The sequence below is a fragment of the Cyprinus carpio genome, chromosome B3 (assembly GCF_018340385.1).
Source record: "Cyprinus carpio isolate SPL01 chromosome B3, ASM1834038v1, whole genome shotgun sequence".
Lineage (NCBI taxonomy): Eukaryota > Metazoa > Chordata > Actinopteri > Cypriniformes > Cyprinidae > Cyprinus > Cyprinus carpio.
The window spans coordinates 1,800,574-1,926,002 of NC_056599.1; the positions used below are offsets into that span (position 1 = coordinate 1,800,574).

Consider the following 125,429-nt stretch of genomic DNA (forward strand, 5'->3'; position numbering starts at 1 on the left):
GATGTCAGTATTGGATCAATTTAACATTGACATTAGACATTGAATATATATTGAATTTTGGTCACCTGATATCGCAACTGAAATACGTTGTGTGCCTGCTGGGAGATAACTTACCTTTGAAGTGCTTCTTCTCAATTATCGTTTCTCGCTGGTGTGTGACCTCACAGGTATAGTGAGTATTTGCATTCCATGTCACTACTGACTTTATAAAGACTGTTGTGAAAAGACCTTCAGCATTCAGTTCGTATTACAGGATTGTCTCGGGCTGCTGATATCATTTACTTTCCATTTTACAGTAAGGTTTTTGGGGTAGAAATCCTCAGTAACACACAGGACAGGAACCAAGCTCTGGGTTGGTGTTTGTGGATCCACTGAAATTAATATGATTTGCGTTTATATACAATTAATCTATGGTGCTGTGCTACACAAGTTATATTACGTTTAAATGACTTGTTTCCAGTTCCAAAGAAAGCATATGAAATGTAAGTTGTAAATGTAAATGACAGTAGGCCCCAGTGTTTCAAAAAGTACAAAAGGGTCAATAACATGATTAATCCTGAATTCTTAAACTTCTGTGCTTTTTCTGGGGAATCAGACAGAATTGCAGCTCAGAGTCTCATGAATGTGCAATTGTGCACAGAGACCAGCAGCCATGTCAGAACTTTTGTTAAATACATAAAATGTAGGTTTGTTTTCAACTGAACCCTATAGTTTTGTTGTTGTGTTGTTGTTGTTGTTGTTGTTGTTGGTTTTTTTTTTCTTTTGTTGTCTTTGCTCTTTTTCCTTTTCAAGTTTATAATTTACAAAAGACAAAAACATATCTTTCTTACACTTTAGACTAAAAAAATCTTATCTGGCTCAGCAATTCATATTTGCCATTTATAAGCAGCAAAAGGCCCTTAAAGAAGTGAAACTTCTTGTGTTGCATTTACACAACATATAAAGAAACAAAACTTGGTGGGCCTGTTTAGGTTCCAGAGGTCTGAGCAGTATCTGATTTTTATTGAAAAAAAAAAATCTAAATTTTGCAATCACATTATATTCAATGTTTCACATTCAATGTTTCACACTTAAATGTGTTAGTATATGTTAGCTCTAATTCTGAACAACAGGTTAAAAATGTAGTTAAATAATGTTGCTTCTGTGGTAAATTCAAATGACTTAGTCTTTGTTCATCGCTGATCGTTGTCTTACAGGCTTTATAACTTGTAACCTGTATAACTTCATTTATAAAATCACATTTGTGTCGAACTCTTACAAAGCAAAAACAAATGGTCTCCTTTGATCCATGAACATTTTTCTTAGTTAATGTACGTAATCTCACAGTCTGTTGTGAATGAGTAACCCTTGTATTATGTTCGATTTCTGGATACGATTTTTATGGAGCGGGTCAAATTGACCCTAATTGCCTTCAATGCAATTCCCTAAATATCACATTATTAAAAACAAGAAGGAATCAGGTATGAACAGATACATTTTTATATCAGTATTTGTCACACAGTGCAAACAATTAATATCAAAAAGTATTTTATTCAAGATTTTTTAAAATGTGTTTAACCACATATTTAACCCCTTAACTGTTACCGTCCCGCTGGTAGAAGTTTACTTCTGTATTACTATACTCTATACTACTATAATACAGTTAAATCCTAATCTAATCATGACAAACTATATATCGTTGGAAAGGTCTAAGACTCCTAAATATATATTTTATCACTGTTTTTGTTACAAATTATGAAGGAACAGTAATAGATTAATTTATGACAAGAGTGCACCACAAAACATATACTAGATCATAATAGGGGTTCTGACCTTTGTCACAAAAAATCTTTTTCATTTCATTTTTCCTGTCACGTTTTAGTAATCATCAAAAATTATTTATCACTTGAAAGTTTAAAGCCTCAAAATTCATAGGGGATATCATGTTGGGGTATAAAAGAAGAATCTCAGTCTTTGCAAGCAAAGCTTGTTTGTGGCTGTTCACTATAAGCAGGTATTATTGTTGGGTTTGTAGGGAGAATAATGTATGATGTTTTTAAATGGTTAATTATGGGCTTTCAACAACAACCATACAGAGTATTGTGAAAAGATACAGAGAAATCTCAGTCTGTGTAGGGCAAGGCAGGAAACCTCAGTGCCCTCAGATGGCATTGAATAAGAAACTGTCATGCTGCAGTGTTAAAAATAGCCACATGGGCTCAGGAGTACATAGAAGTAAACACAGCCTGCAGCTGCATCAATAAATGCAACTTGAATCTCTGTTATACAAGGAGAAAGCTGTACGTCAATTCTGTAAAGAACAAAGAGACCATTCAGAATTTCACCAGTGACAGATGCAAAAGCAAACGTCTGTCATGGCATGGGGGTGCAGCAGAGCAAATGGCATAAGTGACTGGCATATGTGTGAAGGTAACATTAATGTGGAGGCATATACTGGGATCCAGATCTGTTTTCTATTAAAGATATACAGTCCATCATTAAAAGGATAATCAGACATTGACAACCACAGGATATTGAGTACATTTAGTCTTGTATCAAGTAAGACTGGACAAAAAATAAAAAATGCTTGAAAAACTTTAACAATTAGTATCCTCAATTCCCAAATTATTAAACATTGTAATTAAAAGGAAAGTTGATGTGACACAGTGTTAAACATGCCTATGTTCCCACGTTTTTTGGAGTGTGTTGTAGTCATCAAAATCAAAATTTGATGATTTACAGAATAGAATTGATTTGATCAGTGAAATATATGGTCTGTATATATTTGTACTTTGTACTTTTTGTCAGTTAAATAAATGATAAACATAATTAACAAATCAGAGATTAATCTTACAAAATGTTCCAACTTTTTGCTGATTTGAGGTATTGTGCATGTGTGTGTGTGTGTATATATATATATATATATATATATATATATATATATATATATATATATATATATATATATATATATATATATATATATATATATATATATATATATATATATATATATATATATATATATATATATATATATATATATATATATATATATATATATATGTATATATATATTATAGTAAGGGAAACATGTTCCAAAACTTGGTGTGTTGCAATAACGGATGCATATGGACAAGACAGCTGTCTGAATATAAAAATATGCACAACAATCCATGACTTTAGTAACAAGCTGAAGTCATCAAAAACCAAATGTGCTTGGTCAGTAATATGGGGCGGGTGGGGGGGGGGGGTGCTGTTATATAACCAGTTATATCAGAGAAAAATTATTAATGCCATGCTACCTTTGCCATGCATCTATGCTATATAAACTGTTGTATTCGTCTTTGTTGGGTGGATTCTCTGTGGTTGGTTTGAGATCCTCCTGGCATTGATTCAAGCATACTGAAAGACAGTGTCTGGAGTCTGTCTGTTACTCTTGGGCAGTAGTTTAAGTCCAAGTTGTTTAGTCAAGTAGGCTTTTATTGTAAATTCATCCATATACAGTACAGTCTGGATGTATTCTGCAGTTAACTAATCTTCCTGTAAAGTTTACAAAGCACCACCTTAGCAACAGTGTTAGGCAGGATGTACACTACAATTATGATAACTGTGGTGAATTCCCTTGGTACAGAAAATGGTTCTGTGTTGATGTAAACCTTGCCGCACAGAACTTGCATATCTAGCTGAATGGCTGCATCCAGAGCTCTGTTGCTGAGCCATGTCTTCATAAAAATAAGGGCACAACATAAAAGAGAAACTTATACAGATTTGTAACGGCATGAGGGTGAGTAAATGGTTACAGATGTTTGCATTTTTGAGGTGAACTATTCTTTAAGTGAATAATTTTATACTCTCTTTTAGTGGTTGGAATAATTTAAGTCATTCTCTATTACATTTACTTATCTGATGTTAATATCAGGATCCTTTAATGCTTCCTTACCCAATTTATCAGCTTCCTTGTTCCCCTTTATTCCAGTATGTGTTGGAACTAAAAACTAACCCTTACTTCTACCCCTACCCCTAGCCTTGCTGATGATACACCACTCGCTAAATTGTTTAGAGTTGAGAGCTCTATTCTCAGACAGTCCTAAACTGTTTACAGTGGATTTACATCTTTCATCTTTACTTTTCAGAAAATATCATAAAATAAATAATTAATAGATTTTAGGATAAATCTTTTTTTTTTTTTTTTTTTTTTTTTGGATGGACCAGAAAAATGAACCACACAAAGGTTTCTGATGTCAAAACATGAAATTCTGATGTCGACTCACATGAAAGCTGGAATTAAGCATGCAAACAAAAATATTTATTGCTTAATATTGTAAAACAACAAAACAAAAAAAGAAATGTTTTGGATTTAAAAATCATAATTTTTAGTAAACAATTTGAAAATGTTAGATTATATTACATGGCATGAATGGGTTAACAGCAATGCAGAAAGCACAGGACATTGTCTTGAAAACTATTGATTTTTCACACTATATTTATGCTGACTATGTTTTGTATGACCATATTTATTTGCATGCAATCACAAATTAAACACAATTTGTATTGTAATTTGACATTGATGTTCGATTTATGCAGTTCAGAGATACAGATATAGACAGAAGAAAATGCACAATAACACTAAAAATATATAATCAGATAGGACCAACAAAATAGACCCTTACAAAAAATGTTTATTCAAGTTTTCTTTTAGTATACTTCTTTTAAACTAAAATTAGGAAAGTATGCTTTTAGTTTACATTTTATGTACTTCTCAGAAATTGGCTTGATGTACTCCTCAGAAATATACTTAAAATGACATTTAAGTATACTTATACTTAGAAAAAGTCTAATATATTTTGAGCTATACTTGTGCTCCTAGAATCTGTGTTTTCAATATTATACGGTAGAGGGCGCTACTACACAGAATTTCCAAAAAAAAAAAACACAAGCGAAGAAGAAACAAAAGATACTAACACATGTAACACGATCATCTGACATGAAATGGTAACAAAACTAACGTTAAGCGATGAAGAGTTTTGAGGTGTTGATCGACTCCATCTACATTTTGATTATTATTCTGAATCCAATTCATAGTCTTTTTTCAGCTTTTTTTAATGAAACTTATCCACATTAAAGTGTTTAAATAAGAATGCATGAAGCTAGGATAAAATGTTTTTGTTTACAAGCAGATACCCTGCTCTTTCTTTGGATGTTTTGTATGTTCAGATATTCATATAACAAAATATATACAAATTAAAACCTAAATAGGGACATAGTAGTAAAGTACATAAAGTATGATGTAAAGTTTACTTAAAGAAAACTCATGAGTATACTTGCAGTATAAAACTTCTGAACTAGTAGTTTACTGAGACTATACTTCAAAGTGTACAAAGTATTTAATTAGTAAACTCTCAGTATACCTATAAGTTCACTTTTAGTATAATTGCAGTACAAACTACAAACATAGAAGTAAATTAGTTGTGTACTCAAAGTTTGCTACTGTTATACTTAAAAGTATACTTTTATATACTAGGAAAGTGGGCCAATTTAGTCCCAAGGAATATTGAAATACACTTACAAGTATACTACTAGAACACTGATATTTGTATACTTGTTACATAAAATATACTTAAAAATATACTTGAACTTTACTTAAGTATACTTAATAAAATGAACTTTAAGTATACTACTTTTTGGTGAGGGGAAGCACTGGAGAACATAGAAGTGAACAACAGATAAACACTGTGATTGTTTGGTACAGCACTTGAACATTAATCACATGACACTTCTTTCTCTTTACTTTGGGATGTTGAAACTTGTATAGGAGCGCTCATATTATCCATGTTGGCATGTATGACTGTGCATATGATGGGGTTGTGCCTTTCATATTCCTGTTTTGTCATTGTTAGTATGCTGAGAACAGACGTGGAGTCCTTTAGATGGATAGGAGCGCTGGTTGAGCCCTTTATGTAAGGCCTATGGCCCACTTTCCACATGAAATAGACATTGCCGAGTTTAGGGCTGGAGACCTCACACACTAGAGAGATGCTGTCAGCGTGCATATTATCAGGTCTGTAAATGACAACACTGGGTTTCCGTCCATCTGAATTAAAGAAAGTGATAAAGATTCATTAAACAATCAAACAGAACAATCAAACTATAGTGAATAACAATAGTTTAACAAGACAGGTTTTGACAGTGTATCTAAGCATTTCAAATGCGCTTGTATTTTCTGTCAGACACTACAATTATGTTCAAACGTTCATAATTTTTATGAATTCAAATATGTGACTATTTGTATTGATTATTTACCTCCTTTATCAAAAAAGATCTCCTGCTTGATGTCTCTGTTGTTGTTTTTGTCATGAACTGTGCAGGTGACCATTTCACCATCAAACCATTTCTTAGCATCAACAATGATGTTGTTGACTTTTATAAACTGTGAAATGTCCGTATAAAAGTCTGTAGTTCCTGGTACAGTTATTAAAGGTTCATTCTTCACTTTGCATGACACTGAAGCTTCTTTCACTGCCTGTGTATCTCCAGAAACAACAGCCTCCAAGACAACTTTACCATTGACAAATAATTCTTTCTCAATTGGTGGCTTCAGCTTCAGTGAGAATTTAGCTAGGAGTAAGAAAAAAATATTAAATGTGTACATTTTGATTTATAGAAGAGAGAGTGTGAGCTTATGAGCAAACCAAAATTAGATGACTTACCATTAAAGTTCTTAATTACAGTAAATATTTCTTGCTGGTGTGTGACCTCACAGGTATAGAAAGTATTTGTGTTCCATGTCTCTCTGCTGACTTTATAAAGACTGTACGCTGTGTAAAGACCTTCAGCGTTCTGTTCATACTCCAGTTTTGACAGTATAGAGATGTTGGAATCATTTACTTTCCATTGTACAGTGAGATGCTTGGGGTAGAAATCCTCAATAACACAAATAACAAACATACTTTTCTGAGTCGTTACAGGAACTAAACTCTGGGTTGGTGTTTGTGGATCCCCTGAAATTAAAACAATTTTGTTTTATAGACAATGAAACTACAGTTACTGTACCACCATTTATTTTGTTTTGATTTAATTTCTTTTAAATATTGATAAGACTGGCTTTACATGACTTTTCTCCAGTTTTTACTGTAGGCTATTAGATGAAATCAGTCAGTTATTTCCACCCTGATCCATACATTTGAAATCAACAGAATCACGTGAAAACCCAGAGGCTGGCCAGTATTGTGACATGATCAAGTAGCATTTTAAAGATATAAATGTAAGTGACAGTAGGCCTCAGTGTTACAAAAGTTACACAAGGGGAAATTAAGCCATTAATCCTGATTTCTTAAACGTTTGTGCTGTGCCGTACCAGTCTTGCAGACTCCTGCATCCTCTTCATGTGTGCAGTCATAAACACCCCAACCCCTGAAGCTGCACTCAGATAGTGAGCTCTCCGAGCCTTTACACTTCACGTTATCCATCCAGATTTGACCACAGCCTCAAAAAATCAACAGAATTAGATTTTTAAAAATAAATAAGTAAATAAATAAATAAAACAATTAGACCCGTATTTAACAATCAAACTGTGCTGAGGAGTTGATACCTTCCTGAAATTGTCGTCCAGGTGTGGCTTTTTTGGCTCCAGAATAACCCATCTGACGACACACCACATGTGCTCCGGCCAGGTTCCATCCGTCATGACAAACTGAACCCCACTGTCCATCATGATAGATCTCCACACGCCCAGAAGAAGCCAGACCTCCCACAAGTCTCACGCTGCCCTCCTGTGTTGGCTGCTTCGGTCTGTCATCTTCAAACAGTGACAGAAGGTTCAAAGATTATATCAACAAAATCATGTGAAAACCCAGAGGCCTGCCAATAGTCTGACATTATCATATAATATTTTAAAGATGTAATTGCCAGTAGGCCCTATTGTTACAATAGTTACACAAGTGGAAATGAAGCAATTAATCCTGACTTCTTAAATGTCTGTGCTGTGCCGTACCAGCCTCGCAGACGACTCCTGCATCCTCTTCATGTGTGCAGTCATAAACACCCCAACCCCTGAAGCTGCATTTAGATAGTGAGCTCTCCAAGCCATTACACTTCACATCATCCATCCAGATTGGACCACAGCCTCAAAAAAATCAACAGAATTTGGGTAAAAAAAAAAAACAAACAAAACAAAACAAGACCGTTGTGTAACAATCAAACGTCACTGAGGAGTTTATACCTGCTGGAAAGCGTCCTCCAGACGTAGCTGTTATGGCACCAGAAAAACCCATCTGACGACACACAACTTGTGCTTCAGCCTGGTTCCATCCGTCATCACAAACTGTACCCCACCGCCCATCATGATAGATCTCCACACGACCAGATGAAGCCAGATCTCCCACAAGTCTCACGCTGCCCTCCTGTGTTGGCTGCTTCGGTGTGTCATCTTCAGACAGTGACAGAAGATTCAGAGATTGAGAGATTTTAATGAAAACTACTCAGGAAATGTTTAAAGCAGTAAATAAAGTGTTTAACCTCATGTGCAAGTGTTGCTGCAACAGACATGTTCGGTTGTAAAATTACAATACACCACTGAATAGATGATTTTTTATTTTTATTTTTTTATTTACAAATATATTTGTGACATATTATTTTGATAAAACTCATGAAAATCCATCAAGTACAAGTATTGCAAGCATTGTATTTCAAATTTAAAAAGCAAAGGTTTACTAACCAAACAGTGTTTCACATTGGGCTGAAACAAGAAACAGCAGAGGCCACAGAAGATACATGATTCTTTTCTTGCTGGAAATACTGGAGACAGCAGAGACGGGAACACAATTCACAGCTGAATTAGCTGCAAAACATTTTGTCATTAAACTACTTTAAATAAAGATTTATTTACAAAAAAAAAAGCTACATTTAAAAAAGTTTCATTACTGCAACAGGCATTTAAACAAGAACTGTCTGTCATCATATCTGGGCTAAGAAAAATCCATTCTTCAGCTAAGATGTACTACAAACTTTGCTCTGTTTTATTCGTTTGTTCTGCTTCAGATCCTCTTTGTGTGGCGGACACACACAAAGAAGGAAACACACACACAGTCTCCTTCTTCACAGTTCATTGTTCAGATACACCGTTTATATATATCTTCTTGTTATGCATATTCATTGATTTCAGAACCAAGACTCTCAGAATTGATTGGATAAACAAATGAAGAGATTATCATAAGGCCTCCTACTTCAGATTACCATTCATGCAGATGGTTTTACTTTTTTCAAGGCCAAGTTTGTCAACTGTTAGGTGTAAATCATATTGGAGAATGAACACAGTAAACTTTATGTGCTATCGTGCACATACACAGGAAATATTACTTTAAAATCAAACGTTATGACAGTTAAACCCAACAATATACTAAGAGCCTGAATCTTACAGTTATGCAAATAAGACCAGTCTAACTAAATTCACAAAACACAAAGTGATGAATTCATTTCATTTGTTAACCTGTTAGCCATCTGTGTGAATTTGCTAGCTAGCTACTTAGCTATAAAAAACTCTCTACTGACCACCTATTTTATTTGGTGAAATGTGTTTGTCACGTGATTTGTTTTACAAATACAGTGTCTATATGGTCAGTACAGTGATCCTGTTCAAAATGTCAGGTTAACACATTTTCTTTGTATACGAGTTAAATATCAGTAATACACATAAAGCTTATGCAATATGCAGTAAAGATACTCTAAAGATACACCACACTGCAGAAAAAAAGGAAAACAACAACAACAACAACAACAATATAAACCATCACAGAATTTGTTTTACAGGTTATAATGGTAACCGTATTGGTTTTACTGGAGACTGTAATGGTCCCTGTGGGTCTCCACTGGTAATTTGTCGCCTTCTATTGGTGGCTTGTTAAAACCAATAAATCCTATTGGAATATGGCCCAAAACATACTACTGAAAACACTTCTTTTTTTCTTTGATAGTATGTAATGTTTGTACTGGTATTTGTAGTGGGAACCATTTAAAATGTATGTGATGGTTTCTATTATTTGTTGTTGTTGTTGTTTGTTTGTTTGTTTGTGTTTTTCAGCAGGGCAATGCAATCATATGCTTCTGTTTGTCATGTTTTTGATAGAAAAAAAACTAATACACTTACAATAATAGAGTAAATTATAAATAACTTGCATAATGCAAATCTGAATTGATCTGCAAAAGGTATTCAGCTTGAACGTTTTGCATGCAACTCGCTATGCTCACTTGTTGAGTAACAGTTATGTCACATTTTAATAACTTTTATGACAAAGGCAGCTCTCAAGAGATTAATATAAATTAAATACATACTCCATACTCCTCTCTTGTGTGCCAGCCGTATTCTGCTCTATTCACGTTTACTGAAGCTCAACTATCATGTTTACTGATTAAGCACATCTGAGGGATATTGCACAAAAGTAGAATTAAGAAAGCCAGGATAAGAGAAAAGGCGCGGCTTGACCTAGTTCAATCAGCACATCCTGGCTTAGTCTGTTGCACCTTTGCTAAGCCAGGATGAGAGCGTGCAGCTTTGTCAAGCCAAGTGTAGATAGTTGGGATAAGTGCACATTCACGGCATTCTTAAACAGACCACGGGATCGATCACAGAATCAATGATGCAAAAATGGATAAAAACCCGAGCGGCATACTTCTCGCCAACTGAGCAACAGCTTCTAATGGAAACATATGAAGAGGTGAAACATATAATATGTAAAAAGGGAAATACAGTTTCTTTAATAAAACAAAGACAAAGTTTTATTTCAGATGATAGATCAGATAAAATCAATTAGATAGAAAAAAAAAACCTAAATAAAAATAGACAAAAGAGATAGATGCGATAGATTAAATAGACAGATAAAATGAGCAAAATAGATCAAATAGATGCGTATAGTGTATAAGTGTTTGCAGTTAATCATACATGTGCTTGCATGAGTAACATGCATGTCCACTGGTCACATTTAAGGCAAAGTGTCCAACTGTTTATTTAGGGAAATGACAAATAACTCCTTGAATTGTAATTATGATGGCTTCAGTGGAGCACTGGTTATTTGGACTACTTATGCATTCAGTTGGTCCACTATTGTCTGCCAGGCTTACCCACTTATCCACTATGTGCATCTACAGTATTTGATCTATTTTGTTCATTTTATCTGTCTATTTGATCTATCTCATGCCTCTTTTATCTATTTTTATTTAGGTTTTTAGTTTTCTATTTAATTGATTTAATCTAATCTGATAATTTGATCTGTTTTTATCTATCTAATAAACTTTATTTATCTCTCTTATGTATCTATCCTTCTTAAAGAACAAGCGCGTCTGGCCAAAAAAGGACCTGGCAGCAAGCACCAGAACATTTTGCAGGCTGGTAAGTGACTTGATGTGTGAAAAAAAAAAAAAAAAAAAAAAAAGCCAAATTTGGTGATTAGTGTCTGCTGCCATATTTTATTGTCTGTGTTGATTTTAGCATTGAAAAAAAAAAAGGCTCATATATCTGGCATGGGGGTGGCCCTCCAACCCAAGACTTGACCACAGCAGAGGAGCTGGCCCTGGAGTTTAATAAAGGGGAAGCCAGTGATGGAAGGGATACAGTGAGGGACAGCCACTGACTCTGGCCCAGCAAGAGAGACTGGCCTCTTGATACAAGGTACATTACTGCCGTACTACTGCACATGGAAAACAATCAAGTATTTAGATTTTGTTATGGGGACTGTCTGACTTTGCCTTACCTTGCAGTGTCTGGTAACACACTTACACTTCTGGAGCCACCAGACTATGATCCGCTGGTGACTTCTCTTTATTAAAATCATAGGCTTGGCACGTCCTGTCAAAACTATCAATACAAGTTCTGTTGAATATGGCAGAGGGAAGGCACATCTGCCGATGATGAGACCGTGTCACTGGACTCCGGAAGACTTGAGGTGTCATGTCAATTTTGTGTAAAGAAGATATTTTGAAGATTGCTGGTAATCAAACAGTTGGTGACTCCTACTGACTTCACAAAACATCTAATTCTTGCAATGTTTTTAAGGTGATAGTATGCTGATTTAGGTACTGCTTTGACATGACTACTGAAACTAAGGTCTGTCTCCAGAATCACACCAAGATTCCTGACTTGATTTTTAGTTGTTAGACCCCTAGAGTCAAGGTATGCATTCACCCTGAGAACTTCATCTTTGTTTCCAAATGCAAATGTCAATAAAACAAAAGAATAAAGACATTCTGTTAAATTATTTATTTTAGCAGTTATTTAGACCAGCACATTTAACACTTTAAATATGTTTATTTGCCACTTTGTCACACATAACATACACATATCACTGATAACTGATAACACTGACATTGAACCGTCTGTAGTACAACTGTAGTGAATTTGACCGAATTGATGAAAATAAAACTAACAAAATAAAATCACACAGGTACAGTGCCATCTCAAATTGTCATCTCAGTGCTTACATGCCTCACAAATGACAACTACAGGTTTGTTCTCCTTGTAAACAGGCCTGACACTGAACACCAGCGCTGACTTATCTGTATTTGGCAGCTGGGCAGATCCTGTACCTCTTCCTCTTCTATTGACCCTCCTGTCTGATGTATACCTGTGGCTGAGTGGTGGTTGTTTTGTTTTTTTATCCCACACCTTCCCATTGCCTCTGTAATATGGTTTTGAAGGTGGGGCCTGCCCTCCAAGCACCTCTTCATACAGTATGTGGCATGACAAGCTCTTTGACCAGATCCTTCGTGCATTGGTCACACCACCCGTGTAACCACGGTGTTGTTCAGTGAAGCTGTTGTAGGCCAGGAATGGTCAGTGTCAGTCCTGGAGAGTCACAGTCCTGCAGAGTTTTACTTCAACCTTGATAAAAACTCACCTGCATGTAGCTTTCAAGTAACCCTTAGACCTTGGTTAGCTTGTTCAGGTGTGTTTGCTTAGGGTTGGAGCTGAACTCTGCAAGACTGTGCTCTCCAAGACCAACACCGGTTGCCCCTGGTGTAGGCACCCTTACCAAAAAGTAGTATACTTCAAGTTTATTTTATTAAGTATACTTAAGTAAAGTTAAAGTATATTTTTTGTAAGACTTTTTGTAAGTATAAGTCAAGTATACTTAAATGTCATTTTAAGTATATTTCTGAGGAGTACATAAAGTCCATTTCTGAGAAGTACATAAAAAGTAAACTACAAGCATACTTTATTATTTTTAGTTTAAAAGAAGTATACTAATAGCACACTTGAATAAACTTCTTTTTCGTAAGGGCACTGAGGGTAGCAACATCCAGCAAATTGCATCACAGGTTTACCAGTATAGTTCTTAATATATTGTGTGCTCAACAGAAGAGGGAAACTCATACAGGTTTAGAACAACAACAGAATTTTTCATTTTTGGGTGAACTGTTCCTCTAAAGGAGCCTAATGTAGCTGCTGTTGCCATTTGTGTCATTAGTGTAAATCAAACATCAGAAAGAAAATCACTCACTGTCCTTGACCGAATCACTTCTGTTAAATAAGTAAGAATTAATGTATTAATGTTTTTTTTTTTTTTTTTTTTAATTTTCAAGTAGGTTGATTTCGTATGTATCTTTGTTCTATTATAATCTGTGACTGTTTACTTGTGTTCGGTAAGCTTGGTTTTACTTCGGCTGGTATTTTTTATTATTATTATTATTATTTTGATATTGAAATTGGTAACAAGGATTATGAAATTTCAGTTCACCAGAAAATTCTGATAGCATAAAAAAGTCCTATTTATCAGTATCTATGTATCTATACACACACACACACGCACGCACGCGCACACACACGCATACAGTACGCACGCACACACACATGTTTGTTTTTTATATTATATTTGGTGAGAGTTTTGATACAGCTCTGGTATGCGTCCCGCTAATAAATCCACTGAAGAAGAAGAAGAAAGAAGACGTCATCAGTAGCGCGCGCTCCCTCAGCGTCGAGTCTTCTAAAATGAGGTGAGCAGTTCGTGGTATTGCTCGTATTTTAAACAGTAAAACACACTTTACAAAGTATGTTCATGCAACAGTATGCGAGGTCGTTTCTGCCTTGTTTTAAAGGAGTACAGCGCTTTTGTGTCTTTTGGCTTAAACACTCACTAGAACAGCAGGCAACAAGCATGTGTGGAAAACATGTTTAATTCATTCAGACCCGAGCGATTTTGTGTTTCTGTATGTGCGCGCGAATGATTGTTTTTATGTTTATAATGATAATGTCACTGCTGTATTGTGATCTGTAAGGGGAATGCATGAGAACCGGTATCAGGTTTTGCTGATGTGATTTTATAACATTATTTCTCTGACGTTTATCTCAGGCAGATCAAATCAGATCTGTTGTAGTAAGTTACGTTAACGTTACTTTAGATGGTTAAAATTAAGAACAGATTCTGCTGAATACTTCATATTGAGCCTAGATAGTGGGACATTTTAAATGGCTCTTTCTGTTTAAATATTTTATCACTGTCGATTTCTGCTTGTATAAAACTACAACATGCTCATAATGTAAATACTTTAGTGCTTTGAATGCTGTTATTAGGAAACCAAACTATATTTAGATATTGTGCGTTCTAATGTATTTATTGTCCTGGAGTTGTTAACGAAAATGGGAAAAGGTTGCAAAAGAAAGAACATGTATAGAATGTGTGAATATGAGTGCAGTTACTGAATGAGCATTTCAAATTTAAGTTTTTTTTTTTTTTTTTTTTTTTGTCAATGCTGTTACTTTTAATATAGTAATACAGACATCTGATTCACTTACATTAATTCTTGAATGTGTAAATAAGTAAAAAAAAAATAGTATTATTATTTTGTTGCTTTTGGCAAATCTGCTGCTTCCACACAGAAATTAATGTTCAGTGAAGCTCCTCCCACAACAATCACACCATCAGTGATTTCACCAATAAATGCTGGAATATTTCCATCAGCCTACAAGTGAAGATGAGCATCAAACTACCAGAAAGCGCTCAAATCTGCAAAGATTGAATTAAAGAGGGAAAATTAGAGATCCAGAACCCTGCACAATGAAGCACACTGGAGAACAAAGAGGTTGGTGTTTATTCTTGATTCTTCATTAATGCAGCTGAAGGTTATAAAGCATCAAGCAGATTTAGATGTGTTGTAATAGGAAAAAATATTTAGAGCTGTGCAGTAATATAGCAAAAACTTGGGACTTTTTTATTTATTTATTTTTCAGTGAAATTTGATAGATAATTGTTAGTGGTTGAACAGATCGTAGCTGATCCGTGATCCGTACGGACACACATGTGATCCGCGGATTAATTGCAAAATTTAACCACAATAGAGTATAAGTTTATCATTTGTTCGTATTTACACAAGCAAGCAAATTTTAAACAATTCCAAAAAAAAGATCTATATTTAATTGATACAGTGAACACTATGCAGTGTTATTTTCCCTAATCATTACATTTCTATATTTGAATACTACCAACCTTATTTTATTTGTAACATTCTGTTGTATTCATCTATGCTTGTAATTAGTGTATTCTTATTTTTACTGGCTGTTCTCTTGATTCTTTAATCATAAACTTTCTTAGTTAATCTAGTAGTATTTGCTGTGGCATCAAAAGAGTACTTCGCTTTAAGTAATAAATGAAAAGCAATTAAAATTGAAATATTTTTATTTTCTTGCTGATCCTAAAAATGGTCCGATCCGTGGGTCAAAAACCGTAATGTGATCCGAACCGTGAGATTTGTGATCCATTGAACCACTAATAATTGTGTAGTTGAACAAATGTATGTAATAGTTAGAAACATGGGATTTGTTCCTGCAATGTTTTCAAAATAATAATTTGAAGATCAATTTACCTCATTCTTGGAAGGTTTCAGGGACATATAATTTATAAAACGGCACCAAAATGATCAGAATTTTGTATAGCAATCATATACTTTTCGCCATTATATCAGGGTTAATTTTTATGTCCTTTTATAGCTCTCTTTTTTTAAACTAGTTACTGAAATTGAGTCTGATTTTTACTTTGATTTCAGAGTTGATTGAAGAGAATGAAGAACCAAGTGAAGTTGAGAAGAAAAGTCTTGTCAAAACTGAAGAAAAACCTTTGAGTTGCTCTCAAACCAAACAGAAATATTTAAAGAAAACACGAGCCAAGAAGTCTTGCGCTCAGTGTGGAAAGAGTTTCCCATGCAAATATAGTCTTGGTGTTCACATGAGAGTTCATACTGGAGAGAAACCGTACACATGTGATCAGTGCGGGAAGAGTTTTACACAAAAAGGACACCTTACAGAGCATATGAACATCCACCCTGTAGAAAAACCTTACAAGTGTTCACACTGTGACAAGAGATTCAATCAGTCAGGACTGCTGAAAAAACATGAGAGGATTCACACTGGAGAGAAACCGTACAAGTGTTCACACTGCGACAAGAGATTCAATAAGTCAGTAAATCTAAAAACACACAAGAGGATCCACACTGGAGAGAAACCGTACGCATGTGATCAGTGCGGGAAGAGTTTCACACTAAAAAACCACCTTACAGCACATATGAGAATTCATACTGGAGAGAAACCGTACATGTGTGATCAGTGTGGAAAGAGTTTCACAAAACCAGAAACCCTTAAAGGACACATGAACATCCACACCGGAGAGAAGCGGTACACATGTGATCAATGCAGCAAGACATTTTTCTGGCCTTCAGTTCTGAAGAAACACCTGAGAGTTCATACAAAGGAGATGCCGTATTCATGTTCTCTATGTGCAAAGAGCTTTTCACGTCTAGAACATTTGAAAGAACATCAGAAAAGACATACTGGTGTGAGAGAGTACATGTGCTTTGAGTGTGAAAAGACTTTCATTTCAGCGAACTGTTTAAAACAGCATGAGAGGATGCACACTGGAGAAAAACCGTACAAGTGTTCACACTGCGACAAGAGATTCAGTTATTCGTCAAATCTGAAAACACACGAGAGGATCCACACTGGAGAGAAGCCTTACATATGTTCACACTGCGACAAGAGATTCAATCAGTCAGCAAATCTGAAAACACATGAGAGGATTCACACTGGAGAGAAACCTTATAAGCGTTCACACTGCGACCAAAGATTCAGTCAGTCAGTAGTCCTGAAAAAACATAAGAAGAGCCACACTAGTGTAGGGTATCAGAGCGAATCAGACAATTTAAGATTCGATCACATTGGTGTTGAACAACCCAAAGAGACAAATTCCACAAAGAGGCCCAGGATAACAAGACAACGTCATAAATCTGTCCATGATACACTTGCGCCACAAGTCTGAAGCAAGTCCACCAGCTAACAGTTTTGAGCACACTATTTTGGATGGGTCCAACAGCCAAGTTTAAAAACTAAACACGGACACCATCAAATTATGCTTTTTCTTGCCTTTTTGCTACTGTGTTTTGACGCTGCTGAGCATGCTCTGGCTTACACGCCAGCTGCTCCTCGAAAACCATGAGGAGAAGAAAAAACATTGGTCTCATCGCTCTTCTTGCTGGCTTCTACTTTAATTTCTTTTCCGTTGAGAGTTTTGTGTTCGGAGTTAAGTTTTGCCGCAACGCCGTGTCTCCGAGTCCGACCTCGAATGCCCTCCTAAAACTTCAACCAGCCCACAACTCCACAACTTCAGCCAACGCCCAAGACTTCAGCGACCACTGAACTTCCAGCCAATCAGCAACCTTGGGAAACCACTTTCTGCACTGATGAAAACAAAGGGAATCCCTTAACACAAAGGCAACGCAAGTACAACCTCCAGATTCTAGCTGAACTGGTGCATGTAATTAGGGCTGGGAGATATATCGAGCCGTAGATCACTGACAAGCTACGCAATATCGCGTTCATTATCGAAGGCGATACATCTGCGATAATGAACCCGATATTGCATAGCTTGTAAGTGATCTACGGCTCTGTCTATTAAATGCCGCTCCATTTGAAAGCAGGTGATGGCGATTTAGCGCTAATCAAGGAACCAGATTTATTGACTATATGCGCATTATCATGTCGTTCAATATATCTCAGAGCCCTACATGTAATATAAATTTTAGCCTCAATGAGGAACTCAGTGCGAGGGTTAGTTAAGTGATTGATGGTTGTTCAGGTCTATGCAATTGCACATATTGCTATAAACTTGGGATTTTACATTTTTATTCTCTTAAACATTCTTTCCTCACTTTCTCTCTTCCTGCAACTTGTATGAGTGTGTGAGTGAGTGTGTTTATGTGTTAGATTAGTTTTTATAGTCTTAGATTTATCCAATAAAGTCTTATTCATATTGAAAAGAGAAGTATCTTGTGTTTTGTGCTTACAAGTTCATGTCTTAAACTGCTGATCTGGTTATTGTGCTAATTAAGTGTTTTCACTATATTTTGGATTTCAATAAACACTGCATAGTTGATGTTATACGACTCATTCAATGAATCACTGGCCGACTCTGTGATCAGCCTTAAAATTCCTTATAATATCTTAAATGATTGCCTTTGAGCTAAATTGGCCTGTTTCCCTTACACTAGAGAGAAACCATAGTGCATGTGGGAAGCATTTTAATCATTTGAGTGATTCTATAATTGCAGGTACATTTGGTGTCCAAAGTCATTTTTTTCCCCTGCTTTTTTCAAATGGTTATTTTTTTTACTATTGTTTTACAGTCCATAACAATATAACTTTTTTGCAAAAAGTGGCTTAAATAGCTGAAAATCATGATTTCTAGTTGTCCGAATTAGTCCATTTCCATCATGTATCATTGTGTAATCAAAATATTTTATTGTAATTTTTGGTAATATTTCATTCATTTTATTTATAAAAGCCCTAAAGAGTAATTTTTCTAATTTTACAACATTAAAAAGAAAGAAAACCTTTTCTTTTAAAAACGTGTGTTCGTAAATCTTGCGTCAACTGTTACCGTATCATTCTTTGTCTTTAAATTAGTGGAATTATCTCCCACAACTATGTAAGATACAGGAAATGATGTCCCTTTCCCTCACTGTCACTTTCCCAAATGTGCTCTCAATAAGTAAATATTTTAATCTATAAAGTTCTTACACCAGAAGTTATTTTATAAAGTGTCAATCTGTTACCACAATATCAAAAGGAAAACAGATTTTTTTATTGAGCACACGTTAAGTCTTTTAATCATGATTTCAGTAGTGTCGTGCTCTTAGATTTATGCTAGCAAGTGGAGTTTTTGACAAAATATAAAGAAAATGGTCAATTCTGTTACCGTCAAACTCTGTTACCAAGGTAGAGTAACAATGCGGTGACAGAATTGACAGTCCATCGGACAATTGTTACTTAAAGGGTGAACTCGTTTTTGAACTATTTTCACAAAAAACTATTAAATTGTTGTTTAAAATCTAATAAACGTTATTGATTTATGCACCTTTATAATATTTCAAAAAAAAATTTTGAAACAGGATATTGTATATAATACATCCTGTTTTTTTAAACAGGATATTTTTTATATTATATCTGAATTATTTTTTTACTTCTAAATGATGGAATGTAAGGACTGTTTATCTAATGAAACTGTTTGTCTAAAAAAAATGTAATGGACTGTTTGTCTAATTTGCTCTGCGCAGTCATACAAAAAAACAAATCGCAGTGAGTAGATCATCTTCATATCCAGCACTCTCAAATCTGAGTCCGTGTCCTCACCGAATGGGACACAATAATGCATCAAGCAATAAAATATCATCTGTTTAAATCTGTCCTTACGAGCTATTACAACTGATATGACTGAAACAATATCTAAAGTTTTCACTGTTTTAGACATCATTCAGATTAGTAAAAGTTAGAACAGGGAGGGATTAAGGAGAGTATATATATATACACACACACACATACAGGTGCTTCTCAAATTAGAATGTCGTGGAAAAGTTCATTTCAGTAATTTAACTCAAATTGTGAAACTCGTGTATTAAATAAATTCAATGCACACAGATTGAAGTAGTTTAAGTCTTTGTTTCTTTTAATTGTGATGATTTTGGCTCACATTTAAACAAAAACCCACCAATTCACTATCTCAACAAAATTAGAATATGGTGACATGCCAATCAGCTAATCAACTCAAAAAACACCTGCAAAGGTTTCCTGAGCCTTCAAAATGGTCTCTCAGTTTAGTTCACTAGGCTACACAACCATGGGGAAGACTGCTGATCTGACAGTTGTCCAGAAGACAATCATTGACACCCTTCACAAGGAGGGTAAGTCACAAACATTCATTGCCAAAGAAGCTGGCTGTTCACAGAGTGCTGTATCCAAGCATGTTAACAGAAAGTTGAGTGGAAGGAAAAAGTGTGGAAGAAAAAGATGCACAACCAAACGAGAGAACCGCAGCCTTATGAGGATTGTCAAGCAAAATCTATTCAAGAATTTGAGTGAACTTCACAAGGAATGGACTGAGGCTGGGGTCAAGGCATCAAGAGTCACCACACACAGACGTGTCAAGGAATTTGGCTACAGTTGTCGTATTACTCTTGTTAAGCCACTCCTGACACGTCTTACCTGGGCTAAGGAGAACTGAACTGTTCCCCAGTGGTCCAAAGTCCTCTTTTCAGATGAGCGCAAGTTTTGCATTTAATTTGGAAACCAAGGACCTAGATTCTTGAGGAAGGGTGGAGAAGCTCACAGCCCAAGTTGCTTGAAGTCCAGTGTTAATTTTCCACAGTCTGTGATGATTTGGGGTGCAATGTCATCTGCTGGTGTTGGTCCATTGTGTTTTTTGAAAACCAAAGTCACTGCACCCGTTTACCAAGAAATTTTGGAGCACTTCATGCTTCCTTCTGCTGACCAGCTTTTTGAAGATGGTGATTTGGCACCTGCCCACACTGCCAAAAGCACCAAAAGTTGGTTAAATGACCATGCTGTTGGTGTGCTTGACTGGCCAGCAAACTCACCAGACGTGAACCCCAGAGAGAATCTATGAGGTATTGTCAAGAGGGAAATGAGAAACAAGAGACCAAAAAATGCAGATGAGCTGAAGGCCACTGTCAAAGAAACATGGGCTTCCATACCACCTCAGCAGTGCCACAAACTGATCACCTCCATGCCACGCCGAATTGAGGCAGTAATTAAAACAAAAGGAGCCACTACCAAGTATTGAATACATGTAAAGTAAAGGAACATACTTTCCAGAAGGCCAGACTTTTTTTTTTTTTAATTGGTCTTATGAAATGTTCTAATTTGTTGAGATAGTGAATTGGTGGGTTTTTGTTAAATGTGATCCAAAATCATCACAATTAAAAGAACCAAAGACTTCAGTCAAAGACTTCTACTTCAGTCTGTGTGCACTGAATTTATTTAATACACAAGTTTCACAATTTGACTTGAATTACTGAAATAAATGAACTTTTCAGAGACGTTTTAATTTATTGAGAAGCACCTGTATATATAATCTGACCTCGGTAATCCTCAGAAATATTCAGTAGATTCTAACCAGTTCTTTGTTTCAGTAACCGGTCTGCTGATTCCTAGTACTGCCTGGGAAAACTCTTGACAGTTACTTGAACCAGCTCATTCAGGTCTTGTGTGCTGCTTTGGCTGTGCACCTTGCATCATGACCCTGGGACTAAGGTTTGATTTTGTAAACCAGCTCGTTTCTCACAGCATTTTGGCTCAAAAGAACAATTTTTTCAAAAATCTTACATCTCTAGCATCTGGTGTTAGATATCCCCCAATAGAGTCTCTTTAAAGGAACACTCCACTATTTTTGAAAATCGGCTAATTTTCCAACTCCCCTAGAGTTAAACAGTTGAGTTTTACCATTTTCAAATCCATTTAGCCAATCTCCGGATCTGGCGGAAGCACTTTTAGCTTAGCATAGCATAGATCATTGAATCTGATTAGACCGTTAGCATCTCGCTCAAAAATGACCAAAGAGTCTCGGTATTTTTCCTATTTAAAACTTGACTCTTCTGTAGTTACATCGTGTACTAAGACCGACTGAAAATTAAAAGTTGCTTTTTTCTAGGCCGATATGGCTAAGAACTATACTCTCATTCTGGCGTAATAATCAAGGAACTTTGCTGCGGTACCATGGGTGCAGCAGGCGCACTGATATTACGCAGCGCCTGAAAAGAGTCCCCAGCTAGGTAACTTCCAATAAGCCTTTTTTCAGGCGCTGCGTAATATCATGAGCGATGCTCAGTTTTTCATTTATTCATACTTTAAGTAAAATGAGAATTGTAGAACAAATTATTATATGAAACTGTTAAAAAAATGGCTGGGACGTCTGGGTTGCAAATGCACCTTTTCCCACCTCTGGCTTTGACCACAAGAGGACATTAGTGTGCAGCGTCTTGAAAAGCTTTGAGTAATGATGAACCATTTTAGATTAAGTGGAGTTGTATTTCTAAATTCAAGAACGTATCTGAGGATGATGTCCATTTGCAATGCAAGTATGGACTGGGAAATTACAATATATTAAAAAGTAAATACAACTTTACCTCACAAATTATTATAAATTATAACTTTTCAAAAGTTGTAATAAAAAAAATATTAATATTAAGATATTAAGTGACTGTAACACTCTGCAACACTGATTTTTATGCGCAAGATAAATAAATTTGAAACTAGAAAAAAACACAACGTGATTTCTAATAAAGATCCATTTCCTCTGAATCATATCAATTGAACGTGGAACATGAACAAGGGTTAAGAAAAGAAAATTGTCAAAGAAATACATGCTATAGCTCTAGAGCTAAAAAATCTGTTGGTTAAAAATACAAATAAAACCATTATTTATTCAAAAACAGATACTTAAACATTTTACATAAGTAATGTTTACTGCATTATACTGTGATCAATGTGTAATTTTCATTTTCTTTTATAAACTGAATTACAGTAAAAGTACAAAAATAACATCTGCCCTCTTTGTCTTACTGAAGTCCTGGACAAATACTGCATGCAGGTCAAATCCAGGAACTTAAATGCACATCAGCAGCTGAAAGACTAAATATTCTGATCACTGTCTAACAGATGAAATCCTTATTAAGTGTATGAACAGCATTTATTCTCTATTTAAGCAACATGAAGTAAAAGAACCGTTCATCAAACACAGACGTCAGAATTGTGTTCTGGGTGATGTATTTCAGTCTAAAGGTTTAACATCTTTCAGCTTGATTAGAACATGTAAACACTCATCAGGACCTGCAGTAACTCTCACCTGATTAAACTCTCATAGACAAAGTGCAAATGTTGGCTTGTTTGTTTAGTCCTGAAGTAGGAAGTTCAAGATGCCAAATTCATTGTCAGTTGGAGAGATCAGCATTTCGGCTCTGGCTTTGTGTAACCTGCTGCGCAGGAAGTCCCTCCGTTTGCACCACTCCTGAAGCTCCTCCTCACTGTGAGCGAAGTCACAACTCGCACCATCAGAACAGCCATCTTCCAACCTGTCAATCAAACACCACAGCCAATCAGGACAAAGACCACTGTTAATAACAAACCCTTCATCATTGATGATGTTCACTGATTTGATGATGGTGAACCTGGGACAGATGGAGAAACAAGGTCCAGGGAAGCGAAAGGACCAGGCCAGACTCTCGTCCTCTCCCTCTCCGCTGAACACTCTCTGCTTGTGTTTCTCTGTGGAGATGTGCTGCTGCCACTGCCGATCACTGTTGCTGTGTTTCCCACACAGATAACAGTAGAAACTGTTATGCTGTAGTAACAAACACACAAGCGGCTCCATTAGCACCACAGCTGCCAAGTCTGCAAGTTTTTTCTGAGAAGTCGCGTAAAAAAAAATTAACAAGTTGCACGTTGCCATTGTTTGGGCTTATTTTAAAAAATATGGTTGCTTGTTAGGAAAACCTGAAGAGCAACTTTGTTTCTTTAAATTTATGGTCAATGTTTTTTCCCTATATATTGTTGACACTGTCTGCTCGCAGGTAAAAGCCAATCAGTGCGATAATTAATGCACTGTAGGGTTATTCATTATCACACATCATGCCCCCTCCTCCCCATTATTGGAGTAAAATTGTGTTTAACTTGCAGACACGTGACGTTAGTAGACGTAAATAGACACACAAGGCCACCAACAGAGATGTACAGACATAGAGGAAACATGGGAGAAGGTGAATGGTGCAGGGGAGTAAAGGGACCTAATTTAATAAGTAAAAAATGTTTATAATGCATTAATCATTAGCAGTAATACTAATAGCAGATAGATGGTTCAAGTTCATTTTATTATAAATATGTGGCTACATTAAAGCTCCCACTTAGTGCTCTGGTCTTGTTTTATTCTCCATAACTATTCTGCTTGCAGGTGATCAGAGGATAGTGTGTGCCCTCCCGCTTTGTTGCAATTAAATGATTTTTGTAAAATAACTTACGTTTTTGCTCTTGAAACCCAGAGTGGTTTCAGTTTACCTAGGTTGCAGGCTTGTTTATTGATAATAAACGATTGATAAATAATATTGATGATAATAAATATTGGGCTTGTTTTTGGAGCTGCGGTTGCTTATTTCGAGAGTTGGCAACACTGATTAACACGTGTGAGGACAGCAAACATGAGAATGGGGAAAATGAACCTGCAGGAACGTACCATCGCTTCAGCAAAATCCGTCGGCATGGTGATCTGCTTCTCTTCCATTGGCTGAGAAGGTGAGGTGCTGTCAGAGGCTCTGTTCTGACTGGAGGTGGAGAGCCAGACATCAAACACCTGCTGGATGTCCCGGACTGCAGTGGAGAACATGTGACCTAAATTAGTAATTCAGACCATATCTAGGCTATGATGTCACAACTTAATCCCAATTCACACACATGTACAAAGTATGAGAAAGTACACCATGTCATATACTTAAGTGCCTTATATCATTGGAATCCTTGGCTCGAGACAAACAAACCATATACATCTCCAACTTCATTTCTATCATGGGAAAAAAAATGTCCCACCATATTGATTATAATTTTATTTATTTATTTTTTTGGCAAAACCAGTTCTAGGTTTTTTTTTGCCCAATAGGAAACAAACCAACAAAAAAGTTTCTCTAGAGATTTTCAGTATCTTGACACACTGGCACAAAGGCCTGCCAAAATGTTCAAATTAGGCGTGGTCACTTTTACTTAAATGGTTATGACTCTTGAACAAAATTATGTATCTTCACCAAATTTGGTGGATTTATGTATAGGCTCATTCTGAGGACACATGCAAAGACCTGCAGAACTTGGCCACTCTGTGGTGCTAAAACAGGAAAAAACTTGGCTCTAAGTATGTCCCCATTGGTATGGGGTTAGGCAATGTGTTTGTGCCACCATTGCCTATTGTTCACATATTTTGAAAAACATGGCTGTCATTGGCCAACCAAATTTCAGCAGCTATTAGACAAGCTTAACAGAGGCCAATCAGAAGGAAAATTGGTGGCCTGTTTGACTTGTAAAAAATGGATGTTTTTGTCTTGTTGGTGGAGGTATGTTAATATTGTATGTGTGTGAATATGTGTACTGGGTGGCGCTATATTAATATTATGAGTAAAAAAAAAAATCACACACTCTATTTTGTTGGACTGCCTTTGGCTATGATTATGGCATGCATTCACCGTGGCATCATTTCGATAAGCTTCTGCAATGTCACAACATTTATTCCCATCCAGAGTTGCATAAATTTTTCGCCAGGATCTTGTATTGATGATGGGAGAGTTATACCGCTGCACAAAGTCTTCTCCAGCACATCCCAAAGATTCTCATTGGGGTAAAGGTCTGCCTCTGAACTCTGTGGTGGCCAACCCATGTGTGAAAATGATGTTGCATGCTCACTGAACCACTCTTTAACAATTTGAGCCCGATGAATCCTGGCATTGTCATCTTGGAATATGCCCATGCCATCAGGGAAGAAAAAATTAAGTTGAGGAATAACCTGGTCATTCAGTATATTCAGCTGACCTCATTCTTTGGGCACATAACATAATCATCCATGCAGTAATTATCCAATGGGAGGATCTTAACTATTTGCTTAGTTAAATCCAGGTGGTGACTTTTTTTTTGGACGGGCAGTGTATAATGCAATGTTTCACACACATACACACATATGCATATGCATATCACATATAAGATTTCCTCAACCACCTCAACTTTGCCTCAAGAAATGCTGGCAATCAAACTGTTTGTTAAAAAGGCTGTTTGATTTTTTAAAGACTAAACCTACTTTCTAACTAAATTCTACTTTTTTCGTCTTCTCATCAAAACTAGTAAAGTAGAACTCTCATTACTGCCTAGATCAATAATTATCAAAAAAACTGGATGGCTATAACAGGGTAATTTACAAATGTTGCCATAAACAACTGTACCCAAAATCCTAGAATTCCTATAGAACCTCATAACTTCACAAATCTTGGTTGGTTTATGCAGCATATGACTGTGACTGAACATCAGTGTTGATTGTGTTTGATTTAATGCTCACAGCCGTTGTTCTTCATGTACGTCCACAGATCCTTCTCCTCCTGACTGTGAGCGAAACTACAGTTCCCGATGTAATGACATTTACGCTGCTTCAGCACATGGATGCAGATCTGTGAGGAAACATTCAGCGTTAAACTTCAAGAACTCAGTTTCAGTGTAACAAATGAGTTTTTAACAGAAAAAATATATTGTATTTCATATCCCTACTGTTAAAAAGAGACATTGTTTTTGCCAGTGGAATAATTTAACAAAGTAATAATAATTTGTTACAGTAGTTAAGAAGCCTGTTTTTTTTTTTTGGGAGTACTTAACTTGAGTTTTTATATTTCAGCCAACTTTCACTTTTACTCCACTACATTTCCTAATTAAAAATGTATACTTTTACTCCGATACATTTCCCTGAAGCATATTCGTTACTTACTACAAAATAAAAGTCAGAAGAACACAGACTGCAGGAAAGCAGGTTCGATGAATCAGTGGTCTAGTGCTTGCAAGTTAGACTCCTGACATTATCAAGGATATCACCAAATATCACACAGAGTGCATGCATGTGATTTATTAGTCTATTAAAATTCAAAATTCAAGGCATTTTAAATTGTAGACGGCAAAAATGCTTCTGTATGCTTTTTATATTTATATAAGTTAATAGTTACCTTAATCTGTATCACACAAAGAGTGTCGTTTATCTTCAGATATCAGCATAATAACAAATAAATGTTTGACAAAGTTTAACAAAGTTAGCATTAAGTGACTTACATTTTAGACACAATTTTACCTGTTTTTGCTCAATTTTGCCAACGAAATTAGTTTCAAACAAAGATCACAACACTGTTGTGCGTCTCTGAGCAATGAACGGCGTTTACTTATTGAATGAATCAGCTTTTTGAACGGATTGGTTGAATAAATGATTCAGTGATTCACTAATTAACACAGTCAAATGCTTTGTTCCTGAATGAATAAGCTGAATTAATCAGTTGAATCTCACTCATTAACACACACACACACACACACACACACACACACACACACACACACACATATATACATATATATATATATATATATATATATATTTGGGTCCTTTTCATTTTGCATTTACTTGTACTTTTACTTTCAATACTTAAATGTGTTTAATATTTAAATATTTTACAAATATTTTAATAAGCATAATACATATCACATACTTTAAGACTTTTACTCAAGTAATATTCTAAACATTGACTTCAACTTCTACCAAAGTCATTTTCTGTTAAGATATCTGTACTTTTACTTGAGTATGGCTTTCAGGTACTTTATCCACCACTGGTTTTTACTCACGTCGTATTGTTGAGGAAAGGTCTTGGCAAAGGGCAAAGGTCGCACTGCGACCCACTTCTTCCTCTCTTGAGATTTGACTAGTAAAACCCTCCTGTCTTTGGTCCAGCTGAAGAGAGACAGACAGAGGAAGAGAGTGAGACGGTTGTTTTCAGGTGTGTGTGTGTGTGTGTGTGTGTGTGTGTGTGTGTGTGTGTGTGTGTGTGAGTGTCTGTCTATCCTTCTGCACCTGTGTCTGGCTTTAGCAGTGCAGTATTTCAGCGCTCGGTCCGGTTCACTGACCAGCCCGTCTCTCCAGCACTGACTGCACACAAACTTCATCATCAGCTCCAGCCTGTGACCTTTGACCTCAGCACTTCCTGTCCCCTGCACAGGACCCATGTTCCCATTTGTCTCCTCTGTTCTGACAGGACTCTTTGATTTGGCGGCAGTGATTTTGTTCGGTGAGCGTGAAGCTACGACCGCAGGCTGATGGAAACAATACATAGAGTTGAGAAATGATTGCCACATGCTTTATAAAAATCAATGTACTAATTACTGCTGTTTACTAGATCAATCTTCACTAGTACCAGTGCTCATAGTTATAAAACCTCTAACACGAAGCATTAAAAGATCCTTCCTCCAAAATAAAATCCTCATGCCGTACACTCACTCACACACATATAATAGCAACCCAAAAAATTGCATTTAGGTTTGGTTCATGCTAAAGCAACTTTGACATTTTCACATCCTTTTCTAAAGTTTGAAGAAGGTCACCATTCACTGCCATTATATGAAGTGTGAGAAGAACATTTACTAAAATTTATATTTGTGAAAGAAGGAAATCCTACTTTAGAACAAGAACACCATTGTAAGTAAGTAAGTAAGGATAAAGCACTACTTAAGAATTACTTATATTTCTATTCATTAATAATTGAGAAGAAACTCACAGGCTGTTGGTTCCAGTGTTTTTTAGACTCCTGTACAATCTCTTCATGAGTGATTCCAAACACACACAGATGAAGTTTGTTTGGATCATGTGTCTCCACCTGCTGGATCTCTGATGTAATGCAGTACCTCAAACATAGATCTCACAGAACAGCAGCTGGTCTTTTTAGTATCGATGTGTTGTTTTAACATCAAACTAATTCAGTGTTTTAAAATGACAATTGTTTTTAAAAACATTAGGTACAGTTGCGGTCAAATGTTTACATACACTTTATTCACAATACTGTGTGTCATTGGGTCTCATTCATGAAACACGAGCAGAACGATTTTTTGTGTAAATCGTGTGTAAAGTGGTGCTGGCGTAAATTTTCGGATTCATTAAAATGTTCGTTTTTTCCAAATGTTAGTTGGTACAAAAGAAATCTACACCTGCTCCCAGCCACGTGTAAATAGTGCGTTTAACATCCGAACGTTTTGCTCATTAATAAGGCTGCATTTTAATTCACCTTAATCGGGTACATATTTACACAGCATTTTGAAAAAATATTATATATAGTAATTACATACTGTTTTTCTTTTTACTTTTATTATGAGAGCCAATAGCCTCTGCAAACGGAACACTTTAATCAAATAATTAATTGCTTTCAATAGGGCTGGGCAAACTAATAGCCCCTTAATTGTTACCGAAATTGTTTTCTATAAATGATGCGTTCATCGCATGTAGATATGCTCGATGATGATGGTGGTCCTCCTCCAGTTTGAATACGATTTTTTCGAAGTGAACTAATTCGTTTTTTTTTGCAGTCAAGCTTCATGTCGAACCATTTTCTTTTCACTTCTGGGACTGTTCGATTAACAGATGAAACTCCATTAACAGCATCTATAATACGCTGCCAAGCTTCCTTTTTTTTAGGACCTGATACGCCACTATGTACGCTTGAAAATAAAATGTGCCGTTTTGAATGAACTTCTGATAATAAAACTTCAATTTCTGCATCTGAGAATTTTTTTTTTTTCATTCGCTTTTGAGAAGACATGTTGAAATCCTTCGTTTCGTGTCATAATATGATGCCCATATATAGTTGTCAGTCAGATTTAAAGGGGCGGGATTTATGGTAATTGAGAATGAGCGTGCACCCAGTTACGACTGATTGGAATTAATTAACACACACATTTCACTATCACATCTGACGTTTACGAAGTATTTGTGAATCAGGAGAAGAGTTTTCGGGAAGGTCTCTTTATGCACAAATCACTCACATATTTACTCATATATTTACAAATGTTTCATGAATGAGACCCATTGACTGCTTTTTTTGTTTTTGTTTTGTAATATTTGTTGAGTTCCTTGTTTGTCCTGAACAGTTAAACTGCCCACTGTTCTTCATAAAAATCCTTCAAATACCATAAATTCCTATGGTTTTCCAGCATCTTTTGCATATTTGAACCCATTCCCGCAGAGTACTGATTTTGAGGTTATGATTTTGAGAACCCTCTTTTTACACTGAAGAAAACCGAAGGAGTTGAACAGAACTATTACAACAGTTTAAACATTCACTTGTGCTCAAGAAGGGTGAAAACTTTTGAGCTGGATCAAGTTTTCATTTTTTGTTTAAATATCACATCTTTTGAATTAGTCCTACCCTTCGGAAGCTACAGAAGACATTTACATGTTTCCCATAGAACAAAATAAGTACAATATACCCTGCCTTTCAAATTCAAAAAATTTTCTGTAAATCTGTTGTTCATACAGTTACTTGACTAAAATAATGTTGTTGTTGTTTTTTATACTCCAAATATCATGTTTGTCCAATTTTATACTCCCTTTTTGCCTTCTGAGTGAGTGATGTATGCAATGATTCCGGTCACGTGACAGTAGCAGGTGTAAACAGTGTGTTGTTTGATTACCAGTGTCTCTCTGCAGGATCCAGATCTGCAGCTCGATGAGCGAGTGAGCGAAGCAGCAGCCGTCCTTCCTCTTACATCCCAATGAAAACTCGTGACGGCACACATCAAACTGACAGCGAGAGCTCAACGCTCGGATCTTACTGTAACTCACAGAGCTGCTCTTCACCACGTGAACCAAACACCTGACAGAGAGACAGAAAGATACATGCTTATATCAAATGATCCAGGATTGCTCAGCTGTGACGTCTTTATGAGATTGCAGTGTTTCTCATGTACTTCTTCTTGTCAAACTGATGTTGTGTCGGTACGTTTGCACACAGAGCGGGATTCTCCTTCCAGCGTTTGCTGATCATTCTGGGTCTGCAGTCAAAACAGGCCTGTGGAAGGACAGACCACACGTGTTTACGTATCAGAGCAGACAGATATGTGTTCCCACTGAACACATGATTCAACATTCACAGCACTGATCAAGGTGAATCGGCTCATTTCAGCTTTGACAGATCTGTATAAAATTTACATACATTAGAGGAAGACTTAAGTCAAATTAATACTCATGAAAGCTACTGTTTATATTTTTATGCTACTTTTATAAGATCACATGATAATCATATGCACTTTACTGGAAACATTCTGCTGAAAAATATGACGAGCAAGGAGAAGAAAATCTAGAAAAAGTAGGATTGTTTGAAATCATAATTATAGTCTAATGTTTTTTAATTTTACTTACGTTTCACAAACTTTACTTGGTTTTGCTTATACAGATTTAAATTAATATACAAAGAGATTGATTATTTGGCTTAATTTTGCACTGTTGTTGACTAAATATCTATGCAGTTTTAGCTTTTGTTTCCTTTAGAGTAAAATTTACTAAAATTAATGAATATGACATTAAATTATTGACTAAATTTGAATATTTTTGTCAAAAAAAAAAAAAAAAAAAAAAAGACTAAAGGCCTTTCACAACACTGATAATTACAATAAATATAATTTTAAACATAGTTCAAACTATATAACAATAGCATAATCCAGACCACAACTATAAAGATAAAGACACAGAAACAATATCCCTGGAATCAGTTTTTTTTTTTTTTTTTTTTTTTGCTGATGAATGATAACAACACCTCCAGCCAATAAGAAAAAATCCTTCAAAGAGCTCACGCAATCCAAGCAGCAAACTCCAAAACTGCAGCGCCATTATAATAAACAGAACATTATCATGTGATGGTGTGGAGTGGACTTTATCCTTCTTGGTGTGAACAGGTTTTAAGATAATAAAAAGTAAAGCAAAACACTAAAAACAAACACTTATAGCTGCTGGCATCTACACTGAGATCACATGACCAGCAGTAACACCCAATTATAAGACGATTTCAAATGTGGAATAAATCCATCAGTATAAAGCTCGAGATTTGTAAAATTATGTGTGCCGTTACCTCACACAGGAACATAAACATGCCCGTGTGTATGTTCAGTAGTTCGATGACGCTGGGTGCTTGTCTCTCATTGGTCGAGAGCGGATTGAAGAGCAGCTCTCTGACCAGTAAGCCCCGCCTCTCCTGCGTCCACACATCGATCTCTTCTTGACAATATGCAAAAGTGCAGCCCTCTCCGTACTTACACACCTGACTCTCCAACACCTCTACACACACACACACAGGGAGGATTACATCACATTGATTAAAATACTAGTTCATCAGTCACTGAACGGTTAACTGGCGATGCACCTCTACAGAGCACAAAAGCAGCCTGGAAGTTGTTGTGAGTTGGGCGGGGCCGGATCCGCCTCCAGGGTGAGTTAGTCCCGCCCCTCCACCTGCACAGAAGAAGATTCTTCTTACAGCTGTGAGAAACATCAGGCCTGAACTCAAAATCCAGCACACCTGGACCTGAGAGAGATGACAGATAAAACAATAGAATAATTATAATACTAAAACAAAAGATAGAAGGATTGAAATAGTAGACAGAATGATAAATAGAGTGACAGATGGAACGATAAATAGAGTGACAGAAAAAATGATAAATAGAACGATAAATGTAACTATAGATAAAAACAGACTGATTGTTTATAAATAATAGAATGATAGAATTAATGATAAAATAGTAAATCAAATGGTAGAGCAATAGAATAAATAAAACGCTATAAATTGAACAATATATACAACAATATATAGAATGATAAAACAATTAGAACAACAGACAGAATAAAAGACAGAACAATGAGAGAACGATGAAACAATAAATAGAGCAGATATAATAAATAGAATAACAAAACAGCATTCTATCATATATCGGCCTAATAGTTAGAGAGTAGGACATGTATCCCAAAGGTTGTGGGTTCGAGTCTCAGGGCCAGCACTTCACTTCACTTCACTTATATTATTGTTCTTGCTACCACAGTTGTGGCCTCATGTAGAGAATGGTACCACAGATAGAATGACAAACAGAACGATAGCCATACCAATAAAACAATAAAAAGATGACAGAAGAACAGATTGTGAGCGTCTGAGTCACCTGTGCTGCTGAAGCAGCTGCTGCACGCTTGAGTGAAATCATGTGTTTGTTCCAGCGGGTTCTTGCACAGACTGGACAGAGTTGAGGTCACATGACCATTCCTCTGTAACAAACACACACACTCTAATTAAACAAACAGAGATGCACTAATGCTTTCACATCTTCAGACTGTCAAAAGCCTCAAACTTACCGTACGAGGAGAATGTGTCAGTTTGACAGACGGCAGAAAACTCCGACAGACTTTCCCACCTGACAGAGAAACAAAACCATGCACATCATCATCATCTCAAGTTCAAGTATCACACGACAGTCTGCGTAGGTTTGACAGTCAGACCTGGCAGAGTGAATTCAGACAGTGAATCTAGCACATCTCCTCCCACCACCAGAGGGTGCTGCAGGGAGACTGAGCCGCCAGAGGTACAGATGGAGTCCAACGCGTCCAGATCGCCGCTGGAGCAGTCCAAGCTCAGCTCCGGTTTAGTGAAGGAGTCCAGAGAGTTCAACTGACTCCCGACGGACGAGAAGAAGGCAGGAGGAAGACGAGGAGACGAGAAACACAGCAGAGCGCTGGGAACGACTCCGCTCTGAGTGCCAAACAGGACAGAGTTAACTCATCGCCGTAAGATATGACATCTATGTCTAATTAGTCTTGCTCACCTGCGATGAGTCTTCCTCTTTAGACATGCAGTCCAGCAGACTGTCCAGCTCGTCTCCCATCAGCTCGTTGTCCTCCAGCGGCTGAGACACGGGCACTGAGAGCGGCACGGCTCCGGACAGACCCAGGGCCTCGTGGGAGTCGCTCACGGGGACCGGAGCAGGTAAGACAGGAGACGGCCAATCAGAGTCAGCTGTCAGACAGAGAAAACACTGAACATGAACACAATCAGCTGCAGAGTTAGACTAGACTGCCGACACGTCTGTAATGAAACACCAGCATACTCTACACATTATACTGTCTTCTTTTGATAAAAACAGCATGTGAGAGGGCATGCAGTATGTTGTAATGAAAAAATGTTATCAGTTGATGCATTCTCTGGCCATCGAGTGCATGAGCTTGGTGTTGCTTGTGTCACACTTTACTCTGAGCTGCAGAAAAACATGCTGCATTCCTACTATTAGTATGATATTCAGTGTCTTTGAAATACCTGCCGAGTCAGTCACTTCCTCCAGCCCAACAGAAGAAATCTGCAAACAAACACCACAGACGTCTCAATCTACTCATCATCAGCTAGCTGAACTGAAATCCAAAGATGAAATTCATGAGGAATTAGTTTAAAACCGTAGTTTTGGTTTTTTAAATGAAGTCCTGCCTCATCTAAAGGTGATGGCACGACAGAGTCGTCCTCAGATCCTGCTGCTTTCCCCCTCTGAAACAGAAGAACAGACTTCTGTTTCATAATATGATTATCTTTCTCAAACATTTCCTTATTGCACTCAAACATAGTGTAAAAAATATTTCAACAGCATGCACAGGATTGTGGGTACTCACGTGAGAACTGATGTACGCTTTTCTGTTTTTCAGGCCCAGACGGGCTGCGATTTCCTTGGACAAATTACTGACTGTCTGATCCTGAAAAACATTGAAATTATTACAGACACAACAGACAGAAATCACAAGACCCACAGTCACATGACCCTGACAACTAATCAAGAACATGTTTAATAAAACATATTTAAACAACAAAAAAAAGAGTTACAGTTAACTAGTAAATGAGTAAATTATCCTTCCTGACTTTACCAAACAAACAGTTTAGAATGAAATTAAGTCAATTAAGTTGCGATTTTATTCCTAATTATGCTAAATAACCATTTATTTCAGTTTAATTTCTTAAGTATTTGTGATTGTCAGACACAAATTGTCAGACTCTAAATGTTTTTGAATGCTGGGTATTAATTTATTTTCTGTGCATCAATTCTGCATAAATTTGTTTACTCCAGTTTAAATGTTTAGAATGGTTGACACACTGCTTTAAATGAATAATTAACATATTCAGTTGCTGTTCACCTGCGGTGAGGCCAGCAGACATGCAGTGCTGCAGTCGTACGCCTCTCTTAGTTTCCCAGACTCCTTCAGACACACGGCCTTACGATACAACGCCTTAGCGCTGTCCTTACACACCCCCAGAGCACGATCGCAGTCCTCCACACTGCTGTCAAACTCACCCTGACACGGACAGAGAAAGAAAAAAACATGACTACATCTGCAACATAAAACATGTGACCCTGGACCACAAAACCAGTCATAAGGGTCAATTTTAACCTGAATGCTGAATAAATAAGCTTTCCATTGATGTACGGTATTTGGCTGATACACAGCTATTTGAAAATCTGGAATCTGAGGTGCAAAAACATCTAAATTTTGAGAAAATCATCTTTAAAGTTGTCCAAATGAAGTTCTTAGCAATGCATATTGCTAAGCAAAAATTAAGGAAACTTACAAAATATCTTCATGGAACATAATCTTTACTTAATATCCTAATGATTTTTGGCATAAAAGAAAAATTTACTATTGGCTATTGCTACAAAAATATCTGTGTGACTTATGACTGGTTTTGTGCTGAAGGGTCACATATAAAGCATATAAAGCAGTTTTTTAAATGCTACCATGGTGTAGTTTGTTTATAGCCTACTGTATGTTTGGCTTTTATCTTCTGGCCATTTTATTTAGGCTTCGAAATTAATAAAAGCTGTGTTCTGATTGTCCTAAAGAGCACAACGTCTAAGAATCATAAACTTTTGTTGTTCTCAGAGCTTATTTTCTACAGTAATCCAAAGGCCAACAGAAAAATCACATTGGGTTTTTGTCAAAAGAATCTGAGTGATGCTAACTTCCGGTTTGGCCTACAAAAATATGCAGATCTTGGTGTTAAATTCACCATGTTCTGATGGACGGCCGCGCGGTTGATGTACAGACTCTCCAGCAGGGCAGCGGGAACATTCAGCCCCTCGGCTTGAGCGTAAAGTGCCACGTTGACACCCTCGCTGAAATGATCACGCGCCTCCGTCGAGTCTCCCTCTCGAAACGCAGCATTGCCCTCCTCTAAGAGATCACACACCAGCTGAACCACAAAGCCCTGACGAACAACAACAGCAAAGAAGAAACAAACAGACCGCTTATTATAACTGGTCCAATCATGCTAAATGACTTGACTTAGCTCTACTTTAGAGAGAAAATGTAAATTTGTCTTCATTTAGATATATTTCCTCAAGCCCAACCTCATAGCCTTCAGGGTCCGGATAAGGCAGAGAACATCTGTAGACACGAAAAACAAAGCAAAAATCAACACTGTGACTGAGACACAACAGTCAGCAGGACTGAATGCTACTTAAAGTTATTTTTTTTTGTAGTACTTGATGAAGCTCAGCGCTCTCTGAATCTGCTCCCGGCGCTTCTGACGCTCACCGCTCATGTTTGACCATCACAACCCTGAAAAACAAACAAACACGCGTGCAAAAGTTCACGTTTACCAGCCATTCACCGTTACAGTCTCAAAAGACACTGATGCCTTCTTAAAAGTGTGTATTATACACCGAATATTTGGTGTATATGCTGCTGTATTAAATATTAAAGCGTCAAAGTTTTACATTATTACATCACAGTGTACAGTATATTTATGCATCTTTAACAGTGTATTTACACGTTTTCATTTGTGTCTGATGAGTCAAAAACTAGTTGACAACCCAGACAGCATTATTATCAGGCTATAGCAGGAATTCATCACAAGTACGTTCTGAAAATACTTTTAAAAATACTGTAGAATTATGAGAAAGTTATTTTTCTAAACGATCAAATCTTTGATTATTAACTTACATTTTCAAAACTTTTTTTTTTTTTATGTTTCAAATATGGTCATGTAAATAAAACATTAAAGGAATGTTAAATTTCAGCATTTTACAAACATTATGGAGAATTTACTTTTAAATCACAAAAAAAGCGCACCCTTACGACAATTAACCATAGATTTATTGTAGTGTAGTAACCGTTTTTTTTTCTTTTTTTTTTCTAGCGTATTGATTACCATTTGTATAACCACAGTTAGTAAACCATGGTTAATTTGTGGTAATTTGTGGGTTATTATTATTAATATTATTTTTATTTATTTATTTTATTTTATTTTTTTGTAATAAAACCATGATTAATTTAGTAAGGGCAACTAAAAGGATTCAGAAAAGCGTTCCATGAACAATGTAACGTTATTATAACTAATGTGTTAACGTTATTAAAGGTCACATAACTTTGAACGAACGTTAACGTTACTGGAAGAATGTTTGTAACTTGTGAGAGAACCTTGTCAGAACGTCAGAGATCTGAGAACGTTCCCTTGGCTGTGACGACACTCAGAACCGTTACTGTAGTAGAAGGGAGATAACCGGAGATTTGAAACACGCCCAAACTCGACTTCCGACCACAAACAAACCGTTTCTGCAAAAACGAAACCGAAGCAGCTGGACATTCAGAACGACAGTCTAACAAACCATAAAGTCGGCCACAAAAGAGCACATTTACCCTCAGAATGAGGTCGCACTAGGATCACAGCTGTGAACTCACAAACTTTCCAGAGGACTCCAGTCAGACTCACCTGCGTCTGGAGAAAATCACGACAAAAAGCGCTTTCTTCTAAGTTTCGCGCGTGTTTCGTTGGCGGTTTGTGTGTACAACATTAGAGAAACGACTGACGGATGATTAGCTGGACAATTTCAACACATCTGCCAAAAGTGTGTGAACCAGCACCGCTCCCTCGCCGTGAACCCGACGGATGTTTCCAGTTAATAATAACCGTTTTTCCGCGAGACGAGCGCGGCTGCCCCGACAGGAGGCGCTCGAGCTTCAATCAAATGCGTTTTTCAATCTTAACGCATTATTGTAAACGTGTGTAGTTTTAGAAGGCATATTATTTGGAGCGTGTTCATTTATAGAACTGATACCTGGGATACAAAGTAAAACACACCGTTATTTAAACGATGTAAAATAAATGTTCAAGTAATCTATGCCCAGTAATCAACGAACAACTGTGATTGGTCCACCATGACCAGCGATGAGTAAAGTAACACTTATCACGTGACGCGCGCCAGCAAAAACATCTAACTTGAACATGAACGTTTTAAAGAAAAAATAACTGACCTGAACATGCTCTATCAAAAACATACACTGACGTGTTCTTAAGTAAAATATGCTTAAACCTATATTAGTTTGTTTGCATTAAATGTGTCCTTGTGTTTTGGGAAAAGTTTGAGTCAGATTACATTGGCACTGAAGATCCTACAAACGTTTCAGTCTCTATACAAGAATTAAGTCACTGTGAAAAACCTGTTCATACCACTCCCGCTTCTCTCTTTCAAATTACTAATAATTAAATTTGCCTACAAGATCAATCTATAGGATGAATTAGTTCAATGTATGATCCTATACAATAAAAAGAAAAATCCATAAATTGTGTCTTTATGATTTGTATGTGGTCATTTTAATTAACACTAACAGTTACAGGCAAAAAAAAAAAAAAGTCCACGCGTAATAAAATCACATACGAACTACAAATCCCATGAACCCTTGCGCGTCTATACCACTACGTCATCAGAACGAGCGGGAGGAAGAAAGTGAGTACAGTACATCTGCACCCACAAAATAATATTAAACAACACCTGTAAGTACAAACTGAATATTTATATGCTAGGTTTGTTCCGGGAACGCGTGTCGATATACTGGCTGTAAATAGGCTGCGTCGCTTGAGTCGTGTTTTGCGTGCTGATCATGCGTCAGTGTGAATCTGAGAACACATGTTCGTATATAGAGAGACACATTATGTAAACATACACATCACTTTAGGGGTGAACAGCGGTTACACTATTAAGAATATTTAACATTTTTACATGCAAAATATGTTTACGTGGGATGAATTTATCAGGGCAGTTTAATTAATTTGAATAAATTATATATTTAATTGCTCATTTACATAGTAGTAAACAATTAAAATACATGAAAAATAATAATATTAGTATAATATATTAATTAATTGTAATAATGAAGTGGGTTTGATTCTAATGTGTCAAGTGTTATCTTTATGATTCACAAGAACTTTCTTTGTCTCTTTAGCATAAGAGATGCAATCAAGTTCTAAACTCTTGTGTTTACGTATTTTCTTCAGTTGGTGTCAAGATGGCATCAGATGATGTGGCAAATCTCGCCGACTCATTGGCCAAAACCCAAGTCGACGAGAGCGAGCTCAGTTATAAAGGACAAGGCCTTAAACTGGACAACGCTCAGTCTGGTGAGCTGCCGGTGATCTTTTAATTTTGCATGTTAATGCATGTTTCTGAAAGTGTAACAGAAGTAATGCCGTGTTGTGTGCAGTGGAGAAGATGGTGAAGGCGATCGAGGAGTTTGACGGTCTGCGTGCGCTCAGACTGGAGGGAAACACCATCGGCGTGGAGGCAGCGCAGACCATCGCTAAAGCCCTGCAGAAGAAGAGCGACCTGCAGGTGCGTGTGCCTTATTCCCAAACCCTAAACACAGCAGAAAACAGGAGTTCTCAACTGAAGGAGCATGACCTGAAAAGATTAAAGGCAGCAGAAAAAAACAATGCTAAATCAAGTCATTTAATGCACTCAGTCATGCATCGTAATGACAGAAAAATGAACCAGCATATCAACTTTTAAAAGGCATGAGAAGACAAATCACATGCATTCTGTTGTTGATGTCACAGACATTGTGTCAACACAAACGCTACAGTATTTTTCCACAAATGTATTTGTCATTTGCTGTAATTATTAGATATTTTATGTGTTCCCATTACCATATCTGCTTAGCAAATCAGTATAGAGTGTTTTGTGCATTGAATTATTGGCTGCCAAGAGCAAGAAACCACATTTAGATGATAATATCATGCTAATAATAACGTTTGTGAAACACGTTATCATCTAGTGATGTAAAATTTAGAAACAAATGAAACTATCTCCTTTACCTCTATTGTTTTTCTCTCGTGTTAGTGCTGCCACTGGAGCGACATGTTTACTGGCCGCCTGCGAGCTGAGATTCCTCCAGCGCTGGTGAGATGGACACCTCATGATTCAATTCTACATCTTTTAGAGCAAAGACTTTTATAAACTCTTCATCAAACCCAGTGTGCTCGTAGTTAGTAGTCGTGACTATAACAGACCGTTTAATGCTTGTAAACGTCGCCTCCGCAGAATTCTCTGGGCGACGCGTTAATCACGGCTGGAGCTCGGCTGAAGGTTCTGGATCTGAGTGATAACGCTTTCGGACCCGATGGCGTCAAAGGCATAGAGAAGCTGCTCAAGAGCACCGCCTGCCACACGCTGCAGGAACTGCGTCTGAACAACTGTGGAATGGGCATCGGAGGAGGAAAGGTGGGCGGGGTTTATGATACTGATGTCATCGTGTGCTGAAAAAGTGGGCGTCACTGTTGCGCTCCATCATATCGCCAATTTATTTCTCTGGAAATTTAGTGTTGCCTGCTTTTCTAGATCCTGGCGGCGGCTCTGACGGTGTGTCATAAGGAGTCGAGTGCGCTCGGCGCCCCCTTGCAGCTGAAGGTGTTCATCGCTGGCAGGAACAGACTGGAGAACGATGGAGCCACAGCGCTGGCGCAGGCCTTTCAGGTGCTGAACCATACGAGAAATGACCCTGAACTACAATCTTCCAGAATAATAATGATTATATTATTGATTTTCATTCATTTAGTACTTTAAAATATACCTTTGTCATTAGGTCCATTGAAGATGTTGTTTGGTTTCCTTCATCTGATTAATCCTTTGGTGTTAGTTCATTGTCTTATCCTCAGATCTTAGAGTTTAACAGCAGGTGGTGCTCTAATCAAGATTTTATCCGCACACTCAAATGCTCATGAAGAGCAACACAGCCCACTGTCAAGACCCTTGTAATTCGCTTTAACCTTTTTGAATTTTATGATTGATTATTATAGGTTCAAGTGTGTGTTAGGATTTGGAAACAAGCAGAGTACGGCTGTTTCTAAAGCATGCAGCGCCATCTGCGGTTCAAAACTAAGCTCAGAATCGGCTTGAGAAAGAATCGCGATGCATTCTGAAAATCGATGCTGAATCATTTCTCGATTCGCGATGCATTGATTTATTGATTTATTTGTCCATTATGTTGTCTTCTCCATTACTCATTACTTTAAAGTCCACTGGTCCATTGCTTAATTTTCTCCATTGGTGCACAGATATTGGTCCAGTGGCTCATTGCTTTATGTCCTCCAGGGGTCCATTGGCCTATTGCTTTATTTTCTCCAGTGTAGGAGATAAAGCAATGGACCAATGGAGAAAATAAAGCAATGGGCCAATTTTCATTGGTTTAACTTCTCCATTGGTCCATTGGTTTTTATTCTCCATTGATCTATTGATGTTGCTTTATCTTCTCAGTTGATTGGCAGTCTGGAAGAAGTGCACATGCCCCAGAATGGCATCAATCACCCAGGAGTCACAGCTCTGGCCACAGCAATGCAGCACAACCCACAACTGCGAGTCCTGAACCTCAACGACAACACTTTCACCAAGAGAGGAGCGATCGCCATGGCAGAGGTACACTGGAAAACAGATTTAGCTGGAAAATCTGAGGAATTATTGAAGAGCGAAATACAAAAACTGAGTTGTTATAAATTATTAAACCTGTTAACTGTGTAATTTGGATGTTTTCTTTTCACTAGTATGAAAGAAGAAATGTTAAGGATGCAAAATAGCCCAAAATTGATCAGTGAATGAAAGCTGATGTTTCTTGCCTTCATTTCAAAGGTGTTTCTCTGTTTGTTAGGCACTGAAACACCTGCGCAATGTGCAGGTGATAAATTTTGGCGACTGTCTTGTTCGGTCTGAAGGAGCCAGTGCCATAGCAGAGACCCTGAGAGAGGGACTGCCGATACTCAAGGTACTGATAAGTGCTCAATATCTATACTATGTAGTTTTGGAGAAAGAGCTTTAACTGGTGACATGAAAAAAGCTCAATCAGTGAACATGCTCGTCTCTCTCTCACCAGGAGCTGAATCTGTCTTTTGGGGAAATCACAGAGGAAGCTGCGCTGGAAGTGGCTCGATCCGTACAGCATAAAGATCAGTTTGAAAAACTCGACCTGAATGGTACAAACACATAAAAACAGAAGAAAAAAACATCACAGCATTGTCAATAATTATCTGCAAACATCTGAAGAGTCAGCGATAGTTAATGACGCCCTGGTTGAGTCAAGTTTGGCTCTAAAAAATATAGTGATGAACAGGTTATAAACCTGTGAAAGTCTTTAAAAGACATTTAAGGTTTAATTAAGATTAAACATAATGTCAAGCCTGTGTATTTGTCTATTTGTTTGGAAAGTTAACGCATAGCTACTGTATAATCATCTAATACATAACACTGTTTAAATATGTTAAAAATATACTAATAGTGATAAAGAAATCACTGTGGGTTATTATAGTTAACTAAACTAAAAACATCTTTTTTTATTATAATATAATTGTTGTTTGTTGTATTATAAAAAAAAATTTTTTTTTTTTTTATATATGTGTTATAATATATGTGAATGTGAAATAAAAATAAAAATAACAAAAACTTTAAACATGTATGTATTAAACAAAAAAAACAAAAAAAAACTAAATTACTAAAATTTTAATTCCAAGTATAGACAAAACTATGTTAGTATATCAATGGTAAGACTGGTTAATCATAAACTACTACTAATAAAACTAATTTTGGTAATTGAAATAAAGAAGAAATAAAATATAAATATTAGATGAATAATTTTAAATGAAAATTGAAAGTTGAAACACTAAAAGTAGTAATTGGAAATAAATCAATAAATAAATACTAAAACTGAAATAAAGAGTAAACTAAGTCCAAAGAGTGATATAAAAAGCTAGTAAAAAGACACGCACAACAAAATTACTCAAAATTTAACTAAAATCACTACAACTCAAAACATAAAAGTAAAAGTTTCAAAAATATTCATTTAATATTATTGATATTATATTATATTAAAACTAAAAAAGTTTAATACAAATTACAATAATATACAAATAATATTAAAACAACATCACTGACATAAACCTGTGTAATTTAAAAAAAAAAAAAAAACACACACTGCAGCAACATTTACAAACACGTCCACATCCTACATTTGGTTGTGTTTGTCTTTAGGTAACAGTTTAGGTGAAGAAGGCTGTGAAAATCTGCGAGAGGTGATGGAGAAGATGAACATGGCGGACAAACTGGGCTCTCTGAGGTATCAAACACACCCCGAACTGAAAACGTTCATGACAGTTCAGCACATTTAAAATTCTCTTAATGCAGAGGAGATATTTGTAATTCTTTGCACGAGCTTTCGTTTCTCACATGATTTCGTGTGAATTCCTTCTCATGTCACAGTGATGACGAGGGAGAACCTGAGGAAGATGACGATGAGGAGGAGGAGGACGACGATGATGATGATGAAGATGTGGAGGAAGAAGAGGAGGAGGAAGAAGAAGATGAAGAGGAGGAGGGAGAAGGAGAGGAAGAAAAGAGTGAATTAAACCAGGTTTGATCGAACCGTCAATTCTTCCCGCCGTTTGATGCACAATTCAAATCAACATTACAAAACTGAAAACACAAGTGAGAACAAATTAAATGTGTCTGTTTACTTAGTTCTCAACGCCGCCTTCAGCGCCTCGTACTCCAGACGTCTCGACTTTCCTGAGCTTTCCGTCTCCAGACAAACTCCTGCGACTCGGTGCAAAGAGAAGCTTCCTCATCCAGCAGCAGGTCCGTCTTTTCAGCTTTTATATTCATTTCAGGGTTTCCGTGGCTCTTTAAAAGTTTGAACTCACCCTTCTACAGTTTAAGGCCTGAAAAGGTATTAAATTGGAGCATAAAGCCTTGTATTTGTAAATTTGTGGCATTCATTGTTGCAAAAATATGAATATCTTCCTCAATATTTGTCTTGTTTTCCAATACAAACATCTAAACATCCTTAAATCAGGATACATTTACTTGAGATGCAAAATGAACACATGAAGTCTTGTTTTCTGAGAAACTGATCAAAACGAAATGAGTTTATAATTCAAAGAAAAAAATCTTGTTCTTGTTTGAAGCATACACTCAATTTTGTTCTTTGGAACACTTTGGAAATGTAATAAGTTACAGATTACAAGTTACACTATTCAAAATGTAATAAGCAGTGCGTAACTATTAGTTTATTAAAGTAATGTAACTGATTACATTTGAGTACTTTTTGATTATTTTTCTTAATTTCTAAGAAATGTTTTGAAACCATTAAAGCAGGCAGAGTTAACCTTTACAGTAGCACTCAACACTTCAAAAATCTTTCATCGCTTAAAAATTATGTAATAGTTCATTTTAAAGCACAGCCACTACAAAATCAGGTTTTTGCACACCTTTTTACGTTGAGATCATTCTAAATAAAGGTAAATACAGAATTAAAATCATAACATGAAACTGTTAAATAGCTAGGATACTGTTTTTAAAATCAAATCTTTGCACATCTGTGTCAGGAAATACTTGCATCTAACAATACCTTGGAGAAAAAAAAAAAAAAACTTAATCTTACATAATAAAGCATATACATAAAAGCAGACAGGAAATAAAACAGTTAACAGTTATCTAATAAGCATGTGTTCAAAACTCCTGAAACATTGGTGAAATCAGTCAAATCTGTTCGTATGTGTGAAAATATTCAAATATTACCCCCTTTTGTAATCGTTAAATGTTCATAAGTGACTAATTTAATTACACATTTTCTCAGTATCTTTAACTGATTACAGTTGCATTTATTTTGTAATTAAATTACGTAATTCCATTACATGTAATGAGTTACTCCGAACACTGTGTGTAATGATTGCGACAGTCCCAGTGCTGAGCGTCGGCGTGTTTTCTGCAGGTGGACGTGTCGGACGTGAGTAAGACCGTGGAAGCGTTTCTGAAGATCTCGTCGGTGTATAAGGAAGACGACGCAGAGGTGAAATCGGCCGTGCTGGAGAGCATCGGTGAGATGAACATCTGTCAGACGGCTGCTGGACGATCTGAGACGTCTGACTGATTCTCGTGTGTCTGTGTGTTTCAGACGCAGTGCTGTGTAAAGCCTTCCTCACACCCTCCTTCCAGGGCTTGAGCTTTATGTCGTCGTTGCTGGTGATGCTCGGGCTGTTGAAGGTACAAACGTTTAGCACATTCAGACCGGGGCTGAAAACTGAGCTAGTCTGTTTGCTAATGGATTTTAAATATAGATTTTCTGTTTATTTCACTTGGAAATATCATGTAACTAAAACAGGTTATGAATGCAATTTCATGTTGGCTTTCTGTCATTTCAACACTGTTGCTAAATCATGCCACATTCTCTAGTCTAAAGCATTTAATCAGCACGGTTCTCCTGTTCTCAAGATGTTTAACTAACTTTTCTATGAAATCTGTGCATGAACAGAACTCAAAAATTTTGATGTCAAGGATCCTCAAATATTGCATAAAAACCCTCTTTCTCAAATATAAAGGTGTCATTTTTAATGTAGACCCAATCAGATTATTTGAATTATGAGGAAAAAAACTTTAAGCATGCTATTATAGCACATTGTCTGAGGAATGTATAAAAATGGAGTAAATTTAAAAAAAGATGTATATCTACCATTGACATCAGAGCTCAATTTCAGTTTTGCGATGCTACGAGAATACTTTTTTTGCGCAAAGAAAACAAAAATAGCATAATTTGCTCAAGCATTCTTCTCCCCCGCGTTATGTCTTCCACCATTTTAGAGAGTATTACAATGCATTTGCATGCTTTCCCCTAACCGTAAACAATGCTTATTACGCAAATACATTCATGCGCGTGCTTTCCACCGAACGTAAACAACGCTTATTACGCCCAATATGTTCTCGGGTACTCTCCAAAATGGCGGAAAAATTATTTTTGTTTTCATTGCGCAAAAAAAAAAAAAAAAAAGTAGTATTCTCATAGCATCACAGAGCTGAAATTGAGCTCTGATGTCACATGGACTGTTTTACCGATGTGTTTACTATGTTTCTGGACCTGGGAACATTTCAGTTGCATTGCTGTCTATGGAGGGTCTGAGAGCTCTCTGATTTCATCAAAAATATCTTAATGTGTGTTCCGTAGATGAACGAAGGTCTTATGGGTTTGGAATTTGGTATGGGTTAATGGTTAATGATTAAATTTTTATTTTGGGGTAAACTAACCCTTTAATGCCATGACTTTTTAAATTTAAGTTTTCTGCTCCAATTTAAGACCTTGTAATGGCTTAATTTGTGGAAGGGTAAATTACTACTTTTTAAGACTTGAACAAACCTTTATTTTTATTTGATAAATTTCTGCAGAAAACTGTACATACATATATATATATATATATATATATATATATATATATATATATATATATATATATATATATATATATATATATATATATATATATACAGTTTTGTGCAGAAATTTATCAAATATATATATATATATTTAATAATATTTAATTTTTATTTTTTTTATCTTATTACATCTCACCCTGAATCAAGTTTGAAAACCCCTGTTCTAATAGAAATGTAACTGGTTCATTACTCACCATGAGTAGAACTGTTGGACCTGATGGTGGAACGTGTGTTTTGATGTTCATCTCTCTCTCTGTAGAGTGAAGACAAGCTGAAGCCGGTGAAGGTCGTCCCAGGACATCTACAGTGTTTGGAGCATGCAGTGAAACAGAGTTATTTCCCTCGAGAACACATCACCGTGCTAAACGCTTTCATGGCCAGGTAACCCAACAAACAGAAGTGTTTACATTCATTAACTTTTTTTTGTTATTAATAACAGCATGTGATGTGTTATTATTTTATATACAGGCCGAATAAGTCTCTGGAGCCGTGCAGCAGTGCTCGAGATCGCCTGAAATCCACCCTGCAGAAACTCACACCTGAGAGCTGAACAATTCTGAAACACACGTGTGCTTAAAAGACTCACATCTGATTTTTAATATTAAACTGTCATAACATGTCTTGAAACCTCACCTGACTTCCTGCGTAGTTTATCTTCCATATAAAAACAATCTTTAACATGGAAAAGTGCTTAGCGCATGGGCATTGAAACTATTTCAGAATTGAGGGGGACAGAAAGTTCAAGTGTAATATTGGTTTATTCGAATGATAATGATATATAATATGTATCAGAATATAGTTACTTTTGGTTTGAATAAAGTTCCTATGACATCAAAATTTTTGAGACCACTGAAATTTCATAAAGCTCATCACCAATTTCAACAAACAAGATGTTTAATGCTGCTCAGAGGTGCCATAAATCCACTTACACAGCTGTTATAATTTATGTCTTGATACTAGAGCCATTACATCTTTACACAAGGTTTTGAGCAGGTTCAGAGCAGACTTGGCTATGTAAGAACACAACTGCGTAGACGACACAGTTTTGCGGTTGAGTAGCGACCCAATCCAAACCCAGGATAGATAGTCTGGACTCATGATGAGACTCAGTGTGTCTGAGACGCTGTAGAAGGACAAAATCCCTGCGCTGTGATCCACATACACTTCTAGTCTACTGCTGGATACTGCAGGGAGATTAGTGTTTATGTTGTTGTGACTAAATGAGCACCATGAGGGAGAAGAGAACAATATCCAGAACGTTCTGGGAACCAGAAATTGTTAGCTGTGTACCTGTTCCAGAAATGTTTTCTATAGTTTTATAGTGTAGTTTGTCTCTGAGACGGATTTCCATACATTTGTCAAAAGACAGATGGCCATTGACAGTGAGGCTGTCTGTAGATCCAGAGAAAGAGACAGACAACAAACTCTACAAAGACAAAAACTCCATGTAATTAAAGTCCTCAGTGTTTGAGAAGATCTCTATTACCTGAAGGAAATTAATATGATCATCTGTGTGTGAAATCTGCTTCAGCTCAGCTTCTGTCTTCTTCAGCTCATTGATCTCCTGCTCCAGTCGCTCCAGTTTTATTTCGGCTGGACTCACTGCAGCTCTTTCCCGATCTCTGATCAGCTGCATCACCTCAGAGCGACGTTTCTCAATGGAGCGGACGAGATCAGTGAAGATTCTTTTTTTTTTTTTCATTATACAGTGAAAGTGGACAGTGATTTTTACATGCATAAAAAGTAATATAAAGGTACCATTAAAAAGACTCGTGCAATAAATTCAAGACCTTCTAAAACCATACAATCAATTTGTGTCAAGAACTGCCTGGAAATATCTCACATTCTTTTTGGCCATCAAAAGAAAAAATGACTGTCCACTTTTGATGAATTGAAAAGAGCAGCTCAGACTTTCTTCTTGACATTTCATAATGTTCTTTAAAGAAATAATTGATTTCAAACAATACTAAGGCAGGATTCCCTATCCTTTTCCATCTGTCAACAGTTTTTCTTTCTCACCTTATGAGACTCCACAGCTTCTCTCAGCTCCTGAAGATCTTTCTCTCTTCTGGATTCTCAGATGAATTTTCTTCTTAGTCTCCTCCAAATGTGCCTGTGTGAAACACAAATACTGAAAAACTGGAGAAAAGGTTTTCTGGTTTTCCATGTTAATGGAAGTTGATGTCCGAACAAGCCAAATAACTCTACTGTGTCTGTTTTAGATTTCTTCTTCCTTATTGTATGCACAAATGCAGTTTGGCCATCAGAGACCTTAAAGTTCAGAAACCTAGAGAGATGCTGTCAAATTTGGATTTACTGTATAATGGGCTTAATTACTTGTATGCTTGTAAAACATATATATTTGAAAATATATATCACTTAAAATACACAAAACCATATTTCCAAAAGTCATGTATGATGTGTGTCAGGATTATGTGAAGATATTACAGCTGGTGTGTCATCATCAGGTCACATGACCAAGACGTTATATCAATTTGAATTTAGAACAGAAGAAGGGGGATCAGCAGAAGAAGCAGATTGGAGCCCCGTCTTCTTGAGCTTCTCCACCATTTCAGCAATCACCATGTTTTTACCTAAACCAGGTCTCGGTGTGAAGGACTGTTTGCATAAAGGACATCTGTAGATTCCATTCTGATCATCCTGATCCCAGACATCCGTGATGCATTTCTTACAGTAATTGTGTCCACAGGGAATCGTCACTGGTTCCTTTAGCAGATTCAGACACACTGGACAATTGAACTGGTCCTGATCCACTGAAATATTAGTTTCTGTCATTTCACTGTATATGAACACAGACAGAGAGACGATACAGACTGCAACTCAACAGTTCATTTCCTCCTTATATCATCACTAGAACATCACTTCTATAAGAACTAAACCCTTCCAACACCAAAGAGCACTATTTGGAAATATAATGTCTCTCCTAGAGCTAACATGACCTCATATCTTTTTAGATACCCGTAAAGGACATGGTAATAACTTTTCTGCAGTGTTATAAAAACAAAATTTGTTTAAAAATTAAGTCATAGGATAAAATGTTACCATTATGTATTTAGTTGTGCTTCAAAAATGAATGCTGTCATTACAAACACCACACCATCCAAACATCCAAACAAAAGAGGAGAGTATTTTATCTTGGGCAGATTTATTATTATTATTATTATTTTTCACTTGTTTTAAGCACTGGCATAAATTACAAGTTCTGCTTATTCAGATTTGATATCAAGTAAACTGATCATGTTTTCTTCAGGTTTTAAAATAACATACACATGTACTTTTGAAAGAGATTTTAAAAATGTAATTGAAATATGAGACAACAAGACTTTTAACAAAGAGTGATTCTGTAATATTCTGTAAAGGAGTTATTCTGTAATAACATTTATAAAGCTAGTATGTATTGTTTGATATGGGATGCATAGCTGAAAGCATCCTGGTGTTGAGACACAAGATCTGAGCAGGACTGAAGACAACACATCTGTCTTGGTTTTCTTTTGCTTTACTCATTAATTAATCCTTTGAAGCACATGGATTAGGATATGACATATTCAGATATAAAAACAAAACAAATTATGTATAAAAATCCAGTAAACAGCACACAAAATATAAACAACAACAACAGCCGTCTATAAACTTCTTTCTTTAACAACATGAGAATCAGATTTGAAAGTTACTTCAGACAACAAATTTCAACAAAAGACAAATCACAGTTTTGATTATCAGTTTCTCCTCACACATAAACATATTTTGATTAATTTGCTAAAACGATTAGATATCAGCTGTTAAATAATTAAAAAATAAGCAACATCTCATTTTTGATTCTTAGATGTGATATGGCAATATTATTTACATATTTAGACGACACAGTTTCACTGTTGTTTTATTTTGTAATCCAATCCCTGGATAGAGCGGCTGAGTGAATGTGGTCTGGACTCTGTGGATGAGACTCACTGTGTCAGAGACACTTAAAAATGACAGAGTTCCTGCGCTGTGATCCACATACACTCCTATTTTACGGCTGGACACCACAGGGAGTAAAGTCCGTATGGTATTGTGTCTAAATGAGCAACTGGAGTTACAACAGTACAGTCTCCAGGACTGATCGTTATACCCAAATCGACTACCACCACTATTTCCCTTCCTCTTGATGCTCTTATATGCCACTGCTATATGAACACCCTCATTACCGCTGTACTCAACCTCCCAGTAACAGCGTCCACTGACACTCTCCGTACACAAGGCCTCTATCCAGTAGTCAAATCTGTCGGGATGTTTGGGATATTTGTAATTACAGCTGGTGGAAGTGATCACTGTGTTGTCCTCAGACAGACGGAGACTTGAACATATTGTGTTCGAATCCAACATGAATGGATGGAAATCTGATGAAAACAAACACATGATCTGCATGTAAATAATAAAGTATGACTTTAATCATTAACATAGTTGAGTATTTTAGTAAGGTTAAAACAAGATTTAGGAAAAAGTTTCCATGCGTCTCTCATTTAGCAGGTATTCCAGAAAGCATTAACAATGAACCTTTCATAAAACCAGTACACTTACTGTAAATTCTTTCATCAGTCCTCAACAAATGATTTGGAAATTCCTCAAGTCCCCCTAAACTGGTAACCCAAAGTTTGTGTTCTCCCAAGGCATTCCCAACTAATGCTAACAAGACAGGCATGCCATACTTCAGTTTTAGGTTTTATTGACTTTGAACATGGATCCAAAGCTACTCGCTATTGTGTGCACATACACTGACATACACACTCTGTGCTATTGTTGAATGAAATGGCCATACTGTTGCTTCATCAAATAATTTTTTTTTCCACCAAATCATTTTGTTTTCTTTCTTTAATTATCTGAAGTTACAGTGTTAGTGGTCTTTCACGTCACGTCTTTTCTGCACTCAAGTTTCAAATCAAACCAATTCCTATCTTAATAAATGGGGGAATCCTGAAATCTCAAATACTGTCTGCTAAAATCACAATTAAATTACATATTTCAAATCGGCAACAAAAATTGAAATGATAATCAGTTAATAAAATCTTGACCAGGGGCACATCCGGTATTCGCAGACAAAAACTATTGGTTTTACTATTTTGTATTTTGCAATAGGATCCACTTTTAATTTTTTTTAAATGTAAATGAATTGGCCCATAAATGCAGTTCTATATGTTCAAATAGCATTTTTTAAAAAAAAAGCATATTTTTCAGGCTAGACTAGTCAATGTGCTGTGCAGTACTAAGCGGAAGTATTGGGTTTCTATGGAAACTGGAGCTTCTAACAGCAGCTTCAGTGATGCAATGACTTTACCAATCAGTGATTGGCTGTTTAATTCAGAAGGCGGGGCAATTCTGCCATATTGCATGTTGCAGCTTCTCCCATTCATAAGTATTAGGAGTGAACCGTCTTTGTATATCTATAGTCTTTGATATAACGCCTTTAGCGTCAGTTGCTTGTGCATCTCTTGAGATCAGGGGAGTGAGGTTTACCTGTACAGGTCTTTCTGGCCTCTGTTACACTAGCAGCAATAATAAAATACTTCAATCTCCTCCTCTAATGTTATGTTTAATGTGAAGGCTTGTTCGATTGCAGCTGGTTCACTAATTCAGTCATGCTGTGTACTGCTTCAACACCATTAAACTGACTTGTGTCCAATTGCTATGGTTCTGGAGCAACCCCTAGTAAGATCAACATGTTCAATTACGTATATCTCTCAATGATTGTTGTGTGTTTTTAGAAGAACTCACATTGTAGAAACTCCTCTCTGGTCTCATATTCAGGAGCAATAATGACCTGGATGGTTTTCACTACAGACACCAAAATACATTTGCAGATTAATTCTCATGTCAAGAGGAAAATCATATTTAATGAATAAGAATAAACAAATCCCTAAAATCTACCTGTTTCAATTATCTTTTCTGTCTCCTCTCTGCAGAACTGCTGCAGTTTGTCTCTGAGTTGAAAAACTGATTTCATTACATCATCAAAAGAGAGATGAGGACTGACACTGTAGCCGTCTGTAGATCCAGAGAGAGAGACTGAAGCAGACGACAAACTCTACAGAAACAAAAACACAAACACAAACTCCATGTAATCAAATAAGCTTGTTGAAGTCCTCAGTCCTGTGTTTGAGAAGATCTCTGTTACCTGGAGGAAATGAACATGATCCTGTGTCTCTGAAAGCTGCTTCAGCTCAGTGTCTCTCTTCCTCAGCTCATTGATCTCCTGCTCCAGTCGCTCCAGTTTTATTTCGGCTCGACTCACTGCAGCTCTTTCCTGATCTCTGATCAGCTGTGTCACGTCAGAGCAACGTTTCTCAATGGAGCGGACGAGTTGAGTGAAGATCCTCTCACTGTCCTCCACTGCTGTCTGTGCAGAGCGCTGTTATAGGACACACATCAAAATCAGCTCATGATTGTTTCTTTCTGTTCTGTGATTGAAATGCTGATATAACTGTAACTTCATTAAAAACTGTGCCAGTCCTCCCTGTACGCATGTTGCACTTATTCTCAAATATGATTTCCAAGCTCATTCATTTATAGGGGAGACTGAACTCCATGGATACATTAAAAAAGCTCAACTCAATATTGTTAATTTTGTTTTAAGTTTTCATTTTTACTGTTCAGTTCAAAGTGGGGAAAGAAGGTAGAATATTAGGATTACTCACGATTAGAATTTTAAGGCAAGTAAGTAACAATGGAATTAAATTTCATCAAGGGTCAACTTTGTTTCTGGTAGATGATGACTGTCAATCCTTGTTTATTCTGGGGGTTATGTTGTAATGTGTTCATGCAATACATGTGAGTACATACAGTATATACTTTATGGTCATATCTGATTAGTTTTAAGAATATCATGCATGTAATTGGTCATTTCCAATGTTTATTTTGGTCAGGTTTTACTGTTTATGTTGGCTGAACTAATATGCTGATTTATCACTAGCCATGCTAGTGTTATGTCCAAATACAGCGAGAGTGTTTGTTTAAATAATTGCTTGCAGCACTGTGTTATTTGATGCACTACTGTATTTTCATTCACTTCAGTGTTATTACAGTTACCACATATAATTCCCAGTCTGAGTTTCGAGTCCACTGTAATCATGATAAATTATGAATTATGGTACTTCAGCTATGTGTCATATTTTCATTGGTTCAGTCTTGTCATGTGGTTTTCAGTTCTGTTTGCACATTGGTTGTTTTGGTCATGTGTTCCCTATGAATTTAAACTCCTTTGCTTGCCATATTCCTTTGTTGGATATTGGATGTATGTAACCCTGCTGTCGGTGAGTGGTTTAGTCAAGCCTGTTTATGTTCATGTCAAGTCTTTGTTTTGTATAATAATGGTGAAATGAAGGTTTGTGAAGCACAAGGTTTCCCCTCAACTATCAGTGCGTTCCAAACAGGGTATATCGCCCTCCAAATGGCACTTCTGAGTGAAAACAGTCATGGCCGCCATATTGAAGGGTCATACAAAACCGAAGTGCTCAAAACTGGCCACTTCAAATGGCCCTTCAGAATGAAGGATTTCGATGGACACTTTGGGCTCCCATTATCCTTTGAAGGGCACTTCAAGAAACAGTTGTTTGGTCACCTACACCCTTCGAAGGTCTCACTCTGGAGGGTAAAACCTTTGAAGGGATTGGGGCATAGGGATGAGCCCTTCCGAATGGAATGCAGGGTGTATCATAAAATGGTTCATTACTCTAAGTTTTTTGTGTATTTGGTGTAATGAAATGTGTTTATGTGGTTTAAAAAAACACATTATTTTCCACATACTGTACATTATTGTTTCTCCTCTACGCCCCACCTTCTGAAACACGTTGATTTTCACAAAGCTCATCTCTCTGAAAAGCGAGGTGTGCTGTGATTGGCCAGCTATCCAGCATGTAGTGATTGGCTGAATGCCTCGAGCATGAGACGGAAATGTTACGCCTCTTAACATATTGTGAAGCCAGGTCTAGAGTGAGCCGTGGCCGGCTTGAGTGAGCAGAGGCGGACGGCTTGAGAATGGTGCGGCAGGCAGATTCTACGAAGGAGCATACATTGGTCTTGCAGCAACCACATGTGACGACCCTAGACTGGACTCCGCTTCGTCCACGGTGAAAGCCGATCCGGCGATCCACAGCGTGAAGTTGATGTATCGAACAACTGTGCAGCGTTATGCAAATCTTCCCACATACTGAAAGGGGCGCAGATAGGATTTTTTAACTGGGGGGGAACAAGCTGTCCAGCAGTCAAATTTTTTCAGTCCAGAAAAATCACCAGCTCAGTCATAGATGATAGTACAGGTGCATCTCAAAAAATTTGAATATCATAGAAAAGGTCTTTTTTTGTAATTTAGAGTATAAATTGAATATAAATACTGGATACCTCCTGTGCTAGTTTAGAATATGCAACCACAATTATGGGAAAGACTACTGACTTGACAGTTGTCCAGAAGACGATCATCGACACCCTCCACAAGGAGGGTAAGTCACAGAAGGTCATTGCTGAAAAGAACTGGCTGTTCACAGAGTGCTGTATCAAATTATATTCATAGAAAGTTGACTGGAAGGAAAAAGTGTGGTAGGAAAAGGTGCACAAGCGACAGGGATGACCACAGTCTTGGGAAGCCGATTCAAGGAAAGAGCTTGGGAGAGCTTCACAAGGAGTGGACTGAACCCGAAGTCAGCACATCAAGAGTCACCACACTCAGACATCTTCAGGAAAAGGGCTACAGCTGTTACATTCCTAGAACCAAGCCACTCCTGAACCAGAAAAAATGTCAGAAGCATCTCACCTGGGGTAAGGAGAAAAAACTGGACTGTTGCTCAGTGGTCCACAGTCCTCTTTTCAGATGAAAGTAAATTTAGCATTTCATTTGGAAATCAAGGTCTGGCGCACTGGAGGAAGACTGGAGAGGCACATAATCCAAAGTCCAGTGTGAAGTTTCTGAAGTCAGTGATGATTCGGGGTGTCGTGACGTCTGCTGGTGTTGGGTCATTGTATTTTATCAAGGGTAGGGTCAATGCAGCCATCTACCAGGAGATTTTGGAGCACTTTATGCTTCCACCTGCTGACAAGCTTTATGGAGATGCTGATTTCATTTTGCAGCAGGGCTTTAGCACCTACCCACAGTGCCAAAACCACTTCCAAGTGGTTTGATGACCATGATCTTACTGTGCTTGATTGACCAGTAAACATGCCAGACCTGAACCTCACAGAGAATCTATGGGGTTTTGTGAAGAGGAAGATAAGTAACATCTGAAAAACAATACAGAGGAGCTGAAGGCCACTATCAAAGCAACCTGGGCTTCAATAACGCCTCAGCAGTGCCACAGACTGATCACCTTCATGCCACGCCACACTGAAGCAGTAATTCATGCAAAAGGAGCCCCAACCTAGTATTGAGTGCATAATTAAACCTGCTTTGGAGATCTTGAACATTTCTGTTTTGTAAATCTTTTTTTGATTGATCTTTGATAAAATATTCTAATGTTTTGAGGTTCTGAATTTTTAATTTTTCTAAGCTGCAAGTTTTAACCATTAGAATTAAAACAAAAAACTCAATATATTAACTCTGAATATTTCAGTTTGTGTGCAATGAATCTAGAATATAAGAAAGTTTGCTTTTTTGAATTAAATTACAAAAAATAAAGAACTTTTCCATGATATTCAATTTTTTGAGATGCACCTGTATATGATCACAGGCACAATTGAGGCAGCTACCAGATCCTCATAGGACCCCGGGATCAGGAGTCATAGCACATACACACACAGAGAACGTAAAAGTCAAAACTTCAAACCAAAAATGGGTACTGTAATCATGCACAAATTAACCATGGATTTACTACTCTAACCATAGTTTAACCATGGTATTTGTACAACTGTGGTTATACAAATGGTAATCAAAAAAATAATTTTCATTTTGTTGTGAGCATTTGCAGCTTGTTTTTGTATTTCGTTGTTTTGCGAGTATTTACAGCACGTGTGCTGTCAAACTGATGAAGATGTTCATTTCATTGCGACAGTGAGGGGGACGGATCGGGTCACTATGAATCTGGGGGGGTCATGTCCCCCCCATCCCTAGTGCCATCAGCATACTGCCATACTGTAGAAATGAGCCATTTCAGGGGAGGGCGTGGACGAGTGTTAACTTTGATAAAGAATATCTCTTTGGATTAGAGACTTTATTCTTTGCAACTTCACATATCTTCTTTATGCACCAAGAGCTTGTAACACTCCAAAGAGAAAGGAACATTTGAAATGGAATCATATGACCCCTTTAAGATGTTGCATACTACTGACATCTTGTGGTCAAAGGTGGGAAAATGTGCCTTTGCATCCCATATGTCCCAGCCATTATTTTACCATTTCATATGATAATTCAATTTGTGCTACATAAAGCAATACAAAGTATTTACGCAAAGTATGAATAATTTAGTCTGTGAATAAATGTATGAAAAGATAAGCATGGCTTAAACTTCGGTTGTTTGATAAAAGTCCTGGTCTGAAGACATCTAAATTCCATTATTCGGTTATATTAATAGTATGTGGTGCAACAATTACATTTTCATGCTTGTTTGATGTTTCAAACATCGGAATGAATAAATTATGACAGGGTTTGTGAATAAGTTTTCTTTCTTTTGCATTTATTCCATTTGCTCTTTTCAAATCTCACCTTATGAGACGCCACAGCCTCCCTCAGCTCCTGAATGTCTTTCTCTTTCTTCTGGATTTTCTGGTTAAGATTTATCTGCGTCTCGCCAAAATGTTTCTGCATAAAACAGAAAAACTTGAGATTCAGCTTTTCCTCAGAATGCATTAAATCACCAGACTCTGTCCTAAACAGCACTGTGTTCGTTATGACTTTCATCTTTTTCACTGTAAAGATAATAAATCTCAAAACCCCCAAACTTTTTAAGATGATCCCGAATATCTCCCACAACCCATACAAGTACACAGACATCCAGCCTGCTGATAACTCAGGAACTGCATTTAGTTAGTGTGTTTTTAATCAAGTGCCCATGAATATGATCAAATGGATTTCCATTGTTTGGGAGACTTACCTGTTTCTCTGTCCTCGCTGCTGCAGTTGAGACAGTGTCATGATTTTTGTGTTCGTCCACCAAACACAGCATACAGATACATCGCTGGTCAGTACGGCAGTAAATGTCCAGCATTTTATCATGTAGAGGGCAGATCATGTCCTGCAGTTGTCCAGTGGCATCCATCAGATTGTGTCCTTTAACACCGAAGAGACTCTCATGCTGTTCAAGATGATTTTGACAGTAAGAGCTTCGACACTCCCGACAGGATTTCACTGCTTTCTGTTTAATTCCAGTGCAGGAGTCGCACCGAACATCTCCAGATCCAGTGTGAACAGAAGAAGGGGGATCAGCAGAAGCAGCAGCTTTATGTTTAGTTTTATTGGGCTTCTCCACCATTTCAGCAATCTCCATGTTTTTACCTAAACCAGGTCTCGGTGTGAAGGACTGTTTGCATAAAGGACATCTGTAGATTCCCTTCTGATCGTCCTGATCCCAGACATCCGTGATGCATTTCTTACAGTAATTGTGTCCACAGGGAATCGTCACTGGTTCCTTCAGCAGATCCAGACACACTGAACAGTTGAACTGGTCCTGATCCACTGAAATATTAGTTTCTGCCATTTCACTGTATATGAACACAGACAGAGAGACGATACAGACTGCAGCTCAACAGTTCATTTCCTCCTTACGGGAGGGTTTATAACCTCCTGATAAGATTCTTGCAAAACAGTTTTTTTCTGTAGGGTGTGACTTACTGTAAGATTACGGAAGTGGGTTTTTTTTTGTGTTGCAGTATGCACTGTGAAAAAAAAGATACAAAAGCTCTGACTGTGGTACCATTTAAAATGCGGCAACACAATTAATTGAAATCAAACCATGTTTAAGTTGCAAGTAAATCATTTAGTGCAATTATGAAATCACGAAAGCTGTTATGTGTGGTTATTTTTAATTTAACGGTTATTAATTTAGAATTATAATTTTTTTTCTAATGATGATATGTGTTGTTATACATATTGGTTTCCCGATAAACATCAAAAAAAAAAACAAAAATTTTCATTCTTTTTGTGGTCTGTAACTTTAGATTCAGAAGTTTTGATTATATCTTATTAAATATATATAGGCACCAAAATTAGAATAAACCCTTAAACAAAGAGCCAAATACAGTCAGCTGTGAACGGATTGATTTTAGAGTCATCACATCATCACAAACACCGCATTTTGCAATTTCGGTGATTTTTGATTGACTCTTCAGTTTAATGAAGGACAAATGATCCATCGCTCAATCTTCAGGTATTTGGTATTTTTGGGGTTTTGATAGATTTGTTATAATGGTTGTTGGTTATGAGGGTTTTTAACTTTTATTTTTTGTTAATTTTATTTAGGGGAGCACAAAGTTCATGTTCATATAAGTAGAACTAAAAGCACGTGCTTTCCTTATAACTTATAGATGCTATATATTTTATATTATTACACCTGACGTTGTGTGTGTTTGTTTTACTCCATTTTGCACATTATGATTTTATCTTCTGTTATATTTTCTGGGCAATACAATTTTGAGCAGAATTGTCTCTGTACTAAATCTGTCTGTAAGAATTTGAGCAATCATAACATGAAGAGCAAGACCACAAGATGAACACAACCAAATTTACAGAAAATAGCTATATGAACATAAGGAGCCTGATATGTTAATGTATGCATGCAAATAATACCACATTATATAGATGTAATAAGCATCATTTATACATACAGTACATATGATTCTGCATGTAATAAAAGTGTGTACAGTTAGCAGAACTAAAAGTGTTAGATTACAAATTAAACATTTAATGGCTGCTGTCGAAGAATCTAAAATAATCTCTGTTATCATCTAACATGTGTCAGAGTCTATACAATATTACAATAAATCTAAATAATACAATCACACCAGAAGAACATTTTATCATCTTTTTTTTTTTATTGAACCATCAATTTAATCAGGTGAATTTTACAGGTGAATGTCAGAACAGCAGATCACTTTTCAAACATTTTCAGCATTCATTATCAGTGCTAACACTACTGACATTATTATACTCATCTGATGAGAAGTTTTACACTTAATAGATCAGTGGTTATTAAAAGTTGTAATAAAAAAAAGCTATAGGCCTAATCTTTTTTTAATTATTATTAAGTGCCCTTACAACTCACTGGTACTGATTTATCATCATATAAGACAAAATAAACTGTGATTTAATTGGTCAGACGGCATAGTTTCACTGTTGTATCATTTTCTAGACCAAACAGTGCATACAGTGGCTGAGTGAATGTGGTCTGGACTCTGTGGATGAGACTCAGTGTGTCTGAGACGCTGTAGAAGGACAAAATCCCTGCACTGTGATCCACATACACTCCTATTCTACTGCTGGACACTGCAGAAAGTTTAGTCTCTATGTTATTGTGCCAGAATGAGCAACAGTCTGGAGAGCAGAATAGACTCCAGGATTGATCGTTACGTCCAACTGCGCTCGGAGGACCCTCTTCCTTCCTGCTGATGCTCTTATATGTCACTGCTATATCTACTCCTAATGATCCATCTCCGCTCCACTCCACCTCCCAGTAACAGCGACTAGTCACACTCTCTCTACACAGCGCCTCGGTCCAACAATCAAATCTGTCTGGATGATCAGAATTCGACTGGTATTTGTCAGCAAAAGCCAACACTGTGTTTCCCTCAGACACACGGAGCCAATTATTCACTGAATTTGGATCCAGAGTCAACAGGTGGAAATCTAAAGAATATACATGAATAATTATTTTGAATCTTTGCCAAGTGTGCAAAAACACGGATTTAACTGGTAACATAGTATTTTTACTGCTAACAGTAATGTGTTACTGAACTGTTACAGTTACCATGACAAGCATTTGCGCTTATGAACTCTATTAAGCATGTGTTGAATGTTTTAAAAGTTTAACATTGACTTGTTTGCTGTTGTATAAAATGGTTGTACTCAAAACAATTGAAATTCTCAGCAACCAAATTGGAATTGGAATAATTGGAAGCCTGCCAATTTACAAAAACGAGTAAAAACAATCCTATAGCATTAATTTAGTTAAAAACTAAAAACACTGAAACTCTTCCACTAAAGTGGATCTTAGACTGCTTTCACAGTAACTCACATTGTAGAAACTCTTCTGTGGTCTGATATTCAGGAGTCAGGTCGACCTGTACGGTTTTCACTATGGATATCAAAACACATCTGCAGTTTAATTCCCATGTCAAGAGGATATTAAATCAACAACTGTTTTTATATTTATTAAATGCCACTGAACATATTTCTGACAATAATTTAAACCTAGAAACCTCTAGAGGACATCTTCTCTGTCTCCTCTTTGCAGAACTGCTGCAGTTTGTCTTTGAGTTGAGAAACGATTTCATCAAATGAGAGACGAGAGCTGAGAGTGAAGACATCTGTAGATCCAGAGTGAGAGACAGAGGAAACTCTACAAACCCAAAGACAGGATCAACATGTTATGCCCTGGGGGTAAGCAGATAAACATCAAATTTTAATTCATATAAATGCCAAGATTAAGTTCTAATTATTGTTTTTTTATACATTATTAAACATAAAAATGGCGTGTTAAGAAAGGATGAAGAGATGGAATGTTCATGTTGTTCTTACGTCCTGAAAATTAAACGACCTACGCTAATTATATTTGCACAAATGACGCATGCATGTGAGGTTTAGAAATGCAGCTCCCAAGGTTTTAGTGACTTAAAATAACTTGCATGTTTATTTCCGTCAGTTTTAGGGTCATTATATGGAAACGTCCATTTTTCTGTCCCTAGCCTTTACAGAAATATTACACTTGAAAAAAACTTTAGGGTTACAATTTCTTTATATTTTAAAATGAAACAACGTGTTATTTGAACAATTAAACTTTCTTGAGCCATTAATGTGAGAATATTTGTTTTTAAATAATTATATAGAATTCAAGGCACCACAAAACTGCTCGTCCCCACAGCCATGTACAGAGGGAAAGTGCTTTTTTTTTAGGTCAAAATTTTTTTTTTTCTATCTTTTAAAATACAATAATGTATTCATAACTATCAAATATATGATGTAAATGACATAAAAAACTAAATGTAGAATAAATATTAGAAAATATCTATTGAAAGTAGTGGTCCACTGGAGTTGTGTCACTGGTGTTACTGTGTAACAAAAATCATTTATTTTGAAATAAAAATCACACTGATGACATCACTTGACTTCCTTCTTCCTACTTTCTGAAAATATATAAAAAAAAAAAAAAAGGCCTGATAAGTTCACTGTCTCTTTTCAGTTATCAGAAATGTTCTCATTTATCTCATGATTTCATATGAATTTTTTAGTGGAAGTCACTGATATGACCTACTTTATTGTTAGGGAATTGTAAAAAACTAGAATACAAAAGGATTAAACTACTTAATTTAGTGAATATACCATGATTGACAACATACCTCGCAGCAAACGTTTTGTAAAATGCATTCTTCATGAAAACTGTCACTGGTGTTACCTTCCTTGTGTAACAACAGTGAAGATCAGGTCTTATGTATAATCTCCTTATTTCTAATAAATTTTCATTATTTTTCTTTAAAAAAAGAGTACTGACTACGTGTTCTGGAAAAAAAAAAATCGAGAAGTAATATTTCATAAAAACCTTTAATATTGCCAAAGAAGGTAAACCAGTGAGAAAAATGGTACATGTGGTCTTTAATCACATGGATTTGATCAACTGGTCTCTCAACGCAATTGACACAATCTTCTCAACGAGAAGCTTGGGTTCGGGGGAACCTGACTGCCCTGCCGGAACGTTCACAGCTGGCTACACGATGGACGCGTGGGAGAGATGGCGGGTCGTGTGTCTGGCGGCTCTTTCCGTGGAGGACATTGAAGATATCTACCTATTCTGAACCATGATAACAGGTCTTCTGCTGACTGGATTAGGCTTTGCCCTGGTTTATCGAGGAATTCAGAAAACGGTAACAGCTGTCCAAAGCCTCACAGGGCTGCCCGTTATGATTGAAGCAGTCCATCACGGAGAAGCTCATGGCTTTGCAAAGGCAAATGGATCGATTCGGAGACCAGAATGGACTAAGAGAGTAGTCGTGTTAATTGGAATGCGGCTACTCGCCCCAAGACCAAACAATCCCAATCTTATCTGCTTTCGGCTCCCCTCTACCAGCACTGGCCTCAGCCAAGGCCGCTTTTGGAACAACAACAACTCCCCCGGAAGAGTGACAATAAAGGGTTACTACTTACTACTACTACTTTAAATAACTGCACAAAAAAGATTTTAAAAAAATTAATCTGTCATTTATGTATATTCATAAAGCCAAAGGGTAATCTAATAATGTGGTCTAAGTTTAAATTTTAGAAAAATAAATATATTTTAAGACATCTTGCCTATAGCAAAGTGCACATTTCTGCAGAATGACCCTTTACTTCTGCTAAACTCGCTAAAAAAAAAGTAGCTAATTATATTACGTAGTTACCTTTTATGGAAAGTAATGTGTTATGATACTTTTGAATTAGCTTTTAAATCTGGGCAGGGCTTGCTTGTTTTTTATTAATATAAAAAGTTATTTTAAAAATGTAAAAGCCCTTTCACACCAAAAGTGAAATGAGTACACCTCCGGCTGAAGGATGTGTGGATTATTGTGTGTATAGTAGATTGATAATGTATGATAGATTGCATTAAGAATATGAAGCAGGAGAAGAAAGATCAACACTATTCAGCAATAACAAAAATTATGTGTCATTTTTGCTTGGTATGGTTGAACTGGATCATCGATGTTCAGTAGCAAAGACATTGGTTAATAAAATGGGATTAAAACATAAATGCAGAAATTATTTTTGTTATTTTTTTATTGTTTGATTTTTGTAGTTTTGTGAGTTTGTATTTGACTGTTTTTATTCATTTTGAGGAATTCTGAATCTGTTTTAGTGCAGGTGAGATGAGTAAATACATGTTCATATTTAGTCTAGAACTACAGTAAGCATCATGTTCACGCAGTGCACACAACATCTCTGCACTTACTGATTTCTCTCAACATGATGAGACACGAGAGCTGTCAGTCAAAACATGGGAAACAAAGTAACTAGCGTTACTTATCTGAAAGAGTAACTCAGATATTTCCTTCTAAATTAAAAAGTAATGCGTTAGCCCTACATGTGTTACCCGTAACACTGTAAAAATATATATATATTTGTTACGCATTCTGTATTGTACATGAAATGATGACATGAAAACCTTTAAAAGACATTGTAAATGTAAACATTTTACACTGAAAAATGAAATTACTTTCAAACATATGCATCAGTTGCATTAAACATTAGTAGGGCTGCACTTCACAGTTATTTAGAAAATTGATTAATCTGTCATTTACTTAAAAGCCACATTTTATTTTCTGTATTCTAGTTCAAAAAAAAAATGAAAATAATACTAAAGAAAGACAAAATCACAGATTAAATGTTAACTGAGCATTACATATTCATTCATTTGAACACACAGTAGTAGTTAATATAACACAACATTACAACAGTCCCTTCACTGTTACTGCTCTTCTAAAAACAATTACATCACTTCTTAAATCTTAAACCTATATTTACAGTTTGTTTTTTTAATTGCTAACCCTTTGTCCAAACTATATTCACATTTTTAAAACTCTAATGTTGTTTTTACACAGTATTCTGTCAATTAACATGTTTCTAAAATGCTTACATTTTCATTTTACACAAGCTCACCCCATACCTAAATCATGGATCTTACTTATCTTTTTTTTTTTTTTTTTTTTTACAAATGCTTAAACACAGCATGAAAGAAATAAAGACCTAATGTTCCAAACTTTAAATCTAGTGTAAAACCTCTACTTATGCAACAACAGCAGCAGCTTAAAAGAGCTGATAAGAATTACTTTAATTACTAATAACTGAGAAATAGCTGATTCCAATCTTAATAAATAGTTCCAAGTCTTTCCATTACATGGACATACTCAATAAAAAGGCACTCTCTGGATTGGTTTTATTCAAAACAATACAGAACAACACAGAGAAGCAGAAAAGGAAAGAAAATGTATGGACCAGGGAGAGTTGGACAGGGGAGAGCAGTACTGTCTGGTTTGGTTCGGTTCAACTACCAAATCAGACATCAAGAGACTACAGCAGACAGTCAGGACTACTGAGAGGAGTACTGATGCCCCCCGCCCAATCCCAAGATCTTTACATCTCCAGAGTGAGGAAAAGAGCTGGTAAAATCACTCTGGACCCCACACAGCCAGCCCACTCTCTATTCGAACACACAGACATAAGAACAGTTTTGTTTTGTTTTTTCCAGCAGGCTATATTCAGCCTGAACAATTAAAACATTCATACCTATACATTTTCCATCACAACTGATGCATTTATTCATAATTTATTTATTATGACAGAATCTGAAAATGTATACTAGACATTTGTAAATAACATATCTGCACACTTGTAAATAACATATCGGTACATTGATTTAAACAATTACATGTTTTTTCCCTCTATATTTCTACCACTCCAGTTCCCCTACAAACTACATGGCAACACCCTATCAACCACCAAGAATAACCTAGCAACTGCATAGCAACCACCCTAAATACCCTAGAAACCACATAGCCACAACCTAACAACCACACTGAACACCCTAGCAACCGCATAGCAGCACCCTAGCAACCAGCCCGGGCACGTAAAATTACTTCAAACTGAAAACCTTCAAGCTTCAAGCTTTTAAAACTTTTACAAACTTTCTGGCTAGGCTTTTTCAAGCCAACTTAAAGTTTGTCTACAAACTTTACTATCTAGTTTAATTCTTTTTTTCTTATATTACAGTAGTGCTATAATTCCTGTGTATGTTTGCATCTTGTATGTTGCACTATGTCCATACTTTCTTCTGCACTGGACGCTCCTGTCTCCAAGTCAAATTCTTTGTGTGTGTGTGTGTAAACATACTTGGTAAAAAGAAAACAAAAGATCTTTCTTACAAAGGAGAAGGAGAGGTAGGGGGCAAAATGGAAAGGGGGTATGTGTGCTTTTTCACTGACAGCAATTCAGTTTTGCCAATAAAGCCTTTACTGCAGCAATTGTCACTTTTTTATATTTCATAAAGTACTGATGGGTCCTTCACTATGCAGTACACATACTATCTAAAATGGATCCATACATTCACACACACACACACACACACAAATGTTCAGCTGACTGAATTATTATTATTATTATTATTATTATTTAAATGGATCACATATTATGTGCTCTATATGGGTTGAACTGAAGCATGGCAAGTAATGCCATTTTTGTAATGCCAATAAGCAGTCCATGTACTATAATTGATTATATGCACCTGTTGGATAGAAACTAGTGCTAATGTTTTGACCGAATGACTCGATTTTGAATTGAGTTTGCTGTGTTTTTACAACAGTATATGCAGAAATAGATATTCAGCATTTTGTAATGTAGAGTTTGTATTTATTTAACAAAATGTAGTTTTGGCCAGAAAATTAACTATAATTAACTATGGCTAATTGTGTGATGAAGGTGTGTTGCTGTGCTAAGAGTTTAGAAAAAGTACTTTAAGTATTGGTAAACGCTATTAACAATTGAAAAAAATCTTTACCGTCCAACAAAAAATATTTTACCACAATGTATATTTTGGTCAAAATTATTACGGTCCTGTTCTATTGCGTTTCATTTATTTTACACACGTATGTGCATCGGCGCAGATTTGGTGCAGTCTGTGTTTAGAAGCCACTCACTTTCTGTCAGGATGGGCCATTATGAAAATTGAAAATGCTTTCTAACATTTAGGTCTCAAATGCTGCACACACATGCTTATCAGAATCAGAATCAGAAAGAGCTTTATTGCCAAGTAGGCTTGAGCATACAAGGAATTTGTTTTAGTGACATAAACTTCCAGTACACAGAGACAACAACAAACAGACAAAAAATAAAAAATAAAAAATTCAATTGTTAGAAGCGCTTACTAGAAAGCATTCTTATGTCAACTTAGGTCATGCAGCTCACTCTCTGTCCTCCTCTGTTTGCATTATCCATTAGGTGACATGACTGGCAGATGTTCTGTGATTAATCGATAATCAGATCTGCTGTTTAGTCCACAAACACAACATTTGTTCATTATTCGATATTTCAAACCATGTAAAAAAAAAAAAAAATCTTGTGACTCTTATCACTGAACAGTAACAATCTTTCATGTTCATAGACATTAGTTTAAACTTAATAAATATAAACAACATATTATTCATGCATTTGACTTCTAGGTTTGTATAATAAGCTGCTCGGCAAAACATTTAAACACAACAATAACCCTACTTTTCTTGTTGGAATATCGCAAATATTTAAAATTAAAGCACCACTGACAGAAACAGTCGACTCTCGCGCCTTTTGCATTTAAATCTTTATATCAAGCAATCGCACGGTTCTTAATGAACTTTGTTTTTCTGCTTCCATAAAAGTGCATAGGCCTATATCATGTTGCCTCGTTTATCTAAAGGTGCTCTTTTTCTTAGTTTAACCCTAGCCAAAAACCCATGTGTTGCGTGTATAACACAGAAGCCTTTAATTAGTATACATTTATTGTGAAATTACTGCATTTCCGTGTCAATCCATGTTAATTTTTACTGCGAACAATGCGCTGTCATTTTAATTCAGCGCATGCAGCACAGCAAAAATAGACTCGGTACACTGCTGCAGACGCACCGCTCCTGGAACGCACTGACGGACCGCGACCGCATGAACGCTGGAATCCGTTAACATGGGTGCGTAAAAAAAAAGCTACGCATACGCACTGCAGACGGAGTATGTGTGAAACAGGCGTAAGGTTGTTTGCACCTTGTGCAATGCGGAATTAGTTTACTGTAGGAGTTCTTCCAGTCTCAAGTACCACCTAAACGCAAAGCATCCTTTAGCTAATGCGGAAGATGCCGGGCCAAGCACTGATGCAGCGCAGGGGACGAGTCGTCGTCAAACTACTATGTTTGAGTGCAGCACAGCTCTATCAGTACTAACAAGTACATCTTATTGAACATAATTGGAATGCCTTCGGCAGAATTCAAATGAGCCATTTTAATCTAGATTAATCTAGATTAATTCCAAGATTACAGTGAGATTAATCTAGATTTAAAAAAATTAATATATGCCCACCACTACTAATTATTAATAATCAGTACATGATGTAGTTAAGATAGTTCTTAAAGAAATGGTGAGCCAGTTTTCGTTCTTCTTCAAGTTTTCCTTGATTCCTGTAAAAGTCATATTTGTGCTGTGCCCGATGTGTCTGGTGACCAACAGAAAGGCCTTTACAAGAAGCAACCATCAGCTTGCCAACTCCATCAATGAAGAACTCTGAAGTCAGTGGTGATCATTCAAAGATGAGACATGGAAACAAAGAATGCATGGACATGGGAGGACATTAGAAGAATGAAATGTGCTTGGAATGAATCAATGAAGATGTTTTACTGAAGTAAAATTTGGTACACTTACCGGTGTGACCGACTCTTTTGAGGAACGGATCAAAGCCGACCCTTCGTACAGCATCAGTCCTAGCCAAGAAATAATTAATAACGCCATCCACTAGAAAGCAGCCATCATAACCTGGAAGTGGTTGATGAAACCCTCTAATACGTCTTAGGCAGCCGCCGTCACTCTCATCTCCCTCGTCATACTCCAGAACAAAGTAGAACTGGTCCCCCGAAACCTCACCACCAAGCTAATCAGAGAAAAAGAGCTTTTACAACAAGTATATATTGCTAAAAGACTTTTCACTAGTTCATAAAAGAATATCCACTCATACTTACAACATCTAGTTCCGGAAGCGCTTCCATAATCTCCACAAAACTCTCGATCCGTGTCTCATTCAAGAACACAAAGTCGTCATCAACCCACAGGAAGTATTTAGTTGTAAGTTGAGATACAGCCAGATTTCTGCCTGCAAACCAGCCCTGAGAAGTAACCATAATCATCAGCAGTGATTAATTACCAGGTCAATAACACTTGATGTCAACAGGCCAATTTACACTGAACTGGTGGGTTTTGTCGGATCAGTGTGTTCCCTCTGTTGGTGCCTGAGGTATGTCTAAGAAGTTGGTGAGGGAATGTCCAAGAAGTGCCATACAGTTCTTGTCAGCTGTAGGCACTGGTTTGCATATGTTGGCATGGTGTGAATGGACCTTTACAGCATGAGATCAATTAAAGTGATGACGTGTTTACCTGTGCAGGAGGCATGATGTAGTGCTCAATGTTGTTTCCAGATACACGTTCAGGCTTCAGGCTGTCATCCGCAACAATGATCTTGATCTTTGGGTAAAATTTCCTGATACTCTGGATGAGGACATTCAGCTCCTTATACCTCAGAAAGGTCTTGGTTATTATGGTCACTCGTGAGTTGATATCTGAGGGACAAAAAGGTTCCTTGGTTTAGCTGTGCACTCATCTGTGCTTTACTCAGTTTACATCTGTTTCACTCAGTTACATTTTTGTATAACTTACATATCACATTACATTTATGTAAGCATATTTGATGTCACAATAATCTTTGTGTGTGTGTGTGGTGCTGGTCTTACCTTTTCCTGGGTCATACAAAACAGGAACTGATGGTCTCCTGATCATGATTGGAAATATGGCCTTGTGATCCTCAAAAGTGAAATAAACTAAGGAAAGAAGATATTTTATGCCATTTAAGAGACTGTTTCTAACAATAAGCAAACTTTTTTATTTTATTTTATTTTTTACAGTGAATAGGCTAAATATTGGATACAGATAGCTAGTTTTAGATATGTATGATGGAACTTTTTAAAATCTAGCATATAATCATAAAGACTCTTTCACATCAAGAAGGATCTAGGCTATTAAAAGGATACCTACTTTGCCGTCTACATTTAATTATCAGCGTACGTCTGCCGCTTTAAATGCTCAAGCTTTTTAAAGTCGATCCAGTTGGCTGTGATTGGATGTCAGTGTTTTAGTGATTTGATCTTTCATCAGTTGGAAAAATAGTTTATTAAGAATTAATCCTACTATGATATCGTTCCTCCATGTTGTATTTGTTGCATTTGTGGTGAGGAATTCTCCATTCTCACAAAATTAAGAGTGATTATTAAACTAATATGTATAGTTATCTAAAAGGGCATTAATTAAAAAGTAATTCTAAGAACGTTAGATATTATGCTATGTTATCACTCCTCTCATCTGCGATTATTAGCCTAAACTCCCTCACCGATTCGTTCTAAAACACAGATTCAGTCAGGAATGAATCACCACCACTAATTAACTTGATCGGAGAGGATTTATGGTTTAATCTGCTGTGGCTTCGTCAGAGGATAAAAAAAATAGACAAAATAATGCATTGGACAGCAATATTGTATATAAAAGGTAAGTAACAATATTATGTTTTTGTTTATTGAACGGTTATAAAAGCAAAATCACACCAACAATCCTGTTTTGGTCTCTTGCTAGTGTGATATTGCTAGTTGTACAAGATATATAACTGAACTTTTAACCTAAATTTTTCTAAAACATTGAGGCACTTTACTGGCTAGCATGTATCTTGTAACTTGAGTGTTAATCCTGCCTTTTCACTGTATTTGAGCAACACATTTTGGTATATATTGTAAGCCTAAGTGTCTTTCCTGTACAGATAGGCTTTACCCAGGTCTGATGTTCTGATGTGGTAGATGGTGCTGGTGTAGGTCACTCTGGACAGCAGATCGTTGAGCTGTGTAAGGTTGCTGGATGAGATGGTCAGTTCACTCTGACCCTGTCCCTCCACCTGATCTCCATCCAGAACATCCTCCACTGAGAGCACTCCACTCTTCACACTCAAAGACACCTGCAGACAGGACTGTGTTAATGCAAATGAAGTACTTAAGTTCACATCAAGAATAGAATCTGAATTTTGATTTTATGGTGAAAACAGAATTTTAAAGTACATGTATTGTGAATGAATACCTCATACACTGAAAAAAGGAATTGGCTTAGAAACAGTTTTCACGCAGAAATTGCTAATTTCATAAAATATTACATAATTTTTGTAATACAGAATTAAACATTAAATTTTGAAACAATATTTTCTTGTAAAACAAATTTATTTTATTTACAACTTCAAAAAAAAAAAAACTTTTTCCCCTACAGTGTACTAGGGCTTTTACCTACAATTCCTTAAAAAAAAAAAAAAAAAAAAAAAAAAAAAAAATTGACAAATGGCATTGTTTGCTTAACCTTGTACACCTCCCTCTTGTTTGTTGTTATACCTCTCCCTTGTGTTTGAAGAGCAAGACCTGAAATTATGATACAAAAACACAATTCATTTAATAGATCAAAGGAAAATATACTTTTGTAACATTTTTCATACTCTAAGCAGCATATAAGATGAGGTTTCGCTCAGTTAAACAACATTCCTTAACATGACTCAGTATACAAGGAATATAAGTTAACCTGGTATCAAACTTTTCTTCAGAGGAGAGACCCTGAAACCTGTCATTGGATATTGGAGAGGAGAGTTGGCTGGGGCAATGATAATATCTGTGTTTGTCTTCCTCCTGAAAAAAAGGGCATGAAAAATACCAAAATGTTGGAAAAACTGTATAAATGGCTCCCAGAATGTCTGAAAAGAATGATCAATGGAATGTTCGAATGCACACTTGCTAATAGAAAATATAATGGAGCAAGTCAATCCTCAATGAGAGGTGTAACAACAACGATAAGCAGATAAAGGACTGTCAAAAATCAGCGAATGCGCATTTAAAGATAACATGACATGGTGTTGTGTTAACAGGACTGTGGACAAGATGAAGAAAAATCCAGTTCAACCTGAGTTGATGTTGCTTGTATTCATTCGCTCTGCGTTCTAGTATGTTGTCCATTTGATATGGCACAACTTTTCTTGTGAGTTCAGCTCCTTGACAAGAAACATTTGGCCTGAGGAGTTCCGTCAAACTTGACAAACATGTAAAGACCACAGGTTAGGCAGAGCATCTAAACTGGAACTACTTAAGATCAGTTAGGAAAATGTAAATAATACTTACCTTGAGATTGTATATTGTTCAGGACTTAAGCTGTTTAACAGAATAAATTAAGCAGATGTAATCACATTACTTAATAAATAAATAGAGAGAGAAAGGTAGGTTAAGGTACAGAACAGTTTAATGTAACACAAATAGAAGAAACTGAAAATGAACTGTAAAAAAAGAAATAATTAAAAAACAATTTATGAAAAAAAGCATTAGAAATATTTAAGATTCTGCACTATTTTAACCAGAAAAACAAAAAATGGTATCCAATTTAATGGCAAAAAAGGATGCCGATCCCTGATTTAGATCAACCATTTGTGTTCAATGCATGTGTGTTCCTAGGACTGCTGTTTTGAAGTTTATTCTTTTCCTGTTGTATCTGAGTTCTAGTTTGTTTATTTCCTTGGTGTCTCACTTGTTTCTATAATTGCTTATTTACTTCACCTGTGTGTATTTCCTTGTTCTTACCTGTGTATTTATAGCCCTCTGTTCTCAGTTTAGCTTGTCAGCTGTTGTCTTTGTGGTTATTTGTAACTTGTCCTTAAAGATGTTGTTCTTAAAGATAACTTTGGTTATCTTTAATATCAATAAAAGTACAGTACAGTACTTTTAAATTGATGTCAAGGTTCACTTTGCTGAATTAAATGCTTATATGAGAAAACAGCTTATTATTTAATGAATTAACAGCCTATCTGCTCATCTTCAACATGTTTGCCGTTAAACTTTCGTTTTGGTTTGTTTTATTACTTGCTCAACAGGAACATCTGCAGTGAATGGGTGTCGTCAGAATGAGAGTCAAACAGCTGATAAAAACATCACAATAATCCACACCACTCCAGTCCAACAATTAACATCTTGTGAAGTGAAAAGATGCTTTCAACTTCAAAACTTTGCTTCCGGCTAAAATATGGGTCCTCTATCACCTTCGAGTGGTACACAATGTACCTTGGTTTGCGGGATTTGCATCGCGAGCTCCGCCCCGCTGTGTGGGTATATAACGAGCAGCGCAAGCAACTCGCTTGCTTCTTTCACCGGAGTGTTTACACGCGAGTCAGCTGGTGTTGGTGTGACGGCGCGATTCAGCGGTTCGTCTGGGTTTCCTGCAGTCAGCTCACGCGTTACCCTGAGCACTTCAGCACCACTGAAAGAGCTTTTTCCTCTCTCTTAAAGAGTAAACGGGTTGAATTTGCGTCTTTTTAAAGATGTCATTTCACCCGTGTGATTCTGGGTGCGGTCGATATATCGCTCCTCGTGACGGGCACGATCGCTGTGTCACGTGTCTGGGCTTTCAGAACGCTGAGACTGCGTTTGTGGATGACTCATGTTCTCATTGCGGGGACATGACCATCTCGGCGTTAAGATCGAGACTTGATTATCTGAAAACGTATAGAGTCCCCTCTGCTACACCCCATTCTAGCTCCTCTTCTCGTAAGAGGGCTACTTCGGTTGGTGGCCAGGGTGATCTGCTGGTTCCTTTCTTTCCGGAAGTGCACCTGGAAGTGACCAGTTCATGGAAGGCACCTTTAACTGCCCAAAACCGTTCTGGTGTTTCCTCCGCCTTCACTGCCCTCGATGGCGGAGCGGCCAAGGGGTATGCTGGGATTCCCCCAGTGCAGCGCTCTTTTGCGATGCAACTGTGTCCTCAGAGCACCTCCGCATGGCGTGGTGGTCCCAAGCTTCCTTCCAAGGCCTGTAAGTTCTCATCCACGCTTGTGGCCAAGGTTTACAGAGCTGCGGGTCAGGCCGCTTCTGCCCTGCACGCCATGGCCACCCTTCAGATCTACCAGGCCAAGGTGCTCGAAGAGCTGCACGGGGGCAGTGCTGACCCAGGGGTTTTGCAGGAGGCGCGCACTGCTACCGACCACGCTCTCCGGGCGACGAAGGTTACTGCACGCTCCTTGGGTCAGGTGATGTCCACTTTGGTGGTCCAGGAGCGCCACCTATGGCTAAACCTGGCAGACATGAGGGAGTCTGATCGGACTCAGCTCCTCAACTCCCCGGTCTCCCAGGCTGGCCTCTTCGGCGACGCAGTGGAGAATTTTGCCCAGCAGTTCTCTGCCGCCCAGAAGCAGTCTGAGGCCATTAAACACATCCTGCGGCCCACTGCTGCCTCCACACTGCCGCTGGTGCAGCCACCTCAGCCTGCTCATCGTCGAGGGTGCCCCCCTGTGGTCACCCCCACTCCCGCTCGGCCACAGCAGCAGCCTTCACCCCGGCCGCAGCGAGGAGATGGCCGCAGAAGGGCAGCGCAGCCCGTCTCTGCCCTTAAACCTGCCAAGCAGCGTTCCTGAGACGGGCGACCCGGAGTTGGGGATGTCAGCTCATCAGAACCTACATGTGTGGGTTTTGGACGGGTCACGGAAGGTTTAGGTACCTTGCCACCTCAGGTGGTAGCTACCATCACCTCGGCTAGAGCCTAGTCTACCAGACACGCCTATGCTCTGAAGTGGAACCTCTTCGTCACCTGGTTTTCTTCACGTCGTGAAGACCCCTGGAGATGCCCGATCGGGTCAGTGCTTTCCTTTCTTCAGGAAGGGTTGGAACGAAGGCTGTCTCCTTCCACCCTGAAGGTCTACGTAGCCACCATTTCAGCTCACCATGACCCTGTTGATGGTAAGTCTCTTGGGAAGCATGATCTGATCATCAGGTTCCTGAGAGGGGCCAGGAGGCTCAATCCGCCTCGCCATCTTCAAGTTCCCTCTTGGGACCTTGCAGTTGTTCTATCGGCACTGCAGAGGACTCCCTTCGAACCCTTGCTCTCAGTAGAGCTAAAGTTTTTATCATTTAAACCTCTGGAGTCTAAGGGTATTTTGGGGGCCTGGAGAAGTTTTGTCATGCCCTGACATTTGTGCTTTTTTCATAATAATATGTGAGCAGCATGTATGTACATAATTGTGTTTTTGAGAAAAAAAATGTTATGCGTGGTTAGTGAAAAACTAAAAATGTTAAATCACTTGAATAAGGCAATAAAACACATACAGAACATTGGTTCCCAGGACTTTTGAGAACTGGAGCTTGTAGTCTAGAATTTTTCTTTCTAAATTATGTGAAAATCATCTTGTTTACTCACTTACAGAAAACAATATATTGATTTAAATTTTCTAAGACACTTTTTGTTGGTAAAAGTCATATGCGAGTAGGCGTCAACTATCATGAATTCACACCTGAGAAGACAAAGGCCTGCATAATGAGCTGTATTAATGAGCCATTCAGGCAGGTGAGTGACTGAGAGGGGAAGAGTTACAAGAAAGAATGTGAGGACAAAATAAATGTATATAATTTTATGTTTGTAGTTTATTTAGAATATATTTAATTATCCCACAACATCATTTAATATTCACTTGTGAGTGCAGTTAAACAGTTTATTAGGAACAATAAAAGCTGACTTTCAAACTGAATTTTTTGCATCATTACTCCAGTCACACAATCCTTCAGAAATCCTTTTAACAATCTTATTTTCTACAAAAAAACATTTATTGTTATTATTATCATTATTATTATTATTATTAATGTTGAAAAGAGCTGAGAATATTTTTTTCAGGTTTTTTAGGGGGATAAATTGAAAGAACATTATTGTTTGTTACATTTGTTACAGTTACATTTATTGGTACATTTATATTATTTACATCAAGCTTTTGAATGGTATAGTAGTGTATATTGTTATTGAAACTTCATAATATTTCACTTGATTATACATTAAGTCAGGAATTATAGTTTGGAAAAAGTCTTTGGAAAAAGTCTACGTTAAAATGTTTACACATTATGTGAAGTATATAAATAAAATAAAAGAGACTTACTCATGTTTATGATCTCTGCTGAATAAAGTGCTTCATTCTTTTTTTCTGAGGAAATCCAAATCTCAAATCCTCAACCACATCACATCTTTTTGGGGTGAATTATGTCTTATTCCTCTCATCGCGAAGCAAACAGTAAAATAAAAAAAACTTGAAGAACAATCTCGCTGCGTTGTCTTCTGTTGTGTGGGCGTATTCAAGCCGCGCGCTTCAGTGAAACATTGTCATCTCAAAAGCGCGTTCAGCGTGGGGGCGTGGTCGCATTAGAAGATAATGAAGGGAGACGTGAAAAACGGACATCGCGTTGTTTTCATATGGATTACTTTATCACAGAATATTTGTTTTCGGCAGCACTTGTTTAGTTTAAAAGTAGACATGTCAGGCTTTCTATAGATATCTCTCTCATGTCTCTGTATTGAGTATTCACTGAGTTACAGTTCATTTTAATGACGCGTTTGTAAATGAAGATCAGCGCAGACAAAGGCTGCAGACAGCACACCTTGTTTGTTTTCTTTATTTTATAAGTGCACAAAGTTTTGTTGTTATTATGTCTGTATAAAAAAAAAAGTAGACCCTTTACAGATTCGATTGATTTATTGCTCTTATCTGTACGATCAAAACTGAAAGTGTAATTTAAGTTCTTTTCGGGGTTATCAGGAGAAAATACCCCAAAACGCGTATATGCGTTAATCGACTTCAGAGGGTTAAGACTGCGCTCCTGACGGCTTTGGCTTCAGTTAAGAGGGTCGGGGACCTGCAGGCATTTTCAGTTGACGAAGCGTGCCTGGAATTCGGGCCGGCAAACTTTCACCTTATCTTGAGACCCTGGCCTGGATACGTGCCCAAAGTTCCCACCACTTCTTTTAGAGATCAAGTGGTGAACTTGCAAGTGCTGCCCCCGGAGGAGGCAGACCCAGCCCTGGCACTGCTCTGTCCAGTACGTGCACTCCGCACTTACGTAGACAGAACTCAGTGCTTCAGGACCTCAGACCAGCACTTTGTTTGTTACGGAGGCCAGCAGAAGGGAAAGGCTGTCTCCAAGCAGAGGTTATCCCACTGGATAGTGGATGCTTATCAGGCTCAAGACCTGCCATGCCCCCTAGGGGTGAGAGCTCACTCAACTAGGAGTGTGGCCTCCTCCTGGGCGCTGGCGCATGGCGCATCGCTAACAGACATCTGTAGAGCTGCGGGCTGGGCGACACATAACACGTTTGCGAGATTTTATAATCTCCGTGTAGAGCCCGTGTCCTCCCGGGTACTCGCCCCTTCAGGCCAGTAATGACCTGCTCGGTGTCAATCCGCTTGCTGTGCCATTCCACTCCATGGATTGGATACGTGCGCTATTTCCCTCAGGTGAGTTCCTCAGTTCAGAACCCTGGGTTCCTCCAGCAATGTTGATGTCCAGCACTTGCGTGCATGCCCTATCAGTCAGCCCTGTGTGGGACTAGGTGCCTCCATGTGTTGTGATTCCCCTTTTAGATTAGATTAGATTAGATTCAACTTTATTGTCACTGCACATGTAAGGTACAAGGCAACGAAATGCAGTTAGCATCTAACCAGAAGTGCAATAAGCAGTAAGTACAGAATATACAAGGTCTACAATATGTACAATAACTATACAGATAAGTATTAGGGACATAATTTACAGATTTTAAATTTAAATACTATCAGCATGATATACAGATAGGTGTACTATGAACATACTATACAGATGGAATATGTGAAAGTGTATGTACACTATAGGCAGAACTATGAACATATGAACATAATTTACACTATTGCACTGGAAAGTAAAGTGCATAGAAATATTTCAGTGTGCAAATGGGTTATTCGGTGTTTCTGGATGAACAGACAGTAGTGCAAGTAATAGCAAGTTTACTGTTTTGTTTTTTTGTAAATAAATAATAATAAATAAATCGGTCAGATGTAGTGATGAAGTGGGGGAGGAGTCTGTGTGTATGGTGTGGGGGGTGTCAGAGGGCAGAGTTCAGCAAGGAAAAAGCTGTTCCTGGATCTGCTGGTCCTTGTCCGGAGGCTGCGAGCTCGACGTAGACAGTGTTTCCTCTGGATGTCCTCAATAGCAGGAAGTGGTGTTCCTGTGATGCGTTGGGCAGTTTTCACCACCCTCTGCAGTGCTTTGCGGTCAGCCACAGAGCAGTTACCATACCAGACTGTAATACAACTGGTCAGGATGCTCTCGATCGCACAGCGGTAAAAGTTCACCACTATGGCTGAAGACAGTTGGTTCTTCTTCAGTGTTCTGAGGAAGAAGAGGCGTTGGTGAGCCTTCTTGACCAGGCTGGAGGTGTTTGTGGTCCAGGACAGGTCCTCAGAGATGGTGGTTCCCAGGAACTTGAAGCTGGATATACGTTCAACAACCATCCCGTTAATGTGGATGGGGTCATGCGTGCTTCCTTTCTTCTTCCTGAAGTCCACAATGAGCTCCTTTGTCTTACTGGTGTTAAGGAGCAGGTTATTGTCAGCGCACCATGTGGCCAGGTGCTGTACCTCTTCCCTGTAGGCAGTCTCATCGTTGTCACTGATGAGGTCAATCACCGTGGTGTCGTCTGCAAACTTAATGATGGAGTTGGATCCATGCACAGGCTTGCAGTCATGGGTGTACAGGGAGTAGAGGAATGGACTCAGCACACAGCCCTGTGGTACGCCGGTGTTAAGTGTGATGGTGGTGGAGTGGGTGTGGCCTGACCTGACATGCTGAGGTCTGTTGGTCAGAAAGTCCATGATCCAGTTGCAGAGGGAGGTATTAATGTCCAGGTCTCCAAGTTTTGTGGTCAGCTTGGAGGGAATGACGGTGTTAAATGCTGAACTGAAGTCAACAAACAACATCCGAACATATGTGTTGTTATTGTCCAAGTGTGTGAATGCAGAGTGCAGCACTGTGCATACTGCATCCTCTGTGCTCCTATTTCTGCGGTAGGCAAATTGGTGTGGGTCCAGTGTGGGTGGGAGGCAGTCTTTGAGGTGTGCTAGGACCAATCGCTCAAAGCACTTCATAATGATGGGTGTGAGTGCTACGGGGCGATAGTCGTTCAGGCACAACGGGGAGGAGTGTTTCGGTACTGGCACAATGGATGTGGACTTAAAACATGTTGGCACAGTTGTTTGGGTGAGGGACAGGTTGAAAATGTCTGTGAAGACCCCTGCAAGCTGCTCTGCACATGCTCTAAGCACACGTCCAGGAATACCGTCCAGGCCGGCAGCCTTGTGTGCGTTGATCCGGCTCAATGCAGTGTGGACATCTGAGGAGGTGAGTTTGAGAGGTTGGTGGTCTGCTGAGTGTGTGGTTTTGGTGGCCGTCTCCTTGCTGTCGCTGTTGAAGCGAGCATAAAAGTCATTTAGCTCGTTAAGGAAGGAGACGTCCATGACCATTGGAGTGGAGTTACTTGACTTGTAGTCACTGATGACCTGGATGCCCTGCCACATGCGTCGGGGGTCAGAGTTGGAAAAGTGTTCCTCTACCTTCAGCTTGTAGCAGTATTTGGCCTTTTTGATGCCCCTTTTCAGGTTAGTCCTGGATTTGCTGTAGGCCTGAGCGTCATCTGACCTGAAGGCAGTGTTGCGGGCTTTCAGCAGATGTCGCACCTCCTTGTTCATCCATGGCTTCTGATTAGGGTATGTTGTGATCTGTTTTTCAGTTGTAACACTGTCAATGGTGGTGTTGATGTAAGTCAGTACAGAGGAGGTATAGATGTTGATGTCCGTGTGAGAGCCACAGGCAGCCTGAGAAGCAAACATACTCCAGTCAGTGTGTTGAAACCTGTCCTGAAGTAAAGAGTCTGCTCCAGTTGGCTACACTTTGATGGTCCTCACTGGTGCTATTGCACGGTTGATGAGGGGTGAATACTTAGGGGTGAGAAACAAAGAAATGTGATCAGACTGTCCGAGGTGGGAGGGGGGTTGCGATGTAGGCTCCATCAATGTTTGTGTAAACATGATCCAAAGTTTTGTCTCCTCTAGTGTGGCAGGAAACATGTTGGTGAAATTTGGGGAGCACTGTCTTTAATTTGCTGGTGAAATTTTGGGAGGGGTGTATTTAATTTGGATTCGGGTTAGCAGTCTGTTGTTTACTAATGGCTGCATGAAGTTCGTTCAAAGCAAGCTTGGCATTAGCATCCGGTGGAATATAGACTGCCGTTATTATGGTGGAAGTGAACTCCCGCGGCAGATAAAAAGGTCTACATTTAACCATGAGAAACTCTAGGTTAGCTGAGCAGTGTCTCCCAACAATGGCAGTGTTCGTACACCAAGCTTTGTTTACATAAATGCACAATCCACCACCTCTTGTTTTGCCGGAGTCATCTGCCGTTCTATCTGCCCGGAGCGTGTAGCGTCCGGCTAGCTCAATAGCATTATCGGGTACGTCGCTGTGTAACCATGTTTCTGTGAAAACCATGACATTGCAGTCCAAAAGTCTCTTACTGTGGGTGATGCAAAGTCGTAACTCATCCATTTTGTTCACCAGTGACCGCACATTAGCGAGGAAAATGCTCGGTAAAGAGAGCCGGAGCGGTGTTAGCTTTAGCTTAGCTCTTAGACCTCCGCGCTTCCCCCGCCTTTGTTTACGGCCTCGGCGCCGCCTGCGAGCACTTCCGCCCGGCCGGGTAGAGTGCGTAGCCTCGGGTGTTCTGGCGATCTCAGGGATGAGTCGAAGATTGGTGATAAAACTGTTGGAAAAGTCCTCACCGATATCCAAAAGCTCCCGTCGGGTGTATGATGTTAAAGCAAAGCTGTTCAGTACGAACAGACCCGAGATGAGCAGGAAAAATACTGCAAAATTGCAAAAACTGGAGAGACACTGAGCCTCGCAATGTGTACGCGCCGCCATCTTGGTCTTGGTCAATCCCACGTGTGTATCTCCACAGTAAGTCTCTTCGTAGCATGTTATTTCCCTTGGCAAGCACCTTGCCAGCTCTGTCGTTGAAACTGCCACCATGCGGGCTGGGTACCTCAGAATTCATGTGTATCACCAACTCTCGGTTGATACCTCCCTTGTAAGTCCTCCTATGAGCAGGCAGCCTGCTAGCATTCGTCCAGCTGGAATATCCTACCCAGTGTATTCTGTGTCAGGCATAGGCCCTCACTCGTGCTGGCCTCACGACAGGGTGCTATCACTCACATGGGTCACTGGAAGACAGCCATGTGGCGTTTTGTAAGGGACCCCATTCGTCAGTCTCTTTCTGATGTAACGTAGAACGTGACCGACTGAAAGGGAACGTCTAGTTTACGTATGTAACCCTCGTTCCCTGAAGGAGGGAACGGAGACATTACGTCCCTTTGCCACATTGCTGTTCCGCTGAACGGCCGGGTCACTGGGCTCGGCTCCTCAGCGAAGACTTGAATGCGAGTTGCTTGCGCTGCTCCTTATATACCCACACAGCGGGGCGGAGCTCGCGATGCAAATCCCGCAGACCAAGGTACATTGTGTATCATTGGCTCATTTTGTTACCACTCGAAGGTGATTGGGCTCTCGGGCGACACCCCATTCGTCAGTCTCTTTCTGCCGTAACGTCTCTGTTCCCTCCTTCAGGGAATGAGGGTTATATACGTAACCTAGACGTTTCTAGCATGCCTAGTAAGACCTTGATTAGCTGCCTCAGGTGTGTTTAATTGGGGTTGGAACTAAACTCTATTCTACTAATGAACTGATAAGTTGAAGAAGACATACAAAAATGTGCAGTGTTATACTTCAGGAACATGACTGAGACCTGTTGCAAAAGTTCAGAGGGCTATATGTGCTCATAGTTGAAGAAACACCCTGTTACTAAAATCACCACAGTGCACAGGTTGCGTTAAGATTAGTGTAAATCATTTTGAGAATTTTCTGAATATCAAGAAACCAATACAGAGTAAGAGAAATAAATATAAAGAAAGGACTGTGCATACCGGTGCGCAAGTGTGCTTTTCTTGACTTTCAACATGCCGCTTTGTATGAAGTAGATGCTCAGTGCAGCACCAAGAAAAATCAGGAAAAAAATAAGGCGGATGTACCTCATGCTCCTCATTATGGGGGATGATCTGAAAGAACAGTTACACACAGCGATAACAGTAACACTAAAACACATGTATACAGGAACTTTTTATTGAATGCTAAACATGCAAAATGAATGTAATGCTTGTAACGACAAAGATGGGTAAATGATTTAAATTTTTTTGGTGACAGAGAAACACAAAACAATGGGTGAAGTGAGAAGGAACAGGGAAGAGTAAAGCCTTCTACACACTGCACGATTTTAGCAATCCTATAAGATCATTGCTGGTTACACTGTGCGACATGGATCTAATAAACTTGGGTACGATATGCATGTAGACTGTACGATGATGACACCTATTGACTCATAGGCTACGACGCACGTTTCTATAGAAGAATAAAACATCATTAGCATGTGCTAGTGGTAAACAAAAAGAGCATAATGACGGTCATAACTGCAAACACACTGTTCCATGAACATGCTGAATTTCTCACACTGCCAGAAAATTATCGTAAACTATCTTTGGTCGCAAGACTGTGACAGTGGCCATCTTTGAACCTCTCTAACTGTATTACATAGGACTCAGATTAGAAGCCACAATCACAGAAATAGCCACGATTGTTTCACAATGCCAATCTTTTGTCTGGAACAGCCGAAAATCATGCAGTGTTTCTCGGGCTTAAGCCACACAAGCTGAGATGCTAATATCTGTCTCAAATGAACACGGCTTCCAAACACATTTTGACATCATTTACTCGCATCACCCATCACATAACTCTGCTGTATTCGTTACTGCGGTGTTTTTGAGCATGACATCCCAAATGACACCAGTCCTTTTTTAACATGCCTGGCAGCCGTTGTTTTTTGTTTATTGACCATGGATCTAGCTTGGTCTGTACTAAAGACCAATAGGAGACAAAATCTAAGCATGAAAGCCAACAGTCAAAGCATTCCACGTAAGTGCTAACATCTCTTAGTCATCAGTAAACAGTAGCCACAAAAGCCATCATCGCCGCTTCTCTTTCGTCATTTACCATATAGATCCAGTCTCTCTTGTACAAACTTATGAATTAGCAAGATAAGAACCACATATGGAAACCCACAAAAGTGAGATGTACTTACCAGTATAAAATAACCGTTTCAGAAGAGCAATAAGTCCGAGTCAACCTCGAGTCAAATTCTGTTTCAACCTCCCAGTCTTAGCTGCTGACATGTTTGAGACATTCTGCTTTTCCAGTGGCCAGAATACAACTGATCGCTTTACACCGCACCACCAAGCGGTAGAGAGTTAATGTGTGTGTATCACATTGCTTGCGCATTAACGTAATGCATTTACAAATTGAAGAAGTGGAAGATCTGCAGAGAGTAATGGGCAAAGGGCAAAAAGTTATGAGTAGAACCACCTGAACCCCAGACTCTTTTATACTAAAAATGTCTTTATTTCTAATCAGCTTCCTATGAAACTTGACAAAATTGTTAAAATATTAAAAAGGTAACCATATTAATAAAAACCACACTGCTTCATTAGCATATTTAACTTCTTCCTATGATTGTCTGTTAAAAAATCAGAAAGGGCAATAGTGAACACACATACTGTAGACATTTTTTCCACTATATGTTACAGTGCACAGCAGACTAGAGACTTCTGGGAATCCATACTCTGGTCTCAAGAGACCAAGTCAATCATTTCGGATCCAAAATCATCCAAAATGTTCTGGTGTTGCTAGAGGAGGGGTACAGTGAGAAGTGCTTGGTATCCACAGTGACGTTCAGTGGTAGTACAGCTTTTACATAGGGATGAATGAGTGCTGAAGCTGTGAGGGATTTGTTCTTTATCAATGCTGGCATGAATTCACACACTACTGTGTGATGTAATACAAAAACATGTAATAGAAGATGCTACCCCCCCCACCCCATTCCCTGCATTAATGGGCATTTTTTCAGCATTACAATGAAGATATTCAAATCCTTCTGTGGACATGTATTTGACTCAATCTGAACACTCTTGAGCAGCTGTGGGGATTAGCTGAGCAAAACTCCTCATTAAAGACCAGAGCATTTAAGGAGGTCGTCCAGGAGATAAACAGGACAGATGTGAAAATTTGTCATGAACTTGTAGACTCAGTGCCAAGAAGGGTCAGAGCAGTATACTTTAAGTTCTGGAGGACATACTAAGTACTAGAATATTATATATTTTCTGAATTAAATCTTGGGTGTACTCATTTCTGCAATCCTTCATTTAAACAAAATTGGCATATATTTTGTTGTTTTTATTAAGTAGCCTATATGTTTAAATTTTGCCATCTTTTCATGAATTATATAAATGATCATTAAGAAAATACATCTTTTATATTTATTCAGAGGAGGTGTACTCATTTATGCTGTGCACTGTACATCCCTTGGTCTAGGTCAGAGAGAAGTAGCAAAAGGAACAAATGCTCTGAAAGAAACACCTGGCAGAGGTTATTTTCTTTTTATTTGTCTTGTGTTTTTAATTCTTTAGAGAAAGACTTAAATGAAGCAAAAATCTCCAGGGTTGGGCTAAGCCAAAATTATATACAAAACAGCAACTAACTAATTCCAGTTTTGTGGCTACCTGTACTGTGTAAGAAACAGAAAAGAAAATCCTGACTATACCAAAAACAAACAAAAAACTTACACCCAACACCTACCGTGCTTCAGTGTTACTGAAAAGTGTTATGTACTTTATTTACATGGGAAAAGATAGCATTGTGTGGGACACTACATACAACAATCATCTAATAAATTTTTTTCTAAGAGTGGAGAATGAAAAAGAAAAAGAGCTATACACAATTTACAATTCACAGATCACAAGTAAGCTGCACCACTGTTCTCTCTCAGTTTCACGCACTGACACAACCTTCCTCTCTCCAGGTCATCTTCAGACATATTAAATAATAAAACTAGATGCATTTCACACATAATAAAAAAAAAAAAAAATACAGTTTGTTCCAAAGTTACAGTTAAAAGATGTCCAATGTTTTTAGTTTTTAATTTTGACGACTGCAACACACTCCACAAAAGTTGGGACAGAGGCATAATAAAAGTGAAAAGATTATAGAATATCTAAGTTAAACTGTTTTGAAAGTCCACAATATGCAGATGAACTGGTGATCATGGGTCTCATGATGGCTCACCACTTTGTGCCAGATTTAAAAAAATCACATTTCTTAATGAAAAAAATTGCAAAGAATTTAGGTCTTTCACCAACTACCATAAATAATATACTGTGGAAAGATTCAGGGAATCTCACGTGCAAGTCCCACGGGCCACACGCATATCATTAACATATTACATCACCAATACAAAATATTGTATTAGCCTAATATTATGAAATCTAATCGACTACATTCATTGAAATAAATAAGCATATAAATAAATAATTCTACTCATCATTAATAAAACACCTGATTCTGTCGGGAGCTGACCAATTTTGTGAAATTCGGCTCGAAAGGAGTAACAGCACAATGAAGTTGTGATTGTAAGATGCAGTCTGTAAGACGCGCACAGAAGCGCGACATTGCAGAAAATGCGTGCACACGTAGCCTATTTTATCCAAATATGGAAAGCACTTTCGAATTTAATAGTATGAGGCTCTCTCCAGAGATGTTTTGCTACATTTCTGCGTTTAAGGATGATTGCTGCGTAGTGTGAGTGTTTCCCTTTGCCTGAACATCTTCAAGTGAGTGGCGGGGCAAACCGACAGTCCTGCACTCTCCTTCACTGCTGATGCTGCGACTCTTGTTTGTATGCGTTCCTTCACTGGCATTTTCCACATTTCGTTTTTCTCTCTTAATAACAAATTTGTTCATTCTGATGCACAGTTTTACCGAACTAAAGTGCGCGCTTGTATGTGTTCGTTAAATGCGTAACTGCGTGAGTAGCCTACAGGTCTGCACATGTCTGAAAATAATATGTGAAAAACAAAATTATTTTACATAACAAAAACATTAAAGCTTATATTTGTTTAGTACATTTTAATTAATGTAAAAGTTTTTAATTAATGTAAAAACTAAAATGAATTGTGAAACTGAAAGTTATTATTTGTTTTAATTGTGTTCAGCACGGTGGGTCGCATTTGAACTGGTGTCTGGTGTATATATATAGCCTATACATATATATATATATATATATATATATATATATAATTAGAAGAAATGTGCTGCCACATTTGGACAGGCTCATTTATTATCTTTTTTTTAATTGCACTTGTAACTGTCTTGCAAGCAAAACTGAATCTGAAACAAGGACTCATTAGTAAGAAATAATAACACAATTGATTAATTGTGGAACATGAACACTGTAATTTTTCTGTTCATTAAATCGAAGCTGCTTTGGAACAATCTGTATTGTATAAAGCGCTATATAAACAAAGGTTACTTGAACTTTAGGAGGAGGATACAGAGTTTAAAAAAAAATAGAGCAATAGCAATGGACAAAATTTAGTAAATACTTACCAGAATGACCCACTCTTTTCAGGTACGGGTCAAAGCCAACCCTTCTCACTGCATCAGTCCGACCTAAAAAATAACATACAACTCCATCTACTAGAATACAGTCATCAAAGTTTGGAAGTGGCTGATGAAACCCTTTTTTAACACGTGTTAGGCAGCTGCCTTCCTCTTAATCTCCCTCTTCATATTCAAATTTTAAATAATACTGATCGCCTGATACCACACCACCAAGCTAGACAGAGTCAAAAAGAGAAAGGATTCTCAGTGTCCCAAGCAGTAAGTTTCATAAATGTACATTACTGCATTTAAAAAAAAAAAAAAAAAAAAATTTACAACTTACAATGTCTAGTTCTGGAACCGCTTCCATAATCTCTACAAAGCTCTCAATCTGGGTTCGTTTCAAAAATACAAAGTCATTGTCCACCCACAGGAAATATTTTGTGGTGACTCGTGATCCTCCCTGCAAACCAGCCCTGAAGAAAGCCAATCATCAGCAGCAGGGCACTGAATATGTAATCAATATATAGTCACATATCAGCTAACAGCAGAGCAAAAAATACCAAGAAACCACTGTTAATATAGAAGAGCCTTTTGGTACATGCAAATCCAGAACATAAAAAGTGTTTACCTGTGTAGGGGGCATAATGTAGCGCTCAATGTTTTTTTCCAGTAATAGGTTCGGGCTGTCATTCAAAATAATTATCTTTATCTCTGTGTTAAACATCAGGATACTCTTGATGACATTCAGCTCCTTATATCTCAGAAATGTCTTGGTTACTATGGTCACCTGTGAGTTGACATCTGAATTGCAGTGGAGAGGATGTCTCTCCTGTACATACACATTCTGATGTTCTGATGTGGTAGATGGTGCTGGTGTAGGTCACTCTGGACAGCAGATCATTGAGTTGTGTAAGGTTGCTGGATGAGATGGTCAGTTCACTCTGACCCTGTCCCTCAACCTGATCTTGGTCCCTCAACCAAGACTGAGTGTGATCCCTCAGATCCATGGCAGCAGACACGACACTACATTTGGCGCCCGAACAGGGACTGGAAAGGAGCAGCAGAGTGGACGACCGCTTTTGAGCTGGCTGATGAGCAACACACACAGTGGTGGCCACCATAGAATAAGGTAAGCATTTTTGCTTATATAATTAGTGTGTGTTGTTGAACGGTCAGTTCTGAGTGGTAAGGTCACTTAAAATCTGCTCTTCCAAATTTAGAATTAAGTAAATAAATTAAAATGGGGGGTTTTGTTTCCAGGAGAAAAACTGCATACACATATTTGGTATAATGTTAGGAAGGCCTTGATATGTGACCTAAATTAAGACTAAATGGTGTAGGCAGAAATTTATTGCATGTAAGGGTCTGTGTTTATTGAAGACTGGTCTAAAGAAGAACAGCAATAAACGGGAAACAGTTGGAGAATCGCGCGTAAAAGTCCTTTGGATACCGCTCTGTAGAGGTCGTTAGGGAGATACAGAGGGCAGCACGGAAAGGCATAAATTCCTGCAGGGTACTGCTTTTTTACTGTGTTGAGGAAGTGCATCAGTGAAAGAGCGAGTAGAACTGACAGGTCACTCTAGGGAAGAGTGTTATGTTTTGTGTGTGTGTGTGAAACTGTGTCCGGACGAATGTCTGTGTTAGTGATGAGAATGTTTGAACAAATAAATTCCGTATTGAGTGGGTAAAAGCTGTGCACTGTTCCTGGACCGTCACTTAGGTGTGGCCGTGCAGGATTGGACGCAACTACCGCACTCGAGAGGGATGATTGAATGATGAGCCCTATTAAATTAAGGGACAAAAGTATGAGAGAATGAGCCCTATAGGATGAAGGGACAAAGGATGAAAGGGTTTAGAAGGAGTGAATGTGTTTAGGAAAGTAGTATCAATAAAGTTTGAATCAAGGTCTTTAATAGGCTTTTGCATTTTGGATGTCTGTGTGAAAGAGAAGGAGAAATTTTGTGAGACCAGAGCAGTAGAAGTTAGAGCAAGGCATTAAGTTAAATAAGTATATTACAAAATAATATAAGTGCAGACAAAACAATAAAGAGAAGTAAAGATAAATAAAGAATTATTTTTAGAAATTTAATACATACTGAGTGATAGTAAAATAGAGTTGAGATTATCAATTTATACAAAATGTGTAAATGCATCAGACAGAATTAATAACTAAATACAAAGAGGCATGAATAAAGACTAAAGAATAAAGAAAATAAATGGAAAAACTGGTTAAAAATAGATAATATAAGTTGATAGATGAATAAATATATAGATAAATATAGATAATTAAATAAAAAAAATATATATACAGAATTTAAAAGTATATATTGGATTGTAATATTATAAGAAAAGATATGAAAGCTACTCAGATATGGCAGGAAATAATAGAACTAAAATATCCACTGTGTAAAGAGCTAATAAATAAGATCTCAAACAAATGGCAGAAGAGAACAAAAATATGACAAAATGGCAAAAGGAAGGGACATTCGATGTAGCATTGTGTGAGGAGATGGAAACTCTGGTAAAATAAAAAACTACAAAACTGAAAGCATCAGTAAGAAAAGAGAAAAAAGAGAAGCAAAGAGGGAAAAAGAGAAAAATAAATAATAGCCATATTTAAGAAGGAATGAGAGAATACGTTGAAAAGTTTAAAAAAAGGCCAGGAAAATACTAAACAGGCAGACAAAGAGACAGAGAAGAAGGGAAAAGTATTTTTTGAGCCTCCCTATTTGCCCTCAGAGGGAGAGTTCCCAATCCTCAAGGGAACAGTGGAAGTAACAGGAGAACTGGAGATGGAGGGGCATATAGAGATGGCTGATAGAGAGAAACCAGCTGTGAAAACACAGAGGCAAGACAGAAAGAAAAGTAAAGGCTATTTACAGACTGTTACAGACAGGCACGTACAGCGTTAGAAAAAATGAAAGCAAACCAGGTAGATAAACCCAGGTTTGAGGAAGGATAAGAAAAAATAAGGAGAAAAGATAATAAATAGAAATAGAAGCAAAAGTACAAGCTATGGAGGAAGAAATGGAAGAGAAAATTAAAGAATCAGGAAAAAAGATACAGGAGGTAAATAGGTCAGAGAGAGGAAAAAGTAAGTTGTTCTATAGTAATGAGGATATACATAAAGCAGATGAGTTATTTGATAACAGAAAATGGGAACAGGGCAGAGAAAAGGGGACATTCAGACCACTGGCTGCACAACTCCCAATTTTAATCAAGGGTGGGCAGGGACAGTATGTCCCCTGGGCTTCGCAGGACCTTGAGGGGCTGGTCAATCGCCTCCCAGATATGCATGAGGGGGCTTGAAAGTGGATCAGGGTGTTTGAGAAAGGAACTATGGACAAACTTTTGGCTGTGAGAGACAATAAAGCTTTGCTGGCTAAAATTGTAGGAGGGACAAAGATGGATGAAATTCTTCAAACAACTACTCTTAACAGAGCAGTGAACTCTCTTAATATGGATGGGATTGTTTTTGATGCATTCGGACCAGCAGTGTGGCAGGCACTGTGTGTGGAGTATCCGATCAGACTGAATCCTAAATCCTTGAGAGACAAGAGCAGGGAGACACAGAAAATCAAACCACATATGTTCAGAAACAGCTGACAAGGTGGAAGCAAGAAACTGAGGGGGATCCAGAAAGAGTCTCAGTAATGGCAACATTGTTTAGCCCACTTACATAAAATCCCTCCAAACGCACGCCCGATCCCTGTGCCCATAATTAATGTTTATCCTCAACAGCCAGGACAATGGGAGAGAGAAAGAAACCCATACAGTGAGGCCAGATAGGAAGAGGCTTATACTGGTCCTCCAGGTGTGTGCTGGGCAGATGGAACAGCCCGGACATAATAAAAATGACTATCCCACCTATCCACCTTAAAAGTACCCTCAGTGTGGAAGGGAGAGAGCTCGTGACAGCCTAACCAAGGTCCAGTACAGGGCCCAGTAAACCCTTGGGGAGGTCCCAATTCAGGTTATTAGGGGTGCCCAGAGAATCCTACAGGGGAGAGTCAGCTTTCAATTTTAATAACTAAAGCTGATCAAGAGCTTATTATGCAAATTAAAATATAGAAGGAAAAACAAACCCATGATTTTAAACGCAGGTGTTTTTATACCTGTTTAAATTTAAAAAGATGTCTCACATCTCCCCTTGTCTGGAAAAAATTTGCAAAGACAATAGGATTCTTGGGAAAAATGCAATTAATTCCAATAACAGCTCCAGTGTGCCTACAAACAAAAGATCAAAGTATAACAATGCCCATTCTGGTATCAAATCAGACTCCTATCAATTTGTTAGGAAGAGATGCATTATATAAAATATAGCCGCAAGCAGCAATTACGGGGCCAAGCACTCCAGAGGCAAATTGAGGAGCTAAGCATGGCATGGAGCATCAGACCAAATGCAGAAAGGAGTAACTGAAGCCATTTTAGGATGATTGTAATTGAAATGGCAGAAAAATAAATACAAGCACTAGTATTATGATTAAATGGCTTATCACTTTTGACCAACAGGTGGCACTGTAATCAAATCATTTTGGTGTGTTCTGTGTGAGGTGACAATGGCACACACAATGTTTGGTGTCAGTATGCCAAAGCATTACAGAAATTAGGGCTACAAATTAGGTGTTCTACAGAAGGAATATATATTGCTGCATAGGAGCAAAAATACAAATGGTAATTGCAGAGCCAAATGCAAATGTCTATTGGATAGGACAGATAGAACAAGATGTGAGTCAATAAATGGGGAAAGTTTATTGAAGCACAGATTCCTGAAGCACAGCTACTAAAATCAGAATTTCAATGCACAATGATAAATGATTAACAGAGAGATGAGAAAATAGAACAAAAATGGCAGAAAGAAACAAAAGGACAGCAAATTGTGTCTCCAAGTACATCATAACAGGTAAACGGAGCAGCTATAAATACCAGATGGTGAATTTGTTAAAATTAATATTTTAATAACTAATTCTGTCCGACATACTGCAGAATATCTAGGAAAAAAAACGGGAAACAAAAAATGTAGGACGAATGATGAAAAAGACTTATAAATAATAAATGAAATAATAGAACATTTGCCAGCTGAAGTTCCAAACCCGCACACATCACTGATGAATGTCCCTACTGATGCCAAATATTTTACCGTAACTGATCTTTATTCAGTTTACTACAGTGTGCCGCTTGAAGAAGAGAGTAGGTATTTGTTTACATATACAGGTAAACAGTGTCATTAAGGGAAACATTACAGTGGATTTTGAAGATAAAAAAGCTTTAGGGTGTCAGGTAGCCATATTAGCACCTGTAGTACATATTGAACCTTAAACTCAATTGGATTATATAATTCGAATTAAACAACAAGCAGGCCCCTATGAACAATAAATGTGTAACAGAAGGGAAACTTAAAAAGACTAACAAGAGATCTGGTGTACACATGAAGGAAACATTGTTGCACCTACTTAACTTATGAATATTCTTGTTGCAGATGCGCATGGTTTTGACCAGTGCGCGAGGGGGGAATTGATAAGGAAAATTATGAGGGAAATTAAACAAATGAAACAGAACAAAGTGATAAGAAAAATTAAACAGAACTATCAAGGCCAAAGTAAACAAAATATGTGAAAGCACTAAATTTAATTGGATTAATGCTTTACCTCTTGCACTAATAAGCTATCGCATGCAAACTAACAGGAGGCATGCACTTAACACCGCATGAAATGCTTACGGGTCGACCCATGCATGTGCCATATTGTAAAGGTCCCTGCAAAGGACTGCCTCTAGAGCAATTATAAATGAAACTTCGATATAATATGAAGAAATTAACTGCCATACATAAAGCTATCTATTTACAGGAGAAAAGGAAAGAGCCCAGAGAGGAATCAGAGTCCAGTTGTTCCAGGTGACCAAGTATATCTGAGGGTATTCCGGAGAAAGTGGAATCAGCCCAGGAGAGAAAGACCGTACAAGGTGGTGAGAGCTACTCCAACAGCAGTCCAAGTGGAGGGAAGCATGACATCTAAACCACTGTACTAGAGTTCCCACGGGAAAGGCAGAAAGAAAAGAAAACAGACAACCAGACGATGCAGGAGAAAGAAACGTGGAAAGATCAGAGACACATGATGAAGTGCAAACTGATGAGAGCACAAAGAAATATCCACAAGGAGCTCCTTTCCTCCTGTCAGACGAACTGGAGAGGACAGAGAATGAGTCTGACAACATATCTGAAGACCATCCTATGCCTAATGCATCTAGTAATGCAAACCCAAACTCAACCAATGGAAAACAACCTGACTTCCCTTCAATTGACTTTTCAACCTTTGAACAAAAGTGACAATGATATCAACCCAACAGAACCAATGATAATCAAAAATCGTAGAAACACTGATTATGATGTTCAAGGTGATGAAGACATTAGTCATACTGATGCATTATGGGATACAGCCCAAAATAATGAATGGTATAAATAGGCAGCCTTTACTGCTAGAGAAACAGGAAAAGAAAATTGCTTGCTGTGCTCGAAATCTCCGTTAAACAAAGTAATAGCCATACCAAATCCATATGACTACCGAAAATCTGCCAAATTTGGAAGAAACTTTTGTCATTTAACAGATTTTACCAGACCATATTGTTTTGCTGAATGTCTAGGATTTTTGGGAAATCCTAAATTAACAGATTGTTATTTTGTTGTGTATTACCTATATTAAGAACATTAATCGTCAACGCTATGGCTAAGCAAATGGAAGTGATAAAAGTCCCAAATAATCAACAAATTATCACAGAAAGGAGCCTAAAGGAATATTATGAAGGATGGCTAAACAAACTAAACTTAAATGAACAAACTTTTGATGATAGTTTAAGTGACTCTAACGAGGACAATGAAGAGGTCTAAAGATGAACCATACCCTGGGTGTAAGTGCTAGCCTAACTTCTGCCCAGGATGGCCCTCTACGATACATAGAGTATCTGGGCTGAAGATCAATTATTATAATCTTGTGATATTCAATGGGTTATGTTTTGTATGTATTTTTATGTCTTTTATACACAACTGTGACAACCACAGGCAAGTGCTGAACCAATTACACGCTCATGCTTATTACATTGTTTTCTATTAAAGAAAGGGTTTAGGGAGGCTGGATCTTTTACTCCCTCCTAGTCAACTGTGGAAGGAGATGTTTGGTCCTGTTGCTCCCCAGAGTGAAATTACATAATCTAGTCATTGGTGATAATACAGTGTGACTTATTTAGTCACTAGGTAGTGTTAACTAATAAGACTGGATTATGGAGTAGCACTCTGAATAAAAAATAATCAAATATGAGACTTACTAAGTCTCAGAGGGGGGAAATGTAGAAGATTTTTATTAATAAGATTTTCTATTAATCAAGTATAATCAAGGTGAATTTAGCCACATATGTCTATAGTTATTATTCCATTATAATCCTATGGTTGTAGTATAGGAAGAAAGATGCCTACGTGACTAGAATGTCCAGACCCAGGTGAGAAACATCTGGGAAAAGGGTCTTTCTCCTTACCAGACAAAATAGGGGGCCCCTTCTCTCTGGGGATCGAATTGTAAGCCTAAGGAAAATTATGCAATATTGGGAACGCCCTGTATATGGTATATAAGGAGATACCACATAACATTCGGGAGATCTTCTCACAGAGAACATCTTGGGTTCATTTCTCTCTGAAATAAAGTCTATCTTCTGGAAACAAAACCCCAAGACTGAGTGTGATCCCTCAGATCCATGGCAGCAGACACGACACTACAATCTCCATCCAGAACATCCTCCACTGAGAGCACTCCACTCTTCACACTCAAAGACACCTGCAGACATGACTGTGATTAATGCAGATAAAGTGTTCCTGCATGCTAAAGCAATTTCCAACATGGATTTACTCTTCAATCAATGTCCTTGCAAACACACCAAGCCTGTAAAAGTAGAAACCAGACCAAATTCTTAAAACGGTTTGAAAGCAAAGAAAATCCAAGTATTTGAAAGGAGAGGATGTCATTTTAAATAACATTACTTACCTGGTATTAGAGATTTTTGCATTGGAGATACTGTGAAACCTGTGATTGGATTTTGGAGAGGAGAGTTGTCGGATGCAATAATAAATCTGTCCAAGTTTGCCCCATCCTGAGAAAAATAAATTAAAACATCTACATTAACTTACAAAATGCATGTGAATATCACAAAAATGAAGGTAGGTCTAAAGAGATAATAATCATTTCATGGTATGAAAACAACTTAGTTGTAATAATAATAAAAATAATAAATCATGTTTGACCATATATATATATATATACAGCCAAGCTGATGTTGCTGTACTCCTCTGCTCAGCATTTCATAATGTCCTTCAGTAGTTCTTCTGATATACTACAGCAGGTCTTGCAAATGTACCATTACTGAAACACAATTGAATGATTTGTATTGAGAATTGGTCCAAGTCTGTGTAAAACACAGACACACACAAACAGAGAGAGAGAGAGAGAGAGAGAGAGAGAGAGAGAGAGAGAAGAGAGAGGGAGAGAGGGAGAGAGGCAATAACCAAGTAAAACACATTGAAGCCTTTTATTTAAAAAAAATAAACAAAGCCCTAATGTGACCCCATAAGGCCACTTGTACTGCTGCTGCTGTGCTTACTTTGGTTTGACAAAAATGACAGGTGCTGAGCAAAAAAAGAAATAAAATAAATAAATAAAAGTCACCCATTAAAACAAGGCAAGATGTAGTCTAGCGCTTACAGTTGTAATACCATGAGTGTACTACAAATCACATTGAATTAAAGTGTCTTCTGAATGACAGAAAACAAGAATAGATACCCAGAGTAGCCAGATTCTATTACAGTTTTCATGAAATCCATGGCCCCCAGCTAGAAACAAATGGCCAGTGCAGCACCAGGCAAAATCAAGAAAACTTTAAGCAGGAGGTGGTGGTTGCAGGTCATTAAGAGATTAGATCTGTAAAAACAAATACAGTACACATCAATAGCAGTAGCAGAAACAAGCATAAAATATTTTGAGAACATTATGATTGCAGGTAATGTTGCAGTTCAACATTTTTTCAAAATATTTTACTTTGTAACTGTGAAATTTACTAATTTCTAAGTAAAAACTCTTTCTATACCTTTTTTTTTTCAAAAATAAAAAAAATTGTAAGTAGCCTCAAAACATCAGTACATATGTTTTTATATGAAAACAAAACCAACAGATACAAATTATAAACGTTTTAACTTTTAAACCAGAATAAAATGTACATCTGAAATAAGAAAGGTAGGAAAAATATCAAATACACCTAAAATAAAATTTGTATAGGCCAGCATGCCGAGTATGATTTTCTGAGGTCAAACAGATTTAACCTCGAACCTTCAACCAGATCTCATGAGAAAACGCAAGCATTTTAGGAGTTGGAGATTTCGAATGAATTCATAGCCTACCTGTGAGGGGTTTGCTTGTTGTTGTAGCTGTTGTGAGGAAAGCACACCACAAATTCATATTAAGGCGTGGGTACAGTTGAGCGTATACGTGAAGTTAATAATATATAATAATTGCGCAGTGTGAGATTCATTGGTAACAGAACTTTGTGAGATCGCAATGAACAAAGAGTGACAGCTTTTTAGTGGTTATTATGAGCGCTCTTTGCAAGCTTTCTAGGCAATCCATTTAAAATATAGAACTTTGTTTTTTTCAGCCACACACAGTTTGTAAAGTTTCGGGAATGACATCTGCATATTAGTGTCATCAGTCCACAGTTCAGTTCATATAAAATGAATGCATATAGATGTATGCTGAGGTAAATATTTATGTTTACTTTATACAGTTGGATTCTGATTTTTTATAAATTTATTTCAGACTAAACCACATTTTGCCACCTCTGTTAATTTAATGACTGTGCAATGCTGGGTGATGTAAAGTGACACATCCTAAAGAGATAAACCGTTCATCTGTCTCCTGTCTCACTTCTTACGCGAGTTCCGTAGTGGACTACATGCACCTAACTATAGAAAACAGATTCCTTTACAAGTACAATTGTGTGTGTGTGTGTGTGTGTGTGTGTGTGTGTGTGTGTGTGTGTGTGTGTGTGTGTGTGTGTGTGTTATTAGTTTAGCCAGATGTTTTTGTCTACAGTTCTCAATAATCCAGATATTTTTCTCTTTCCACACTCAGTGACTCAACACAAAAAAAATAGCAAGGGACAGGCAAACATCAGATGCCTCAGGACACACAGACAACAAACGAAGCGCTTTGAATGTTTTTTGATTGTTTTTAGGGAGCACACAGCAAGACATGTTGGTTTTAAAAACAGAATCTGATGTCAATAGTTCAGGTCATTTTATACACGTGGTCACTATGGGATATCAACTGTTGTCTGAACCCAATGAGATGTATGTACTGTAGCAGCAGTCATGGTTCAGACACTGTCATGATCACTGATGGTGTTCCCATAGCATCAAATGCATCAGCACAGTGCTGATGTTCTCTCAAAAGGCAACTGAGCAGAATGTTGTCTCTGAGCCGAATCTGCGCATATATATATATATATATATATATATATATATATATATATATATAAAATAAAATCTATATGAAGATGAGGAGCCTGAAATATGATCATGATGTTTTCATTTAAATAATACCACATTAGATGCAATATTGATCACACATGCATATTTTATTTTTGATAGTGTGAATTATGTGAAATGCAAAAGACAATGCTTTTGATATAAAGGCAAGAATAAGTTTGTGAACTCCTTTTCTACACCATACACTGTGAATGATTATTAATAAAAATGTGAAAAGTACATTTATTTGTGTTAAGCATTTGCGTCAGATTGTTTGTCTACAACTGTAAACTGAATTAAGATCAGACCAAATTTATATGAGTGATAAATGCAGAAATCCATACATTTACATTTAGTCATTTAGCAGATGCTTTTATCCAAAGTGACTTACAAATGAGTAGCAAAACAAAAAAGTAGCAAGGTTTTTAAAATCATATAATAAATAAAATGAAAATGAAAAAATTAAATAAAATGAAAAGATAGAATAGGAAAACAATACAGCAAGCTAGTGTTCGAGGCCTTTTTTTTTTTTTTTTTTTTGCTTTTGGTAATTGTATAATAAATAGAAAAGAAAACAAATAAAATTAGAGAAGCTAGTGTTAGTTTTTTTTTTTTTTAATATTTTTTAAAAGCTGTTAGTAAATAAGTAGAGTGCAAGTCTTAAAGGGTTAAGGGTTTTTTTTTAAGAATAGAATTAGAATAGAGAGTGCTAGAGTTAGAGGGTCAAATAAATAAACAAATTCTTGAAGATGGCTAAGGACTCAGCTGCTTGGATTGAGTTGGGCAGGTCCTTCCACCAGGAGGGAACATTTAATTTAAAAGTCTGTGAAAGTGATCTTGTGCCTCTTTGGGATGAACAATAATGGGCTGTTCACTTGCAGAACGTAAGCTTCTAGAGGGCACATAAGTCTGAAGTAATGAATTTAGGTAAAGGGGTGCAGAGCCAGTGGTGGTTTTGTATGCAAACATCAATGCCTTGAATTTTATACGAGCATCTATTGGTAGCCAGTGCAAATTGATGAACAGAGGTGTGACATGCATTCTTTTCAGCTCATTAAAAATTAATCTTGTTGTCGCATTCTGGATTAATTTTAAAGGTTTGATAGAACTGGCTGGAAATTTTACATTCCTATTATATTATTTTATCATGAATGTCTTTATCTATAGTATTTGCAATTTGCAATTTCATTATCCTTTATTATCAGCTCTTAAAGCCATTATTATACTGATTTGATGTAAAATTTTAATAAATCTGTTATCATTGCACAGTCACTATTGGCATTTTTAACTAGAAAATAAGCCTCATCTTACTGGTACTTATTTATCATGAGAAAATATTCTGAACAACTGTCATAATGATTTACTTGGTTAGACGACAGTTTCACCTTTGAGAATCTATCAAATGCAAACAGTGCATAGAGCGGCTGAGTGAATGTGGTCTGGACTCTGTGGATGAGACTCACTGTGTCAGAGACACTGTAGAAGGACAAAATCCCTGCGCTGTGATCCACATACACTCCTATTCTACTGGACACATGGGTTACAGGAAGAACAGTCTCAAAGTTATTGTGTGTGAATGAGCAGAAAGTGGGAGTGCAATACAATCTCCAGGATTGATTGTTACATCCAGCTAAAAGCTCATTACTCTCTCCCTTTCTCTTGGTGGTCTTATATGCCACTGATATACCCACTCCTGAAGTCCCATCACCGCTCCACTCCACCTCCCAGTAACAGCGTCCCGTCACATTCTCTCTACACAACGCCTGGCACTAACGATCAAATCTGGCTGGATGATCAGGATAACACGGATCTGTGTTTGCAAAAGTCAGCACTGTGTTTCCCTCAGACAGACGGAGACAGTTATTGACTGAGTTCAGATCCAGAGTCAACAGACGGGAATCTAATGAAGATAAACACATAATCACACATGACTTTCCATAATTAACATGTTAACCATAAAATCATCAATGAAACTTTAATTCATGTCAACCAATCAAGAAAAATTTAATTTAAGACTGAAACTCAAAACTATTGTATATGAAAAACAAATGGAAAAGTATGGATCTGAATGCTGAACATGTGCAAAAAAGGTATAAGGTATAAAGAATTTGCTGTGTAATGCAGTATGTTATTACCTATAAACAATAACAAATTAATGTTTTTGTTGTTGTTGTTTGTTTGTTTTTTCTGTTGGCTAAAAGCTTTAAATTCATGATAAAATAATATTACTTGTGTTACAAATGTAAGATGTAAATCCTAATTATAACATCTATTAACAAATAATCTATCAAAATTAATAGTTTTGTTCAATATTATTTCCTCTCACTGTCCTCTGCTGCTGTCTGTGCAGAGCGCTGTTACAGGACACACATACAATCACACAGTGGTTTCAGTGGGACAACAGTATAAGAACTCCAGCACTGGAGGAAGTCTAAACTAAGTCTCAATCTTTTCTTCTATACTCACCTTATGAGACTCTACAGCCTCTCTCAGCTCCTGAAGATCTTTCTCTTTCTGCTGGATTATTTTCTGGAAGTTTCTCTTTTTTTACACCACATGTCTCTGCACAAAACAAAACTGTTTAAATCAACACTAATGTTGAATGAGAACACTAATGTACTAATGTTTTGGGTCCATAAGACTTTTAAATGTTTTGAAAGAAGTATCTTATGTTTACCAAGGCTGTTTTTGATAAAATAAAATAAAAATATAATAGCTATATTGTGAATTTTTATTACCTTTTAAAACAATTTCAAAACACAATTAATTACATCAGTGTCCCTGATTGAGAGAAAAATCATAATAAATGAGAGAAATTTCATTACACTGTTATAGCAGTACCTGTTTCTCTGTCCTCGCTGCTGCAGTTGATACAGTGTAATGATTTTTGTGTTCATCCACTGAACACAATGTACAAATACGCTGCTGGTCAGTATGACAGTAAATTTCTAGCATTTTATCATGTCGAGGGTAGATCATCTCCTGCAGTCGTCCAGTGACATCCATCAGATTGTGTTTTCTACCTCTGAAGAGACTCTCATGCTGTTCAAGATGATTTTGACAGTAAGAGCTTCGACAATCCAGACACAATTTCACTGCTTTCTGTTTAATTCCAGTGCAGGAGTCGCACTGAACATCTCCAGATCCAGTGCAATGATTTGCCGGAGCAGCAGATTGGAGTCTCGTCTTCTGCAGTTTCTCCACCATTTTAGCAAGCACCACATTCTTACCTAAAACAGGTCTTGGTTTGAAGGTCTGTTTGCACTCAGGACATCTGTAGATTCCCTTATGATCTTCCTGATTCCAGCATTTTGTGATGCAGTTCATACAGCAACTGTGTCCACAGGGAATTGTTGCTGGATCCTTCAGCAGATCCAGAAACACTGGGCAGCAGAACTGATCTTCAGCCCATGAGATACTGGCTTCTGCCATTTTACTGTATGAACACACAGAGAGAGAAAACACAACAAATGTTTAATTTATTAGTGTGCTATTAAATGTTCCAAACATTTATAGCAAGACATTTAAATGCCATAAAAATAGCACTAAAACTTAAAGAAACCCTTAATGCAGAGCAAAATACAGTCACAGAATGACAGCTGTGAACTTCAGACAGGCACAATGACTGCGTCGCTTGCCTAGGCTATGCCCACACTGAGGTTGTGCTCACTGAAACAGACTGCTCTCACTGCAAGAGCAAGAGTCTCGCACTGCTTCGCTCATGAATCCCCTTCTTTCATGATGCTTAACTCTTGCAAACCCCCCTTTTGATCACCGGTGCTCTTCTCATGTGAGGATCAGTGCTCTTCGTCTGCAGCAAGCGGTTTGATCTCTTTCAGTGTATCTGAGAAGGAGGCCGATGCTAACAACTCCATGTCACTGACAGCTTCAAATATGGAGAATTAGGCTTGCTCCAGAGAGGATCTTGCTGGGCCTGTTCTTCCTACTTAGCACATGCCTAAACAGTTGACCACTGTAATAGTTAACCCACCTACTCAAAAGAGCACTTCTCATATTCACAACACAAATATCAGTTCCCTGCCCCCGTGCAGCATCTCAAACCACTTGCCACCTGGATACAGGCTTCCATGCACATCAAAATCAGGCAAAGCAACAAATTAACATTATTCAACATATCCTAGCTTTTTACGGAAAATATTCAAACACCACCATGGAGATGGTTCTGCCAATGAAAAGCGAGTCAAGCTTTTACAGCTGCTACTTCCTTGTTCCCGAAAAAGAACTTTGAAGCAGATCCTAATGCAAAAATGCTCAGAGGACTGGTTTTTATTAGTAGATCTGAAAGACGCTTACTTTTACATCCAGATACTTTTGCAAAGTGTGTGGATGTGGCTCTTCCCCTTCTAATACAGATAGAAATCCTCATTATGAATCAACTCAATGATTTACTTTTGTTAGCCAGATCGGAGAAGGAACTCCTTGCAGAGTTTCTGGGGTGCCTTGAGCTCAAAATCAATTTAGCCAAGAGCTCTCTGTCTCCCAGCCAGTGGGTTATCTTCCTGGGGACAGTCTTCAATTCGGCCTAGATGTGTGCCTAGCTCTTGCCGGAATGCTCACTGACAATTCAGAGTTTAATGGCGTCATTCACAATTGGGGCTTCTCGCCCCCTCAAAGTTTTCCAGAGGATGCTCGGCCTCATGTCAGCCGTCCTATATCAGAAAGGTGTTCCATTGGGACTGACCTCCAGAAGAAAGGTGGTCACGACAGATGCCTCCAACACAAGTTGGGCAGCACTGTACATTGACAGACCGGCGTTTAGCTCCTTGTCCAGTCTGGAGCAATACTTGCACATCAACTGTCTTGAAATGATGGCCATTTTTCTGGCCCTTAAAACCTTCCTGCCAGGCTTTTTATCAGGGCACCACATACTCATTCATTCAGAAAACATGAAAGTGGTAGCCTTTATAAATCACATAGGCAGTCTCAGGTCATGCTCCCTTTACTGGATGTCGAGACACCTCCTTCTATTGGCACAGTGCAACCTGAACTCACTGAGGGCAGTTCACGGTCCGGAAAGGCTGAAACAAAGAGCAAACATGTCCCAGGGCAATGTATCTCCAGAAGAATGCAGACTACACCATCAAGTGATTCAGATGGTATGGGGAGGGCAGATGACCGTAAAGTCATCCTCAAACCAAGACACGGCTACATATTCATGTACTCTGTTCAGAGCACAGGTTATCACCCTTCTAGCTCTGCCTAATCCAGAGAACAAGCAGGGTCCTAATTTACTCTGCCCAGTCCGGGCTCTTAGAGTGTATGTGTCACGTGTATGTTCTGCTTATTTGGTTTTTCCTGTCCTCGTCATGTGAATTCTTCTCTGGTTGTGTTTGATTAATTAGTTTGCATTGTTCCCAGGTGTGTCTCATTAGTTTCTGTCCATTTAAACCCTGTTTCCTAGAGTTTTCTTTGTCTGCTGTTAAATGTCATCTTACTGTAGTTCCTGTGTTTGCCCACTGATGATTAAATTCCATATTTGAAGAATTCTCCGAAGAGCCACAACCCTGTCAGCTACATGAGGGCATTCGTGCCGCTTGCCCTCGCCAGCTCCCTCGAGGGGAAAACCCTTGTGATGCGGTTCCGGATCAGGATTACTTACCATCGCCCCGTGGAGCTCCCAGACACCACCAACCTCTATTGGAAGGAGGCAGTCACCCGGTGTCTGGAGAGCCTTCAATCCCAATCCGGCACCCATCTGCCAGCCGTTCCCGAGTCAAGTCAGCTGGCTGTTTCTGAGTCGAACCTGCCGGCCATGCCCGAGTCAAGCCCGCCAGCCGATCATGTGGCAAGCGGTTCCTCAGTCAAGCCTGCCAGCTAACTCCATTGCCAGCTCCTCGAAAGCACCTTGCTGTGCCTGCTCCCCCAGAGCGCCCTCCAGTGCTAGCATCTCATAAGTGCTTCCCTGATCCACAATTAAGCCCAGGGAGGGCTTCTGATTCCCCATATAGCCTACACAGGGCTCCAGTTCCCGAGTATAGCCCACGGAGGGCTCCAGTTCCCGAATTTAGCCCAAGAAGGGCTCCTGAATTCTTGTTTAGCCCAGGAAGGGCTCCTGATCCCCAGTTCCGCCCCGGAAGGGCTCCAGATCCTCAAGTAAGCCCAGGGAGGGCTCCTGTCCCCGAGTTTAGCTCAGTGTCGACTTATGTATGTAAAGGCTGTAAAGGTTATGTATACTTTGCACCTGTTCTGAACATAGACTGATATTTTATGTCCAATATTAACTCACCCAGTGTTCATTAAAGGCAATATAGACCATATACATAAAGTAATTTTTATTCTATTTTTCCATACATTATGATTTAAAAAGTCTACTTAAAATACCCTTTTCACCTTTTCATCTCTGTAATAATCCTTCCCTGCTGTTTTGAAAGTAGACACATTTTATCATAAATTATGTATTTTAAAAAGTTGGGGGTCAAAATTAAAACTCTTGGAGGATGTAGATATTAATTATTTCTGACAAAGAGCAAAAGAGAATGTGAACTACAGTATCTACTGTAAAGTGTTTTTCTAAATTGTTTAATTAAATTCTGCAGTGTTTATTATAAGGAGGCTTGGATCTAAAACCTGGTTCTCAGTACTCACTACTCATGAGTACTTTTAAATAAGCTACCTTTTACTTTTACTCAAACAGTTTTTTGGAAAAGTACTTTTACTTTACGCACATAATTTTTTTGAAAAGTAATAATACTTTTACTTGAGTATATTTTCAGTACTCTTTCCACGCCTGCTGACAGTCAGACCTTGAACTCACCTGTAGCCAGTCGAACTCAGTCAATGACCTCGAATAGTGCAAGTGTTGGAAAAGACGTGTCGTTCTTTATGACACATATCATAAAGAATGACATAGCAGTCAATATCAACCTTTGTTCACCATTTTTGAGCTTCGTTCATCAATACTCATTTTTGTTCAATTTACACTTCTGTGATGTTTCATTAACACAGATCCGATTTAGGTGAATACATGGCATTTTATATTGCGGTATACTTCATCAGAAGATTTGAGGAGGATTTGGTTTATTTGCTCTGTTAATTTTTATCTAAAATTGAAGTAACATACTAATTGAAAATGGGCTTCATGACAGATACTTGAGCATCTGTCAACTTTGTCTTATGTGTGGATGATTCAGTTTTACTAAAGCCTGTGCTTTCTAATTTTTCACAAACAGCTACTCTGAGCAGAAATGCAGCTCTAAATGTTTTAATTAGTGGTGAAAAATAACAATGCAAAACTGTCAAAGGAAACATTTAGTGTATACATTCTATATTCTAATAGCCAATTTTTCTATTTACTTTTGGTTGTAAGAGTCAGAAAATCAGAAACAAATTAAAACATTCAGAATGAGACTCTTAAACCTCATAGAACCTTAATAAAGAGCAAAACACTGCATGTCAAAACACTGCATATTAATATCACTGCATGTCAGACTCTGAACTCACCTGTATCAAGAGAAAATCACTACATTCAGTGCCTTCTGTGACAGTTTGACTCTTTAGCTGAATAAAGGACAAAGGATTTGTTGATCAATGTGGAAGTATCCACAGCTTTTCTAATCGTTACTGATCTCTAAATACAGGCGTGGAGTCTTGCAATTTCTGATTCCTGTAAAGTCACATCATCTACAGTAAATCAAAGCTACAAAGTTCATTCAAACAAAGTTCATTCTTTCAAGCATGCTTTACTTCAAATTTCTGCCACCTCATATTTGATACTATTACACCTCATGTTTTCATGCAGGACAAGATAACACATTTTGAATACACAGTGCCAAGCAAGTATAAGTTTGTAAACTAACAACCTTTTGTTACTAAATTCAAGGGATTCACCAAATTTCTCCTGCACTGTGAATGATTTTAATGTATTAAAAAAAAAAAAAAAACGTGAAAACTACAATTATTTGTGTTATTACTTTAATCAGATAGTCTTTGTCTACAATTATTACAATTCTGATCAAATCAAATTTTATGAGAAATCAATGTAGAAATACGGATATTTTCAAATAGTTCACAAACTTATTCAGTGATTTGAAAGACATTTCTGGCAGTGTTACACCAAATTTTAACAAAATCTCAAACACTTTCAACATTCATTTTCATAAAATCATTATTCTACTCTGATGATTATAAGTTTTGCTCTAAATAGATCTGTGATTATTATAAGTTCACTAGTGGTATTTCTGATTACTGATACTGACTCATCATGTAATGTGACAAAATAATCTATTCAACCTCCACATGATTTATTTGGTTAGATGACACAGTTTAATGGCTGAGTGTCTATCAAATCCAAACACAACATAAAGTGGCTGAGTGAATGTGGTCTGGACTCTGTGGATGAGACTCATTGTGTCAGAGACGCTGTAGAAGGACAAAATCCCTGCACTGTGATCCACATACACTCCTATTCTACTGGACACATGGGTTACAGGAAGGACAGTCTCAATGTTATTGTGCCAGAATGAGCAACAGTCTGGAGAGCAGCACAAACTCCAGGATTGATTGTTACGACCAACTGCACTCTCAGGACCATTTCCCTTCCTGCTGATGCTCTTATATGTCACTGCTATATCTACTCCTAACCTCCCATGTCCGCTCCACTCCACCTCCCAGTAACAGCGTCCAGTCACACTCTCTCTACACAATGCCTCTGCCCAAGAATCAAATCTGTCTGGATGATCAGGATAATGCTGGTTTATGCTAGTGTCAGTGATCACCGTGTTTCCCTCAGACAGACGGAGTAATTTATTCACTGAGTTCAGATCCAGAGTAAACAGATGGGAATCTGTTGAGGAAAAGCACACAATCATTTGAAATCTTCCTTTATTAATATAACAGAGTTGTGTTTTGAGAAAATTTGATGTTTTGAAAAATGGCGAAAACATCAATGAAACCTCCAGTAAAAATTCCAGTTAATTTAATATAACATATGTCAGCATTTAAAAGGTATAATTGCTGCTTTTTGTGGCAATTTTTTTTTGCAAATTTTGAAACGTTTTCATCAGTTATTTTACCTACGGATCAATGCATTTCTTACAGATGTCTGCTCATACGAAATCAGATACAGATGAAGTAGCACTGTAAGATTACATTTGTTTGAATGCATTATTGAGAGAGTGATTGCGTGTGAATAAGTGTGGTAGTACTTGTTTAAGTCATGCTTTCTGTTGAAAATATTCAGTATCTAGAAGGAACAAACAAATTCCTTGAGAACTATAACTTCCCGCTCATGTCCATTGCCGTCATAGCCTTCACATTCTTTCTGATTTGAGTGATCCTTCTCTATCAAGCTAGCATGTGAATTCTTGCTAAATATGCAGTTATACTATGGGCTGTTGGCATGACTTGTACTCGTGATGGAGCGGTGCTGGAGGGCTCTTGGAGTGAGTGAAAACCACAACACTCCGACTTTTAAAAAATCCGCTCCTTGCTCCAGTCAAAATCACACCGCTCCATTCCGCGCTCCACTCACATACTCTGGCAGACCAAAAATCATCACAAGTCATGCACCACTTCCTGCCAAAGTGGTCCAGTTTAGTTGCATCAGTTCGCAAAAGGGCATTTTCAACCCAGCATCCTGCCAAACCAGTGCCGACATGAGTTGGTCCTGAGCTGGTTAAAAGGTGGTTATGAGCTGGTCCGGAGCAGAAGCTAGTTGCTTGGGACCAGCATATGACCAGCTTAAGCCAGCTCATGCTTCAAAACATACCTAACCAGTATATGCTGTTTTATTTATTTATTTATTTATTTTTCAACAGGGAGGTCATCAGAAGAATGGGGGTGGGGGGGCACAGAATAGCCATAGCACAAAAACTGAACTTGTTAAAATTACAAATGACTTGCTTCTTGCGTCAGACCAAAGCTGCATCTCATTGCTAGTTTTACTTGATCTTAGTGCTGCGTTCGACACCATAGATCATGATATATTCATAGATCGATTACAAAACTATACGGGTATTCAAGGGCAGGCTTTAAGATGGTTTAGATCCTACCTGTCCAGTTGCTACCACTTTGTTTATCTAAATGGGGAGTCATCTCATTTATCACCAGTAAAATATGGAGTGCCACAAGGATCTGTCCTAGGTCCTCTGCTATTTTTAATATACATGTTGCCCCTTGGTAATATTATTAGAAAATACGGGTTCCATTGTTATGCTGATGATACTTTACTCTCTTTAAAATGGTCTGTCTTTTCTAACTGGTGTGTAGCCAGAAAAATTAGATCTCATTTCTTGCGACGTCATGTCAATGAGGGACATACCCCATCCACACTCAAGATGCATGTGGCAGCTATCACAGTCTACCATGCCCCAGTAGCTGACCAATCAGTTGGAAAGGCTGACTTAATAATAAATAATCAACCTGGGATCTGTTCACGTTCCTCAGGGCCCTCAGAGGCCTCCAGTTTGTGCTGCTTTAGATGGCTGAACTGAGGCCCCTTTCACTTAATTACAACCCTCCTTTTGGCTTTGGCATTGTTCAAGCGAGTATGATATTTACAAGCGTTTTTTGATGAATGCTTCCTGTCTTGAGTTTGTTCCAAATGACTATAAAGAGCCCTCGAGCCAAGGTGTGGCTATGTGCCAAAGGTGCTTTCCACTCCGTTCAAGGCACAGGATACAACTCTTGCTGCTCTTCATGATTTTGAGGATGAGCAGTCTTTGCATCTACTCTGCCCTATCCAGGACCTCACTAAGGGTAGTTGACGCAATAGGTTTGGCCTGTGCCTCCTTGGGACTACAATGGCCTGTTGGAGTAAGGGCCCAGTCCTCCAAGAGAATTTCCTCCTCCTGGGCGTAGTCAGGCAGGGTATCCATTAGTCACATCTGCATGGTTAGTTCTCACTGTCCACCTTTGCCAGGCTATAATCTAACTGTCCTTGCTCTTCAGGCATGGATTTTTTCTGCTAAACTGTTTTTGTCCTTTGATCAAACTTTTGCAAAATGTCTGCACTCAATGACCAAATGCATTTTTCCATCACTATCACATATGCAGCTATATCATAATGAAGGATTGTTCATATTTATTTTCATAACTGATCTGATAATTTTTTGTTGCAGCCAATGTATTTTAAAAATACTAAGAAAAAAAGTCTTATAACATTAATTTAGTGAAAAACAACACTCCCACTTAGACTGGATTTCAGATAGTTGTGAATTTTTCAAAGTAACTTACATTGTAGGAACTCCTTCCTGGTTGGATATTCAGGAGCAAGAATGACTTGGATCATTTTCACTACAAACACCAAAAACATCTGCAGTTTCATTCAGAAGTCAAGAACAAATTAAATCTACATTTGTATGTTTAAATAAAGTAATTTCTGAGATTAAATAACTATGTTTACATGTTCTTTTAAAAGTACAATTGATAGTACAATTGTAGCCTGGCTTCCAGAACGTGCACATTTTAACTGGACTACGTGAGAGATAACGTGAAAGAATCACAAGCAAGGTATTGTACTGAGACAGATTAAGAAATTAGCTCAACTATGCAAGATCTGCAGTATCTTGAGAAATGTACCTGTGGAAGAAATCTTTTCTATCTCTTCCCTGCAGAACCACTGCAAATTGTCTTTAAGCTGAGAGACAGATTTCACTAAATCATCAAAAGTCAGATGAGAACTGATAGTGAAGCAGTCTGTAGATCCAGAGAAAGAGACAGACTGCAAACTCTACAGTAAAAAAAAAAGACAAAAAAACATGACCTTAACCAGACTGAACCTTGATATAGTCCCCATCCTGCAGGTATGAAAAGATCTCTGTTACCTGGAGGGAGTGAATATGATCATCTGTGTGTGAAATCTGCTTCAGCTCAGCTTCTGTCTTCTTCAGCTCATTGATCTCCTGCTCCAGTCGCTCCAGTTTTATTTCAGCTGGACTCACTGCAGCTCTTTCCCGATCTCTGATCAGCTGCATCACCTCAGAGCGACGTTTCTCAATGGAGCGGACGAGTTCAGTGAAGATCCTCTCACTTTCCTCCACTGCTGTCTGTGCAGATTGCTGTTACAGGACACACATACAATCACACAGTGGTTTCAGTGGGACTATAAGAGCTCCAGTACTGCAGGAGAGACTCAAACTTTTCTTTTTCTCCAAACTTACCTTTTGAGACTCCACAGCCTCTCTCAGCTCCTGAAGATCTTTCTCTTTCTGCTGGATTATCTTCTGCAAATTTCTCTCCAAATGTCTCTGCAGAAAAAAAAAACTATGATTAAACCAACACTACCATTCAAAAGTCTGGGGTCAGTAAGAGTTTTTACTGTTTTCGGGGAAAAGGGGCCTCTTCTTCTGTTGCTTATGAGATACATTATTCACCTGTTTAATAGATACAGCAGTACCTGTTTATTTTTTCTTTCTGCTGCAGTTGAGACAGTGTCATGATTTTTGTGTTCATCCACCAAACACAGCATACAGATGCACTGCTGGTCGGTACGGCAATAAATGTCCAGCATTTTATCATGTAGAGGGCACATCATGTCCTGCAGTCGTCCAGTGGCATCCATCAGATTGTGTTTTTTACCTCTGAAGAGACTCTCATGCTGTTCAAGATGATTTTGACAGTAAGAACTTCGACACTCCAGACAGGATTTCACTGCTTTCTGTTTAATTCCAGTGCAGGAGTCGCACTGAACATCTCCAGATCCAGTGTGATGATGACGACGAGCAGGAACAGGTGGAGGAACAGGAGCAGCTTGAAGTCTTGTCTGTTTGAGCTTCTCCACCATTTCAGCAAACACCACATTTTTACCTAAAACTGGTCTTGGTGTGAAGGTCTGTCTGCACTGAGGGCAGCTGTAGATTCCCTTCCAATCCTCCTTATCCCAGCAACTTAAGATGCATCTCTTACAGTAACTGTGTCCACAGGGAATCGTCACTGGATCCTTCAGCAGATCCAGACACACTGGGCAGCTGAACTGATCTTCAGCCCATGAGATACTGGCTTCTGCCATTTCACTGTATGAACACAGACAGAGAGATGATCGACGCTCCAGCTCGACAGTTGACTTCCTTCTTTAAACTTGTGACTTTATCTATCTTCCTGATGGATTACTACTTACGAAACAGGTTTTTCTGCAGGGAGTGGCTCAGTACAGCTCTTAAAGGAGAATATGCATAAACACAAATAAAATAAATAAATAAATAAATAAAATAAAATCAATGAATGTATACTCATGCTGAAAGTTTTAAAATTATGTATATCCAAATACAAAGGCTGTGTGACAAATGTAACAGAAGAATTACTTACTATTACATAATGTTACCATCAAACAAATAAAGATTTACATTTTCTGAGTCGTTTACTATTTAATTATCATTGCTAACTGTGGTTGCATTGAAGATTAGTATTTTCCGAAGCAAACAAACACTATGTAGAAAAATGTTTAATGAATTCATACAAGCACTTTACTTTCTGTAGGGGTTTAGGAATGTGGTCGGGTTGAAATATGAAGAAGCAACTATGCTCATAATGTTCCAGAAGGAGTTACTATAGCCTCCCATAAGCATCATAATGTGTTATTGCAATACACTGCAACAGCACTGGTTAGTTCTCACCACAGTTTTAAAAACTGCTCAAAAAAACGTTTTCTCTCAGATAATGTGTGCAATGTCATCTCACAGTCTGAAACGTCTGTCATAGCAAATCAACACATGCTGTTGTGATGTGAATAATTTAATCGACACCGACGTGTCATCGTTAAAATTAACAAGTTTTCTCCAACAGTTAAAATTATCGGATGCTTACACTGTCTTCTTTGTTGTGCAACACAAACACCTCTTCTAAAATCTCAGAAAAAGTAGTCTGGGGTTTCATGACCCTTGAAATTGAATTCAAGGCGATGTCTTTAAAGTCAATTTAAATTAATGCTAACACTTGTAGTGCATTAGTTTGCTTTAATGTGTTCAAAGCACATTCAAAGATTTCTCCATTTGATCACTGTTATTCCCCTCAAGGTCTAAAAAAACAGCTATGAGCAGATATGCAGCTTTATTAGTACGATGCACACGGAAGCTCGACAGTCAAGTTCCTCCTTGATTTGGAGGGTTTGTATATCCTCCTGATGACATACTTGAGGAAGGAATGACTTGGGGTTTTTTTTAGTAGCCTATTAGTAGTAGTACAAGCCCTGAAGTTTTAGAAGAGTTCATGTTTAGGAATGTGGTTTGAGGAGATCTGAAATAGAAACTACAATCTTTGTGTTGCAGGAGAATTGAATTATGCACATAATGTTCTACAAACATATTGTGTTACTGTTACTGTTACTGTACAGTCATTTTTTAAACGCTTTAGTTAAATGATCAAGCATCATTTCTAAGCACTGCTGATTTGGTATACTGTACAATAAATGAATCACACGATCAAAACCATCCTTTCCTTTGAACTTCCTGATACCACACATACCGGGGTCGGGGCTGTTGGGAATCTGAAAAATCCCAAATATATTCAGAATGATAATCTGGAAGGAAGAGAAGCAAGCTTTTAGAAACAGGAGAATCCTGTTGGTTGAAATGTTAGAAATGTCTTCAAGAGGTCAGAGTAAACTGTAAACAAAATGTGAATTATAATCATCACATGCTATGAGGCGCCGCCTAGGATTTAAATCAAACTTCGCTTATGAATACATGTATAAAACACGTGCATAAACACCTATACATTACTCACATATACATGCATACTACTGGATGTTCACAAATACATATATTAAATACACATGCACACTAATATGAAATCGATACCAATACATGTAATGTTAACAATGAATGCATACACACTTGTGAATAACTTGCGTATACATATAAACTTGACGCGTGCATACACCAAAAGACACTCGCATATATGTATAAGCTCGATCCATGCATATACACCTACACACACTCGCGCATACATATAAACTGGCTGCATACAAACACAACTGCACATACTCGCATATACATACAGTATAAACTTGATCCATGCATATACACCTACACACACTCGCGCATACATATAAACTCGCTGCATACAAACACAACTGCACATACTCGCATATACATACAGTGTTGGGGCTAGTTACTCAAAAAAGTAATATATTACATATAACATATTACTCTCAAAAATAGTAATGCCTTACTTTACTTTATTACTCCCTGGAGAAAGTAACTAGTTATATTACTAGTTATATTACTAGTTACATTTTTTTTCTTAGTTACTCTATAATTGCCTGAGATGCATCAGATGGAGGGAGAACATACAAAGGAGGAGTGTTCTTTAGGGTCTTTATTACGCCAACAACAGACTGGCACTGTCTAGCACAAATAACTACAAACAACTGTACTTGTGCAATCAAGTACAAACAAGTATTAACTTCCTCAATGTTTAACAAACACCGTCTGGTGCAAACAATCAATAAATTTGATTATCAATTTATAACAAGTCCAAACATATATTAACTTCCTCAATGTTTAACAAACACTGTCTAGTGCAAACAATCAATTTGATTGTCAATTTATAACAAGTACAAGAACATATTAACTTCCTCAATGTTTAACAAAAACCATCTAGTGCAAAAAATCATTTTGATTGTTGATTAACAAGTACAAACAAAAAAAATATTAACTTCCTCAAAAAAATATATCCATAAATAAAAAAGACTGGCCTTACCAGCACTGTGTAGAGGAGAGGTAAATTGTTAAAAAGCAAAACACAGTGCAGAGGAGAGGTAGGTTGTTGAAATGAGTTAAAGCAAATACAGAAGACTCAAAGTAAATAAAAGGAAAAATACAGTTGGCATTTACTGTAATGCATTTTTCTGGTGCAAAATATGAGCTTCTGAATGTGTCAGCTTATTTGTCAAAGTAGTGGTTATACCTCATAAGGAGGAGTCTCTCAAAGCGCTTGTCTCCTAACCTGTTCCTCCTTGGAGTGAGAACAAGGCTTCCCAGGCTGAATAGCCTCTCCACTGGAGCACTGGATGCTGGTGCTGTATTGTATTTTAAAGATAAGTTCTTAATTCTGGGGAAGTTGTCTAGGACCCCCATCTCTGACCCAGACTTCAGGTACTCCATCACCTCCCTGTCTGGGCCAAAAGATCCTGAATCCTGCTCTTCCTCAAACACAAAAAAGTCATCCTCACTACTGCTGGATGCTGGACTAATCTGTGGAGGCCTGACCTCATGCTCCTCATTGTGGGGGGCAGCCAGGGGTGAAGCACGACACTCTGTTATCAGCAGATTCTTTAGGGCCTCTCTCCTGGTCTCTTCCCTCAACCACCTCATCTTGAACTTCGGCAGAGTGACAGCAGCCAGGAGACCCTCCCTACTGTCCAAAACAGAAGCAAAGCGGGTTTTGATGGCCTGTAAGAAAGAGATTTCTAAAATTAGATATTTCTCTTAAAGAGGAAAAACATACCTTCCTGTGGAAGGAGTTGACATGTAAATGATGCAACAGGCATATTGACTATACCAGGTCTTCAGAAACACAGTATACAATTCTTACATTCTCTAAGAGCCTATTTCAGTGTGAAATTTAGAAGACTGTGATAATGGAAGCATCTGTGATAGTGGAGGGATGTGCAATTGTGCATATGACAGGCTTCTCTCATATCACACAAAGTTACAGTCAGTAAGTCTTAAATACACACTCACAGCCTACCTGCACTATGACATCAGGCAGATTTGCCATCATCTCGGAGAGGCCGGGACGCAATGCCAAGGTCTTTGACATCAGAGACTCCAGTGTCGGTAATAGATTGCCATAATAACAATCATTTTCCCCTGGAATTAATGAATATGAATCAATTAATGAATTGCTTGTTTGATTCAGATGTTTAACATTAAAAAAAAGGAAAGGCAAGAAGCCACAGGTTTACATTAACCTATACTTTATCTCACCTTGTAAACGGTCCAAAGCTTTTGTAAGCGGTTTTGTGACTGTGCAATACTCCACAAGGAATTTGTACTCTCGCTCGGAAAAGGCTCGTACACCTAACTGACTGCAGAGAGTTGTCAACTGTGGTCTGGATATCTCAGTTATTCGTGCAACTGCATTGTGGAAAGAGTTCCATCTCGTCACTGTAGGCACCATGAGCTTTTTTCCACAAAGGCTTTCCACTAGCTCTGCAGCTACTGTAGACCGGCTGGCCTTAGTCCAGAGGGCAGAGCACTTTGCAGTGGCACTTCTGTAAATTGTTTTGTTTGTCACTGTCAACCATTTTTCAATATCAACAGTTGATATCAAATTAAGTGTGTGCGAGGCACATCTTAAGTGAGGGGGGAGAGTAAAGTGTCCTGGATCTTCTTGTTCTGTGGAGAGCACTTCTTGTACATCGGTAAATGACACTTCTTCATCCTCCCCTGATCCCTCGTCCTCTGAATCGGATGCTGCTGCTGCTGCTGGCTTGGGCTCATACTCCCTGAATGTGAGAAGTGCAAGAAGAAAAAAAAACTATAATGTGTGGCCTATTCAATTCAAATTTTATTTTTGTTATAATTGTGATTTTATAATATTTAGATATGAATCCAACTGAATCCAACTTGTGAAAAGATATCTTTCAGGCAAATAGCATATAGCACAAATGTTGAGTAAAAACATTAACAAACAGAATAAAATTACATTTGTTAAAAAAAAAAAAAAAAAACTATTATCTTGTTACAAAATTAAATGTTATTGTCTGGGGTCTCTGGAGACCCCAAAAAAACACGAGTGTAGACATAAATAAAGACCATCAGAGGGTTAATGCAATCAAATTAAACAATTCATTAACTTATACATTTGCAAATAAGTACAAGTAAGTAAACTATTATTCAACTGACCTGAAAGCCTTAACAAAATTCGATCCATTGTCTGTGACTGTTGCTGTGACCTTCTCTGACAGTCCATAAGATGAGTGAACCTGCTCAATTTCAGTGGCCACAATGTCATATGTGTAGGTATGATGACATAGCAACCACTCGCGGCGAACATTCTGCCTCAAAAATGTGTTCCAAACTGCGTGGTACTGTAATGTGTGTGTCATTCAATATCTACTCCTGGCCGCCTGGTGGGAGTATGTTTTTCCTGAATACGACGTTAACTACGTTGAGTGCAAACCCCTGCAGCGTTGGACACTTTGGGATTTCAGCCCTGAGGTGTTTTCAGGTCACCGCGAATTTGGGAAAATTTGCGTGGCTTTCAACCGGTCGGTGGGCTTCATCTAAGCTTTGGACACTACTGAAAGGTAGGTGGACATAAATACATAGCTTTTATCTTGGTACTGACGAAATTCCATCGAAATCGATAGAGGAGAAGGTATTTAACTAAATCGCGGAAATTGGGTAGTCACATTTGTGGCAGGTAGATTAGCGAACGCCCTGTCAGATGCACTGCAGGCCTTGTTTTAAAAAAAAAAAAAAAAAAAACATCGTATGTTTTTAACTCATTCTCACGGTGTTTTTCTTGAATTTATTACTGATGCTATGTAGTTTAATATGTATATCATGTTTTTTCTGACATAACTTGTCGAAATGGTAACATAGTTTACATCACTTTGAGTTCTCTTACTGAGGACTAGCCTGTAACTCTGTCTAAATTAATAGGCTAAGAACACTTGATATGACAGTAAGCCTGGCAAAATACAACGTGGATATGACAAAGTGAACAAGCATAGTATTATTTAGATCTTTTATGCACTTTTTCATGTAACCTCTAGATGAATACAGAAAATCTGTGCACATAATTTAAAAGTGGCATTGGATCTGTGAATGTGATCAAAAAGTTATGCTTGCTTGTTGTCTGTTAAATTTTTTTTTTTTTACTCTTTTATCCAAAGTATCCTGCGACACATAAGCCATGTTGATTAAAACATTTTATGTCCAATTTCCTTGAATCATGTAGATTATGTAGATTTACAAACATGTAAGAGGATTCTCAAAGTTTATTAGGCTTCTGGTGTGGTTTATGTTAGAGAAATCCAGTGTTAATCAATGTATGTACAGTTGAGGGGCTCGTTAGCCTAATATTTGATGTTATTTCTTTACAGCTAATTATGAAAAGGAGAAAGGGGCCCAACACACAGCCAGGTCTAGCCAGACAGCACCTCCTGGACAAGTACTGTGATGTACCATCTTCTCATTTTATACAAAATGGACATGTTCTCTATCTTTACATCACAGCTGGAGAATCCAGCAGAACTGCAACTGCAAGAGAACTTATTAGATACATACCAGAAATGACTGAAGAACAGGCGATTACTAAAGTGAAGCTGCTTGTTGAAAAAACTTTAACAAAATACAGAAAGCTAACTAATGAGTGAGAATTTAGTCAGTTTGAAGTAGTATGTAGCCTAAAATTTTGTGGAATCTCCACTACCACCACAGTTCCCTGGGCAAAGTCTCCTTCTGCTGAACAAGTTCTGAAACGTAGTCCTTTGTAGACAAGACAGGTTGCTAGGACCAATTGTCCTTCTTGTACCAGATATAAGGAGTCTCTAAAAAACATGAGGCAGAAACATCTGCAGATGCAGAGAAGCAAGTACCTGGCAATTAAGACACTCAGAGCACGGCAGAAAAATAAAGGAACAATAAGGATACTTAATCAGAAACTGAAAAGAAAAGAAAAGCAAATATCCGACTTGAAATATCTGTTGAAATCACATGAGGCTGAAACCATCGCTAAATTAAAAAAGCAATACAAAGTGAAAGCAAGAAGTCATATGCGACTGAAGAAATCCCTTACACACATGAGGCGAGAGGACAAATCAAATGCTGTTGATGATGTGGAACAAAGATGCTGCAAATTAGAAGAAATAATTAATTCAATGGACAGTGAGATTCATGATCTTCAGGTCGAAAACCTTCTTTTGGGAGAAAAAAATCCAGGATTTGGAAAGTGAAAAAAAGCTTACAAAAACAGATGCGAAGTCATACTCAAATGAAATGTGATTGATGGTGTTTGATGCGATATCCAATCAGGTGCCCACTGCCAACATCCACAATTTGATTAAAAAGTTCGGGCTGCGCTTCAAAATTTGTTTAAGTGATGTGCCAAAAAGGGCTACTGTGGAAGCCATGACCAGAGAACTGGGGGCAATAAGTGACCTTCAGACTGCCGAAGCACTTTTAGTGAACTCACACTGTACCCTGGGTTTTGATGCAACCACACAGGAGGGAATCCACTTAAACAGCATACATTTCACCACCAAAGAGAACTGTTATGTTGTTGCTGTAGATGAACTTCCAGGAGGCACTGCTGAGGATTACCAGATCCATATTTGTGACTCCATCAGTAACCTTGCAAATGTCTACTGTCATTTTTTTGAGGCAGACTACGAAATTATTCTTCAAAAAATGATAGAGAATATATCAAACACGCTCACTGACCGCTGTGCTGCCAATCATGCGGCCATTCGTTTAGTCTGTGCGTCTTGGAACAAGGCCTTGAATGAGCTGAATTGCAACCTTCATCCTCTGGAAACAATCGCTTCAAAGACAAAGAGTGCTCTGAAGGAGATCGAGAAATCCATGGGGATTACTGGGAAAATCAAGGGGAAAGAGTGCATTGGGGCCAACATTGTGGTTCAGATTAATAAGATGAGGTACATGGATGGCAAGGGTGACCCTCGTGGCTTTAAGACCTTTCTGAATGACAAAAATCTCCCTCTCGGCCTCATACCACGCTACAGAGGTAATCGACTGCACATTCTTTTCCAATATATGTGGGATATTCTCAAGTCATCATGCTGCACTAAAGTCATATCTCAGTGTAGGAACATCCTGTGGAAGCCTGCGTGCTAGCATACTGGAAGACTTCAACTCTACAGCTGGACAGGTTGAAATGCAAGTTCTGGGTTTGCTTGGGAAGTTACTGACTGGACCCTGGATGACCAAATTCTACACTGGTGCAGATGACCAAACTGATTACATTAAAGGTATTGAAATTATCAAAAGAGACCGTGCAGAAACTGAAAGATCAACTACACTCACCTGCTGAATTCCTCACTCGCACAACAGACCTCTTTGGAAATCAGCTGAATGCTTCAGACAAAATCCTTGAGAAATTGCAACAACCACCAAAAGACGCAGTCATGTTCACTCAAATGATGGAAAGCTGTCTGAGAGCGGTCATTTTAGTCCTTGAAAGGCAGTATCAACAACACTTTGCTGATACGTGGACAGTGACGGAGAAACTAAAACAAGAGACAACCTCAGCGAGATTACACAACATGGATGCTGAAGAGCTGATGGGGATGTTTAGTGCATTGAAGAAGAAAGCTCCAAATGCCACCATCTGCTACTTGTCCTGTAAAATGCGAGCACGGAAAAACAACACTGTGGACTACTTGGACAGTTTAGACAAGGAAAAACAAGAGCTGGTCATCAGGAAGGCAGTGAGGCTGGGTGTAATACAAAGAAGAAAGAGGAGGAAGAAGGCAAGGAGAGCTACAGGAGGAATTGCACAAACGTCAAGCCACAAAAGAAAAAAAGAGAAGCGAACATGAACGGAAAGTGTTAGAGAAAAAGATTGAAGAATTAGGTGCAGACAAGATCAAGGAAGCATTTCCAGAACTCTCAGAAGAAAAAATTGGCTTGATCAAGGAGTTGTTGGGTGGCAGAGGGGTGGGGGCATTTGTATGTCATGCGTGGGATTTGGGTGGCAACAGGGTCATTTTCAATGGGAAAATTGAAACTTTCCATGCTAAAAAAAAAGAAATACTGTTGGCTATTGGGCCATGAGTGGGGAGCGGTATGAATTTGATGCCCATGACACTGATGTGTCCATCTATGCGATGGCAGCAGACATCATCTTGGATGACTTGGTTGTACAATAACCTATCAATTACCAGTTATCAACTCAGCACAAGTCAGCACAAGTACACAGATTGCATGTATATTTGTCGTACCGATCATTCATTGTTAGCATGAAAAAAAAAACGTTTAAATGGATGACTATAAATATGAATGTATATTTGCATTTTTAGCGTAAATGGTTTAAAGGTTGGGTGGTCACTCATTGTCCAAATTGCACAACATAACTTAAATGCCAAAAAAAAACAAAAAACTGATTGTCTGTTTGTGAATGACAATGAATATTTGTTGTGTACTTGTATGAATATGAATTAACAATTAATAGTGATGTGTATTGTTTTTTCTCTTGTATTCTGAAAATAAATGTTTATGAATATGAATGAACTCTTATTAATTATACTTGTTTTTTCAGTGAGGTACCATGGGTCTGATGCCCATTCCAGCTAAAACAGTAAATTTTCATGATTTCATTTGAAAAAAGAACTAACAAAATTCTACCTTCTATTCAAATTTTCATGCAAATATCTGATAAAATGAGGAAGTTACAAGAAAAAATGTGTGAATAGTAAGCATTTTCGGTCACACGACTTCAATTGTAATTAATGTATACTATTTTACTATATTCCCCACAATTATTATAAAAAATATCATAACTTTCGCAATCCTCAACTGATCTTCACAATCCAGGTGTCGTCGTAAAGGGAATTTTCAGCTCTGTCTAGTCATGTGATCCATTTTGATCTTAGGGGTGTTTGAAAATTTTGTCATCATACCTAATATGTGTGTCGTCCTTTGATTCTTTTGCAGGCAAGGGCTGCTTTTTCACGATGGAAGTTGCTTGGATCAATCCAATGGGCAGTCATGCCTATGTAGCTTTTGTTGTGACAAGTCCAGATGTCAGCGGTCGTTGACACATACTCAGTGCTCTCAAACGTTTTCTTCAGCTCACTTTCCATCATGGCGTAACATTTATCTAGGTACATTGCGAAGGTTTTCCTGTCGGAAAACGGCTGGTCTGTCCCTGCTATCGGTATTTTGCAGAGTATCTTTCTAAAAGACAGCGATTCGACGGTAGAAAGAGGTAACATTTCTTCTACTACGTACGAGGCAACAAGCTTATTTATCTCGGATTTTGATGTTGGTAGTACTTTATGTTCAAATGAAAGTTTTTGCTGCTTGTGGGGCTGCTCGTTCATGTCACTCTGTCGCTTCGCAACGAGCTTGATGTGTCCGTGCTGTCGCTGCAGGTGCTTCTTCAAGTTGGAGGTAGAGTTACAAGCGGTGGAGAGCAGCTTTCTCCCCGGGCAGAGTGTGCACTTCACCGTCAAGTTATTTTCTTTCCGTTGAACATATTAATGAAACCGCTGATTAGAGAACCGGCTTTACTGAGATGCGCATTAACGAGCGGCCGATCGTGATCGGAGCACTCCTATTGTTGTTGACGCTTCCATTTTTCCCCATCTGTCTTTGAGGGTGCCGCTCTGCTGCTGGCTGCCAGGTGTCGACCAATCAGTGATGGTAAATGATACCTCGTGCCAAACCCAGACCAATCACTGTTCCATTCACGCCCTCCTCCCCTTCCCTTCTGTTCCCTGTGTTGTGTGCCTTGTGTGTGATTCTTCTTCTTCTTCTTCTTGCTTTTTAACGGCGGATCGCAGACAAATATGTGCATTACCGCCACCTTCTTGTGTGTGATGAAGGCGCTACTGGCAAATGTAACGCAAGTAACTAGCTCGGGAAAACTGTAATAATATTACCATTTTCAGATGAGTAATGCCTTACACTACTAGTTACTGAAAAAAGTAATATTACAGTAACGCGTTACTTTGTAACGCGTTACACCCAACACTGTATACATATAAACTTGATCCGTGCATATACACCTATTAAACACTCGCACATAAATGTAAACTCGATGCGCGCATACACATCCATAAAACACTCGCGCATACATAAAAAATAACATTTACTAACGTATACAGTTCAGATAAGAAAGACACATGCTTTATTTTGTGTAAATAATATATATGCAAGTGATTTCATATGTAGATGTGCAGAAACACAATATGAATCGCGCACTTTGTTTCGGCCTTCTACCCCTGGTATACAAAAGCATCAATAACACGCAAACGATGTCAACATTATCCGCCGGCAAAGTTCACGGACCATATCACACTTGCCAGCAGTAAGTTAATTGGCAGTCTCGATCTAGAAAAAGGTGAGAATTTAACTTCTATGCAATCTTCGTGAAATAGCTGCAAACGCTATGCAAATTACACACACACAGAAAGAGAGAATGAAATGTCCTGTCTCTATAGTTAAAAAATATAAAATGTGTTCCCAACTAAGTCCCAGTTTTAATAGTGAGCTTTGCCATTTTCAGAATTAAGGATGTCAAGCAATTTAAATGTGGTTAAAGTTTGCTTTTTGTTAAACTGTGTTTGTTTTTTACAGGCCAAGGACACAATACCATCGGACTTTTAATAATGATGTTATACTGTTGACCTCTCCTGACGATAATGTAGTAGTAAAGCAAAAGAAAAAACAGCACTTGCATGAGATTGGACACATATTAAATGCGTTTGAATTTGACAAAGCATGGGATAGAACGGTTTTAAGAAAAATCAAAGAAAAAGTGCCACATGATTTAAGGTAAATGTTTTTTTTTTTTTTAAAGATGTTAGTTATTGTAAATGTTTTACTGCGTGATGTATTATTTACGGGTTTATTAGTACCACTGGTTTTAATTGTTTGCAGTTTGGAAATACTTATGGGATGTATTCCATACAAGCTCATTACACCTTAAGTGAAGGTCAGGAACTGGATAGCAGCTTGATTTTAAAGGTGTTCAAGCTGAAGGCCTTGTACGTAAATCCCTTAAGACCACTACTCTTGGTAAGACTGGAGTGTGTGTTTTTTTTTTTGTTTGTTTTTTTTTGTTATGAAATTTTAATTGATTTACTTATTTTCTTTCCCATATGGGCTTCCTTATAGGGTTTAGGGTTATTTTAGGCCATATACAGTTGTACTCATAAGTGACGTGACATACAGCCAAGTATGGTGACCCATACTTGGAATTCGTGCTCTGCATTTAACCCATCCAAAGTGCACACACACAGCAGTGAACACACACACACAACATGAACACACACCCGGAGCAGTGGGCAGCCATTTATGCTGCGCCGCCCGGGGAGCAGTTGGGGGTTCGGTGCCTTGCTCAACGGGTACCTCAGTCGTGGTATTGAAGGTGGAGAGAGCGCTGTACATTCACTCCTCCTACCTACAATCCCTGCCGGCCCGAGACTCGAACTCACAACCCTTTGGATTCTCTAACCATTAGGCCACAACCTCCCTCATAAGTTTACATACCCTTTGCAGAATGTGCAAAATATTAATAGTTGAAACAAAATTTGAGGGATCATGAAAATTGCATGTTATTTTTTTTATTTAGTTCTGTCCAGAATAAGCTATTTCACATGAGATGTTTACATATACTCTACAAGACAAAATAATAACTGAATTTATAAAAATGACCCCATTCAAAAGTTTACTGTAATACCCTTGATAAATAAACCCCTAATAAACCCTTAAATAATAGCTACATCATGCAGTAAAACATTTACAATAACTATAACATCTTAAAAAATATATATTTTTTACCTTAAATCATGTAGCACTTTTTCTATGATTTCTATCCCATGCTTTGTCAAATTCAAACGCATTTAATATGTGTCCAATCTCATGCAAGTGCTGTTTTTTCTATGCTTTACTACTACATTATCGTCAGGAGAGGTCAATAGTATAACATCCTTATTAAAAGTCCGATGGTATTGTGTCCTTGGCCTGTAAAAACAAACACAGTTTAACAAAAAGCAAACTTTAATTAATCACATTTAAAATTCCTTGACATCCTTAATTCTGAAAATGGCTAAGCTCACTATTGAAACTGGGACTTAGTTGGGAACACATTTTATATTTTTTAACTATCGAGGCAGGACATTTTACTCTCGCTCTCTCTTTTTTTTTTGTATAGCGTTTGGATGCATTTCATGAAGATTGCATAAAAGTTAAATTCTCACCTTTTTCTAGATCGAGACTGCCAATTAACTGCTAGCGAGTGTGATATTATGGTCCGTGAACTCAACCGGCGGATGATGTTGGCATGGTTTGCGTGTTATTATAATAGTGGGCGAAGAAAGAACATTTCGCAAAATGCTAATTGCTTCAGTTGTAGAACGATCCCTATCCATGATTGCAAATGCGGTATATAGACAGGTTACTTCCGTTCACGCTTAAACGACTTCCTTTTACACTGAAATGCCTTCCTTTTACACTGAAATGCCTTCCGTTTACACTGAAATGCATTCCGTTTAAACTGAAAAGTTCACCGCACATCTACATATGAAATCACTTGCATATATATATGTACACAAAATAAAGCACGTGTCTTTCTTATCTGAACTGTATACGTTAGTAAATGTTATTTTTTATGTATGCGCGAGTGTTTTATGGATGTGTATGCGCGCATCGAGTTTACATTTATGTGCGAGTGTTTAATAGGTGTATATGCATGGATGGATCAAGTTTATATGTATATGCGAGTATGTGCAGTTGTGTTTGTATGCAGCGAGTTTATATGTATGCTCGAGTGTGTGTATGTGTATATGCATGGATCGAGCTTATACATATATGCGAGTGTCTTTTGGTGTATGCACGCGTCAAGTTTATATGTATACGCAAGTTATTCACAAGTGTGTATGCATTCATTGTTAACATTATATGTATTGGTATCGATTTCATATTAGTGTGCATGTGTATTTAATATATGTATTTGTGAACATCCAGTAGTATGCATGTATATGTGAGTAATGTATAGGTGTATATGCACGTGTTTTATACATGTATTCATAAGCGAAGTTTGATTTAAATCCTACGCGGCGCCTCATAACATGCAGCACAATATGTGAACAATGAATGCTCATTTAGCCTCTCGCTTTATTGGAGAATTGGTGAAGACTGAGTTTTGGATACATTTGTGCATATTTAAGTAAATAAATGAAATTATTCCTTGACTGTAGGCCTATGCAGGAGGCCCGTGTTTTCTGCTGTACTGTGTTTCCTCGCCTCTGTGTGGCGACTGTGTTCAGAGTCGCTGTACTGTGTTTTCTGTCCTCTACGCTAGGTGGCGCTGCTGTGACGGACGGGGGACCATATTAAGACACACGGGATGGATTGTCCATATTAAGACAAAGACCATATTAAGACAATGGCGAGACGCGGAGTGACTCCTCGGTTAAACACTGTGTACTTTCTGTCGCAACCTGTTTGCTGAGAGACATAATGTCCTAAATGACGCTGTCACAAATGTTTACACAGTGCAAAAAACTCTTTCTTTAATTAACAATTTGGGAAACATTTATTTTATAGGGACAGCCTATATAAATCCCAATAAGTGAAAGTGAAAATGAGCTGCAAAAATTAGGACACTAATGTGTGTGTGTGTGTGTGTGTGTGTGTGTTATCAATGAGGTTGTTCTTGTACAGGTTAAAGTATAAATCCGTCATTTGATGTTCGCAGGTAAATATGCACGAGCTCTAGCACGAGCATCACGTCCCTCGTTTACATTGTGTTCTCTCTGAAAATCTCCAGAAAACCAAAACAACTAAAAATAATTAGCTGGTAAAGAGCCTTGAGCCTTAAATAGATGAAGGGATGTTCACTTACAAAACTATTCTTAGGTTCCTCCACAATGACGTTTTTATTGTTACCGCGGTAAAACTGTGGTCTATATATATAATATATATATATATATATATATATATATATATATATATATATATATATATATATATATATCCAATTCCAATTCCAATGAGAAATGTAGGCTATGTATGCATGCGTGTGTGTGTGTGTGTGAGGCTATATGTTTAAGTAAAATTTAAAAAAAAAAAAAAAAAAAAGGGGCACAGTTATGTAGGTAAAGATGTTTGAAACTTACAAATGAAAATTTCTTGGAAAAAGGGTTTTAAAAATGTTCAGTTAGCTGTATCAGAAACATAAAACATTCAAGGATGTGAATGATTAGGAAACGACAATAAACTGATGCTTTAATTAACTGTCTCTGAATGACTGTCAAACACAGAAGCTAATGTAAAGCATTACTCGTTTAGCATGTCACATGCACTCGCTGTAGTCTTGTAATGGTTTGTGTACTTTCCTTTGAATCGTTTGAAGGGTTTTGCGTAAGAGGCTGGAGGTCATCTCTCTTATCTGCTCCCTTTATTCAGTGTCTTCACTTCTGCTGATTACCCTCAGTCAGATCAGAAAATTCTGACAGACTGTGAAAAACATTTGTTTCTTAAATGTATTTATAAAAATAAAAATAAAAACTTGTGACTGCGCAATGACACTGAGTCTTGTTTGTTTAATAATTTTATTTTTCTGGATAAACAACACATACAATTAACCTGTCAATCATAGCCAAATTTAAGCTTGCAACACAACTACTATCCCTGTTGAAAAAAGAGGGGTTAAATTAGCCCTCAAAGTAGTGCAATGTCCAATATCCCAAATATCAAATCTCAAATTATAGTTACTGTCAGATTGATCACAAACACAGCTGAAAGGCTAGTGGCCCTCCTTCACAAAACTTAACATTTCACACAGTTTTATCATAGGTAGATGCAAAATGTTTCAATACAAGCATTTCAGTCAAATGCAATTTATGCAATATTTCAAACCTGAAATCAACCCATGGCAACAGTTTAAAAGTAGCCTAATTCCATGGGAAAAAATGAAGATTTGAAAACCCTGCATCCAACAGGAGCTGCAGCAGGCAGATTTGACTGACCAGGGGTCGAGAGCAGAGAGAGATGACTGACAGACCATGCTGGAGGATTTGCTGCTCAACAGATCCTGAGCTCATTTTGACAAAAATCTGTTCTTGTAAGATGTGCTTCCTTTACACAGAGCATGCATGATCATGAAATCAAAAGTGAAAGTGAACAGCGAGGGCTCATGCAAAAGCGATTTCAATACTCTGCATAATGATAGCGGCCCCCTGATGCATGAAAATCATATACAGGTTTGTGGGAGCAGGCAGGACTGGACAAAAAAATATAAATTGCGGGTGTGGAACAGATACGCTGCAGAGTGGGTGGTAATGGTCAGAAATTCAGTGGTAGCAGAAAACAGACTTACAGAAACACACACAGTGAAACCAATAGAATTTCTGTGATGTTATATTGTTAGCACTCATGTTATTGCCTCCTCATGATGAAGTACTTGATT

The 125,429-nt window shown here is 37.8% G+C and overlaps 8 protein-coding genes, 1 pseudogene and 1 gene segment (V, D, J or C); 2 read left to right on the forward strand and 8 right to left on the reverse strand.

Annotated features, from left to right (window-relative positions):
* Positions 1-5,544: 5,544 nt before the first annotated feature.
* Positions 5,545-6,974, reverse strand: LOC122136429. The segment is given in 3 exon segments: positions 5,545-6,073; positions 6,283-6,597; positions 6,690-6,974. Coding segments are annotated over 3 exon segments (885 nt in total).
* A 324-nt stretch (positions 6,975-7,298) lies between these two features.
* On the reverse strand, positions 7,299-8,769 carry LOC122136691 (neurotrypsin-like). Its single transcript, XM_042721111.1, has 5 exons — positions 8,696-8,769; positions 8,201-8,407; positions 7,973-8,104; positions 7,571-7,777; positions 7,299-7,465 (listed from the first exon to the last, which is right to left on the reverse strand). Exons 1-5 carry the CDS (start codon positions 8,751-8,753, stop codon positions 7,299-7,301), a joined length of 771 nt encoding a protein of 256 aa, XP_042577045.1. The 5' UTR covers positions 8,754-8,769.
* Positions 8,770-13,850: 5,081 nt separating this feature from the next.
* On the forward strand, positions 13,851-17,773 carry LOC109062284 (gastrula zinc finger protein XlCGF52.1-like). The gene is made up of 3 exons (XM_042719428.1): positions 13,851-13,962; positions 14,846-15,048; positions 16,009-17,773. The coding sequence occupies exons 2-3, from the start codon at positions 15,024-15,026 to the stop codon at positions 17,271-17,273; spliced, it is 1,290 nt and encodes a 429-aa protein (XP_042575362.1). The 5' UTR covers positions 13,851-13,962; positions 14,846-15,023; the 3' UTR covers positions 17,274-17,773.
* A 4,928-nt stretch (positions 17,774-22,701) lies between these two features.
* Positions 22,702-37,859, reverse strand: LOC109062278 (zinc finger CCCH domain-containing protein 7B-like). The gene is made up of 23 exons (XM_042719459.1): positions 37,624-37,859; positions 36,395-36,470; positions 36,260-36,296; positions 35,920-36,117; positions 35,049-35,207; positions 34,533-34,613; positions 34,354-34,410; positions 34,189-34,228; positions 33,701-33,891; positions 33,378-33,627; positions 33,234-33,292; positions 33,044-33,146; positions 32,257-32,418; positions 31,966-32,171; positions 30,809-30,909; positions 30,533-30,714; positions 28,627-28,682; positions 27,927-28,165; positions 27,701-27,806; positions 26,385-26,493; positions 24,531-24,664; positions 23,473-23,645; positions 22,702-23,376 (listed from the first exon to the last, which is right to left on the reverse strand). The coding sequence occupies exons 2-23, from the start codon at positions 36,451-36,453 to the stop codon at positions 23,196-23,198; spliced, it is 2,883 nt and encodes a 960-aa protein (XP_042575393.1). The 5' UTR covers positions 36,454-36,470; positions 37,624-37,859; the 3' UTR covers positions 22,702-23,195.
* Positions 37,860-38,492: 633 nt separating this feature from the next.
* LOC109062279 (ran GTPase-activating protein 1-like) lies at positions 38,493-47,064 on the forward strand. 2 transcript variants are annotated; one of them, XM_042719460.1, is made up of 16 exons: positions 38,493-38,638; positions 39,187-39,309; positions 39,393-39,520; positions 40,028-40,087; positions 40,229-40,408; positions 40,526-40,660; positions 41,441-41,599; positions 41,829-41,942; positions 42,051-42,150; positions 43,202-43,286; positions 43,430-43,580; positions 43,688-43,804; positions 44,940-45,045; positions 45,123-45,211; positions 46,692-46,813; positions 46,901-47,064. In XM_042719460.1, the coding sequence occupies exons 1-16, from the start codon at positions 38,584-38,586 to the stop codon at positions 46,980-46,982; spliced, it is 1,806 nt and encodes a 601-aa protein (XP_042575394.1). In that variant the 5' UTR covers positions 38,493-38,583; the 3' UTR covers positions 46,983-47,064. The 2 variants fall into 2 exon arrangements, with proteins under 2 accessions (XP_042575394.1, XP_042575395.1); XM_042719461.1 differs by having other exon boundaries at positions 38,612-38,685.
* Positions 47,065-47,781: 717 nt separating this feature from the next.
* LOC109062285 (E3 ubiquitin-protein ligase TRIM47-like) lies at positions 47,782-58,179 on the reverse strand. 3 transcript variants are annotated; one of them, XR_006154128.1, is made up of 8 exons: positions 57,502-58,179; positions 57,114-57,209; positions 52,602-52,835; positions 52,355-52,511; positions 52,202-52,261; positions 50,638-50,829; positions 49,027-49,232; positions 47,782-48,545 (listed from the first exon to the last, which is right to left on the reverse strand). XR_006154128.1 is itself a non-coding variant. In XM_042719463.1 (7 exons), exons 1-7 carry the CDS (start codon positions 58,102-58,104, stop codon positions 49,225-49,227), a joined length of 1,350 nt encoding a protein of 449 aa, XP_042575397.1. In that variant the 5' UTR covers positions 58,105-58,179; the 3' UTR covers positions 48,927-49,224. The 3 variants fall into 3 exon arrangements, 2 of the variants coding, with proteins under 2 accessions (XP_042575397.1, XP_042575396.1); XM_042719463.1 differs by lacking the exon at positions 47,782-48,545 and having other exon boundaries at positions 48,927-49,232; XM_042719462.1 differs by lacking the exons at positions 47,782-48,545; positions 49,027-49,232 and having other exon boundaries at positions 49,580-50,829.
* Positions 58,180-67,604: 9,425 nt separating this feature from the next.
* Positions 67,605-71,479, reverse strand: LOC109062280 (beta-1,4 N-acetylgalactosaminyltransferase 1-like; the record flags this gene model as incomplete). Its single annotated transcript, XM_042721112.1, has 9 exons — positions 67,605-67,883; positions 68,022-68,247; positions 68,336-68,479; positions 68,748-68,929; positions 69,101-69,187; positions 70,185-70,365; positions 70,755-70,813; positions 70,971-71,074; positions 71,346-71,479. Coding segments are annotated over 9 exons (1,299 nt in total), but the record flags the coding sequence as incomplete, so codon positions are not given.
* A 14,272-nt stretch (positions 71,480-85,751) lies between these two features.
* LOC122136692 lies at positions 85,752-99,794 on the reverse strand (annotated as a pseudogene).
* A 4,264-nt stretch (positions 99,795-104,058) lies between these two features.
* Positions 104,059-109,412, reverse strand: LOC109100663 (tripartite motif-containing protein 16-like protein). Its single transcript, XM_042719470.1, has 6 exons — positions 108,718-109,412; positions 108,482-108,568; positions 108,146-108,379; positions 107,901-108,051; positions 107,556-107,615; positions 104,059-105,165 (listed from the first exon to the last, which is right to left on the reverse strand). The coding sequence occupies exons 1-6, from the start codon at positions 109,327-109,329 to the stop codon at positions 104,624-104,626; spliced, it is 1,686 nt and encodes a 561-aa protein (XP_042575404.1). The 5' UTR covers positions 109,330-109,412; the 3' UTR covers positions 104,059-104,623.
* A 2,208-nt stretch (positions 109,413-111,620) lies between these two features.
* LOC122136436 lies at positions 111,621-114,372 on the reverse strand. The gene is made up of 4 exons (XM_042719476.1): positions 114,170-114,372; positions 113,249-113,769; positions 113,010-113,131; positions 111,621-112,711 (listed from the first exon to the last, which is right to left on the reverse strand). Exons 1-4 carry the CDS (start codon positions 114,370-114,372, stop codon positions 112,202-112,204), a joined length of 1,356 nt encoding a protein of 451 aa, XP_042575410.1. The 3' UTR covers positions 111,621-112,201.
* Positions 114,373-125,429: the final 11,057 nt, after the last annotated feature.

Excerpts from the sequence above, each read along its gene's own strand:
- LOC109062279 (XM_042719460.1), top strand. The coding sequence starts at position 38,584 with ATGAACCCTTGCGCGTCTATACCACTACGTCATCAGAACGAGCGGGAG. Across the intron at positions 40,409-40,525 it reads TGGGCATCGGAGGAGGAAAG|ATCCTGGCGGCGGCTCTGAC; the intron begins GTGGGCGGGGTT and ends CTGCTTTTCTAG. Across the intron at positions 40,661-41,440 it reads CGCTGGCGCAGGCCTTTCAG|TTGATTGGCAGTCTGGAAGA; the intron begins GTGCTGAACCAT and ends TTATCTTCTCAG.
- LOC109100663 (XM_042719470.1), bottom strand. The coding sequence starts at position 109,329 with ATGGCAGAAGCCAGTATCTCATGGGCTGAAGATCAGTTCAGCTGCCCA. Across the intron at positions 108,569-108,717 it reads CAGAAAGAAAAAATAAACAG|AGACATTTGGAGAGAAATTT; the intron begins GTACTGCTGTAT and ends TTTTTTCTGCAG. Across the intron at positions 105,166-107,555 it reads CAGGAAGGAGTTCCTACAAT|ATTCCCATCTGTTTACTCTG; the intron begins GTAAGTTACTTT and ends TTTCCTCAACAG.
- LOC109062285 (XM_042719462.1), bottom strand. The coding sequence starts at position 58,104 with ATGGCAGAAACTAATATTTCAGTGGATCAGGACCAGTTCAACTGTTCA. Across the intron at positions 52,836-57,113 it reads AGGCTGTGGCGTCTCATAAG|CGCTCTGCACAGACAGCAGT; the intron begins GTGAGATTTGAA and ends GTCCTATAACAG. Across the intron at positions 52,262-52,354 it reads AGAAAAGATAATTGAAACAG|TGAAAACCATCCAGGTCATT; the intron begins GTAGATTTTAGG and ends TGGTGTCTGTAG.
- LOC122136436 (XM_042719476.1), bottom strand. The coding sequence starts at position 114,372 with ATGACACACACATTACAGTACCACGCAGTTTGGAACACATTTTTGAGG. Across the intron at positions 113,132-113,248 it reads AGCTTTGGACCGTTTACAAG|GGGAAAATGATTGTTATTAT; the intron begins GTGAGATAAAGT and ends CATTAATTCCAG. Across the intron at positions 112,712-113,009 it reads TGCCTGATGTCATAGTGCAG|GCCATCAAAACCCGCTTTGC; the intron begins GTAGGCTGTGAG and ends TCTTTCTTACAG.
- LOC109062284 (XM_042719428.1), top strand. The coding sequence starts at position 15,024 with ATGAAGCACACTGGAGAACAAAGAG. Across the intron at positions 15,049-16,008 it reads GCACACTGGAGAACAAAGAG|AGTTGATTGAAGAGAATGAA; the intron begins GTTGGTGTTTAT and ends CTTTGATTTCAG.
- LOC122136691 (XM_042721111.1), bottom strand. The coding sequence starts at position 8,753 with ATGTATCTTCTGTGGCCTCTGCTGTTTCTTGTTTCAGCCCAATGTGAA. Across the intron at positions 8,105-8,200 it reads TGGAGGACGCTTTCCAGCAG|GCTGTGGTCCAATCTGGATG; the intron begins GTATAAACTCCT and ends GATTTTTTTGAG. Across the intron at positions 7,778-7,972 it reads AGGAGTCGTCTGCGAGGCTG|ATGACAGACCGAAGCAGCCA; the intron begins GTACGGCACAGC and ends CACTGTTTGAAG.
- LOC109062278 (XM_042719459.1), bottom strand. The coding sequence starts at position 36,453 with ATGAGCGGTGAGCGTCAGAAGCGCCGGGAGCAGATTCAGAGAGCGCTG. Across the intron at positions 32,419-33,043 it reads CAGCTGCTTCAGCAGCACAG|GTCCAGGTGTGCTGGATTTT; the intron begins GTGACTCAGACG and ends CATCTCTCTCAG. Across the intron at positions 28,683-30,532 it reads GATCCTGCAGAGAGACACTG|GAATCACTCATGAAGAGATT; the intron begins GTAATCAAACAA and ends TGTGTGTGTTTG.